General features: G+C 40.8%; 2 protein-coding genes across 2 annotated transcripts; both read left to right on the top strand.

The window, feature by feature from the left end:
- Positions 1-2,846: 2,846 nt before the first annotated feature.
- ARL8B (ADP ribosylation factor like GTPase 8B) lies at positions 2,847-49,716 on the top strand. The gene is made up of 7 exons (XM_058563414.1): positions 2,847-3,131; positions 37,046-37,126; positions 38,491-38,564; positions 38,982-39,075; positions 42,322-42,389; positions 42,678-42,748; positions 47,643-49,716. Exons 1-7 carry the CDS (start codon positions 3,009-3,011, stop codon positions 47,690-47,692), a joined length of 561 nt encoding a protein of 186 aa, XP_058419397.1. The 5' UTR covers positions 2,847-3,008; the 3' UTR covers positions 47,693-49,716.
- Positions 49,717-58,164: 8,448 nt separating this feature from the next.
- Positions 58,165-97,419, top strand: EDEM1 (ER degradation enhancing alpha-mannosidase like protein 1). Its single transcript, XM_058563403.1, has 12 exons — positions 58,165-58,765; positions 64,499-64,571; positions 67,802-67,905; positions 69,877-70,048; positions 71,078-71,261; positions 83,394-83,568; positions 85,145-85,265; positions 85,752-85,922; positions 87,782-87,855; positions 88,720-88,816; positions 90,916-91,119; positions 93,433-97,419. Exons 1-12 carry the CDS (start codon positions 58,248-58,250, stop codon positions 93,520-93,522), a joined length of 1,983 nt encoding a protein of 660 aa, XP_058419386.1. The 5' UTR covers positions 58,165-58,247; the 3' UTR covers positions 93,523-97,419.
- The last annotated feature ends 20,029 nt before the right edge of the window (positions 97,420-117,448 follow it).

Genomic DNA, 117,448 nt, shown 5'->3' with positions numbered 1-117,448 from the left:
GTAAATGCCTAACAACTGGCTCTCTGGGGAAGGGTGGGGAATCCTGATTTGTAGTGTTTGCCAATTTCCATGGTGTAGATATTCCCACTATGGCCGATTTCAAGCTGCCAATGTGACATCAATGAACACAGAGTCAGGAAGAGATGTTCAGTAGCTCTCTGTTATGTGGTATTTCCACCATACGGATACAATACACAGAAATAGCTTCAAGAACACAGATAATAGTAAACTGTAGTAAAATAATTAGTAAATGATGAGTTTTGAGTATTTATTGCCCTTATTTTCAATAAAATGTATTTAACTGTAAGTTAAGTGAACAAAGGAAGCTATAGAGTCATGCCTAGAACACGTTCCCATTTTTTATATATAAGACAAAACTCTCCACCCCACTTATGTGTATAAGTGTTAATTTGATCAAAAAGGGTAGACTGTGAAAATGAGTTACTTCAAAGATTAGAGATTGAGACAGGTTACCGTTTTCTTATCACACCTCCGTATTTGATTTTTTACAACCATCATATTGTGCTTTATGATAAAAAATTATAAAGTTCTTTTAAAATGGGAAGCTAGAATTGGAAGATAAGAAGTGACTTTTTCATGACATACTTTTAGAGATGAAGGGAATTACAATAATTGTAAAGGTTAAGGAATGTCCACTTTCTCATTTTGAAATGAGTTTATTTATTTGTTTACTTGTTCATTGTCTTTCCTGCCAGAATGGAAGCTCCATGATGATCAATACCTGAGTACCTGCAAAGTATTGGTCCTGGCCCCCATCATCACCCCCTTAAACTAACACAACAGCCTCCTACCCCATCTCACTGCTTCTGCTCTTTCCCTCTGTATTAGTTTGCTAGCGCTGCAGTAACAAAGGACCTTATACGCACTGGGTGGCTTAAGACCACAGAAATTTCTTGTCTCACAGTTCTGGAGGCTAGAAGTCAAGACCAAGGTACTGGCAGGGTTGGTTCCTTGTGAGGCTGTGAGAGAGAATCTGTGCTATGCCTCTCCCCTAGCTCCAGGTGGTTCGCTGGCAATTCCTTGGTGTTCCCTGGCTTGCAGCTGCTACACTTCAGTCTCTGCCGCTGTCGTCACATGGCCTTCTCCCTTCTTGCGTCTGCGTCTCTTCTCTTCTTCCAGCCATTTTGGATGAAGGGCCCACTCTGCTCCTGTAGGACCATCATAACTGATTACATCTGCAGTGGCCTTGTTTCCTAATAAGGTCACACTCTGAGGTACTGGGGGTCAGGACGCCAACATATCTTTTGGGGGTTGGGGACACAATTCAACACATAATGCCTTCCTACAGCCAATCCTTCATGGAGCTGCCAAAGTGAACTTTTAAAAACGTAAACGGGCTCACTCTCCTGACTTCTCATCACACCAAGAATAAAATCTGAACTAGGGCCACTACTCCCTGTTTCATCTGGTCCCTGCCTTTTTCTCTATCTGCATGTCTTCCCCCTCCCTGCTTTATTAATGTGAGCTAGCCGCACTCATCGCCTTTCCATTCCTAGAGCGTTCCAGCTCCTTTCCCCTTCAGTGTCTTTGCTGCCCTTCTGTCTGGAACGTGCTTCCGCCAGAATGTGCCTGGCTCTCCTTCTCACTTCTTCCCAAACCAGGGCCGCCTCCTCCGAGAGGTCTACTCTGACCATAACTAGAACAGCAGCCACTCTTGTCTCCTTCTGTTGTTCAGTTTTCTTTATAAATCTCAGCACTACGTGGCATTACATCGTATATTTATTTGTTGATTATGTTACGTCTCCTCACTAGAACGTAAGCTCCGTGAGGGTGGGGATTGTTTCTGAATTTGAAAGCCTTGTAGTCTTTTTATGTATTTTTCAATTAAGTTAGACTTTTGAGCAGGCAACTCATTTACGTTGTTGAAAGTCAATTTGATATAAAGTCAAAAAAGATATCCAGAGAAGTCTCATTCTCATTCCTGCCTCTGCCCATCCCATTTCCTCCTCCTCCATAGGAAACCGTTTTTATTAGTGTTCCAGTATTTCTTTATGCAAATACAACACATATTTGCATATATGTACATATATTCTTATTTTCCCAACTCACACTGAAAATATTATATACATATTCTGTACCTGGCATTTATGTTCTTGAAAATATTTCTTGGTCATCATTCCATACCAGCTTATAGAGAACTTCCTCATTCTCTTTTTACAGCTGCATAGCATTCCTTTTGGAGGACCTACTATAGTTTATTTAATCAATTCCCTCCTGATAAACATTTGTGGCTTCCCATCTTTTGCTATTACGAAAAATGTAGGACAGGGATTTTTTTGTGTCTGTGTAGGGAAGACTGGCTCTGAGCTAACATCCATGGCCAATCCTCCTCTTTTTGCTGAAGAAGATTAGCTCTGAGCTAACGTCTGTGCCCATCTTCCTCTGTTTTGTATGTGGGATGCCGCCACAGGATGGCTTGATGAGTGGTGCCTCTGTTAGTGCCGGGAGTTCAGAACCAGTGAACCCTGGGCCAGAGATGAGGAGCACGTGAACTTAACCACTAAGCCACCGGGCTTGCCCTCACAACAGGGATTTTTATGCTAAATCCCCCAGAGTCTGGAAGTCTTTCTGCACAGAGTTGACTGTCAATAAACAATCGTAAAAAGAATGAATGATGAATTAACCAACATTAATAAGCAGAGGAGGGATGGTAGGAAAGGGAGCCCCAGGGAGGCCCGCGGGTACGCCGTGCTGCGGGGAGGCCCCACAAGGTGGCGCTGCAGGCGGCGGACGAGCCTGGCCGGGCGGGGCCCGCCGCTCTTGCCGTGGGCGCCCACGGCGGCGTGGGGAAGAGCGTAGGGGGCAGGGCGAGTCATATGACCCGCTCGGCTTCCTGGCTCCGGCCGCCGCCGCCGCCCGTGTCCGTCAGTGTGGTGCCGGGGCCCCGAGGAGCCGTAGAGGGGTCCGGGCCGAGGTGCGCTCGCGTGGAAGTCGTCGCTGCCGCTGGCCGCCCGCTCGCCTGTCCGTCCTCGCTCCCCGCCGCCATCATGCTGGCGCTCATCTCCCGCCTGCTGGACTGGTTCCGCTCGCTCTTCTGGAAGGAGGAGATGGAGCTGACGCTCGTGGGGCTGCAGTACTCGGGCAAGACCACCTTCGTCAATGTCATCGCGGTGAGTGCCCCCGGCTCACCCGCCCGGGGCCCGCAGCGCGCGAGTCCGGCCCAGCGTCGGCCCGAAGGCCCGGGTCGGGGCTCCCCTTGGCGCGGTGGGGCTAATGGGAGTGTTGGGGGGTGGGGATTGTGCAAGCCGTGCCTGTCACCTCCCCGAGGACCGGGAGTTGGAGTTTCCCGCGGGTTGGTGGCTGAGGTGTAGCGCCGAGGTCGGCAGCCGAAGGGTTAATTCCATTTCGTTGTCTTCTTCAAAGGGCTGTGTCCTCAACGCAGCCGGGGCTTGGAAAGGGCGAGATGGGGCTTGCCACATTTTTGGAGCGATTGGGGTTTCCTTCGGGTTTGTTCTGTGGGGGCAGCTGAACGGTTAACTCCAGCCTGTCACTTTCCCGAAGGGTGGGATTCGGCGAGTCCGTCTGTCCGGTGAGAAAGCGTAAGAATTGAGAGGCAGCCTAAGTCGTCGTTCGTGGACGAAGAGCCCTCTTGTGAGGAAAGCGGGAGACCTGTGTGGGCTCCTTCCTGAATTGTGTGGGCAGCTTGTCTCCTGTAATTCAGTTACTGGTTTTCACTCGTTTCCCTTGGGGCCGAGATCAGGTTGATTGCTGCTGCGCTCACTGGGCGAAAGTGGGGACAGAGACTTCCAGCCAGTCTGTAGTAGTCCACAGCATTTATGAAGCCAAGCAGTTAGGGGTCTCTGCTGTTCCCGAGCTAGTTGTCTTCAGCGAGAGGCTAAGATGGATCTGCAGTCAGCATCAAGTTAACTAGCTTGAACAAGAAGGGTTGGTCTTTTGTGAGGGTGTTTCTTACTTGAAGAGAAAACAGGGGACTGGGCAGGAACATAGCTTATTCCAGGCTCACGGAATGGGTGTCTGGGAGGGAGATTGCCCTGGGAACTAATATAGGATGTGGTGTGTATTCAGCAGTGATTGAGGGGAAGGATGTTTATTAAATTTTGCTTGTTTGGTTGGCTGGGGAAGGCATCAGCGGGAAAGATTCTCGTCAGTCTTGATTTAGAGCCCAGGAGTTGCTGTGACTCAGTCTTAGCCGATAGGGGCCTGTAGTTGTCAGGGATGAACTTTAGAACTATTGTCAAGAAAGATGGCAGCAGTTCTTCCACCTTTTAGATGATAGTTGAAATCTTTATTTAATAAGAGACTAGCTGTCCAACTGGTTTGGTTACAGGAATGATTGAAATACAGCTCTCTTATTGGAGAAAATATGTAACTTGTGACTCTTCGTCTTTGTGTAATAGAGCAACAGGAAGTAGTACGAGTTGGAGAAAAAGAGATTAGCAGAAATCCAAACTTCCTTTGAGGAATGTTGCCTATAAGTATGAAGAAAATTTACCTACTTGTTTGTTTTTGTAGTATGATTTTTTTTTTTTTTGACTTGGGATGACTATCTTTTCAGCAGGTATGGTAGAGTGGAGTGTGTATCTGATACCACTAAAATTGAAAAGGAGAAACTTTGGGCCAAGTATCCATACTAGAACTTTTATATGATGTGGAAAACATCAACCTGAGTGCAGCTGAGCTCAATTAACTGTAAAGTTTCTGGTATTCCCTTAAGAATTGGAGTCTCCTTATAAATCTTGTCCTTTTGACAAGATTGAATTAATTTATAGTGTAGATAGGTGTATTACAACAATCAGTTGTTGTATTTTTTGTAGAAAAATAGTTATGCATGGGAAACCTAAAAAAGTTTGGTGAATCTTTGAGGACTGTCTAAAAACATAGGCAGGATTTTCATGCATATGTTGTTAGTAGACAGTGTAGCTTAATATAATGCGCATGAACTTTGAAGTCAGGCAACTCTGGGTTTGCAATATGGCTCTGCCATTTAGCAGCCTTGTATCCTCTTTCAGTCCTTGCTTCTCTTCTATTAAACATAGATAATAATAAGTTTCTTACAGAGTTACTCTGAGGAGTAAGTGAAATGAGAGATGTTAAGTACTGGCACCATGCCTGCCCATAGAAGGGGCTAGGTAAATGGTAACCATTGTTATTATTTGTAATGGGCACACTTGTTTAATGCAGAAACAATATTTTTAAAACTTCAGAAAGGAATTAGTTGGGGTCCTTTCCTTCTTTGAATCTGTGTGTGTATCGAAATGTGGGCTGCCATAGTGGATTTATGGATTGTGGCAAGTAATCGCATCATGTATCCCCACCCTCCCTTTCTCTTTTGTATTAAATTGTTTAACAACAACAAAACTTCTGGAAAACTGTTGAATTCAAAATGAACCAGTGGTTCCACTATTATTTTAACATTACACTGTTCTTTTTGGATTATGATAATATGGGTAGGTTCTGTTAATAAAGAAAATCTGGAATGTAATAGGCTATGGCCTTTAAGATGCTGAAAAAAAGAGACCTCAGTAAACTTCATACCTTTTTTTTTTTTAAACCTTAGACTGCACCCTAATCTGTGGTTCTTATGGAATATATTGAGGGTGAGGAAAAGGTTAGTAGGTAAAGGTGATTTTGCAGACTTTTAGACAGAAGCAGTGTTTCCAAAATAGCAAATTTAGCCGTATCTTTTAAAAAAACCAATTGCACTGTTCTTTGTATTTTGTGTAAGATGTTTGATTAATAGACTCAGAAATACAGATGTGTTGAGCACTGTTGTGTCACTTTAGAGTGTTGGCTATTTATTTACTCAGATTCAACAAGTAACTTCACAGGTATGAAAAGCTTCAGATGAAACTGTTTTTCTTTTAGTAAAAATCAACTTTTTGTAAACATCAAATTAAAATGTGGCTGTATCTTCTGCCTTAAAAGTTAAGAAAAATGCAATAAATGTCGTTTAACTTTCTCCAGAGGTTTGTGAAGCTGAATTTCTTCTATATAGGGTTTGGTCCATTCTGAAATTAGGCAGTTTCCTTACAGAGGAATTCATTCCTAAACTTCATCTTCTTATGGTTTTACTTCATAAACAGTAGTTAATTTTATATAATATTTTATGAGAGACACTTAATATACCTAATGTTTATTAAACGTAGATAATAATGTCTTTCTTACAGAGTTATTTTTTGTATATTTTTGGGTATTAAAGAAACACCTCTAGTCTGCAGTTTTCTGATTAGTGTTAGGGCATGAAATACTGCTGGTTGCTAAGTATTCTGGCAGTTATTGCATAATAAATCATGTGCCCTGCAAGTGTAATGTATGTTGAGTAATTTCTGTTTTTAACTGAGCCTCTCAGATGGGTTATAGGATGGTTAATAAGAAATGTTTAGGAGGTCAGCCCCGTGGCTTAGTGGTTAAGTGTGTGCGCTCCACTACTGTTGGCTGGGGTTGAGATACCGGGTGCGCACCGACGCACCGCTTCTCCGGCCACGCTGAGGCCGCGTCCCACATACAGCAACTAGAAGGATGTGCAACTATGACATATAACTGTCTCCTGGGGCTTTGGGGGGGGAGGGGAAAGGAAGAGGATTGGCAATAGATGTTAGCTCAGGGCCGGTCTTCCTCAGCAAAAAGAGGAGGATTGGCACCGATGTTAGCTCAGGGCTGATCTTCCTCACAAACAAACAAACAAAAAAAGAAATGTTTAATAGGATTTACCAATGTTATAGGATAAGTTTTATAGATATTGTGTATTTTTGAAATGAGTAGCTTAAAAATTTGTCTACGTTTTTGTGAAGTGTTGATACGTCAAAGCTAAATGCAAAGAAAAGTTGATTACTGCTGAGAATTAGGTAAAGGAAATATTTGGGAAGATTGTAGAAATCTGAACCTAGAATCAGTTTTTAAGAGTTTGTAGAAACGTTAAATAAGTGGTTTCATTTTACCTTCATTTTATAGATGTATCTGGGAGATCCAGAAAGGTTAAGTGAAATTCCTAAGGCAGCAAAGCTCATTAGTGGCAGAGATAAAATGAGAACCCAAGGCCAGTGCACTTTCTGTTTTTCTTCTCTCTCTCTGTAGATCCAGCTAAGGTTAGAACCACCCAGCTGTGAATTGTGATATGGTAATCCTTTAAAAATCTTTTTTGTATATAAATTTACTCCTTTTATGAATCTGGATAGCATTTTAAATCCAAGCATCTTAAGCATGTTGACTAACATTTGAGGACTATATATATACAATATGTGTTTATATATAAGTGTTTGTGTATATATATATTTGAGGACATGGATTATGGGAAAGAATGATAATCTATGGCAAGTAGGAGTAGTGGAATATTATAATATCATATTTGGACATTTAAATAATTGGCTAACAGGCATTGTTGGGATTTTGAACCGTGTTTAATATCTTTAGAAAGCAGAAATAATTTTGTTTATCAGAGCTCTTATTATTTAATTACTTTGGAGTAAGAAAGGCAAAAACAGTTTTTAAATAAAATATGCTGTGGCTCAAGTCTGAAGTTTAACACATCTGAAACTTTGCTATGGAAGCTAGCCTTCCAATGATATAGTCTTCAAATATAGATTCGGAGTTGTGGAACATGAGGTGTCCTGCCAGGGAGCACCTCTTCAAAGTTCCCTGTCCCCATCCCCTCTCCAGATATTTTTTCCATTCAGACCTAGAATCTCAAAAGCCAAATGTTCTAGCTAAGAAGCTGTTCGAGTGCAATAATGCATTTTAAATTAGTGACTTAGAGGATATTTCACCACTTAAAGCACTTTTTAAGTTTCTAAAAAGATAAAGTGGATCGTCACTGAACATGGCTACAAAATGCATTACACCTATAAAAACTAGTTATTTAAATGTTATTTTTAGGATCTTTTTTTCTGATTATCAAAATAATACAGGGCAATTAGTAGAAATTTGAAGAGTATAGAGTAGAAGAAACCACTTGTTATCTCCACCATCCGAGGTTAACTACTGTCCACATTTCAAAGTATTTTCTTTTTGTCTTTTTAAAAACGTGTATATCCAAATTCCTTTTTAAAAGTTTTGAGATGATGCTATTTGTACTGTTTTTATCCTGGTTTGTTTTCTTTTAATTCTGGGGTATGCATTTTTCTTTTAATTCTGGTGTGTGCGTTTTTCTACATCTAAAACCGTTTTTAATGCCTTCATAATTTATTCTATAATGGCCTATCTTGTGGATATATCATAATATATTTGATCATTTCCTCATTATTGGACACTTGAGTGGTTTCCAGGGTTTTGCTGTTGTATAGCAATTTGATCTGCATTTCCTGAAGATGGGCTCCAGAGTTGGCATCACTGGGCCAAAGGATATGAACATATTTCATGTTAAATGGCCAAATTGCTTCCCAGAAAGGATGCCCTTCTACTAGGTCTTCTGAACAGATTTCATGTACAAAATTGGCCTTCAGTTAAGCACTTTGTCCTTTGCTATTTTTAGGGCAAAACATATTTAGTTTTGTTGCTAAGGTAAAGTAAACCAGCAGTATGTTTAAACTATCCTGTTAGATAATTGTTTCTGTGTTTAATGTTTTAAGAAGTACCTATTTATGTTTCAGCAACTGCTGAGACTATAGAGAACATAATTCTTTTTTCAATTTTCTTGTTTATTGAACTTTGTAGGCAAGCCGTATAAATGCAGCTCATCCCCTTTAGCTATCATGATCAAATTTGTTTTAAACTTGTTGGTGGATTGCATTAGGAGTTTGTATTCCAGGATTCTGGTATATTTCCACACAGTCCTTACCTAATCTTGTCCTGTTATAGTGGGATGCTGCTTTTCTTTTGGGGGGCGGGGTGTTAAAAAATATTCTTTTCTAAACCAGAGGCTAAGAAAGTTTGCCAAGTAGACCACTTTTTGAGTGTATGGCATATGAACTTTTTTTTAATTCATGATTTGAGTGTCATGTATAATTATATTATAAAAGTTGATTCATGTCCTTTAGGCTTGTATATGAAAAAAACTAAGGAAAAAAATATTAACCTATTTGCTGAATAGGTCAAAATTAAGTGATAATTTAAGGCATTTAGTTTTTCTAAGATGTGACAGACCAAAATTGAAATCTCTAATGGAGTAATTTGAGTGAATTTCTTTCTTCAAAGTCAAAACCACAAGGCTTAAGTTCTATTGTGCTGTTTTTTTTTAAAGTTACATTGTTTCTTAAATTAGATATTGGATCTTGTATTTGGATCCCATTTCATAGTTTGCCCAGTGTTATACAGTAGAATCACATTCTTATTTTATATCTTGAAAGGAACTTTTAAAAAAATTTAAAAAATCAACAAAGCTTTAGAGTTTATTTAAAAATCATCTCTAAGAATACTGTATTTTTAAAAAATTATAGTACTGGTAAAACAATTTAGGTTTTGGGTATCTAAGTAGTGACATTTCTGCTTGAAAATTGAGGCCTTTCCTCGTAAACTGGGTTAGAAAATAATCATTTGTTGTAAAAAATAGCAGCAACAACACAAAAAAAGTTAGATAATGGACAAAATGATACTAAAAATGTCTTTTGTAACAATTTACTGGATAACAATTACTTTAGGATCTACCAAAGTAGGATTACTTTAAGAATATTTTTTGAGCCTAAACTGTTGGCATATGAATGTGGTGTGGTTGATATGGTGGCATATTTATTTGGAATACGTTTAAATTAGGTGGCTATGTGAGTTTGAATGGCATGGAGGTTAGGAGCTGAGAGCCAGACTGTTTAGGTTTAAATCCTGACTCTTCCACTTGTGTTATTTTTGGCAAGTTATTTACCCCTGCAGTGTCTGTTTCCTTACTTGTAAGATAGGAATAACAGTAGCTTCTACCTCATAGAGTTGTTATGAGTGAACAGTTGTAGAACACTGAACAGTGTTCAAAACAAGGCGTGATATGGAAGCACTTCATGTTAGCTGCTGCGTTACTATAATGTCTCCTTGAGGGCAGGGATTTCTGTCTCTTTTGTTCGCTGATGTATTCCAAATGCCTGAAACAGTGCCTGGTACGTGCTAGGTGCTCAACTATATTTTTGAATGGAAAATATTATTATATTCAAAATATAAAATTAAGAAAAAATGTCTTTATGAGCTTATATTCATATTTCAGTATGCAAAGTGTAGCATAATGTTAAGGAGAGTTCTGGAGTCCGACCATTTGGATTTGAATATTGACTTGGCCATCTATCACTTGTGTTAGCGTCTCTGTGTTTCGTTTTTTCCTCCTCTGTAAAATGTAGATGATCATCGAGCTGCCTCTTAGAGTCGTCGTCAGAGTTAAGTGAATGTATGCAAAGTGCTTAGCACAGTGCCTGGCACCTAGAAAGCACTCTGTAAATGGTGACTGTTATGTATCTGGAGTAGTGGTAATTATGAGCTATGTTCAATTCCATTTAGATTTCTCTTGATTATGTTTTAAATATTAGTAGCTTTTGTTTAGGAAGTAAGCATTTTTTGTTTGCTTAATTCTTGGGAAAATTTTGAACATGTTATAATTTATGATGTTGATGAATTTAATTGATAGCAGAGATGGACTGGTAGAAGAAATGTTTCAGCCTCCAGGGCAGGCTAGTAACTTTTGATGGACGTACTCGTATGGTTCTTCCTTTTAGAAGATGAAATTAGATCTGATATGCTTGTCCTTGGTCAGTATATAATTAGAGTATTTGTTGTGGGAACAGTTCTGAGGAAAGAGTTGGAAATAGGAGTTGTCCTTTTACTTGTCCCACCACTGACTAATGGCGGAACTGGGGACAAGTCATTTAACTTCTCTGTTCTTCAGTTTTGATCTTTGTGCGGAGTGAATAATCACCGTGAGAACCTTGCAGTTTGAGAGTGAGTGGTGCTTTCTTGTACGTGGAGTTAGAACTCTTAGGGATCGATTGTAGAGTTAAATAAAAGTGTAAGGGCTCCAACATAAGACGCTGGTTATAAAATTCCAGCCTCTTGCCAGAACAAAAACTGAGTGGTTTGCAGCTTTATGGTAGGAGGTGGAAAGGCGCACTGATCTGAACAGGAGGAAGAGAGCACCTTGGCAGTAGTACCTGCCCTCTGGAATTTAGGTGCCCTGTACAAGTGTATGCTTAGATTCTAATTTTAAATTTGGGTAAGCCCATAATATTGCTGTCCATTTGCGTGTGTTTGTTGTAATATTTGAAGCAGAATTTAAGATCAGAGTGGGTTTAATCATTGTTGACAGCCGTAAATTTGCAAGCTCCTACAAACAATGTTCTGTGTCTGCGTTAGCCCGTGGTCTCCCAAATGAGAAGTGGGCTGCTCGCGGCCTGGGCCAGAAAGAGCTTTTGGCAGAAAGAGTTGCCTCTCTTAAGGTGGCTTAAGGTCTGGTTTAGACACTGATCATTAGGCCTACTTTTTCTTTCCTTTTTTCTTGAAAGCTCGTTTTGTCTGGAGAATGTTTTAATGCAAATATATAGACTTGATTATTTCTAAATGGTTCATTTCAGAGGAAAAACTAGGAAATGGAGGAAACTCACTTTTTCCCCCCTCCAAAATCTAGCTGTTTCACTCCACTAGCTTTTGGTTTCCTTATCTTGATCTTATTTCTTCTTTCAATGGCTAAATTCAAAAACTTAAAACATTTGTTTCTTTAAAAGAACGCACATAATTCATATTGTTCAAAAATATAGTACAGATACACAAACAGCAAAAAATCGTCCTTTAACACCATTAAGATTTAATCACTATTAATATTAAGCTGTGTGTCCTTCTGAGTTTTCCCTGTCCTTATATATATACAAATATATGCTTTTTTTAAATTGAGGTATCATTGACATATATTAACTTCACGTGTATAATATACTGATTCTATATTTGTGTATGTTTTGAGATGATCACCACAATAAGTCTAGTTAACATCCATCACTACACATAGTTATAAATTTTTTTTCTTGTGATGAGAACTTTTAAGATTTATTCTCTTAACAATAAATCTTAGTAAGCAATAAATAATTCTTGGGAAAATTTGAACATGTTATAATTTATCATGTTGAATTTCATTGATAGCAGAGATGGACTGGTGGAAAAAATGTTTCAGTCTCCAGGGTAGGCTAGTAATTTTTTGTGGATGTACTCATATGGTTCTTCCTTTTAGAAGATGAAATTAGCAAAAAATCTTAATAAAAGCAATATATTTCTCTTTCAAATATGCAGTACAGTGTTATTAGCTATAGTTACCATGCTGTACATTAAGTCCCATGACTTATTTATTTTAGAACTGGAAGTTTGTACCTTTTGACCCTCTTCTCCCATTTCACCCACTCACCCACCCTTCACCTCGGGCAGCCACCAATCTGTTCTTTTTATCTATGAGTTCGGTTTGCTTTTTGTTTTAGGTTTCACATATACGTCTCTCCGTCTGACTTATTTGACTTAGCATAATGCCCAATAAATGCTTTCTTGATAACAGTGATGGGATCATGCTGTACATACTGAGTGATCTCATGCTGTCTACTTGATATCTCTGCTTTCGTGGATAATAGGAAACTCAAGTTCAGTCAGTACACAGTGGAATTCTTGATCCCCTCCTCCCTCAATCTAAGGAACCAACATCTACCTTTTTCTTAAAAATATTCAATCAATGGATGTTGTAGGCTTTTTTTTTTTTAAATTTTTTTTTTTTTTGAGGAATATTAGCCCTGAGCTGACATCCGATGCCAATCCTCCTCTTTTTGCTGAGGAAGATTGGCCCTGGGGTAACATCCATGCCCATCTTCCTCTACTTTATATGGTACGCCGCCACAGCATGGCTTGACAGGCGGTGCGTAGGTGCGTGTCCAGGATCCGAACCTGCGAACCCTGGGCCACCGAAGCAGAGCCCGTGCACTTAACTGTTACACCACCAGTCTGGCCCCTGTTATAGGCTTTAATTAACTCTTAGATGTATATTTTTGTTACGGACATTATTTTCCACTGATTGAAATGTTTGTGCCTAAAACTTTTGTTTTTGTAATTTTCTTTGGAGTTCCAGAAGTGGGCCAAATGGTTTGACCAGTTTTAGCCTTTTGGTTTTCTTGTCATCCTGTCTGTAGTAGGTATCTTCTCAAGTCAGGATTGATCATATCAACTCCATTATAATTTTTACCACACTTCTCATCATCAGAAATTATCTTGTTTATTGTCTTTGTCTTTTTTATGAACATAAGTTCCATTGGGGCAAGGCTTTGTCCTTTTTTTAATGCTGTATTCCAGTGCAAAAAACAGAGCCTGGCACATAATATGCTCTCTAAATATAGAGTAAATTAATGAATGAATGCAACAACAAAGTGTGTCTATTCTGTGTATACTTAAACTGTGTGCAAGGCATTGTGACAGGAGATGATTCATAAATGTACCAGACAAGGTTATTTATGATAGAGTATGTGCTTCATAGTTGCCATGTATAGAATAGAAATATTAAATGCTTTTAAGTTTGGTATAAGACAGTACAGGAATCTCCCCACCCTCACCTCACTAAGACATCGAGGGGTTTTAGAACGGCAATTTGCTGATTTTTGGTGGGACCATGGTGAGAATGGCCTTTGAGCTGATCATTGAGGGTAAAGTGGTTTTCATTTATTCGATGAGTATTTGAAGCAGTGTTCTAGGAAGCACAGATATAATGAGAACAAAACAGACATGGTTCCTTCCCTTGTTGAGCTTCCAGTATCATGGAGGGAAGAAAAGATAGATGTTCAAGAAGGAACAGTAGGAGAAGCAAAGACACAGTTGAGGACAAGAAGTTTCGTTGGATTACGTGTAACCTGCATGAAGAAAAAAATAAAAGGCTGGAAAAGTAGATTGAATCAGTTCTTACAAAGCCTTGACTGAGTTTGAATCTGTAGGCGTGGGGAGCCATTGAAGATTTTTGTTCAGGGGAATGAAGTAAGACCTGTATTTCCAAAGGAGTAATTTAATAGCAATATGGAGACCATTGAAAAGGAAATTGGTTACAAAGGTCTGATTGAGATAATGAGGGGGAGAGTTAAGGAGTAAGGGAAAGAGGAGCTTGTGGAAGTAGAATGAGTACAATTTAGGGGTTGAATCAGATGCCCAGGGCAAAGGGGAATTTGTAGTTAACTACTTTTTTAAGGGTTTGAGTGAATGATGGGGAATATGGTTTTGTGATCAACAAGTAGCAGATATGGGTGGAGAAGGAGGAATGGGTTTAGAATAGAAAGGGATGAGTTGAATATAAAATGTATTATATAATTAATGATATAAAGAGAATGCTGTTTGCAAAGGGCATTAATGCCGTATTTAAGTACATTGAGACAAACTGAGAATTAAAATTTCATTCAATTCATATCTTTATCATCAGGAGTAGTAAGAGACTTAGGAAGTAGTTGAGAATTCAGTCCTGGTTTCTTTTCAAAAGAGAATTGTATTTTCTTTCTAGTGATTCGTGTTGATTATCTTACCCTGCTGGTTACTTGTTTTGCCAACATTTTGTACACAAGGACTAAGCAGAATGTTCCCTACTCCTCTAGAATTGCGGTTGGGCTATCTTGATTTATTTTTGGTGCTTATGTACGTTAATCTGTGCCCAGAATGCAGGCTGCCTAGAAGTCCTAATCATAGGCCCTTCAGGCAGCTGAATGAAGACTGTATGTTCAGAGTGGCTCAGACTTTTGTAGGCTTGGAAGCCTTTGCTGTTTAATTTGAAGAGCGGTGTTTCTGTCCCTGGAAAGTATCTGGTTTAGGTTTATATAGTGTCTTTCTACTGAAGAGAAGAGTTATGTGTAATTTATGTGCTTTAAACATAAAGGATATCTAATTTCTTGGGATTTATTTAAGTTGGGACTTTTCTTAGGTGCTGGGTAAACATGTAGATAGTATTAGGCTCAGAATATCATTTTTCTCTCTTATCAGGTTACATTACTGATTACTTTACTGTGTGGTTGAAAAGACAAAATATGATCCTCAGTCCTCATATCCCAGTGAGGTTGTTTGATATCTGCTTAGAGACTCACTTAGTGCAGTCTGTTGTGGATTTATAGTGCTCACAGTGCTCAAAGACACCAGTTCATCTTGGAACACGTGGACATTACCATAAAACAAGACAGGAAATGGCTGTACCACCTACACTATGTCGTTTTTAAGGGTAGTTAACACAAAGGATGTTCCTAGATGACCTACTATTTCCTAATCATCTTTTTCCTCTATCTCCAACACACAGGGGGCATTCATTAAAAAATTTTTCATTTATTTAGTTAATGAAACAGTTGACTATTTTATGAAGTGCTTTCACACACAATCCATTGTATGAGTCTTTTGGCCCCCTTGTTAAGTAGTTATTCATTGGCTTATATAAGGTAAAGAAAGGTTAAGTGACACAGTTTTTAGATAGGTCTGGAATTCAACTCCAACTCTCAGTCTGAATATTCTGTTCCCTAAAAAAGGTGAGCGATGATGAATCCATGTTTATAGGCAAATCCTTTAGGATCTTGCTTTGCCACTTGATAAGTGCAGCTCTTTCAAGTCCTGTGACTGAGACTAGTTTGGAAATTGGATGTGACCTTGTGATGTTCTATATGTGGTTTTAGCTTTCTTTGGCTCCTTGTTGCCAAATGCTTCAAGTCTGCTTTACTGGTTTTTACTGCTTTCCTATATTATCCTTCCTAGGAGCACTTGTAAATTTTAGTATTTTTTTTGGCAGACTTTGGAGGAGGTCTTAAATTTGCCAGTGAAAATTAAGAAGATGGGTGTGGGGAGAAGGATGGAGGAAGCAGGCCTTTGAAATACATGTTAGACTGTGGTAATGATGGAGAATGAGACACTCAAGATACCAAGCCATTTTGTTTGCCTACAATACATTTTTTATCTCCTGGAGCTCCTTTTCCCTTTGATGGCAGTGTCTTACAGATTGTTTAGGTCCCAGATCTGTGAAGCCTTGCCCCAGCTCTTCTCCCAGGCAAAATTGATTGCCCGTTGCTCTGTTTTCATAGCACTTTGTTCAAAATTGTATATATTTGTACCAATTATCTGTTCATCTGTCTCTACTTCCAGACTGCAAACTTCGTTATTATTATTTATGCCCCCTAAATGTAGCTCTGGGCCTGACTCAGTAGGTGCTCCGTAATTATTGACTTAATAGAGTGAAGCAGTATAGGGTAATGTTTAAGTAAGTTGGGTCAGACAGGCCTAAATTTGAATTCTAGATCTGCCAGAGCTCCATGACCCCCTCAAAGCTTCCGTTTCCTCATTGGTGACTTGAGAATGAGAATTGTTGCCCCATGGCCTCATGGTGTGAGGTAAGATAATCAGCACAGTGCCTGGCATAAAGTGAATGCTCTGTAGTTAGTAATTACTGTTGTGGGTGATGTGACTTTTGGGGATTTAGGGCAGGAGCATGTACTCCAGTTAGAGGGTAGATGAAATGGAACCCCATCACCTCTTAAGTGAGCACTGAGTAGGAATTTAGTTTCAGAGGGAGGTGAAAGATTCCTGACTTCCAAGATGGAGGTGTACTGGGCACTAGGGACCAGTTTCTGCTTGTTGGTGAAGGTTTTCTGTCACTGTGAGAGAGAAACTAAAATAACAGACTGTCCTTTGCCATCCGCTATAGATGTGCTAGGATATTTGGAGCAACCTGCTGAAAAATTTGCTGGTCTGTTTGGTATGTCTTCCTGTTGATAAATTTGGATGTGGTTACTAGTTTTGGCTTGGTGGAAGAGATTGTGATTGCTCTAAATTGGTATTTTACTGCATATGCTAATAGAATACTAACATAGTATCTATTTATAACCTCTCAGTTAACCATTGAGTTTGTATTTTGTTGTTACTGTTGTTGAGCCACCTGACATTGGCTTCAATCTTCTCTGCAAATAGTGACCCTTGCTTATCTATCAACAAACAACCCTCTAATGCCTGAAGCATTTTACTTGAGTAGAAAGTAATATTAGGGCTTTGAAGTTCAGACCTGGGTTCAAATCCCAGTTTTGCCACTATTTAGCTGTGTGTGTGACCTTGTGACCTTCTTGACTTCAAGCTTCCTTTCCTGTAAAATGAGGCATGTAAAGTGCATGGTGTTATGCTACTATCATAATAATTATTATTGTTATTAACAGTATAAGTGAACAACATGTATCCTAGCTAATAACAATGATGTATTCTTTTTTGTTTGTTTTATTTATTGTGCAATTTTTGTTGTACATTATTGTTTGTCAGTTACCATATAAGTGCATCCCTCCACCCCTTGTGCCCACTCCCCACCCCCCTAGCCCCTGGTAACCACAAACAGTTCTATCTGTCTGTGTGTTGGTTTATCTTCCACATATGAGTGAAATCATGCACTGTTTGTCTTTCTCTTTCTGGCTTATTTCACTTAACATAATACCCTCCAGGTCCATCCATGTTGTTGCAAACGGGACGATTTTGTCTTTCTTTATGGCTGCGTAGTACCATGGTATGTATATACCACATCTTCTTTATCCAGTCATCAGTCGAGGGACACTTGGGTTGCTTCTATGTCTTGGCTATAGTGAATAATGCTGCGATGAACACAGGGGTGCATAAGCCTCTTTGGATTGTTGATTTCGGGTTCGTTGGGTAGATACCCAGTAGTTGGATAGCTGGATCATAAGGTATGTCTATTTTAAATTTTTTGAGGAATCTCCATACTGTTTTCCATAGAGGCTGCACCAGTTCGCATTCCCACCAGCAGTGGATTAGGGTTCCCATTTCTCCACAGCCTCTCCAGCATTTGTTGTTTTTTGTCTTGGTGATTATAGTCATTCTAATGGGTGTAAGATGATATCTTAATGTGGTTTTGATTTGCATTTACCTGATGATTAGTGATGTTGAGCATCTTTTCATGTGCCTGTTGGCCATCTGTATATCTTCTTTGGAAAAGTGTCTGTTCATTTCCTCTGCCTGTTTTTTGATGGGGTTGTTTGTTTTTTTGTTATTCAGTTGTGTGAGTTCTTTATATATTATGGAGATTAATCCCTTGTCAGATATATGGTTTGCAAATGTTTTTTCCCAGCTGGTGGGTTCCCTATTCATTTTGATCCTGGTTTCATTTGCCTTGTAGAAGCTCTTTAATCTGATGAAGTCCCACTTGTTTATTTTTTCTTTTGTTTGCCTTGTCTGAGTAGACATGGAATTCAAAAATATCCCTTTATGCCTGATGATGAGTAGTGTACTACCTATATTTTCCTCCAGGAGTTTTATAGTTTCAGGTCTCACCTTCAGGTCTTTGATACATTTTGAGTTAATTTTTGTGTATGGCAAAAGAAGATGGTCTACTTTCATTCTTTTGCAAGTGGCTGTCCAGTTTTCCCAGCACCATTTATTGAAGAGACTTTCCTTTCTCCACTGTATGTCCGTAGCTCCTTTGTCAAAGATTAGCTGCCCGTAGATATGAGGTTTTGTTTCTGGACTTTCAATTCTGTTCCATTGATCTGTGTGTCTGTTTTTGTACCAATACCATGCTGTTTTAATTACTCTCGCTTTGTAGGATGTTTTGAAGTCAGGGATTGTGATGCCTCCAGCCTTGTTCTTCTTTTTCAGGATTGCTTTAGCTATATGGGGTCTTTTGTTGTCCGATATGAATGTTAGTATTCTTTGTTCTATTTCTGTGAAGAATGTCCTGGGATTCTAATTGGGATTGCATTGAATCTGTAGATTGCTTTAGGTAGTGTGGACATTTGTTCTTCCAATGCAAGTGCATGGAATATTTTTCCATTTCTTTATGTCATCCTTGATTTCACTCAATAATGTCTTATAGTTTTCATTGTGTAGGTCTTTCACTTCCTTGGTTAAATTTACTTCTAGATATTTTATTCTTTTTGTTGCAATTATAAATGGGATTGTCTTCTTGAGTTCTCTTTCTGTTAGTTTGTTGTTGGTATATAGAAATGCAACTGATTTCTGTAAGTTAATTTTGTACCCTGCCACTTGGCTGTAGTTGTTGATTATTTCTAATAGTTTTCCAATGGATTCTTTAGGGTTTTCTATAATAAGATCTTGTCATCTGCAAACAGCAAGAGTTTCACTTCTTTGTGGCCTATTTGGATTCCTCTTATTCCTTTTTCTTGCCTAGTTGCTCTGGCCAGAACCTCCAGTACTGTGTTGAATAAGAGTGGCAAGAGTGGGCACCCTTGTCTTGTTCCTGTTCTCAGAGGGGTGGCTCTCAGTTTTTCTGCATTGAGTATGATGTTGGCTGTGGGTCTGTCATATATGGCCTTTATTATGTTAAGCTACTTGCCTTCTATAGCCATTTTGTTGAGAGTTTTTATCATAAATGGATGTTGGATCTTGTCAACAATGATGTATTCTTGATGCAGTCATCACATATAACTAGAAAACATTCTTGTCACTCCAGCCTCTTCCTGCACTTTTAATTCCCTGCCAGGCTCCCCACCCGGATGGTAGTAAATGGGGTTGTAGACAGCTACTGAATAAATAATGATGTTGGAATCTAGAAGGCACTGCAATTTGGAAACCTGAGCAGTGTACAGTGACTCAGTATTTCATAACTGTCCATCATTTAAGATCTAAGTTTCAGTGTGAAGCAATTCTGATAATACTGACTAGGCTAATGGAATAGCTTTACAGTGTTTAGTCTTTCTTTGGGGACACCCAGAGAGAGGCAGGGGTGAAAAATAGCCATTGAAAGAGAATGTATTCAGACCATGGCATTTTCTACAGCCACACCACTTTACTGCCAAACTGATAAACATGGAAGCAGAGATGTCTCTACTGATATGTAAAGAAACAGCTAAAAGATTTGATGTACTCTAGTTTAAAATGTTTTTAGGGAATTGGTAACTTTAATATTTTAAAAAGTAAACAGTATTACTAACATTTTCCAGTGGGGGAAAATAAAGCAATCCACATGATGTTATTAGGGGAGGAGATAAGGTTTTAAATCCACAAGGCAGGAAAATGTTAAAAGTAGGCCATAAAGGACTAATAAATTAAAATCCAGGTTTTAATGTATCGTAATGATAGGTGACACAGTTTGCTTCCTCCAGAATCTGACAACAAAATTGTGTTTATAAACATTTTCTTGCCTCTACTACTGCTGTCAAGGATGCCTGGGCTAGTCTTTAAAAGATAAGGAAGAGAGGATTGCCTGTCTGTTTTATGACATACCTGTGGAACAGGGTTTTAGTAGCTTCATTCATCTTCCAGATAGAAAGGAGAACTGATAAGAGGTTGTGTATCTGCAGTCATCTGGCATGATAGGCTGTAATCCTTGCTTACATTTAGAGGATTTTTCATTATAATATTTAAGTGTTTCGTGTAACTGTAGGAGTGGAGTCATGGGTTAAATTCTAAATTAGGAGACAGTTTCTGGGTAACTTCTCAGTAACATCTCTGACATTTGTTTAATAGCAGATCTAAACAGCCACTAAGGGATGTTACAGTTGCAGTGAGCAGTGAAGTTTATTTCCCTGGAATTAGAATGAGGCAGACTCAGAAAATTGTGTAAAATGTTTATCACCAGTTAGATTTCTTCATGGCCCAGAAAAACTCCTATATAGCTTTCCTTAAAGAAATGGAGCTGAACAAGAAGCAAAAGTAGTTAATGGATGATATTGGACCTGAGAATTCTGAATGAGTCAGTTCAATTCCTACAGGGTATCCTGCCTCAAAGAAATTAGGACAATATATGATGCAAAACTTGCAGGGGTCCCAGTGGCCTTGCTAGTCAGATTCTTTCAGAGGTAGTGGTAGATATGGCATCTTCCTCCTGTACAAGATGTGCTTAGCTTGTTTTCTTCACTTTGGGGACCATGCCTGGCAGTTTTAAAAATAATGCTCTCCTGTTGGTTCTTCAGGAACTAAGCCTCATGGCTAAATTCCAACACAGGTTAATATTACCTTTAATTCTCTATTTAGTGAATGTTGGAGCAGATTTCAGGTTGCTTAAAACTGAACCAAGGGTACAACCAGAAGAGAAGAGACACCCTGAGGGAAGCAGCTGTATGAGTGGAACTGTGATTTATTGTATTCTGGAAATTTTAGGTTAGAATAAATGGTTCCTGAGGCACCAGGAAACATTGATGGGTTACCACCTGTCATCTCCTGGTGGAGGAGTTGGTTGGCTCCCACTCCCCTACCCTCCACCCACCAGCCTTTGGTTGAACAAAATTGACAATCTAGACCATTCAGCAAATAATAGATGTCAAGGTCTGTTGTTCCCAAATCACAAACAAATCCATTAGTTTGTAGAATTTTGCTGTAGATTGGTGTGAATTTTCTAGCCAGTGATCCATTCCTGTTACTGTCTTGTATCATTACACTTGTTTTAGGACAGGGTATCAATTGTATCTATGAGTTTGGTTTTTTGTTTTTAGATTCCACGTATGTGTGACATCATACGATATTTGTCTTTCTATGTCTGATTTATTTTACTAAGCGTAATGCTCTTGAGGTCCATCCTTGTTGCAAATGGCAAATTTCATTATTTATTTATTTATTTATTTATTTATTTATTTAGTGAGGAAGATCAGCCCTGAGCTAACATCTGTACTAATCCTCCTCTTTTTGCTGAGGAAGACCGGCTCTGAGCTAACATCTATTGCCAATCCTCCTCCCCTTTTTTTCCCCAAAGCCCCAGTAGATAGTTGTGTGTCATAGTTGCACATCCTTCTAGTTGCTGTATGTGGAACGCGGCCTCAGCAGGGCCGGAGAAGCGGTGCATCGGTGCGTGCCCGGGATCCGAACCTAGGCCGCCAGTAGCTGAGCGCGCGCACTTAACCGCTAAGCCACGGGGCCGGCCCCAAGATTTCATTCTTTTTTATGGCTGAATAATATTCCATTGTATATATATACACACCATATTTTCTTTATTCATCCATTGATGGACGCTTAGGTTTCCATATCTTGGCTATTGTAAATAATGTTGCAGTGAACGTGGGGTTGCGTATAAGTAGTCTTTTCATTTTCTTCAGATAAATACCCAGAAGTGGAAGTACTGGATCATATGATAGTTCTATTTTTAATTTTTTGAGGAACCTCCATATAGTTTTCTGTAGTGGCCAATAGTACTGATTTACATTCCCACCAATGGTGCGCAAGCATTCCCTTTTTTCCACATCCTTGCCAATACCTATTATTGCTTGTCTTTTTTTTTTTTTTTTAAGAGTTTTTTTGAAGTTTTCTAAATGGACTCTTTAACACAGTTGAATGGACAATTTACATTTTTTAAAATAATTTTATTTATTTATTTTTTGCCCCCAGAGCCGCAGTAGATAGTTGTATGTCACAGCTGCACATCCTTCTAGTTGCTGTATGTGGGACGCCGCCTCAGCATGGCCGGAGAAGCGGTGTGTCGGTGCGCGCCCGGGATCTGAACCCGGGCCGCCAGCAGTGGAGCGCGCGCACTTAACCGCCAAGCCATGGGGCCGGCCCCCTCTTGTCATTTTGATAATAGCCATTCTAACAGATGTGAGGTGATAGCTCATTGTGGTTTTGATTTGCATTTCCCTGGTTATTAGTGATGTTGAGTACATTTTCATGTACCCATTGGCCATCTGTATGTCTTTGGAAAAGTGTCTATTCAAATCTTCTGCCCATTTTTTAATCAGATTTTTTTTTGCTGTTGAGTTGTGTGAGATCTTTATATATTTTGGGTATAAATCCCTTATCAGATACATGATTTGCAAATATTTTCTCTGATTTGGTAAGTTTCCTTTTCATTTTGCTAATGATTTCATTTGCTGTGCAGAAGCTTTTTAGTTTGGTGTAGTCCCAGTTTATTTTTGCTTTTGATGTCAGATTTAAAAAGTCATTGCTAAGACCTGTGTCAAGGACCTTACTGCCTATGTTTTCTTCTATGAGTTTTCTGGTTTCAGATCTTATGTTCAAGTCTTTAATCCATTGTGAGTTAATTTTTGTGTGTGGTGTAAGATAGTGGTCCAGTTTCATTCTTTTGCGTGTGGTTGTCCAGTTTTCTCAGCACCATTTATTGAAGAGACTGTCCTTTTCTCATTGTACATTCTTGGCTGCTTTATTGCAAATTAATTGACCATATATGCATGGTTTGTTTCTAGGCTCTCTGTTCTGTTGATCTGTGTGTCTGTTTTTATGCCAGTACCATACTGTTTTGATTACTATGGCTTTGTAATAAAGTTTGAAATCCAGGAGTGTGATGCCTTCAGCTTTGTTCTTTCTCAAGATTGCTTTGACTATTCAGGGTCTTTTGTGGTTCCATTCTCTTTCTCTTATTCTGAGATTGCAATGACATGTTAGACCCTTTTTTATTGTCCTACAGATCCCTGAGGCTCTGTGGATTTTTTTTTTAATGCATATTTTTTTCTCTCTTTTGTTCAGCTGCTGATAATTTCTATTGATCTATCTTCAAGTTCATTGAGTTTTTCCTGTGTCATCTCCATTCTTTTATTGAGCTCATCCAGTGATTTTTTTTTTAATTTTGGTTATTGTATTTTTCAGTTCTAAGATTTCAATTTGGTTCTATTTTATAGCTTTTATTTACCTGCTGAAACTTTGTATTCCTTTCATTTCTGGAGTGTTTGCCCTTCTTGGAGCATGGTTATGATAGCTAGTCTTTGATATTTCCAACATTTGGGTTATCTTGATGTTGGCATCTGTTCAGTGTCTTTTTCCTTTGCTAGTTATTGAGATTATCTTGATTCTTCATATGTTCACTTATTTTGGACACTTGGAATACTATGAGACTCTGGGTTTTGTTTAAATCCTATGGAGAATGTTGATTTGTTGTTTTGTTTTGCTTTAGCAGGCAACTGACCCAGTTAGGTTCAGACCACAAGATCCAACCTGCCTTCTTCTGTGGGCTTTGGTTCTAATGTCAGTCCAGTTTTCAAAGCCTCAGTAGTACTATTTGGATCATTCCTGCCTATACACCACCTAGGAGGTTAACCAGAAACCTGGCTAGTGGTCTACCTCATAGTTTAGTTCTCAAGGCCTTTGATATGTTGTTTAGGTCGGATTCACATCACAGCTTAGAGATGAGCCCAGGAGTTTGTATACAACTTCATGAGGTGTATGTCTCTAGTTTGTTCCTTTATGAATTTCCCTGGTAACTGTCTGACTCACAGCTCTGCCCCCCCACCCCTTTCCTGATCCTCTGGCTAGAAAGTTGGGGCTTCAGTCTCCCTGCTTTTCTATGCCCTTACCTCAGCTGAATCTGTCTCAGGGGCCAAGTGGTAGGAGAGAGAATAGAGACCAAAACAATAGCAGCAGTTCCTCCCTTTAACCGCCCTCTGCCCAGCTCTTCTTGGACCACAGTTCCTATGGTTGGAGAGAATTCCCTTCTCTCTAGGTAACTGCCTAGCCATTGCTGCCATAGGTGTTCACAGCTTCCAGGCTTGGTTTTGTCTAGGGGCTATGGTAGGAGAGAGGAGGCAAAAATCCAGGGGATTTCTCCCACTCTGTCCTACCTGCCTTCCCCCGCAGTGTACATGCATACTCCTCAGATCAAAAAGAGAAGACTTCTCTTGGAGCTTTTTTTGTTCATATCTGGTGTACATTTCACACAATTGGGTTACATTTGAATCTAGGCTGGGAGATCGAGGGGAAAGAAAAACTAGGAAATATCACCAAATTGCTTGTGTTTTGAGTTCTGATTTCCTTCTAAATCTACCTGCTACCATTCTCAGAGTCCTCAGATAGCTGCTGCATGCATCTCTCCAGGGTTTTAGTTACATTTAGTGGAAGGGACAGGATGGAGTGTGCTTACCTGATCTTACCCAGAACCCTGTGAACTGCTTTTTTACATCACGTTTCATGGACCCTGTGTGATGGTGGTAGCAGATATTGAATGTAGCAATGCCTGAAGCAAAGCATTGTTCTAAATGCTGTGTGTTTTAATTAATTTAATTTTAAACAACTCTATGAGATAGAGACTGTTGTTATCTCCATTTTACATTTACATTGGGGGAAAGTGAGGCTTTGCAAAGTTAAGAAAGATGCAAGAAGGACATTACAGCCAGCTAGGCAAGTGGTAAGACCAGAGTTGTGACCTAGTGTAACGGTCTCCAGAATCCATTCATAACCACCAGACTAACACTACCTCTATTTCATTGTGTTTTAACATCCGTTACCTGAGAAAATGAACAGGACCTCTTGTTAGTAACTCCACAGCCACTGGGATTCTTTATACTCAAATGTTTATTAATCAGCTATGTGATTTTATTTTTTTAGGATGGGCAATATTAATTACATTCAAATTTTTATTTTATTATTATTCTGATTCTGGCTTACTTTAATAGATCTTGATAAAGACTAAGCCTTCTTAGTTTGTTTTAAAGAGTACAAAATTCATTTTACTGTTTGTAGGTTAAAAATTTGTTATATATGCTGAAGCTTTTTCTTAAGGAAGTTTTTCTTAAGAGTAAAGAACTTTTGTTACATACATAACTTATTGATTTGTAGCATTTGGATGGTTCTAGGAATCCCCCTTTTTAAGTTCAGTAATGGAAGCCTATTTCAGGATTTGAAGGAAACTTTTTTTTTGAACAAGCTATACATGCACTCACAGAGGGGCATACAGTGAAAAATAAGTCTCTTTCTCACTCTAGTTCCCTAAATACTCAGTTCTTCCCAGAAAGAGGGAAAGAAACTTTTAAATATAGAAAATCACTTTCTTTATGATAAAGTATTTAAGTTAGAAAGAAAAGTTAAAATAAAAAAGTAGTTGAAATGTCTAGACACCAACTAGTAGAATAGTATCAAGGCCTGAAAATGTCACTTGTATGCTAATTCCCCCCACCCCATGCTTCTGACTTTAGAACCTGCTGCGGCCTGCATGTGAAGATTAGTAGTCTTTTTATGTATGGATGCAGGTGTTGATTAAAGATTTATGGTGGACCCTTGGTGTTCATGGGAAGTACATCCAGACATATTAGTGACTTCACGTGTTGCAAATACTGTATTTGCTGAAGCTCTCCAGCGCTGATTTCTTTTTGGATCCATTTTTACATTGTTATTGCATCATCAGAATTTCTGAATATCTGAATGAAAATGCTGTGCTGTGATGTGGTCATTGAGCAGTTGACTGGGGATGCTCACTGGTAGATTATTTTACAGACAAACAAGTTGAATTTTTTTCAGCAGGATATAGATTTAGATATAGATCTATAGATTTACACATAGAGATACAGATTTTCTTCAGTTTTGTATATAGATTTATTAAAACCATTATTAAAGTGCTGTTAACGAAAGGTATAGCAAACATAGGAAATAATTTTATTTATTTTTTTTCCCCCAAAGCCCCAGTAGATAGTTGTACATCATAGTTTCACATCCTTCTAGTTGCTGTACGTGAGACGCGGCCTCAGCATGGCTGGAGAAGCGGTGCGTCAGTGCGCACCTGGGATCCGAACCCGGGCCGCCAGCAGCGGAGCGCACGCACTTAACCGCTAAGCCACGGGGCCGGCCCGCAAACATAGGAAATAGTCATTAGAGACTTTTGTTTTTTTTTTGGTGAGTGAGATTGGCCATGAGCTAACATCTGTTGCCAATCTTCCTCTTTTTGCTGAGGAAGAGTGGCCCTGAGCTAACATCTGTGCCAGTCTGCCTCTATTTTGTATATGGGACGCTGCCACAGCATGGCTTGATGAGCGGTGTGTAGGCCCGTGCCTGGGATCTGAACCTGCGAACCCCGGGCTGCCAAAGCGGATGGAGCGCGTGATCTTAACCACTATGCCTCTGGGCTGGCCCCCATTAGACACCTTTTGAAATGAATTTTCTTCAGGAATAGAGGTTAGCAGGAATGAGAGTTTTCAGGCTACTAATTGAAATTGTGGGTTTGAGAATACTTTAATCCTCAAGAGTTGTCTTTGTAAAAGAGATTGCTGCAAAACAGCTTTATTGGTATTGGTAGGTAGTAAGGATTAATTAGTTGTTTGAAATGAGTTGATTTGGAATGACAGGCAAATTAGTAGTTCGAGAGTTCCCTATGCCATTGTGCTTTATAAAAACTTCTTATCCAGAGAATTTTCATCTGTTATATTCAGTTTGGGTAGCCTGATGTCAAAGAAAACATAATATCTTTCACTCAGTTTTAATGTTGCCACCCAAAAAGAACTATTTTAAAATCCATGCTGCTACTGTTCGGGGTATTATATATCCTGACAGTATAAATAAAACCTACCAAGAGTTAACTGGAAACATAAACTATCCACCTCCAGTCCCTCCTAAGACAAACCCGGTTGCTTGCCAAATTACCGTACATTTAACAACATCAAAAAAGGACAAAACAAAAAAACCTGGCAATTTTAACACTAAAACCTGGAGACTTGCTTTCCTGGACCATGAGAGTTCAGGAGGGGTCCTCAGTTCAGAAGTATATCAAGAGCACCTCTGACAGCAGGAAGGCGATTCTTGAGTGGTTTCTGAGTACCCGTATAGCAGTTAAGAGTTAAATATTACATCTTATGGTTTGGAGTGGATCTGCTTGCCTCATAGATGAAAGGAATGTACTTTTTATTAAAGACCAGCTGTTTGGGAGCAGAAACTCCTATCTACAGTAGCTTTTGAGGCTCAGGAAAGAAGAGCAGAGGGAAGGGAGGAGTGAATGCTTGAGTTGATGGGGGAAATGAATTTAGCTATAGGCACTTAGGAGAAGCAGTAAGGAGAAGAGACAGAACCTTTGCATTCTGAGTAAGAGAGTTTTTATGAGTTCTCTTTGTCTATATGTAGTTGAAAGTGACATAGCTGGGGCTGAAATTTAGATTTCCTTACTCATTTTCAAGTAGCACAGTAGGTAGGTGATCTGCAGAACCTGTCCTATTATCCTATGTAGATTTTAAATTATCTCTAGAGACTTAAATGTTACTACTTCAGAGAGATCTTGGATACTCAGTCACCCCACATTATCTCCTCTGTTTTAAATAGCATATATTTATTGTGCAATATTTTTATATTTGTTTTCTAGTTTCTTTTTCTTCCCTCTGTTGTTGAAATGAGTGAATAAATGAATAATGGCAGAGTCAGAGTAGCTTTGTGGGTTTATAAGACCATAGAGGAAAAGGTGCACTGTAATAGGTGTTTGTGAATCAGTATAACACAGATTCATTATCTATGTATGCTGTTGATGACTGGATCATCTTTGAAGCAGGCTTTTATAATTGGCCTGCCTGCATTAGAACACCTAGGCCAGAATTCTTAAATGCCTCGCATGAGAGCTGCAACCACTTCTCCCTCATCTGTGTAGACAACACAGATGAAAGAGGAGCACATCACTCACTGATGTCAAAGCCGCTGCGGGTCTATTTGAGTTGGCAGACCAGATGAAAATCGTTGGCGTCCAGACCACAGTCTGCGCGGGGTGCCTGTCCATGCAAGAATCTACAGATGTGTTTATCTCTTTGGCTAGTGTTTTTTGTAGAGTTAGAAGTTTTTTTGAGTCGTTGTTGCAAATTATGTCATTTTTTTGAAGGATAATCTTAGAATTTTATGATTTTGCAGCAAGTTTTTTATCATTTGATTTACTTCAGAGAAATAATTTCCAAGTTTAGTTTATTTGGAATGATAGCCCATTTTGAGAATTTGGGCCATTTGAAGAAAAGAAGCCTTAATTGATTATGCCTCTAAGGAACCTAAAATTTAAAATTTTTGCATACTACTCAATTCTGTGTGGTAAGTACTGAAGAGAACCCCTCCCTCCCAAAACAAACAAAAAAACAGAAGCCCACTGGAATTTTGAGAGATATTATTCTTTGTAAGATGTTATTCTTAGTAAGATTTAACTGCCCGAATGAATCTTTTAACATGTGCTTTTAAACTGACATCCTGTGGGAAGGAGTTATGTCTGTAGTTGGAATAAATCCAGATTTGCTCATAAAACTGAGAAAAATTGGGGAAATTATTTATGGAAGGATTGTCCAAAGTGTTCTAAAATTGGGAGAAAATGAACATTATATGATCCTTGAAATGCTACTATAGTGAGTGAGTCTATTTTTTCTAGCCCTTTAAAAACAGAGTGCTTTTAGGGAGATGTCCTCAGGCAGGATGTATGTATTCACAATGGTAATAACTGTATTAAGTGCTTAGAAAGAAAAGAAGAGGAAAATATGTTAGAGTGGTATTGTTTTCCAGAAACTAAGAGAAGCTTAGACTTGGAAGAGCATACTATATTTAATTCATTTCCCGCTTATAAATAAATACTAAAACATTGGAGTAGATTTTAAAATGCCAATTTTAAAGCCCAGAGGCTTTTTCCTTATACCAAAACTATAAAACATGGATTTTTCTATTAGAAGACGTTTATAAATTAGTATCCTTTTAGAGTATTAAAGGACAGAATAAGATTGGCAATGACTTGCTCCTGAACTAGTTGTCAGAATTCCTCCTTATGATTGAGTGTATTTATGAATTTCATTGTTATCGTGGTGGGTAATAGGTAGTAGTGGTATGGCTAATTTATCTTTTAATTCTAGATGTCCTTGATGTTATATAGGAGAAGGTGATATTTGATTATCCCCATTTAAAAATTTGTCATATTAAAATGTTTTATTTGGAAATAATTTCAAATTTACAGGAAAGTTGCAGGAATAAAAGCATTGCAAAGAACATCCACATACCCTTTACCGAGATCAAACTGTTTGTTAGCATTTTATCTCATTTGCTTTATCATTTGTGTACCCTCCCTGTGTGTCACCTTACGTAAGTAAGATATATGCACCATGGCCCTTTATTCCTAATTACTTGTATTTTCTGAGATTAGGGATATTCTCTTACGTGACTAGTTTAGTTACTAACTTTATTACATTAAAAACTGATACCTCATAGATTTTATCTATTCCTGTTTTGTCAATTGACCCAATAATGTGGTTTATAGTGTTTTTGCCCTCCAGTACAGGATCCAGTCTAGGGTCAGGTACTACATTTAGTTGTCATGTCTCTTTAGCCCCTCTAGTCTGAAACATTTTTACAGCCTTTCTTTGTCTTTTATGAAATTGACATTTTTGAAAAATACCCTATTTTTTAAGTAGAATGTTCCTCATTTTGGGTTTGTCTGCTGTTTCCTCGTGATTAGATTTGGTTTATGCAGTCTCAGCTGAAATACTACATAGGGAATATTGTATCCTTCTCATGGTATCACTTCTTTAGGCACATGATGTCCATCTAAGCCTCATCGTGATGTTAATTTTGATCACTCAGTCAAGGTGTCCTCTGATTTCTCCATTGTATAATTACTAGTTTTTCCCCCTACAACTAATGAGCTGTCTGTGGGGATACACTTTAAGACCATGGAAATATCCTGCTTCTCATCAAAATTCCCTCCTAGATCTACCTTTCATTTTAAATGCTTCACCAGCAAAAAATAAGGTTGTCATTCTTTTTTCTTACTAATGTATATTGAAATATAAGAGTAATATTACTACCAGTAATTCCACTTATTAGTGAAATGTAAGAGGCATAATAATGCTACCAACAGGAAAAATGAGTATTGGTAATAATGGTTTCGTATTGAATTAAAAGTTCTTGGAAAGAAAAATGACTAACTTGTATATTTATTGGCCATATCTTCTCACTTGTCAAGTGTGTGAATTTTGGCAATTTAACAATTGAGTCATAGTATGTGTTTAAAAAAAAGACGATGATGATGACTCTGCTTAGCATGTGAAAGTAGTTTCTTCTGGCCAAGAGGAAAAATTGAGTATGAGGCTTTTATTATGCTCTTTTTTTTCATTCTGTTTTTACAAGGTAGCTTGATAACCAAAGCCTTAAAAAAAGGTTCTTAGAGAAAAAACTGAGAGACATTTGTCAAAGCAAGTATTTTTCCACTTGTCTTTTCAAGTTTATTGGATTAGATTGGACTGTTACTGTAGGTGATCAGATCAAGCAAAGAGAAACTTCTTTTCCCACGTTTCCCAGCTTGCTGTCTGCATTTGTTCATTTAAAAAAGCAATTGTAATATCTAATTCATTTAGAATCTCCATACTTTAAAGCACTGAAATATATGAGTGTTTCACTGTGTTCTCACCGGTGTCAGATATCATGGTTTACAAACAGCCAGTGCATGGTACATCTCTGGTATATTAACCTGTTTACAAAGAAGAGACCCTCCTGCTTTGGTATTGTCTTAGAGTGTGGTCTGTGAAGTTGTGAAGTATCCTTTCACTAATATAGGTCCACTGCCTCCTGTTTTCTGCCTTCCTGATGTTAACTTTTACCTTGGTTCCTCTCTTTCCTCTAAATTCCTTCCCCTCTTCCATTTTCATTTCTAAGATCTGCAGTAATAAATTTAGGTAAGCTCTATGTGATGGAGTTGACACTAATAGAACTTCTTGGGACAAGGTCTGCGTTTAGGCTTTGGTATACTAATTGGAAAAAGAGATCCCCATTTTTCTACCGTGGTAAGCCTTCATCTCTTGTTTAACTATATTTTAAACGGGAGGCCTATGAATAAAACATAAAACCATAATGTTAGAGCTGGCAGTGACTTTGGAGATACTCCTTCATCTGGTTCCCTCTTCTTCTAGATAAGGTAGCTTAATTCCAAAGGTAAAATGACTTGCATGTGGTTAGTAAATAGCATAACGAGTAATAAGATTCCCTGACTTTGAGGATAGTCTTCTTTTTGCCATCTTATTTTGCTTCAAATTTATTTTGCCCAACCAAACAAATTCCAAGGCTGCTGCCTTGCGACTTTGGCTTATAGGGTATGCGTTCATAACTACAGTTCCATCCATTATCACAAAATCACAGTGAGTGCCACTTGTAATCACGAATTTGTGTTATTAAGTGAAGGTCAGTTTATATTTCATATACTATTTAAGAATACAGGCATGAGGGGCCGGCACTGTGGCCTAGTGGTTAAGTTCGGTGTGCTCTGCTTTGGCAGCCTGGGTTCGTGAGTTCAGATCCTGGGTGTGGATGTATGCCACTCGTCATCCATGCTGTGGTGGTGACCATGTACCAAATAGAGGAAGGTTGGTACAGATGTTAGCTCAGGGTGAATCTTCCTCAGCCAAAAAATAAAAAATAAAAAAAGAATACAAGCATGAAAGCTTATTTTTATTTCCTTATACAGATCTTAAAAATAATGGGACTTTGTACAAGTGTCTTAATTTGTCTTTGCCTTGGTTTTCTCATCTGGAAAATGAGGATAATGCTACTTGTTTCATAGGGTTGTTATATGGATTAAATAAATTAATATTGATATTTATTAAGTGCTCAGAACAGTGCTGGGTGTTAAGTGTTTGTTAAATTTGCTAAAATAAATAGAATGATACACAAGTAGTATTTTTTAAGTATCTACAGTCACGTGCTGCATTATGTTTCAATTGACAATGGACCACGTATACTACAGTGATCCCATAAGCTTAGTACCACATAACCTAGGCGTGTAGTAGGCTATACCATCTAGGTTTGTGTAAGTACACTCTGTGATGTTCGCACAATGATGAAATCGCCTAATGATGCATTTCTCAGAATGTATTCCTGTTGTTAAACGACACATGACTGCATTTGTTTCCTAAATTGCTAGTCTGTTTAGTGGCATTTCGACAGTGTAGAAATAAGTGTTCAGTTATCTAGAGTATAACTGCCAACTGAGTGGTTAGTCATTCAACACAAGCTTTGAAAAGTGATGATTAAAATTTGGCACTAAGAAAGAAGTAGAAAGAAGTAGAAAATGCTTCCAAGTCTGTAAAGTAGTTATGCCACAAAATCCATGCGTCAAAGGTAACAAATATTTATTGAACATTTTGCTGTACTCAAGACATTTTGGAATTAAAAACCCAAGGACTTGATTACTTAATTTTTAGCCATTGCAGCTTAGCAGTAGCAACTAAATTAGGGAAAGTCGTTGTCAGCATCTGCCAGCAGTGAGAAGTAATGGTGAAGAAAGAGATGAATGAACATCTAAGAAATTTGAGGGGCACCCCAGTATACTGCACCCCCTACATCATTTTATCATGGGGTGGTGCCATAATTGGTGTTCGTAATCATAAAATTTTGCTGCCAGAAGGGCCATTAAGGGTTATCTCATTTAGTTTTCTTGTTTAACAATTGATAAAATAGCTCTGAAACACCCAGATCACATTAAATCATGTTACATAGATTATGTGTGAGAAGTTAGCCAAGCACGTATTGCGTTTTAGAAAGATTTCTGTGCAAGCTAGTTTAAAAGTTTTGGTACTTAAAAAGTTTAGCTACCATTTCTGGCTGCTTCATTATGTAAAACACCTATTTCCTAATGATACCAAATAAAGGAGGCATTATTTCACATAGACCTCTCCTCAGAGATGAATTAAAGCCTATTACAATACGTATAATTACAGTGGAAATCTTTAAGAAAAATATAATCAGCCACTATTGAGCTGTGTGACCTTGGGAATTTATTTCCTGTTCTATAAAATGGTGGTCATAATTGCCTCTCCTTATATCATACTAGTTTTTGTTTTAAATTGTGGTAAAATACACAAAACATAAAATTTACCATCTTAACTATTTTTAAGTGTACAGTTCAATAGTAAGTACATTCACATCGTTGTGTCCCCATCACCACCATCCATCTGCAGAACTTTTTTGTCTTCCTAAGCCGAAATTCCATACCCACTAAGCAGTAACTCCCTGTTTACCCCCACTCCCCAGCCTTTGGCAGCCACCATTCTACTTTCTGTCTTTGTGAATTTAACTACCCTAGGTTCCTCATATAAGTAGAATCGTATGGTATTTGTCTTTTTGTGACTGGCTTATTTCACTTAGCATAATGTCCTCAAGGTTCATCCATGTTGTAGCATGAATAAGGTTTTTAAGGCTGAAAAATATTACATTATAGGAATAGACCACGTTTTGTTTATCCATTCATCTGCTGAAGGACACTTGGGTTGCTTCCACCTTTTGATGATTATGAATAATGCTTCTATGAACATGGGTGTACAAATATCTCTGTAAGTCTCTGCTTTCAATTCTTCTGGATATATACCCAGAAGTGGAATTGCTGGATCGTGTGGTGTAATTCTATTTTTAAGTTTTTGAAGAACTGCTACACTGTTTTCTAAGGCAGCTATGCCGTTTTGCATTCCCACCAACAGTGTACCAGGGTTCCAGTTTCTCCGCATCCTCACTCATACTTGTTATTTGGTTTTTGTTGTTTTCTGATAGTAGCCATCTTCGTGGGTGTGAGGTGGTATCTCTTTGTGGTTTTGATTTGCATTTTCCTAATGACTAGTGATATTGAGCATCTTTTTGTGTGCTTATTAGCCATTTATATATTTCCTTTGGAAAAATGTCTATTCAAGCCCTTTGTCCATTTTGTTTTTCATGTTGTTAAACTTTTTAGAACATTTTTAGGTTCACAGCATAACTGAGGGGAAGGTACAGAGATTTCCTATATATCCCCTGCCCCTACACTCACAGCCTCACCCATTGTCAACATCCCACACCAGAGTGGTACATTTGTTACAATTGATGCACATACACTGACACATCATAATTACCCAGAGTCCATAGTTTACATTATGGTTCACTCTTTGTGTTGTACATTCTGTGGATTTGGACAAATGTATAATGACATGTATCCATCATTATGGTATCATGCAGAGTATTTTCACCCCTTCCCACCCTTCTAACCCCTGGCAACCACTGATCTTTTTACTGTTTCCATAGTTTTGCCTTTTTCAGAATATCTGTTGTTGGACTCATACAGTATGTAGTCTGTCCAGATTGGGTCTTTCATTTAGATATGCATTTCAAGTTCCTCCATGTCTTTTTGTGGCTTGGTAGCTCATTTCTTTTTAGTGCTGAATAATATTTCATTGTCTGATATACCACAGTCAGTTTATCCATTCACTTACTGGAAGACATCTTCGTTGCTTCCAAGTTTTAGCAATTATGAATAAAGATGCTATAAGCATTAATGTGCAGGTTTTTGTGTGGATTTAAGTGTTCAGCTCCTTTGGGTAAATACTAAGGAGCATGATTGCTAGATTGTATGGTGGTAAAAGTATATTTTGTTTTGTAGAAACAACCAAACTGTCTTCCAAAGTGGCTGTACCATTTTGCATTCCCAAGAACAATTAGAATTTCTGTTGCTCCACGTCCTCACCAGCATTTGGTGTTATCAGTGAACCAGATTTTGGCCACTCTGATAGATGTGCAGTGGCATCTCGTTGTTTTAATTTGCATTTCCCTGATGACATATGATGTGGGGCATCTTTTTGTATGCTTATTTGCCATCTGCGTATCTTCTTTGATGAGGTGTCAAGATCTTTGGCTCATTTTTTAATTGGGTTGTTTATTTTCATATTGCTGAGTTTTAAGAGTTCTTTTTATATTTTGCCCAACAGTTTTTTATTGGATGTGTCTTTTGCAAATATTTTCTCCTACTTTATCGTTTGTCTTCTGACTCTCTTAACATTGTCTTTTGCAGAGCAGAAGTTTTTAATTTTAATGAAGTCCAGCTTATTAATTATTTATTTCATGGATTGTGCCTTTGGTGTTGCCTTTGCCTGTTTTTTAATCAGGTTATATTTTTTGTTGTATCATGACTAGTTTGATACATGTAGTTTTGATATCATGACTAGATTTTCATATATAAATCATATGTGAAAGTCCTGAAAATTATAATGTCTAATGTAAATGAAAGTAGTGATTATGGTTGTGTTAACATTTTTCTGAACATTTTTTCTGAAATCAGCCCAAACTCCACTGAACAAGGGAGAAGAAAGGGTAGAACTTTTGGAGTTATGTAGAGGAAATTAATTTGTAAGATTGGAATTCATTGTGCTGAGGACTTATTGACAGTTCTGGAATGCATGTGTGGTTACCATAAGGTCACAGGAAGCAATCTGCCAGTGTTAGGGCCTTGAAAATAGTCCTGTTTGTTTAACCAATTCCTTGTTGAGATATTTCATAATCCTGGGCTGTTTACCTAAAAAGTAAGAGTCAGGTCAACTGAGAAGTTAATATTTGGTAAATAAAATATATAAATATGTAAACATATAAAATTAACTGTGACTCATCAGATGTACTTTACAATTGCAGTCAAAATAAAGAATGTGACAAGAAATGTGGAAGACCTTATGAGACTTATGATACTTTACTGAAAGTTATAAAAGATTTGAATGTTTGAGTGGACAAACCATGAGCCTGAATGGGGAGACTTGATAGTGGTTAAATATCAAGTGTTGATAAAGGCAGTTCTTCTCAAATTAATACATTTATTATAATTCCAGTCAATATTTTAACAGAATTATTAATTTTTAAAGTTTATTTGTAATGTGAGAGATGAACCAACTAAGACAATTTCGAAAACGTTCCAAATACTTGATCTGCTATATAGAATAATACATAGTATAAGCTGCAGTAATTCATATAGTCCTGATCTAGGAATAAATAGACTAATGAAAAAGAATTGAAGACTCAGACATAGAACTGTCTCTATATGGAATTTGGCATATCACTTCAAATTAGTTGGGAAAGTGTGGATTTTGACATGAGTGAGATGATTATTGGTTATCCATTTGAAAAAAGGAACTTTCTTGCCACTGTATAATCAAATTCTAGATGGATGAACATTTTAAATTTGAAAACGTCATATAAATACTATTAGAAAATATTTTAGTTTTATGACAGGAAGATCATAAACCAAAAAGAACGGAATTGATTACATAAAAGGAAGACCTTCTGTGTGACAAAACATTTTATAAGTCTTGTTAAAAGACAAACTCAAAAGCCATTTAGCAGTGAATTTTAACAGTTATAATAATTTAAAAGCTAAAAATGGAAAACTTTGAAGTTTTACTTCTGATTTTCTTCTACTTTGTGGGTGAAAATGTATATATAGGTGGGGGAATTAATAAGTTGTCATATATAGTTGTAATGTACAATAGTTCTTTTTTAAAACTTAAGGAAATATGTAAAACATTACCTTAGTTTCAAAAATATCTTTTTAAATGGGAGAATATGTCTTTATGTGAACAAAGTAATACACTTCTTCAAGAATTATGGCTAGAAGGAATGTTTTCTTAATGCAGATTGTTACCATCACTGAAAAATTATTTACTAAGATAGATACAGAAGCAGCGTTGATGCTAAAAGGTTTTGCAGTGTTATATGTCTTAATAAATATTGATTAGTCTAACTTCAGATGTTTTCTTTCATTCAGTCAGGTCAATTCAGTGAAGATATGATACCCACAGTGGGCTTCAACATGAGGAAAGTAACTAAAGGTAACGTCACAATAAAGGTACGTCATCTTCTTGCCGTACTCGATTTAAATTGTTAGCACATACAGCTAGGAATTTTTCTGTTTGTTTGTTTGTTTACATGAGTATTGGCTGTTCTTAACTAATGAATGAGCGTGTTCCAAAGAGTGTAAATCAGTTTTTTTTTTCCTGCTCTAAGAGATTAAAATGTATAAGAGTTGAAATGTTAAGTGCCATTAAAAACTTAGTATATGGGTTATCAGAAGTATATTTGGGGTTTCGATGTTCCTAGGAAATAAAAATCCCATCTTTAGAGTATTTGGAATGTGGTATTACATTATTTCATAAACGATATTTTATATTGAAAAATAACTTATTATTTATAATATTGGTAATTTAGTAGTATATTTGTGGTAGGAAATATATTAACCCAGTTTTCCCTTTCTTTACTACTAAGCCCTAAAATTAAAACTATAAAATAGGAAAAAGTTAACTAGTTTAACATAATTTTGTTTTTAGAATGAATTTGTCAGGTTGAAATCATGGACTGTTGGGTTATTTATTAGGGGCCATATTTTAGTGTTTTTTTTTTTGTTCAATAGTTTACGGGAGTTTATTTCTATAGCCTGAGCCCTTATGGCCACTTCATCCAATTCTTGTGGCTCATAGAAGCTGTTTACTAAATTCTTTCTATAGTTCATCTAATAAAGCTCCTAATTTTTCATATATATATGTTTTTGTGCATATTACTGGTGTCTATAGCTAAATTGGAAGCTGCATGGTATCTAAATAAATACCATGACTTCAGACTTTTATGTAGCCCAGTGCCCAGAGTAGTACCCTACAGAGTAGGCACAATAATGGAATTATTGTGAGTAGTGACTTTCATATGCATAAAAGAATTTTATATTTAAAAAAAAACCTAAGTAGGAATGTTGGCTATGTTATTTACAGAGTAATTAAAAGTGATTAGGCATTAATGTATACCCAGTCAATTAAACTTTAAAAGATTCTGAATGAACTGTTTTCTGTCTTGACATTCAAATCTGGATAATGCATGATTCTGTAGATTCTAAAAGTGTTATCTTAAAGATATATATTTTCAATATTGGAAATTTGTTGGTTAACAGGCAAAGAAAGTATTCCACAAAAACTAAATCTTTGCTCAAGCTGAACTTATTGGATCTAGTCTAAACATATTAAATACGAACTTCAGGTTTAGAAGTAGCCCCAAGAACTTCCAGATTAAGAGCTTATTTGAGCTCAAGTTTTTCAGGAGCAGTGAGGCTCTAACATTGTGGAAATGGGCATATCTGCCCGATCTTTCTCTCCTTCTTTTGCCACTTTTTCCTTCAATGTAGTATTTGAAATGTCTTTATTAAGAATTGTCTGTCTTGATTTAAAGATTTGGGACATAGGAGGACAACCCCGATTCCGGAGCATGTGGGAACGGTACTGCAGAGGAGTCAATGCTATTGTGTAAGCACTTTTCTTTTAAAGTCAGTTTGGGTTTCAAGGAAAAAAGTTGTTTTTAATACTTCAAAGGCTCAATTTTTATTTCAGGCAATAACTGTCTTAGATATTTTCTTAGTATAACCCCATTAACATGAGACTTTAAAAATTTAATCATAGAATGAGAATTTTGTTTTTTGTTTATGCACTTAAGAGCTAACGGATATAAATGTTCTATATTTAAGGGATATAAATGTATTAGACCCTTAGAACAATCTATTTAAAAGTATTTTTGGGTGCTGAGCTTTTCTTTATCTAGGACTTTATTTTGATTAACAGTTTCAATAGTGTAAATCTTAAGAAAATTAAAGATCTATAATCTTAATTGTGATCATCAAAGAATATGGAGAAGGCATATTGAGATCACTTTATTTTTTTTTAAAGTTACATGATAGATGCTGCAGATCATGAAAAGATAGAAGCCTCTCGAAATGAGCTGCATAATCTTCTAGATAAACCACAGTTACAAGGAATTCCAGTAAGTATGGAGTACTTATGTTATATGATTATAATATTTATAATTATACAATTATCTTAATTATGAAATCAGTAAAATTTCTTCTGTCTTAAAGTCTGGAAGGCTTATATTTACTGAATATCTGCCATGTACTGGGTACTGTGCTTTTTATTCATTTCTTAACCAGCTGTTATTAAACTATATGCAGTAGGAGCAGTGCTCAGTCCTGGGGTTATAGTGATGAATGGAAGTGGATAGAAACATGCTCCCTGCCATTGTGGAGCTTATGGTTTAGTAGGAAAGGTAGATGATATGAAATCACTTGAATAATACAGTTCTGCTACATGCTACGAAGGAGATGTACAGGGGGCTATGAGAGTTGTAACTTAGAGGGGAGATTTGATCTAGTTTGAGGGAAGAAAGAAGGAAGTGATGCTTGAGTTGGGATGTGAGGGATGTGTGGGCATGTGAAGGATATGACAATTGGAGGAAAAAAGAATTGCAGACAAAGACCCTTTAGTAGGAGGAAACAAGGCACTGAGAGGAGGCCAGTCTCTCTAGAGCACAGAGCAGAGTGGGGAGTGTCGGGTAGAGTGTGATGAGCCATGCACGGTGGGGGAAGCTATTGTAGTGTTTTAAATGATCAGATTTATTATTTAAATTATTCTGAATTCGGTTTAAGCACGGATTGAAGTGACAAGAGGGACTATAAGGAGGGTAGTTTTAGGAAGTTGTTGAAGTTGTCCTGGCAAGTTACAGTACCATGGATTATGGTGGTATAGACAAGATGATAAGAAGCAAACAGATTCTAGGAATATTTAGGAACATAGTCCACTAGACTTGGTAATGGATTAAAAGGGGGAAATATAAAGAATAATTCCTAGTTCCTGGCTCATGTAGTTAGATGGAAGGTGGTGCCATTTGCTGAGCTCAGGAATGCTAGAAAAGGACCAGGCTTTAGCTTCATGACGAGTTCATGAGTGTCAGATGCTTGAGGTATATTATCTCAATTAATTCTCACAACGTATTGAGGTTGGCGGTATTATCCCTCCTTTATAACAGTTGTTATTCACTCAAGATCATATGGCCATTAGTATGTTGCACACCCAGGTTTTGAATCCTGACTTCAAAGCCCATTCTTTTTCTTTTATATTAAAAACAAGTTTTATATACCGTAATAAAAATCAGTCTTAATCTTGGTCACCATAAGGATTATTAGTTGCAAGCAATCAAGAGCTGATTTAAGTAGAAAGGAATCATTGAAAGGATATTGGGGAGCTCAAAGAGTCTCTGAGAAAGCTGTACATAACCAGGCTCAGAAAACAGGCTGAAACAAGGGAAGCTAAGCAGCTGCCAGGATCACATTCAAACTCACACCATAGAATAAGTCTGGTGACATGCAGTTTCTGAACACTAGACACAATTGCTGTGATTGGAAGGTCATGCAGTTAATGCTCTTTCCCTATCAGAATGGGTTCTCTATTCCTGCTTTCTTGCATCGCTGGCTCTGTATTCAAAGTTTTGGTTGATCCTAGATTATGTGTCCATGCTCTAGCAAAAAGGAAAGCTGGGAAAGAAATTATCTGCAGAAGCAAGTAGTTTTATTGGGAGGCAGATTGAAAAGGTGGGAGATTTTTTTTTTTTTTTTTTTGGTGAGGAAGATCGGCCCTGAGCTAATATCTGCGAGTCCTCCTCTTTTTGCTGAGGAAGACTGGCCCTGGGCTAACATCTGTGCCTATCTTCCTCTACTTTATATGGGACCCCACCACAGGATGGCTTGACAAGCGGTGTGTCGGTGTGCACCCAGGGTCTGAACTGGCGAACCCCGGGCCGCTGCAGTGGAGTGCGTACACTTAACCGCCTGCACCACCGGGCCGGCCCCAGGTGGAAGATTTCTTAAATGTAGGAATGGGGCTAAGATGCCAGGCAACCCCAGAACTGACAACTGATCACAAATGACCATGATGTATTATTAGAAACTCAGGTTGGTCCAGCTTGAGAGCCTGGAGTGACTTAAATAAGAGTATGGAGAGGGTTAAGAGCTGGGTAACAGAAGACAGGCTGACCAAAGGTACTGAGATTTGGCTCTTGGCTCTCCAACTCCCTGAAGTTTAACATTCCCCTGTGAGCTCCCAGTGCCCCTGGCTCTCTGTGCCTCTCTCCTTGTTTCCTTGTCCTTTGTGTGAAATAGAGTCTAGAGCCTATGGGTAGAATCAGTCAAAGTCTCCAGAGTCAGGGGTGGGGTTGTATTAAGTGAAAGAAATAGGTATGACAAGGTAGACTTGGAGTGTACTTTGTTAGGATGGGTGGAAAGATGTAAGTTCTTAGAAAACACTGACTGAGAGTATGGATGTTATCAAATATGTTATATGTACTCATATTCTTTTCTTTCTGTGAGGCAGAAAGGCTATATATATCTGGGAAAGACAGAGTGGTAACTGAGAAGCCCGTCACTGCTTTCCTCCCTTTTCAAAGCACATATAGCAATCAGATGATAACATTTACTCCAAGGGTGTATTGCTGGCTACTATATTTATCCTGATCCCCAGATTTATTCATTGTCCTAGAATATTTATACATGATATTCTACAAGATGGATCTGGAACTTTAAAAGCCTACTTAACATGTGCACATGATTAATGGCTAACAGATTAAAAAAATGGTTCAAAAATTGTTCCCCTACCCTTGGTTGTTCAGATCATATTCACATTTTGGTAAAGATTTATTAAGAAATAGCAGAATGTGGGGGCTGCCCCCATGGTGTAGCTGTTAAGTGTGCACGCTTCGCTGCTGGCGGCCCGGGTTCGGACCCCGGGTGCGCACCGATGCACTGCTTGTCAGGCCATGCTGTGGCGGCGTCCCATATAAAGTGGAGGAAGATGGGCACGGATGTTAGCCCAGGGCCAGTCTTCCTCAGCAAAAAGAGGAGGATTGGCATAGATGTTAGCTCAGGGCTGATCTTCCTCACAAAAAAAAAAAGAAATAGCAGAATGTGTACTATAGACTTACAATATTTTAAATGGAAGTTGGCAGCCACATATTGAATTAAGGGCATCTGTGTAGTAGAAGTTAAAATAAATGCTAATTTGAATGATTAAATGATTAAATGAGATAGGCCACCAGTTACACTCTAATATTATGGCCTATGCTTTAATAATGTGGCATGTGGTAGCATTCTCATTTTAACATCTGGAGATGTGAATATGATATATTTCTGTGACGTTTTCTTACGTAAAAGTTTACTCTTAATATCTTTTCTTTTTAAAGGTGCTAGTACTTGGAAACAAGAGAGATCTTCCTAATGCCTTGGATGAGAAACAGCTAATTGAAAAAATGTATGTCTTAAGAATGAATAATGGCATTTTTAAGAAAATGTGGTTCTAAATTATGCTATTTTGCCCACTACTTTGTTTAGCATTGTTATGTTATTCAGTAATGATCATAGCTGTGTTTTTAGGTATATAAACTTGGCCTACTGGAGAAGTGAATCTCTAAAATTTTAGTAATAGTAAAATAATTTCTTCAGTATAGTGATAAAAAAGCAAGTAAAATTGAGCGAAGAGTGATAGGTATGACAGTTGTTTTAAAGCACAGACTTATTCTCTTAATTCTGCTTTTTATAGGAATCTGTCTGCTATTCAGGATAGAGAAATTTGCTGCTATTCAATTTCTTGCAAAGAAAAGGATAATATAGGTAAGAAATGACTAGTGTTTTTGGAAGAACTGAATATCGTTGGAAGGGATGTGTAATGCTTCTTACTGTTTGTTCTCCCCATTTCTGCTTAAGTGCCTTGCTTTATAGAGTACTGTTGCTTTGCCTCAGGAGGAAGAGTAGACATTATACCTTTTGACAACAATCTGCTCTATGCTATTTAAAGAAGTAAATGCAATAAAGACAGGAAGTTAAACATTATGTGATATAAATTTATAGTATTAATTTTTGCATAGCTGGTATCCAGCTGAGCCTTATAACAAAATGTTGTTTTTGAAGTAAGACTTTACAAAAATTGGTCTATAGTCACTATAGTAATTTTTCATTTATTGAACCAGTATATTACTGCAATATGTTAGTACTCTGTTGGAGGCATAAGCCAAAAATACCCTTTATCTACTTAATGTCTGTATTAATTTCCAAAGGCTGGCAAAGCAAAGTACCACAAACTGGGTGGCTTAAAACAGCAGAAATTTATTCCCTCAAGTTCAGGAAGCTAGAAGTCTGAAATCAAGGTGTCAGCAGGGTCATGCTCTCTCTGAAGGCTCTGGGGAGGATCCTTCCTTTCCTTTCTCTAGCTTGCAGTAGTTGCCAGCAGTCTTTGGCATTCCTTGGCTTGTAGATGCATCACTCCAGTTTCTGCCTCTGGCCTTCTCCTCTGTGTGTCTGTTTTCTCTTCTTATAAGGACACATGTCATTGGATTAGGGCCTACCCTAATGTGAATTTTTAGGGGACACTCTTCAATCGAGTAGAGTATTCTTAAAGAATAATATGTCTGGCTCAGCTCTAATCTCCTAACTAATTTGGTGAGGGATTATTTAATAAAAGTGTATTGGAATGGGTGAAGAGGGTCAACAGATAAAAAAAAAAAAGACCAATGTAAGTGTTTGACAAGATGAAAGGCTGTTCAACATGTTAGCTGCTTGAGTGAAAAGACCTATAACAGTGCAATAAACTATATTCACCAGTAATGGATACCTTCATGACAAAAGATACTTAAGCTAAGTCACACAATTCTTATCTGGCATGACAGGCTCAACCAAAGTTTGAAAGGAAAGTTTAATGTATGTGCCTTGAAACAGATGGATAGGAACCTAGGGATTTTCATGGTTGCTTCGCCTCTCCCAGTTTGGTGGTCACTGGTGCTAAAAATCTCTCTGTGGGTCACTATAGAAAAATGAGGCCGTCTATCAGTGCTGCGTAGTGGGCTAGAAACAGCATGGGCTTTGGAGTCAGTCAGCCTCAGGCCGGAACACTTGGTCCTAAGTTATTTTCTGACTGGCTTTGCACAAAGCACTGAACTTTCTTGATCTCCAGTTTTTACTCATCATAAAATGGGGATAATGGCAACAACTTCAAAACTCTTTTGTGAGAGGGAGTGAGAAAATGAATTGCACAGTGTTTGACGTATGGTGGACATCACGTGGGTGTATTAGTTTTCTAGTGCTACTGTCAGTCAGAAGTCTGTCACAGGTCTCACTGAGCTAAAATCAAGGACTGAAATTACAGGTTGTGCTCCTTATGGAGACTTGAGGGGAGAATTCATTTCCTTGCCTTTTCTAGTTTCTAGAGACTGCCTGCATTCTTGGCTCATGGCTCCTTCCTCCATCTTCAAAGCCAAAAACATTATATATCTCTGACCATACTTCTATAGTCACATCTCCAATTAGAAAAAAAAAGTAGATTGGAATAAAATGTAATAATAGTGCCAAAATAGTCTAACAAGGTATCCTAATATTTTTTTTTTTTTAGCTTTCATTCAGTATGTATTGGTTCTCATCATACTTTTTTTCCAAGTCAATTCCAGTTTATCTCAACTCCTTCCCACCCCTCTCAAACATGCTCTGATGAGCTCAAAGTGGTGATAGTTTTCTGGCTGATTCTAGGCTTCCTTTAAAGACTACCCAAAACAATTTGCGGCTACTTTGCTGATGGACACAAATTCTCCTCTTTTAAATGGATAGAATAAGTGACTTATTACATTGGGAGCATTCAGTTAATTTGAGAACAGACTATTCAAGTACTTAGGGTTACTTAGAATTTATTTGAAAAAAAAATTTTTTTCTATGTTGGGGGCAACGCGTGTTAAATTTTAAGTTGTGCCCCCAAGAGACCATTTACTTATACACCAGTAGTTCTCATTGGGGGATTTTTCTCCCAGGAGACATTTGGCAATGTGTGGAGACGTTTTTGGTTGTCATAATAAGGAGGGTGATGCTGGCATCCAGTAGGTAGAGACCAGGGATGTTCTAAATATCCTACAGCCCCACAGCTAGGAATTTTCCAGCCAAAAATGTCAGTAGTGGTGAGGTTGAGAAGCCCTGTTATACACTAACCATAATGTTTAATACATTGTGCTATTCTGTAAATCTATTACTTCCTTATATTTTCTCTAGTATCTCCTAAAATAAGAAAAAAAAGTTTTTGAAGGGAGAAAAACATCCTTTGTTTTACCACCGTGACAAACCAGCCCCATATTTTCCTGAAAAAATCTTGTGAGCTCATTTATGAAGTAAATGCCAGAGAGCTGGTGAGAACTTGTTTTGCTGTTTGAGACTGATCTTCATAGTTTTCTGTAGCGCTCTATAGTCACCAGGATTGTGATTGCGGAACTCCTGATGCACCTAGTATTATTAAGCCCAAGGAAACTGATCCGCTTTAACTAGCTTCAAAACAAGTAGTTTGTAAATCAGAATGCCTGTTTATTTGGAGCAAGAAATACAACTAACAGCCAAGTAAATTAGACTTCTTGGGTGATCAAGTCAGAACACCCTCCTAATTTCAGGTTTTGTAACAGATTTTAGTACCAAATTTATGAATTTGCTAAATTGCTCCAAAAAGTATTTCAGTGCACATAGATTGTGTATTATACTTCCAGCTTCCTGATGTGATACATGAAGTACCATAATGGTTTCATTAGTAATGTGTCCTCAAACCACACACAGAATAGATTACTTCTGGGAAGTAATTACATCTTTGCAAAGATGGCTCATACTTGTGGCCGTTTTTGTCATGGAAGATGACTCCTCCTTCATCTGAGTATCTTATTTCTTTTTCTGCCTTTTTATCTAGTCTTAAGGATCCTTAAGGATCTATATCTTTAGGATATGATTTCTGTCCAGTGTCCACAAGTTTTGTTTCTTTGTTTATTTAAATCTGACCATTTCACTTTCAAATTTACCTTTTCCCTCATTCAGTTCAAATGAGTGTGGCTTTGCTCTTATTACACACTGCTGTCCTCCTTTTGAAGTGCAAATGACCTGCTTCAGCAGTCCAGTTAAATCATTGTTTCCACAGCTCTGAACAGGTCGTGATTGTTCAGATCTCAGCTTTGGGCTATTCTTTATATGTGTGTGGCTTATAGTTTCTTTAATGCATGTTAGCTAGGAAACTGAGAGGTTGAATTTGCACTCATCTTTCAGGCTTGGAGAATAGAGTGGTGCTTCTAATAGATGCACACATACCCTTTATGTGGATAACACATTTTAAAGAACTCAAAGAGAGTAATTCAGTGTTTTTACTTACCTGCCTTCTCTTATCCGTCTAAGTGCTTTTCCTGGCTAATCTCACCTACTGTAGCTTCAGTTGCCATCTATACGATGATATCTTGGCAGTTTCCATCTCTTCCTCAGATCCATATAGCTAAAACTACCTGCTGGACGTCTCTCTCATATGTGTTCCCTTCTGTCTCTCAAACTTGATGTACTTATAGCTGAACTCTTAATCTTTTTTTCTCAGGCCATTCTTCCTTTAGCCACTGGGTTAGTCAGCAGCTCCATGACACGTACTACTCATTTAGGGCAGAAGCTTCTTTCTCACCCACTACATACAGTCAGTCCTTTCAGTTCTGTATCTTAACCGTGCTCCTCATTTTACTCCTCTCCATCCTTACAGCATTTGGTTTGCTTCAGGCACTTATGCCTTTCCTATTCCTGTTATAATAGTCAGTCTCTATGTTGGCAACCTTCTGAGTTGTCCTCCTCTGTTGCCATGGTTGATCTTATTAAAAACACTAATATAATTTCCTTGCTTAAAATTCTCCAATAACTTCTTATTGACTTGAGAATAAAACTGCTTAGCGTCTTAGAATGGCATACAAGGTTATCTGGCTCCCTCTAGCCCTGTGGTTCTCAACTGAGGACAGTTTTGCTCTCCAGGTAGCATTTGGCAATATGTGGAGACATTATTGGTTGTCACACTGAGGATGGGGCGTGATAATGGCATCTAGTGGTAAAGGTCACGGATGCCGCAAAATATTCTACAGTGCACAAGAAGGGCCCTCCCGGCTTCCCAGCGAAGAATTATCCAGCCCAAAATGTCTAAAGGGTGAGAACCCCTGCTCTAGCCTTAGCAATGAGGGGCAACTCCCTTCCCCATCTCTGTGCTTCAGCCACATCTTACCACTTATCATCCATCCAGAGCTCTATACTGTTTCATGCCTTTGTTTATTCTTTTGCATTTGCTGTTTCTTTTGCCTGAAATTCTGTGGGGCAGCCCCACAACCCCAAATGATTACTTGTATGTTTTCTGATGGTTATACTAAAAGCTCCTTGAGGGCAGAGTGGGGTTCTCCCCTGTCTTTGCATTCCTGACACTTCACATACAATATCTGATCTTATAGGCAATCAGTAAAATTTTAAATGAATAAAAGATGGCACAGGCTGGCCTGTACGCAATTTAACTTTTAAATTAGAGGCAGTTCAGTCTCTCGTAATTCCTCAGATTATTCCTTGATTATTAATAGAGGACAGTAGTATAGATGCAGAAGGGCAGGCCCAACATGTGCTTGGAAATTGCTGCATTTTAAATATTATCTCTGATGTTTAGTTTAACTTTGGTATCTTAATGCCTTCACTTTTTTTTCTCCATCTTTAGATATCACACTTCAGTGGCTTATTCAACATTCAAAATCTAGAAGAAGCTGAAGCATCTCCTGACGTCTTCCAGTCCTTCTTGGCTGTAATCTTAGAATTATTGTCCGTTCCTCTGAAGTACTTCCTAGAATACAGTCCTTCCTAAACCCAAGAAATTGCCTTTTTCAGAGTTTATTTCTCATGTGCACTGCTGAAGATGTGTATCCCTAATCCTTCATGAAAAATCAGCTAGAGTTGTCATGATAAAGTCAGCACACAAAAAAAGGCTTCTTATACATACTTGTCTTAAACAGTGTGTAGAGCTGTTTTTAAAAAACACACTTTTGACCATCTTAAATCAAGAAAATTGCATATTTCTGTTCTGGTCTTTCTGGGCCAGACTTTTATATTGGTTTTCAGTAAATGTCTATCTATGATATTTCATTATAGAGTCCAGTAGCTTAATACTGATACTGACTTGATACAGCATGAAGTTTCTAGTGCCACACACAGTATTTAGAAAACTTTTAGCCTGACTCATGTGGGATATAAACATAATGTTTACATATCTCACAAATGCATGTAAAATGTATAATTACACCTTAGGAATTAAAAAAATAGTCTGCGAAGAGTGAGCAGAGGCACCAGATTAATTTTGTTATTGGTTCTTTACTCTGGTTAGATCTTACGGGATGAATTTTAAAAACAGTCTGCTTTCTGAGAATTCTTCATCACCAGATAGCAGCTGGGGATATGGGAGGAACTAAGGCATGCTGTTTTGTATCTATCCAGATCATTACTTCTGTATATTTCTTTTTTTCCTGGTTCAACACACTTTTTTAAGGGGTTGGGAATTGAAGATTTTCTCAAAAGCTTTCATGAATTTAGAGCATTCCAGCCAATATAATAAAACATGTTAAGAATGTCAGACTTTGTTCAAACACCTGTTTGTTCTTTCTATCTCTAGTCATTAAATCAGTGCTGCTGCATGATGCTTTCACTCTTGACTTTTATATCCAGTCATAAAGTTGACTTTCAGCACAATAGATACTTGTAAACAAATAAAAATTCTTATTTTTCTCTCTTATTGATGTAAGATTTGGCACTCTTTTGTCTGGTGCCACTAGACATCTTGGTTATTGTGACAACTCTAGACCTGCCTGCTTTATCTAATGTAATCTCATGCAACGTCTGCAGGTTGTTTGATAGTCAGTCACGCCGAGAACGGAGGAACTGATGCCGTTTATTGTTTGCTTCTATGATACAGAGATGTGTAAAAACTTAAAATGAGCCTGTTTTGTAGTTTACTGATCTCCATATACATAAAGGGACATATTAATACTGGTTCACTTGTAAATTGTTATTCACATAGACCACTGAGGTAGATAAAACTCTATAGTACACCTGCTTATGTGTTACCTCACACTGTGTGTGGTTTTGTTTCTTTTGTTAAGCAGCACCCATGTAGACAGTGCATTTCCAAATGTGTTGAGCACTCTAAGTACAGTCAACAGTAAGTTCTTTTAATGAATACCAGTTTTAATTTATAGACTGCCATGGCCTTAACAATAGTCTGTACAAAATACCGCACCGTGTTGCACAGACACTACTTGTTTTTCTCCTTTCAGATTTTTATGAGTAGAATCTTGGCTTTTAAAATTCTGTTCTTATTCTTTAAAGCATGTTGCATACTTGCCTAATGGGATGGATGGTTCTGTAAAGAAGAGATATTTAAACTTGCTACTGTAGTTCAACACCATTAACGGTCACTATGAACCATTACAAAGAAAGCGGCAATTTGCTTGTGCCTAAAAGGAGGAATCTGAACTAGAATGTGTGACTTTGTGGGGACCGCATAGGTTTGTTAATTGACCTATAGCTAAACCCTAATGTGTTTGTGTGTCTGTTCATTGCTTTCAGCATTTCAGGACATCCAAACACTACTACCAACATTTTCCTGTGCATTAACCTCTGCATGTGAAAACTTAACAGTTATTGAACTTTGTAAATATGTGAATTTTTTTTATTTAGGTGGATGCATTTTTTGTCTGTTTACTGTTCTCAGCTTTATTCAATAAACTTGCATTTTGAGGGTTGTATTGACAATTTTAACTTAAAATGTGCATCATGATGGAAGGTGCTGACTTTTTTGGGAGGGAATGGAGAGAAGGTTACCATGAGCAGGGTCCCTAGACCGTGTGCTAGAAAGAAATCAGCTCAGCTCTCAAAGAATTGGGTCTGTGAGCTAGTTAAATAGAAATAAACTTTTAAAATATCCACAGAATTGATATTGCAATTTTTGGGGGGTCGTGGTGGTGGAGGAGATGCTACTACTTGTAAACTGGCATGATACACCAAATCTAGGACTTTTAAAAGTGGCAAGAGCTAGTTAAGTATTTTATAATCCAGTTGTTTTAAAAATCATAATAAAACTCTACTAATAAATTGCAAGACATGCTTACTTACTGGCTTCAGTTCCAGAATGCAAAGATTTTTTTTTTTTGCTGAGGAAGATTCACCCTGAGCTAACTTCCATGCCAGTCTTCCTCTGTTTTGTATATGTGTCTCGGCCATGGCATGGCTGCCGCCAAGTGGTGTAGGACCGTGCCTGGGAACTGAACCCAGGCTGCCAAGAGAAGTGTGCTGAAGTTAACCACTAGGCCACGGGGCTGGCCCCCAGAATGAAAAGATTTTAAATATCAAACGTGTTTTTCCCACAAAAGCACTTTTTTTGTGTGTGTGAGGAAGATTAGCCCTGAGATAACATCCGTTCCCAATCTTCCTGTTTTTGCTGAGGAAGATCGGCCCTATGCTAATATCCGTGCCCATCTTCCTCCACTTTATATGGGATGCCACCACAGCATGGCTTGACAAGTGCTGGGTCAGTCCGTGCCTGGGATCTGAACCTGTGAACCCTGGGCTGCTGAAGCAGAACTCTCGAACTTAACCACTATGACACCGGGCCGGCCCAAAAAGCACCTTTTTAAAGTAAAGCATTTGATTTATTTTGCTAGTATGTTGTCTTTTGTGCTATAAAAGTGAACATCTCATCAAAGCTATTGGAGAAATGATTTTATGTATTTTTACTCAGGGAAGTTCAACTTTTCCTCTGTATCCATACTGTCATTCTGTACAGCCAAACCTTGTTGGCCAATCAGATATGTGATTTAGCATTTCTAGGACAGAAGTCCCTAGGATATCAGCCTTAAATTCTTTTATTGAATTGGTGGAGCCATTTAGTCAAGCAATCAATTTGGTCCTCTTCTCACCACCCTCCTACCAAAGCAATTTTTGGAGGAGGAGCGGGGTGGTGGGGGGAGGATGGGGAGATATAAATTTGGGTTACTTAACTCTTGATTCTAAGTTTATATCTGCTTTCAAAAATTGGGACTTCTAAAATTAGTCCCTTTGGTTCCGTCAAGTAAGTTGCATGTATTGGGCCCTGGCTACTTTACTGTTCATTGTTTTTGAGGAACCAATTGCTTTGTGTATTCTATCCATATAGAATCCAGTTACACTGAAATCCTGTTGATTTGGTAATTTCAACTTCTCAGTGTCTGGCGCATTGAGAACTGGAGTGAAAGTTTAAATTTACTGTAGCTAGCACTGTAACTGTAACCTCCAGTTGGCCAAATGCTTTACTCTAAAAATGTGCCATTGCGGGGAAACCACCTTGTTTAGTATTTGAAATATTTTCAATTTGTTACCAACTTTAAAGCTTGTGCCCTCAACAACATATATGCCAGTGAAGATCCTTGAAAAGGAAGACAGTAAAGCAAACACTAGCCGTGTTGACTTCCCTTAAGTTTGCAGTTCCACAAATGTGTGGCCCACAGCAGGTGTTTCCTGTTGATTAGTAAATATCCTCCACACAATTTCTGTTTAAAACTCAGCTATTATTAAAAATAGGTACTTTTGTAATTGCTACCTCTTGAATGTTCTTAGGGAAACTGAAGCAGGATGTTGACATGCTGGATGGACTGCAATGGGAAGTTCCTTAATCTAAGCAACAGCAGTAGTCATTCATTATTCCATTTCATTAACAAGCCCTCTCTTCAGTAAGGTAATTCTATTTTAAAATCCCAAGGCAGCTGGTGACTTAGATAATGCAGATTTCGTACAGGAATCAGGAGAGGGGAAAGATACCTTAGCCTCATTTTACTGGGGTTTGCAGGTCTTGCATTCTTAAAAGGAAGGGATGCGGTAGGAGCAGAATTGTCAGCTTAAAATGTTCACGCAGCTTGGTTCTGTCAAGAGTGCTGGATTGGCATTTGAGAGAATGGGTTCTGTTCTTTGCTGTTAACTGTGTGACTGTGGTGAGTTGCTGAACCTCCCCTGGCTCCGTAGTTTTCCCATCTGTAAGATGAAGAGGAGAGGATTTCTAATTAACTTCTCCCACTAACAGGCTGCGGTTCTAGCAGCCTTGAGATTTGGATGGTGGTGAAACAGAAGGCAGAGAAGAGAGATGAAAACGCACACTTGTCCTAGTGAATATGTTCATGTTGTATTCCTTCCACTTGAAAATAATCCAAAAACACAGAAATGTTTACATTTTATAACTTTAAATCTTAACATAGTTAAGGGCTGAAGATCACAGACATTTTACAGAATGATACAATAACTTACATATTGTTTGAAGGAAATACTGTAATCACATGGGCTTATATTTTGAAAGTCATTTAAAAATTTTAAAGCGTTTCTTCCAGACTGCAGAAAAATGTTTATTCTGGTATACAAGATGGAAAAATATATACCTACTACCAATTTTGGGGTAAATGTTTTAGAGCTAATGTTTAACACTTTATAACTGCTGTGTTGCTAGGTTCTGCTTGAATTTATTTGGAGCTTGGAGAAAACTGGAGCAGTTAGAAAATACTTCCTTTCAAAGTAATGAGAGGGGAAAAAAAACCCCCAGCAAACCCAATGTGTTCCCTTTTGAATATGGGAAGTAGAACATTAATGGATTGGTAATTACAGTGTCTCTTCCAGCCAGCTCTTATATACAGGTAATCTACAGCTTTGCCTTACCCTCAGTTGTGTACAGTCTGTTATCACACAATGTGCTATCTTGTTGCTACATTTTAAGAGAGCCCATCATTTCTATCTACTGTTACCCAGTATATGAATTAGCTAACTCCTTTTTCTATTTCTATCATTCTCTAAGGAAAAAGAAATTGCTATTATTTGTCATGCCACTAGCTTATTTATGAAAGCGCTAGCTCTTCTCACCCTTCAAAGAAGGGTTAAGAATTTACATAGTTCTTACTTTCTCTGGAAGCATCTATAACCTAGGGGCTGGGGCATGGCACATGGGTGGTGAATGTCAGTTCTTGGTGGATAGTCACTGCATTTGATTTAGTGGTTTAGTTAGAACAGGTGGGAAAGGAAGCTCACCACTTTTTTTCTAAGTTCCATTTGTTTTTTGAATAAGGTGATTTTTAATAGGTAAGTCACATGATTCAAAAATTGAAAATACCTAAAAAGACATATGAACTCTTGATCCCATCCGTGACTGAGTAACCACCCCTCCACCCCCACCCAGGCTTTACAGGTAACCCTTATATCAGTTTTTTTATTTATCTTTCTAGTGTTTTCTTTATACAAAATACAAAAAGCAAATAGAAATATATATGCTTTTTTTTTTTTTTAACCACTTTCTTACAGAGAAGGTAGCATACTGATTTGAACATGGTTTTTCCCCACCTACCATGTCCTGGCAGTCTTTCCATATCAGTATACAGAGGGTTCCTCATTCTCTTGCACAGCAGCATGGCTCCCATTTCATTGTGTGTGTGGTTTTCACTGTATGGGGAGATTCCCAAGTTTATTTAACTGGTCCCCTGCTGATAGACTTTTGGGTTGTTATAACCTTTTGCTTTTATAAACAATACTGCAGTGAATCAGGTACACGTGTAGCAATTCACAGAAGCATATTGGGTCAAAGGGTAAATGCATTTGTACTTATGCTAGGAATTGCCAAATGGCCCTTGACGGGGGATGTCACAGTTATTTCTACTAGTCTCTGTCTCCTGTGTTTTGCCAGCAGAGTGTGTTGAAAAACTTCTGGATTTCTGCCCATCAAGTAAGTGAGAACAATAAGTATACTATTCAATTTTAAACTACATGTGAAATTTAGCTTTTCTTACTGAGCTGAAGAAACAGTATTACCTTAATTCTGGAGTTGGATCTTCACCAAATTAATAATTATAGGTGATTCCCTCCCTCCCCTTTTTTGCTTAAATTTATTTCTCCCCCCTCCTTTATAAAACAAGTATATATTGCTTCGGAAAGCAATGGTCAGACTTCTAAAAGTCATCATTACATCACTTGATTTTTTTACATTATTGCTTTGGATAATAAATCATAACTTCTTAGAGTAGAAAAATCCCTCCTTTTTTTTTTTAATCCCTGCTGTTAATAGACTATTTTAACCCAGATATTTAACATAGGAAGCTCTTGGACTACACTTTGAGGTCATTCTAGGGCCAGAGATTTTTTCTGGCTTTGCAGTTTTAGGAACCTAGTGCATTGATTCGTGCACTCAGACTCACAAGACTGATTCCCGAAACTGGGATGTCTGCCGCTTTTACAATGGAGGATATTTTTAAAGGCACTGAAATACATCTGTTAGCCAGGTCAGCTACCTCCTTCAACTATCAAAGTAAGAAGGAGACTGAATTTGGATCACCTTGTAGGATATAACCCCAAATCACAGAGATTTAGGACCATGATGCGTAGAAGCTGGAACAGGTTGAGTTAAGCAGAACTGGAAATAGACTTGAGGACTCAGAGCCTTTTCAGCTGTTTTTGGACTGGGGTGAATTTTAACCCTTGTCACATTTTATGCTTGGTTTCTTTAGACACATTTTTCTCCTGAAATAGGGCTTTGAAAATAGGAGGGGCTTAGTTTAGTTCATCCAGTAGACCTCAGGTGTATATGTACCAGGTACTTTTACTAAATGCTGGTCTTAAAAAGTTCACATAGGGGCCGGCCCCGTGGCTTAGCGGTTAAGTGCCCGTGCTCCGCTACTGGCGGCCCGGGTTCGGATCCCGCGCGCGCACCGACGCACCGCGTCTCCGGCCATGCTGAGGCCGCGTCCCAGATACAGCAACTAGAAGGATGTGCGACTATGACATACAACTATCTACTGGGGCTTTGGGGGAAAAAAAAAAGGAGGAGGACTGGCAATAGATGTTATCTCAGAGCTGGTCTTCCTCAGCAAAAAAAAAGGAGGATTAGCACGGATGTTAGCTCAGGGCTGATCTTCCTCACACACACACAAAAACAGTTCACATAGTTGATGAGTAATAATAACAGGGCTCACTGTGTATGTAGCATTGTTGTAGGTACACTATATACGTTAAATAATTTAATTCTAGCAACTGCTGTATACAGTAAGTACTATTCTTATCACCCTCATTTTACAGTAAGAAAACAGTTCCAGAAAAGAAGGTCACTCAGAGGGCAGAGCTATGATTTGAATACCTGGCAATCAGACTTCTGAGTCTGGGTTCTTAGCTGTGCTCTCTCTGGTGCCCCCCAGAGTAAAACCATTTTTACCAGAGTGCATTTCAGTGTTCTTTCTTAATTGGTCCCCTGGTGCTCTTGTGAGATTATGTACAGAAAAACCTATCACAAATCAGTTTCTTAAAGAGTTGATTTTTTTTGTGTGTGTGTGTGTGAGGAAGCTCAGCCCTGAGCTAACATCTGTTGCCAATCCTCCTGGGTTTTTTTGTTTTTTGTTTTTTTTGCTGAGGAAGATTGGCCCTTGGCTAACATCCGAGCCCATCTTCCTTTACTTTATATGGGACGCTGCCACAGCATGGCTTGATAAGTGGTGTGTAAGTCCGTGCCCAGGATCTGAACCTGTGAACCCCGGGCCGCTGAAGCAGAGCGCACGAACTCAACCCACTACGCCACCAGGCCTACCCCAAGAGTTGATTTTTAAGGTTGGGCTTTTCTGATTAGATATAGGCATTGTCCCAATCTCATCAGCCACATTTACCTTGAGGGGAATCCTAGTCTAAAGGGCTAGAACAAGATATTCCATTTTCTTTTGGTTCAATTTAATTTGAGAAGGAAACCCTCTCTGAACCTGGCCCCTAAATCCTAGCTGTGCCTTGCAGGGCACTAATGTCAACATTGTTGCCTGTGGGGTGGCTTGGGAAGAGTAGAAGGACCAGTTTTTCTGTGCTTTGAGGGTCAGTTTTAGTAAGTTTCCCCGGACTGAAGTGTGGGAGAGCTAGGCAGTAGCTCTTTTTCTGCCTAGAGCCAACTGGCTTGGAGAACTTGAGCCCCCAACCTCATTTCTTCCCTTATGGCTTGTGCATTAGAATTTACGAGTTTTTTTTTGTGAAGATTAAACAAGAACAAGTGAATTTTAAAAACCACAGGACATATACGACTGGCAGCTATTATCAGTTTTACTGTGAAAAGCATGTTTCAGAAGTTGGATGGTTTTCTCTGGTTATGAAAAAGAGATTTGTTTTTATTAGAGATTGTCTCTAATGTGAGGAGAGGAGCAGTCATCAAAGTGTCTACAGTTGACCATGGTGCAAGATCAAATTTAAAACTTTTAAGTAAATTTTGCAATAAAATGGCTTAGGAAGGAAACATACAACACACACCTTAATGGTCCACATTCAGTCTGCAAGTTCCAGGATGGCAGACCCGAAAGTTCAGGATCAGGCACTGAGGCTGGACTCCAGCAGAGTCCTAGGTGTCTTTCATGGAGGAGAAAAAGCAGAATGTGTGGGCAAAAAACCCTGGCTTGAGCTCTCTTTATCCCTTTTGTGTGTGTGTGTGAGGAAGATCAGCCCTGAGCTAACATCCATGCCAATCCTCCTCTTTTTTGCTGAGGAAGACTGGTCCTGGGCTAACATCTGTGCCCATCTCCCTCCACTTTATGTGGGACGCCGCCATAGCATGGCCTGACAAGCAGTGCCTCAGTGCGCACCTGGGATCTGAACCCGGGCTGCCAGCGGTGGAGCGCGCACACTTAACTGCTATGCCATTGGCCAGCCCCTCTTTATCTTTTTTTTTTTTAATGCTTGGGCAGGCGTCTCTCTCAGGATTTGGGGGAGAAATAGGCTCAGCCAGCAAAAAGGCCCTTAGTATGTGTCAACCACCTTGTGTTGTAATCAGATGTTTCTTAGGGCGCCTTCTCAGTCTCCATTACACCTCCTCTGTATTGCAAAAAGTCCCCTGACTCTAAGAATGTGATGACTGTGCCACATGACAACTTCGTCATCCTCTTAATCACTCTCTTGGTCACTCAGCCAATCTCTGATTTGGGCCACTTCTCAGGCCTTGCTTCCCAAGCTTTTCAGGAACCTCGGTATAACAGGCACATGGTCTAAACTCAGGGAGTGCAAACTTGAGCAGACTTTTCCAAATGCAGCAAACAAAAGAAACAAAAACCCTAAACTGTTGAATCATTACATAAAAGCCATAGCCCTTCAGAGCTGACATTTGCAACCTTCTTAATTACAGGAAGTAGATATAGAGGGGTAAAGTGATTTGACCAGGAATCTATCCCACACCTCAAAGGTGAGATCCCTGCTGCGTGCGCAGGAAAGATGGTGGGAGTGGGAGGGGCAGGAGGGGAGATGATTACATAGGTCTGGTAAAAATAATTTGGTGGTGGCAGCAGCTTTGACTCCTCCTGCTCTCTCTTTTTTAATGATCCAATTTCTGAGACAAATGCAATATAACCTAACTCAGTATTTCCTGAAATTGCCAGACGCTAAGAATCGCCCAAGAGCGCTTGTTATACATACATTCCCGGGACCCTCCATTGGAGTTCGATAGGTCTAGGACAGGATCTGGAAGTATGTGTTTTATGATCATTGTGAGGGATTCTTACAAATTCTCGTGTTCTAATAAAAATAGCAGAATTCAGGATACCGTTTTGTGCAGTCTTGAGCTAAAAGGAGCATGCGACCCGCACCATAAACAATCAAGTTAAAAACCCTGCCCTTGCTATGCAAAAGTAGCTCCTTTCAAACAGAAATGCGTCTTTCTCTCCTCTTACGTCTTTTAACTGTCACCATCCCTAACCTAGAGCCGGAGTGGCTTTCTCCGGTGCCAGCTCGGCCCCAGCTCGTGGGAACACTCGCTCTGTCCAAAGCCGGGCGGGTCCGGGGCCACGTCTCTGTCCGGCGTCCAGCGGGCGTTCCCGTGCGGCGCTCCCATTGGCTGGAAGTTCCCTCGCCGTAGCCCGAGCGGCCCCTGCTCGCCACGCCAGCCCATCCGGACTCGGGACCGCCCAGGGGCCGACACCGCGCGCGGGGGCGGGACTGGGGGGGGGCGGGCCGAGGGCCGGGGCGGGGCCTCGCGGCGCGGCGGGCGCTTGGGCGGCCTACGGCGTGGGAGGGAGTCCGGGGCCGCGCCCCTCGAGGCCGGCCCGGAGCCGGGCCAATCCCCGCGACAGGGCGGGCGAACGCGAGGCCTGACCGGCCGGGCCCGCAGGGCTGGGGGTGGGGGACAATGGGTCAGTTCCTGGTGCGTCACGGGGAAGTTCCTTAAAGGGGAAGTGAGCGGGGCTCCGGAGCGGGCGCGCGGTGCGGTGGTCGGCGGGGGAGGCCCCCAGCGCTTTAAAATAATGCCCGCGGCGCCCGCGCGACCATGCAATGGCGAGCGCTCGTCCTGGGCCTGGTGCTCCTCCGGCTCGGCCTCCATGCGGTGCTGTGGCTCGTCTTTGGGCTGGGGCCCAGCATGGGCTTCTACCAGCACTTTCCGCTCAGCTTCGGCTTCCAGCGCCTGAGGGGCCTCGACAGCCCCGCGTCTCCCGCCTCAGGGCCCGCGGGCCGGCCCGGGATGCCCGGGGCACCGTCGGGGCCGTCTTGGCTGCAGCCGCCGGTCCCCGGGGCGGCAGCGGGACGGCGCCAGGCTCCGCGGCGGGCCCGGCCCGGCGTGTGCGGCCCGGCGCACTGGGGCTACGTGCTGGGCGGCCGGGGCCGCGGGCACGACGAGTACGAGAAGCGCTACAGCGGCGCCTTCCCGCCGCAGCTGCGCGCCCAGATGCGCGACCTGGCGCGGGGCATGTTCGTCTTCGGCTACGACAACTACATGGCGCACGCCTTTCCCCAGGACGAGCTCAACCCCATCCACTGCCGCGGCCGGGGGCCGGACCGCGGGGACCCGTGAGTAGCCGGCGCCCGCCGACGCCCCGGGCCGCGCCCCACGCGCCGTCCTCGGTCCTCCTGGTCCCCAAGGGACGCTGGAACGTTTAGGGTCCCGGGGCCAGCGCCCGCCCGCCTCGAGCCTTGGCCGACCCCTTTTGAGGTTCCCCTGGGCCTGGGGGTGCGTGGATGGGCCGGTGGCTGTCCTCCTTCCTGATTCTCCGGGAATCTCTGAACTACGGGACAGCCGTCCAGCGCAATCTCCTTTACAGATGGGGAAACTGAGGCCCAGAGACCGGAAGGGACAGTGGCGGTACTACGGGGTGGCTTGGGGGGCTTTAGACTCCATCTCCAACTCCTCCTCAGATGAACATATAATCAAAATGAAATCCTTTGTAAACGTAGCTTCAAAACAAGCCCTTATCTTCACCCCCCCACCCCCCAAGGCTTTTCTATATATAAATATCAGATTCAGGAGTTGGTCCCGGGAAAGGACTTCTCCAGAGCCATCCAGTGAGTTTAAGGCGGAGCGGGGCTACAATCTTTCTCCTTCATCGCAGGGGCTGCTTCTTAGGCTGAGGATAGTTAGGTAGGAGGGAGAGAGGCTGTCTGGCCCGGATTTGGGGTCCTGATACTCAGAGTGGGATTCCTTGGCTGCTGCACTGACTGTCAGCATCATTGCCCTGTACCATCTGCTCCATAAATGCTGCCGCCCCCCCACCCCCGGCTCTGGTGGCTGGGCCGTCAGGGAAGGTCGGCCAGGTCTTCCCCTTCCACCAGCCTTGTTTGCAGAGGCAGAGCTTCAAGAGTTACTGCTGTTGACATCAGAGTCCAAGAGGTCAGCACGCCCAGCTGAGGACCTCCCAGCTGGAGGGAAGGGTGTGCCGACCCTGTTAGGGGGGATAGGTGACTATCTTCTCCCAGGTCCCTCCCCTTAGGTGGCATTGGAGGAGTTGGGCTGCTCACTGCCTTGGCACCACACCCTATGGGTGCCTTGGGACATTTGGGGCACCTGGTGAAAAGCAGCAGAGTCCAATCCTGAGGTTCTAAAGAGGAAGCCCATACCTAACAGGCTTGAAGAGTTTTGAAGATGGTTTGGTTATCTACAAATTCACGTCTTAAATTGCAGTTTGAGAGCATGAGTTTTAGTGAAGCAAGGGCAGATCCCAGGCAAACTTCAAAGGACTTTAGAAAGGACAGCTTCTAAAATTGTAGGAAGCTGAGTTAATTTTCTTTTTCACCATATCAGGGCTTTATACATGTAAATGTATTTTCTATCTCAATTTTCTTTTAGAAAAAATTTTATTAAACTTTGAAAAAAAGTATTGGGCCTTTCCAGATTATAGGAAATTAATGAGTTATTTGTCTTGCTTAACTTATCAGAATTTATACCTATATATTTTCTTTCAATTTCAATTTTTTGGGGAGAAAAAACATTAAAATTTGAAAAAAAAAAAAACCCTAAAATCCTGCCAGACAGTTATTTTTATTTTATCTTTCCTGCCAGCTCATGCCCTTGTGCCTACACATTTTTTACATAGTTGAAATTAAAGTGTGTGTACATATTTTGGATCTTAATTGTATTTTCTCACTAATGCTCATGGTATTACAAGAAGGGAAGGAACTCTTTTAGTAAGTGCCCTTCCTTATTCGGTCTCACAGACTTTTTTCTCAGATTTCCTTTTATGGTGTGGACCTAAGGAAAACAGTTTAATGAGAACTTGTGATAACACTTTCATTGGGGAATATGACGATCTGGAGAGTGAGTTGGTGACATTTTAATGCTTTTCTTAATGAACCTTAAGAACCTTCTGGAGAGTAGCACTTCTCTCCTGCAAGGTGAGGTGGCGGTTGATTAGCTGGCTGGTCTGGTGGTAGTTCCACGTGGCGCAGGCCTCTGTTTCGGGATGAAGTCTGCTGATCAGGGTTTCGATTTGGTGTACAGTGACAGTCTGGGTAAGTCGAGGTCAGGTTGCTTTCAGACAGATATGTTGCTCTTGGAAAGATGGAGTTAGAAATATTGAGGGGGTGGCCTTTGGGAAAGGTTGTACCCAGAGATTAATAAACCTTTGAGTTGGTAAACTTTCAGGTCTTCGAGGAGGTGAGAGAGCTCTGGGGTTATGGGGGCCTTGAGTAGATCCTCACACTGGCCACTGACAAAGAGTAGAAAGGTCGCTTTTTCATACTCTCCTACCTTTAACCCCTCTCAAACTTAGTATTTTCAGGGAAAGTTTAGAACCAAAGCTTTGTCATTCTGGCTCTGAAACAAAAGGACACATTTTCATTCTCAAAATAAATAACCTGTAATAAAAATCTTTCAGATTTTTTTTTATCAAACATAGTCTAATGATTGTTGTCAAGTGTATTCCAATGATTTGTTTTAAAAAATGGAGTGAAGTGGTCATAAGAATATTCTATAAAAAGTACAGAAACAAAATGTGGGTGCTAAACATGAGTATCTTTTCTTTAAGCCTCTGTTTACTTGAGGCTTATCTTGCTTGTCTTGTTTGACTGGAGGTAGGGTGAGGAGTTAACATAGAGTAAATAAAACCTGAACACTTTAAAAATAGCAAATCTTTCTGCCCAGCTTTAGATTCCTATGCAAAGTCAGTTCCTCTTACATCCCCAATTTGGGTTGGAGGTTCCAAAATTAGAAGTTTCTTTAAGTAAATTTGGGTATTGTATTTTTGCAATCTTGTGAATAATAACTATAGTTAGGCCTTGAGCACATGAACCTTGCTTTCTCCCCAGCCAAATCGCTATTCAGACCAAAAAAGCAAATCTCAAGTTAACAAACCAAACAAATATTGACTCCCCCCAAACCAACTCATTCCTAGGCACCGCTAGCTTAAGGTGGCCTCCTCTGCATTCCTTTTTCTTTCTAAAGTCCTGTTCTTCAGAATCAGGTTCAAGTCCTTCTGTAGGATGCTGTTAAACTGTTTGAAGATAATTTTCCTTGATTTACTCAGTTTTTCTCGTTCCTTTTCTTTGAGCTGCTCTTCTGCATTTTAACATCATTTGAGCATTGAGTTCTGTTATGTAATCATCTTCCTTTCCCTTCATCTTGTCTCCCCGGATTGTCAATCCCTTGAACATAGGGACTGTTTCTTATGTTATCTGTGTGCCTACACAGCACCAGGTAGATTTCTGAACAGCTGTTACGGGTTAAGTATATGTGGGAATTTTTTTTTTACACGTGTGTTTGATTTTATTAGCTACGTAATCAAAACTTTTCTTTCAGAGGCCATTGTTTTCTCTGTCTTCTCTGTTTTTGGGGTGATAAGAAGTTTGAAAATTCAGTGGGGTGAATGTCATGAACAGTCCCACATGGTAGATTAAGTGGAGAGTTTAATTCTGGGTCCTCGAGGTTCAGCTAGCTGGTTATGTGAAAGATGTGCACTTTTGAGTCTAGCCTTGTGCAGGAGGATTGAGTTCTTGACTGGAGGCACTTAGAAGGTATCAAATCAGACTGGCCATCAATCAAGAATATCCACAAAGAACCAATCCACAGTCTTACCTCCTCAGTGGGCTGGCATAATGGAGTCATGAAAACTTGGTGCTGTCAGGCCAGGAGGATTTTATGGAGTCTACTTCTTCCTTCATTCCCCTCCTTCTCTTTCTTTTTTTCTATACTGGCATATTTTGAAAGAGTGTATAGTAATTAATTGGTAGAAAAGAACTGGAAGTGTTTTAATGAACACCTTAGATATTTGAGTGGATTTGTCTGAGTAGAGTAGAGAGAAGGAACCACCCCCATAATTGCAAATACATTTTCCTACTTTGGCAAGTCTTATAGTTGTTAATTATTAATGACTGCTTGGGCATTGTATTGAGAAGTATTTTAAAACTAGGTCCATTTTAGTCATTAGCCTACAAGGAAAAGCACTATAAAACATGGGAAGGAGTGCAGTGATCAGAATTAGTAACGCCTTCCATGGGCCTGTGCATGTGGAGGGGTGATGGAAGCCGTAGATTCGGGTGTAACTCAGGACAGAGTGGTTACGTGTGGTTCACTCACCACGTATCTAGCTTGGCTTCTAAAGGATGAGGCAAGCATTTTCTGGTGAAGTGGGTTGTTGGAGCCCACTCTGTTTCTGAGCAGCAGAGCAATGAAATTAAATATGTAAGCCCAACAGAATATTCTTGGGTTGGCAGAATTGAGCATGAGGATCTCCCTGTCTACTTTGACCTCCTCTTTCAACTATGACACTTCCTAGGTCCTTTCTGGCTGGCACTGCCCTTGAAGTGCTTATTTTAATCCGCAGCTCTTGTCTTTAGGGGACCTTTTGCAATTATATAAATTTGTCTAGAAAGAATCAACAAATCCAAGAAGCGGGTGCGGTTTTGCAGCTGTGCCGTTTGCTGGCTTCGTGACTTGTGAGAGACGAGTTAGCCCTGGTTCCTAGATAACCCCTTCTCAACAGTTTGGCTTAAAAAATGTATCTAAAATTTTGCTATAAATTCTTTGTCCTAGATTAAGTGACATAACACATCATAAACAAAGCAACTGGAAGATTCAAATAAGATCAGATTTGAAGTGTTGAAGCTGTTTATGCCTACATGATGTAAGGCCCATTTCACTCCAGCTGAGGCACATAGGAGGCCGTTCAGGGAGCATAGCCAGCTGTGGAGAATACGGAGATGCTGCCCACAGGCAAGTGAGACAAGGATCTGTGAGAGGGACCCAAGGAGGAAAGAAAGGGGTCCTGGGATTTGATGGAAGATGTCAGAATATTCAGGGAATCTGGCAGAAGATAAAACCAGGACTTTTTCACTCTGGTCTTTAATAAACATAATCTTTAAACAGTCTTCTTTGTTCTCCCCTTACTATCATCTTTTCCAAGCCTCCACGGTTGCTTTCTGGGTTGCTGGGACGAGGACAGAGGAGTAACTGAACTGCCCAGAATTTCTCAAGCTGCACTTGGTCGCTCTCACTATTTCTCCATCCCTGCCCTTCCCAGATGTGTTAGTTGTCGTCGCCGTCATTTTCAGTGTTACTAAGAACGCTCAGAGTGCCTGAGGAGCTTTACCCTCCTTGCCGGCCTGAGGCTGGCGTCTCGAGCTTGTTTCAGACGGGAAATTGGTGCTGATTACGGGGCAGGAGGTGTGTGCAGAAATGTTTACGCAGCCCAAGTTCAGAGAAGTCCTGCCTTGGTTCATGTTAAGAAAACATCTCCTTAGAATTGATGGGGATTCTTTGGGTGAGATGTAAGTGAAAAAATGGTATAAGGAAGTTATTTTATTCCCCCACCCAAAGGACAGATGCATGATGTTGAGATTTTAGCTGAAAGTATTTGCATCTTTCTGTGTGTAATTGCTTGAGTGTCTGATTTCTGTGTTAAATCAAGTATTATAGGCTGGTCATATGACAGGTCCCCTCCTTTTTCATTCTTAGTGATTTTGAAATCAGAGCTTTTTGAAACTGGACTGAGAGATCATTTTTGGTGATAAAACTCGTATCTCAGAGAGGGCAAATGACTCTTGTTCACTGTCTCCTGACTTCCTGTTCCGTGTTCTTTCCACCATAGTGTAAGTGTGTCTGCAGTTCCGTGACTCAATTCTACTAGTAGACACTATAGAAACTGTCAGTTGTGAGAGAGAGAGAGAGAGAGACCTTTGCCATACTGGTCCGCCCACAATGGTCCCTGCATAAATGAGAGTTGCCAGTAATTTTAGTTTCTGATGGGTGTTTAGTTTTATTGTCTTTTTTCTCTTTTATACCTTTGTTTAATTTTAATTTTATTTCTTTTTCAGTTCAAATCTGAACATCAATGATGTCCTAGGGAACTATTCATTGACTCTTGTTGATGCATTGGATACACTTGCAGTAAGTGTTCAGCCTTATTATTATTATTTTTTAATTAGTTAAGATATTTTGGAATTAATTACCCCTACTTTTCCCCAGGGATGGGAATGCCAGGAAACTCAATACTCAAAATGTATTTATAGCTTTGATAGCTATTGTTGATTTTAATGACCTTAATGTGGAGAGCAAGAGAAGCATGAAGGTTAAATGAGGGGAAACGTGATTACTGTAAAAACATGGAGAAGAAAGTATGATTGTTTTTAGGGAACCTGTTTTTCTCCCCGTTTCCCACTGTTTTATTCCCTGCAGGAATCCATAGAGAATTCCATTAAAGTTTACAGTTACTGTAGTTAAGATTTCAGGAGTAAAAGACAAGATGTCAGGATTGCTAGGTCCCCTGAAATATCATCCAGCTACTGGCTCCCCAAGAGTGTTTCTGAGCCCCGTCCCAGACCCTGTGCAGGGACCCTATCCGTAAGCACTCCTCTTTTATTTGCTGCTCTGTGTTTTGTGGACACTCCACACCTGGGCTGCCAACTCAGGTGCTGTCTTTATCTCCGCATCCTGTGGTTTCCCTCATTGACTCTGGGGAACTGGAGACCCTTGAACAGATTTGCAGAAGCACATTGAAAGCAAGAAGGCGCTGTGGGCTGGTACTTATTATCAGACTGAGCTGTGTGCTCGGTTGGCTTCATGACCTTTCGCTGTAGAATACAGCTCCCACGGGACTGGATTCCAGCATAGCGTTGTTTTAAAAATCTCCTTAGTAAGGGTGATCTTACAACCTCTTTGCTCATCTTCATTGTCCAGTAAGCCTTTACCGTTAGAAAATTCTTACTGTAGTCTAGCCCAAATCCTGTAGTTAATAATTTAGTCTTGTTTCTTGTAACTTTCCTTAGAAGAGTTTAAAGCTGTCAGGAGTTAGAACTGGTTAATGCTAGCTAAGTTTGCATTACAACTGTCCAGTGTCTTGCTAGTGGTAGAATTACTAGAACTTGAAGACAGCTTGAGAGATCATTCTGCATTCTCCTGGGCCCATGGTCTAATGGGAAATCTGGGATTTCATTCTGCCAGGCTGTAGTTGCAAAGCAATTTAGTCTCCCAATATCTCCTTCTGAAGTTATTGCTGCTCCCCTTCAGTCACCTGCCATCATGGATCACAATGTGCCCAGGCAAGTAGGTTCAACCTAATTAGAGTTAATGTGTTGAAGATACCAGAGGCTGACTCAGCCTTAAAGTGTTGCTTAAAAAAAAAAGTCCTAAGACTCATATATAGCTTATGAAAGCTCACTTCTTCACCCTGAGGTCTCCTTTTTTGCCCTGTTGTGTCTTTTTATCCCCCTGTCATGCTTGTTAAGTACAGAGACCTTATCTCTATTATTTACTGCGCTCTCTCCACACCTAATGGTCTCTGGTACATAGTAGGAGTGCAAATAATACGTTCAAAAATGAATTTCTACTAATCCAGCATTTCCCAACGTGTATTCCAAGGGTATACCCCTGAAAGAATAATTCTGTTCCCAAATGAACTTGAGAAATTCTGCATGTCTGTCCCGCTATCAGAGAGCTGCAATGCACAGCAGCGTTTTAAAGGCACTGAGACGTCATGCAGTAAAGAAACCTATTTAACTCTTCTGTCCAATTCGGCTTTTCTTAAGCTTAAGTGCATTATTTCATAGCCTGGTTACTCTGTTCTGTAGCTATCTGACTAAAATGGTAATGTACAATATGTAATTGAAAGTTGCTGTCTTCCTTCTCCGTCCTCCACTGGGTCTGAGATTGTATCAGCATCTGCAGCTGCTAACAGATATTGTTGCTGGTAAACATCTGTAAGGAAATAAACCTATCTCTGTGGTTTTCACTGTAGAATATCCGGCCTTTCATGTGTTAGCACTTCAGGCTTATTTTTCAGGTGCTACTTCTGTTGAGGTTTTCCTTTTCTTTTGCTAACATTTTAAACAGGCTCTAACAGATGTGCTGTGGAAACACGTGGAAGATGGCAGTCCCCTGAGCATTGGATGCAACTTGCAGCATTGTTGCATAATCTTTTAAAAAGGAAAGAACTGAAAGCCAGAAAAGAAACATCTGTACTCGCTCTCTGTGTGTTACAGCAAAATAACAAGAAGGAGGGGAAAAAAAGATGCACTAGACCAATAAATATTAGGAAGTAAGACATACTTGAAAGAAGCAGTGTCTGGATGAAATTATTTGTTTTTACTTGTTTTTGTGTATGTGTCCTTATGATGTTGTTATAGTCACAGGATTGTCATAAAATTTTCAACAGAATGAAAGCTTTTCAATGCAGGTTAATCTATAAAATGTTATGCCCAATTTGCCCTTCATAAAGGAGAGAGCAGCTTGGTATGAAATCATATCCACATACCCAAAGTAGGAATCGTAATTTTATTTTATTTATTTATTTATTTATTTTTAATAGTTTTTTTTTTTTAAAGATTTTATTTATTTATTTTTTTCCCCCCAAAGCCCCAGTGGATAGTTGTATGTCATAGCTGCACATCATTCTAGTTGCTGTATGTGGGACGCGGCCTCAGCATGGCGGGAGAAGCGGTGCGCACCCGGGATCCGAACCCGGACTGCCAGCAGCGGAGTGCGCGCACTTAACCGCTAAGCCAGGGGGCCGGCCCAGGAATCGTAATTTTAGATCACTTTTTGAAAAGGACATAGAGCTAATACTTGGATATTTTGTTTGTTTGAAGTCACTGGTTATGTGGATCCAAAAGATAACGTTACTATTTTTCAAAGTGTTTAGACATCTGGGTAACAAGCAACAAGTCAGTTTTCCAGATGTTTTGGTCTCCTGGGAGCCAAGCACCCATGCTGTCAATTATTTGAGGAGCAGAGGGAAAGTCATATTTTTGTTTCTTCAGTTTTGGTATTTATTTTTACTCATTTTAGGAATTTTAGGAACTATAATACCTTGCATGCTAAATAAGATCAGACTGAAGTTTGAGGGAGAGTGGGAAGATGAGGGATGCTAATGATTTTATGAGGAATTATTTTCACAGTTTTGCCATTTGGAGATATGATTCTTGAGTTGGAGGAAATGAGCTTCCCATCTGTCCCGGAATATATTCTAAGAGATAACTGTGCTTTTCTACCTTTTGTTTCTACTCCCACGGGTGGCAAAACCACACATACAGACATTTAGATGAAGTGGCCCAGCTCCTGCAATCATGTAGCCTCAGTTTCATTTCAAGCTGTTGTAATGGTTTGTGTTCCTCTTTTTAAAGATAATGGGAAATTCATCCGAGTTCCAGAAAGCAGTCAAGTTAGTGATCAACACAGTTTCATTTGACAGAGATTCCACCGTCCAAGTCTTTGAGGCCACAATAAGGTAAAATAGTGCATAAAATGGATTGAAGGCTTCTTTTGTGTGTGTAGGGAGAAAAACCCCTGTGAGGGTCTGTCAGCTGCGAGATCCAGATAGAGAGTCCCTGTGGACCTTGTGGGCGCAGTGTCCATTTTTCATCTCTGTTTTTGGATTTATCAAAACTGGTACAATTGACATTTCAAAGGAGTTAAAGTTTTGGACTGAACAATAAGACACACTTGAAGGTGAATGAAGGTGTAAGATAGGGGTCCCTTTAATGCAGTTTTTCACGGTTTTGCTTTGTGTCTGGTCTCATTTGCTTCCTTCAGTGTGTCCTAGGAAAACCCCTACATATTTCTGAAGGAAATGAAAGTTTCCCATCTCACTTACCACCCACAGAAGACCGCTTCTTACCGTTTGGGTGTATTTCCTCCTTATGTGTGTGTGTCTGTGTCTCTCTTTCCCTCCGCATCTCCTTCCTTCTCTCCCTTGCTTCTGCTCTCCCCACCCCCAATGTATTGGGCTCATGTTTCATACCCAGTTTTGTATCCTGCCTTTTTTAGCTTGATATACAATAATTCCCCCTTATCTGCGGGGGATACGTTCCGAGACCGCCTGTGGATGCCTAAAACTGTGGATAGTACTGAACCCTATGTATACTGTGTTTTTTCCTACGCATACATACCTATGATAAAGTTAAGTTTATAGATTAGGCACGGTAAGAGATTAACAACAATAACTAACAATAAAATAGAACAATTATAACAATATACTGTAATAAGAGTTACCATAGATCTTAGCAACCTCAGCATACAATGTTTTTTCTTGCCTTATTAAGTAGAGAACTTTCACTTTTTACTTAAAAGAAGCATTTTAAGGCTTCTCTTTGGCATATCAGAATTGCCAGCATCATTACTCTCTCACTTTGGGGCCATTATTAAGTAAAATAAGTGTTACTTGAACACAAGCACTGCAATACTGAGACAGTGGATCTGATAACCCAGACGGCTACTAAGTGACTAACGGGCAGGTAGCATGTACAGCATGGATCCTTTGGACAAAGGGGTGATTCTCGCCCCGGGCAGGATGGAGTGGGATGGCACAAGATTTCATCACACTACTCAGAATGGCGTGCAGTTTAAAACTGATGAATTGTATATTTCTGGAATTTTCCATGTAATATTTTCAGACCGTGGTTGACTGTGGGTAACTGAAACTGCAGAAAGTGAGTGAAACTGCAGATAAGGGGGGATGACTGTATTGTGTCTATTTTCCTATTTCATTTAAACTTTTTGAAAATTGTATTATTGCGTAACATTCCAGATGTAATATTTATTAAAATTATGAAATTAAAGTTATGAAAACATATGTTCTGAAAAATGTCACAATCCACTTCAGATCATTGGAGTGGGACATGAATTCATGGCTCATCAGGGACATAAATGTAAGCTGGTGCCTCCTACCTCTGAGTAGGTCCTTTTTTCCTCATCTCCTTCTCCTCACTTTTCCTTTTTACCAGAGGTTAGAGAATTTCATCAGTTGCTTGGCAGCCAAAACTACAAAAATTACTTAGTATTTGTTGTCTTGCCCTTTTCTGTTTCTTATATGGCTAAGTTTTTTCCCCAAGTGAGAGAAATCAAGAGTAATCTATTAATACAAAAAGGTAATATTTATTCTGAGAATGATTAGTACACTCACTTCTGATGAGATTATTGAGATTACCAAACATTAGTTATTACTTTAAGTGGGATTATTCTCAGTAGCCTCTGATGAATGGCTCCCTTTCTTCCTTTCAGTAATGTGGTTGACATAAGGGTCGATCATTTATTATTAGGGCTGGAAAGAACTTCAAGAAGCCAGTAAGTCCATTCCCTCTGATTCCAGGCAGCTCTGAGTCCATAAGGAATTCCAGACTGCTTCTGTCATTCTGAACTGGATTGTATGCATTTACAATTGATAGGATTTTATTTATTTTTTTGTTCTTCCTCTCATTAGGGTCCTGGGAAGCCTCCTTTCTGCCCACAGAATAATAACTGACTCCAAGCAGCCCTTTGGTGACATGACAATTAAGGATTATGATAATGAATTGTTGCACATGGCCCATGACCTGGCTGTACGGCTCCTCCCTGCCTTTGAAAACACCAAGACAGGGATCCCCTATCCTCGGGTAGGTAGACTGGTTTGACAGTTCACTGTCTTCCTGAGTTAAAACTCTTTGTTGATTAATTTATTTGGGGGAAGGAGTGGGGCTGATATGGAAGAGGAAAGACATGTCCTTGAGAGAATTTGGCCCTAAAATATGATGTAAATATTTTTTAATTCATTCAGCATTTACTGAGCACCTACTGTATGCCAGGCACATGGTGACATGTCCGATTTAATCCTTCTCCTTAAGGAAGAAGTTATGTTCCTGTGCTCACTATTCTTAAGTCCTTTTAAACGTGGAATTTATATCCCCTGCTACAAAATAGCGTGGGGAATTTGTCTTCATTTCTAATGTGGGCACATTTCCCCAAAGACCCTCACATGTATAATGCAGGAGCTCAGTGAATGTTCTTTTGAATGCTTCACATGGATCTTTCAAATAAAGCTGGCACAGACCAGCAAGTTAGCTGCTGATTTAAATGCAAGATCTGGAATAAGATTGTGTCTTTGTGGCATCTGATTTGCTGAGCCCAGAATGCCTCTGGGAGTTGAGTAAGCCTTTTGAAGTAACCAGCAGAGAATCACCAGACCACAGAGCCTCAGTGATGAAACAGGCTGTCATGTTCTCACTGTGTCTCCTTTCTCCCCCAGTCTGAGATTTGTTTACATTCACTGAGCAGGAGTGAGTTCACAGGAGCTCGCTAAAATCTATAAGTGATTCCACAGCCGGTCTTTGTCTCTAATGCCACAGCCTGGTGTGTGTAACCGTGAAAAGAACCTGCTGGAAAGAGATGGATTAGTGAATAGCATTATAATGATTCTCCTAAGACTTGCTCTTATTAATAAAACAAGGCTGTGGTGTGCTGATTGTCTTGTCTGTGTCTTTGAAACTTAAGTCCCATCTTCATCTTGGATATAAAGTGGAAGGCAGTGAGCTGACTCACTGTGGTGAGCTTATTCATTAGTGAAATATAGTAGCTGTGACCTTGCCTGCTAGCCCTGTGGGTTCCTTGAGTTTTACTGTGAATCTTTTATCTCTTTGTGTCCTCAGGTGAATCTAAAGACAGGCGTTCCTCCTGACAGCAATAATGAGACATGCACGGCAGGGGCTGGCTCCCTCCTGGTGGAATTCGGGATTCTGAGCCGACTGCTTGGGGATTCCACGTTTGAGTGGGTGGCCAGACGAGCAGTGAAAGCCCTTTGGAACCTCAGGAGCAATGATACAGGATTATTAGGTGTGGTGGCACCTTCTCGCACCATCAGGACTGCATACGTTTGGTGCCTTCTCCTTTCATCTTCTCTGGGTCTCTCCCTCCTCTCCACTCTTTCTTTCTTGTACAGTTAAATCTAAAAATTGACAACTCAGAATGGCCCTTAGTGTCTGCCATATCCAATTTCTTTTTATGTGACTTTTTGCTTAGAGTGAGGCTATAAGGTTTGATGGGAAAGAATAATGCTTTTGCTGTTTGAGGGCTCCCTTCTGATTTGAATCCCTTGGCATATTCCACTTGAAGATAATTGTTAATGGAAATGCTATAAAAAGAACTGCCTCTGAGGCAGATTATATTTGCTTCAATATAAGGTTCTAAATATAGGAATTTAGAGTTACTGGTAGGGTGGCTTTCTCCTTTTAAAAAGGCATGTGGTAGTAGATTGAAAGCCCAGATTAAACCTATATTAGGTGGGGTGTTTTTTTTCCCTTGAGAATATTTGGTCAAGATGTTGTTATGATTATTTTTTTTTAATTTTTTGTTTATTGCAGTAACATTGGTTTATAACATTGTATAAATTTCAAGTGTATATCATTATACTTCTGTTTCTGCATGGATTACATTATGTTCTCATGTTCACCACCCAAATACTAATTACAATCCATCACCACACACATGTGCCAAATTATCCCTTTTGCCCTCCTCCCCCCACTCTTCCCCTCTGGTAACCACCAATTCAATCTCTGTCTCTATGTGTTTGTTTGTTGTTGTTATTATCTACTACTTAATGAGTGAGAGCATACGATATTTGACCCTCTCCCTCTGACTTATTTCACTTTGCATAATACCCTCAGTGTCCATCCATGTTGTCACAAATGGCTGGATTTCATTGTTTCTTATGGCTGAGTAATATTCCATTAAGTATATATACCACATCTTTATCCATTTGTCCCTTGATGGGCACTTAGGTTGCTTCCAAGTCTTGGCTATTGTGAATAACGCTACAGTGAACACAGGGGTGCATGTATCTTTACGCGTTGGTGTTTTCAAGTTCTTTGGATAAATACCCAGCAGTGGAATAGCTGGATCGTATGGTAGTTCTATCCCTGATTTTTTGAGGAATCTCCATACTGTTTTCCATAGTGGCTGCACCAGTTTGCACTCCCACCAGCAGTGTATGAGAGTTCCCTTCTCTCCACATCCTCTCCAACACGGGTTGTTTCCTGTCTTGTTAATTATAGCCATCCTGACGGGCGTGAGGTGATATCTCATTGTAGTTTTGATTTGCATTTCCCTGGTAGTTAATGATGTTGAACATCTTTTCATGTGCCTGTTGGCCATCTGTATATCTTCTTTGGAGAAATATCTGTTCAGGTCTTTTGCCTGTTTTTTAATTGGGTTGTTAGTTTTTTTGTTGTTGAGATGCATGAGTTCTTTATGTATTTTGGAGATTAACCCCTTATCAGATGTATGGTTTGCAAATATCTTCTCCCAATTGTTAGGTTGTCTTTTCGTTTTGTTGATGGTTTCCTTTGCTGTGCAGAAGCTTTTTAGTTTGATGTAGTCCCAGTTGTTTATTTTTTCTGTTGTTTCCCTTGCCCGGTCAGACATGGTGCTTGAAAATATGTTGCTAAGCCAGATGTCGAAGAGCATACTGCCTGTGTTTTCTTCTAGAAGTTTCATAGTTTCAGATCTTACATTCAAGTCTTTAATCCATTTTGAGTTAATTTTTGTGTATGGTGTAAGGTAAGGGTCTACTTTCATTTTTTTGTATGTGGCTGTTCAGTTTTCCCAACATCATTTGTTGAAGAGACTTTCCTTTCTCCATTGTGTGTTCTTGGCTCCTTTGTCAAAGATTAGCTATCCATAGATGTGTGGGTTTATTTCTGGGCTTTTGATTCTTTTCCATTGATCTGTGCATCTGTTTTTGTGCCAGTACCATGCTGTTTTGGTTACTATAGCTTTGTAGTGTATTTTGAAATCAGGGAGTGTGATACCTCCAGCTTTGTTCTTTTTTCTCAGGATTCCTTTAGCTATTCAGGGTCTTTTGTTGCTCCATATAAATTTTAGGATTCTTTGTTCTATTTCTATGAAAAATGTTGTTGGAACTTTGATAGGGATTGCATTGAATCTATAGATTACTTCAGGAAGTATGGACATCTTAACTATGTTAATTCTTCTAATCCAAGAGCACAGAATATCTTTCCATTTCTTTGTGTCTTTTTCAATTTCTTTCAGCAGTGTTTTATAGTTTTCGTTGTACAGCTCTTTCACCTCTTTGGTTAAGTTTATTCCTAGGTATTTTATTCTTTTTGTTGCAATTGTAAATGGGATTGTATTCTTAATTTCTCTTTCTGCTACTTCGTTGTTAGTGTATGGATTTTTGTATGTTAATGTTTTCTATGTTGATTTTGTATCCTGCAACTTTACCCTATTCATTTATTACTTCTAAAAGTTTTTTGGTGGATTCTTTAGGGTTTTCTATATATAAAATCATGTCATCTGCAAATAGTGACAGTTTCACTTCTTCTTTCCTGTTTGGATCCCTTTTATTTCTTTTTCTTGCCTGATTGCTTTGGTTAGGACTTCTAATACTGTCTTAAATAGGAGTGGTGAGAGTGGGCATCCTCGTCTGGTTCCTGTTCTTAAAGAGATAGCTTTCAGTTTTTCACCATTGAGAATGATATTAGCTGTGGGTTTGTCATATGTGGCCTTTATTACGTTGAGGTACTTTCCTTCTATACCCATTTTATTGAGAGTTTTTATCATAAATGGATGCTGCTTGTCAAATGCTTTCTCTGGATCTATTGAAATGATCACGTGGTTTGTATTCTTCATTTTATTAATGTGGTGTATCACATTGATTGATTTGCGAATGTTGAACCATCCCTGCATCCTTAGAAGAAATCCCACTTGATCAGGGTGTATAATCTTTTTAATGTATTGTTGTATGCGATTTGCTAGTATTTTGTTGAGGATTTTTGCATCGATGTTCGTCAGTGATATTGGCCTGTAATTTTATTCTTTTGTGTTGTCCTTGTCTGCTTTTGGTATCAGGGTAATGTCGGCTTCATAGAATGAGTTAGGGAGCTTCCTGCCCTCCTCAATTTTTTGGAAGAGTTTGAGAAGGATAGGTATTAAGTCTTCTTTGAATGTTTGGTAGAATTCACCAGGGTAGCCGTCTGGTCCTGGACTTTTATTTTTGGGGAGGTTTTTGATTACGGTTTTGATCTTACTGGTGTTTGGTCTATTCAAATTCTCTATTTCTTCTTGATCCAGTTTTGGAAGGTTGTATGATTCTACGAATTTATCCATTTCTTCCAGATTGTCCAATTTGTTGGCATATAGCTTTTCATAGTATTCTCTTATAATCTTTTGTATTTCTGAGGTGTCTGTTGTAATTTCTCCTCTTTCATTTCTGATTTTACTTATTTGAGCCTTCTCTCTTTTTTTCTTGGTGAGTCTAGCTCAAGGTTTGTCAATTTTGTTTATCTTTTCTAAGAACCAGCTCTTGGTTTTATTAATTTTTTCTATTGTTTTATTTGTCTCTATTTCATTTATTTCTGCTCTGATTTTTATTGTTTCCCTTCTTCTACTGATTTTGGGCTTTGTTTGTTCTTTTTCGAGTTCCGTTAGGTGCATTGTTAGATTGTTTATTTGAGATTTTTCTTGTTTGTTGAGATAGGCCTATATTGCTGTAAACTTCCTTCTTAGAACTGCTTTTGCTTATCCCATAAATTCTGGCATGTTGTATTTTCATTTTCATTTATCTCCAGGTATTTTTTGATTTCTCCTTTGATTTCTTTGTTGACCCAATTGTTGTTCAGTAGCCTTTTGTTTAATCTCCACATATTTGTGGCTTTTCTGATTTTCTTCCTGTAGTTGATTTCTAGTTTCATACCGTTGTGGTCAGAAAAGATGCTTGGTATTATTTCAATCTTCTTAAATTTATGTAGACTTGTTTTGTAGCCTAGTATGTGATCAGTCCTGGAGAATGTTCCACGTGCATTTCAAAAGAATGTGTATTCTTCGGTTTTTGGATGGAATGTTCTGTATATATCTACTAAGTCCATCTGTTCTAGTGTGTCATTTAAGGCCAATGTTTCCCTATTGATCTTCTATTTGGATGATCTATCCATTGGTGTAAGTGGAGTGTTAAAGTCCCCTACTATTATTGTGTCACTGTCTATTTCTCTTTTTATGTTTGTTAATAATTGCTTTATATATTTAGGTGCTCCTATTTTTGGTGCGTAGATATTTACAAGTGTTATATCCTCTTGTTGGATTGTTCCCTTGATCATTATGTAATACCCTTCTTTGTCTCCTTTTACAGTTTTTGTTTTAAAGTCTATTTTGTCTGATAAGAGTATTGCTACCCCAGCTTTCTTTTCATTGCCGTTTGCCTGGAGTATCTTTTTCCATCCCTTCACTTTCAGTTTGTGGATGTCTTTAGGTCTGAAGTGTGTCTCTTGTATGCAGCATATGTATGGGTCTTGTTTTTTTATCCAATCAGCCACCCTGTGCCTTTTCATTGGAGCATTTAGTCCATTGATGTTTAAAGTAGCTATTGATAAGTATGTACTTACTGCCATTTTTTTAACTTTTTTTCTCAGTGTTTTAGTAGTCCTTCTCTGTTCCTTTCTTCTTCTCTTGCTCTCTTCCCTTGTGGTTTGATGGCTTTCTTTAGTATTATGTTTGGCTTCCTTTCTCTTAGTTTTTTGTATGTTTATTGTAGGCTTCTGGTTTGTGATTACCATGGGGTCCATATACAGAGTTGATGGGCTCTTTAGTTTGACCTCTGTCTGAAAGCTCTCCTCTTTAACTCCCCTCCTCCCACACTTTATGTTTTTGATATCATATCTAACCTCTTTTTTGTGCATTTGTACCCATTATGCTCTTATCATGGAAATAGATAATTTTTCCTATTTGTGGTCTTCTCTTTTCCCCTTAAATAAGTCCCTTTAGCATTTCTTGTAGTACTGATTTCTTGGTGACAAACTCCTTTAATTTTTGCTTGTCTGGGAAACTTTTTATCTCTCCACAAGATGTTATTAAAAAAAATTATTATGGAAAATGTCAAACATATAAAGGTAGGAAGAAAGTATAATGAATAATGAAGCCCTGTGTACTCATCATTTATCTTCAATAATTGTCAATATTTTGGTAAGTCAAGATGTTATTTAAAAATGGGTTTCTACCTGATGTAACTTTTTGTCTTATACTGAGAAATATTTTCTTTTTGCCATTGGGAAGTAATTTGATTGGTTGTCCTAGAGCCAGAGTGTCATTGCAAAAGCACTGCTTATTTTTTTTTTTTAGCTTTTTTTAATTGATGTCATAATAGTGTATAACATTGTGAAATATTAGTTGTACATTATTGTTTGTCAGTCACCATATAAATGCATCCCTTCACCCCTGTGCCCACCCCACCAGCCCCTTCCTTCTGGTAACCACCAAACTGTTCTCTCTGTCCGTGTGTTGCTTTATCTTCCACTTATGAGTGAATTCATGCACTGTTTGTCTTTCTCTGTCTGGCTTATTTCAGTTAACATAATACCCTCCACGTCCATCCATGTTGTTGCAAATGGGACGATTTTGTCTTTTTTATGGCTGAGTAGTGTTCCATTGTATATATATATACCACATCTTCTTTATCCAATCATCAGTGGAGGGACAATTGGGTTGCTTCCATTTCTTGGCTATAGTGAATAATGCTGCAATGAACATAGGGGTGATAAGCCTCTTTGGATTGTTGATTTCAGGTTTGTGGGATAGATACCCAGAAGTGGGATAGCTGGATCATAAGGTATTATTTTTAATTTTTTGAAGAATCTCCATGCTGTTTTCCATAGAGGCTGCACCAGTTTGCATTCCCATCAGCAGTGAATTAGGGTTCCCATTTCTCCACAACCTCTCCAACGTTTGTCTTGGTGATTACAGCCATTCTAACAGGTGTAAGGTGATATCTAAGTATAGTTTTGATTTGCATTTCACTGATGATTAGTGATGTTGAACATCTTTTCATGTGCCTATTGGCCATCTGTATATCTTTCCTGGAAAAATGTCTGTTAATATTCTCTGCCCTTTTTTTTTTTTTGGTGAGGAAGGTTAGCCCTGAGCTAACATCCATTGCTAACCCTCCTCTTTTTGCTGAGGAAGGTTGGCCTTGGGCTAACATCTGTGCCCATCGTCCTCTACTTTATATGGGACGCCGCCACAGCATGGCTTGACAAGCAGTGCCTTGGTCTGTGCCCAGGATGTGAACCTGTGAACCCTGGGCCGCCGAAGCGGAGCTGGAGAACTTAACTGCTATGCCACCGGGCCTGCCCGTCTGCCCATCTTTTGGTCGGGTTGTTTGTTTTTTTGTTGTTCAGTTGTATGAGTTCTTTATATACTATGGAGATTAACCCCTTGTCGGATATATGATTTGCAAATATTTTCTCCCAGCTGGTGGGTTGTCTTTTCATTTTGATCCTGGTTTCATTTGCCTTGCAGGAACTCTTTAGTCTGATGAAGTCCCACCTGTTTCTGTTTTCTTTTGTTTCCCTTGTCCGAGTAGACATGGAATTCGAAAAGATCCCTCTATGACTGATGTCAAAGAGTGCCCTGCCTATGTTTTCTTCCAGGAGTTTTATAATTTCAGGTCTTATCTTCAAGTCTTTGATCCATTTTGAGTTAATTTTTGTGTATGGTGAAAGAAAATAGTCTACTTTCATTCTTTTGCATTCTTTTGTGGCTGTCCAGTTTTCCCAGCACCATTTATTGAAGAGACTTTCGTTTCTCCATTGTATGTTCTTAGCTCCTTTGTCAAAGATTAGCTATCCATAGATGTGTGATTTTATTTCTGGGATTTCAGTTGTGTTCCATTGAGCTGTGTGTCTGTTTTTGTACCAGTTCCATGCTGTTTTAATTATTATAGCTTTGTGGTATTTTTTGAAGTCAGGGATTGTGATGCCTCCAGCTTTGTTCTTTTTTCTCAGGATTGCTTTAGCTATTCAGGGTCTTTTGTTGCCCCATATGAATTTTAGGATTCTTCGTTCTGTTTCCATGAAGAATGTCATTGCGATTCTGATTGGGATTGCATTGAATCTGTAGATTGCTTTAGGTAGTATGGACATTTTAACTATGTTTATTCTTCTAATCCACGTACATGGGATATCTTTCCATTTCTTTATGTCATCATTGATTTCTCTCGATAATGTCTTATAGTTGTCATTGTATAGGTCCTTCACCTCCTTGGTTAACTTTATTCCTAGATATTTTATTCTTTTTGTTGCGATTGTAAATGGGATTGTCTTCTTGAGTTCTCTTTCTGTTAGTTTGTTATTAGAGTATAGAAATGCAACTGATTTCTCTAAGTTGATTTTGTATCCTGCAACTTTGCTGTAGTTGTTGATTATTTTTAATAGTTTTCCAATGGATTCTTTAGGGTTTTCTATATATAAAATCATGTTGTCTGCAAACAGCGATGAAGTTTCACTTCTTCATTTCCTATTTGGATTCCTTTTATTACTTTTTCTTGCCTAATTGCTCTGGCCAAAACCTCCAGTACTGTGTTGAATAAAATTGGTGAAAGTGGGCACCCTTGTCTTGTTCCTGTTCTCAGAGGAATGGCTTTCAGTTTTTCCCCACTGAGTATGATGTTGGCTGTGGGTTTGTCATATGTGGTGTTTATTATGTTGAGGTACTTTCCTTCTATACCCATTTTTTTTTTTTTTTGTGAGGAAGATCAGCCCTGAGCTACCATCCATGCCAATCCTCCTCTTTTTGCTGAGGAAGACTGGCCCTGGGCTAACATCTGTGCCCATCTTTCTCCACTTTATGTGGGACACTGCCACAGCATGGCCTGAGAAGCGGTGCGTTGGTGCGCGCCTGGGATCTGAACCTGGGTGGAGTGTGTGCACTTAACCGCTACGCCACCGGGCCAGCCCCCTCCTTCTATACCCATTTTCTTGAGAGTTCTTATCATAAATTGTTGTTGGATCTTGTCAAATGCCTTCTCTGCATCTGTTGAGATGATCATGTGGTTTTTATTCCTCATTCTGTTAATGTGGTGTATCACATTGATTGATTTGTGGATGAGAACCATCCCTGTGTCCCTGGTATAAATCCCACTCGATCATGGTGTATGATCTTTTTAATGTATTGCTGTATTCAGTTTGCCAATATTTTGTTGAGGATTTTTGCATCTATGTTCATCAGTGATACTGGCCTGTAATTTTCCTTCTTTGTATTGTGTTTGTCTGGCTTTGGTATCAGGGTGCTGTTGGCCTCATAGAATGTGTTAGGAAGTGTTCCATCTTCCTCTATTTTTTGTAATAGTTTGAGAAGGATAGGTATTAAATCTTCTTTAAATGTTTGGTAAAATTCTCTAGAGAAGCCACCTGGTTCTGGTCTTTTATTTTCTGGGAGCTTTTTGATTAGTGTTTCAATCTCTTTACTTGTCACTTGTCTATTCAGATTCTCTGTTTCTTCTTAATTCAGTTTTGGGAGGTTGTATGAGTCTAAGAATTTATCCATTTCTTCTAGATTGTCCAATTTGTTGGCATTTAGTTTTTCATAGTATTCTGTTATAATCCTTTGTATTTAGATGGTATCCATTGTAATTTCTCCTCTTTCATTTCTAATTTTATTTATTTGAGCCTTTTCTCTTTTTTTCTTAGTGAGTCTGGCTAAGGGTATGTCAATTTTGTTTATCTTCTCAGAGAACCAGCTCTTTGTTTCATTGATCTTTTCTACTGCTTTTTGGTTTAAATTTCATGTTTTTCTGCTCTAATTTTTATTATTTCCTTCCTTCTGCTCTCTTTAGGCTTTGTTTGTTCTTTTTTTCTAATTCTGTTAGGTCTAGTTTTAAGGTTGCTCATGTGGGATTTTTCTTATTTGTTAAGGTGGGCCTATATCACTATGAGTTTCCCTCTCAGGACCATTTTTGCTCCATCCCATGTGAGTTGGTATGGTGTATTTTCATTTTCATTTGTCTCCAGATAATTTTTTATTTTTCCTTTAGTTTTTTTCAGTGATCCATTGGTTATTCAGTATTGTGTTGTTTAGTCTCCACATTTTTGTCACTTTCCTAGTTTTTTTCTTGTAGTTGATTTCTAGTTTCATAGCATTATGGTTGGAGAAGATGCTTGTTATGATTTCAATCTTCTTAAATTTATAGAGGCTTGCCTTGCTTCCCAACATATAGTCTATTCTTGAGAATATTCTATGCGCGCTTGAGAAGAATGTGTAATCTGCTGTGTTTGGGTGGAGTACTCTCTCTATATCTATTAAGACCATCTCTTCTAGTTTTTCATTTAAGTCCACTGTTTTCTTATTGACTTTCTGCCTGGATGATCTATCCATTGATGTAAGTGGGATGTTAAGATCCCCTTCTGTTATTGTGTTGTTGCTAATATCTCCTTTTAGGTCTGTTAATAGTTGCTTTATGTACTTTGGTGCTCCTGTGTTGGGTGCATATATATTTATAAGTGATATGTCTTCTTGGTGGAGTGTCTCTTTTATCATTATATATTGCCACTCTTTTTCTCTCATTACCTGTTCTATGTTGAAGTCTACTTTGTTTGATATAAGTATGGCAACACCTGCTTTCTTGTGTTTGCCATTAGCTTGGAGTATTGTCTTCCATCCTTTCACTCTGAGTCTGTGTTTGTCCTTACTGCTGAGATGTGTTTCCTGGAGGCAGCATATTGTTGGGTCTTGCTTTTTAATGCATCCTGCCACTCTGTGTCTTTTGATTGGAGAATTCAATCCATTTATGTTTAGACTGATTATTCATATATGAGGGCTTAATGCTCCCATTTTATCACTCGTTTTCCATTTCTTCTGCATTTCCTTTGTTTCTCATCCTGTGTATTTCGGACTACCAATTCAGTTTGGTAGTTCCGTATGATGGTTTTCTTAGTTTTCTCTTTATTTATCGTGTGTGTCTCTGTTCTGATTATTTGCTTAGTGGTTACCATAAAGTTTTGCTGGATAGAGTATTCTTGGCTGAAAGTTTTTGTCTTTCAGATTTTTGCATATGTCATTACACTCTCTCCTAGCCTGTAAAGTTTCTGCTGAGAAATCAGCTGAAAGCCTGATAGGGATTCCTTTGTATGTTATTTTTTTTTTGTCTTGCTGCCCTTAATATTTTTTCTTTATCACTGACTTTTGCCAGTTTTACTACTATACCCTTGGAGAGGGTCTTTTCCTGTTGATATATTTAGGATATCTATTGATTTCATTCACTGGTATTTCCAGTTCTTTCCCTAGGTTTGGGAAGTTCCCAGCTATTATTTCTTGGAACAAGCTCTCTGCTCCTTTTTCCCTTTCTTCTCCCTCTGGAATACGTATAATCCTTATATTGCATTTCCTAATTGAGTTGGATATTTCTCGGAGAATTTCTTCATTTCTTTTTAGTCTTAGTTCTCGCTCCTCCTCCATCTGGAGCGTTTCTGCATTCCTGTCCTCAATATTGCTGATTCTTTCCTCCATATCGTCAGCTCTGTTCTTTAAAGATTCCCGATTTTTCTTTATCTCCTCCATTGTGTTTTTCATTTCCAACATTTCTGATTGGTTTTTCTTTATAGTTTCAATCTCTTTTGTGAAGAAGTTCATGATTTCATTGAATTGTCTATCTCTATTTTCTTGTAGTTCATTTAGCTTTTTTATGATAGCTATTTTGAATTCTCTGTCGTTTAGGTTATAGATTTCTCTGCCTTCAGGATTGATTTCTGGGTGCTTGTGATTTTCCTGCTGGTCTGGAGATTTAATATATTTTTGTGTACTCCTGGAGGTTGTGGGCTTATTCTTCCTCATTCTGAAAATATGTGGTTGCAGCTTCCACCTGCCGCCACTGGATGGGGGTCAAAAGCTATGTATTCTGAGCCCTCTGTGATCCGCGGGTACTCTGGCTGACCAGCTGTGCTGGTGCTCTGGGCTGGGGGAGGGGCTCTTTCTTTTACCTGCCTGATCCCGGTGGCTTCTTGTTCTTCCCTCACTATCTGCTCTCCTGGGGTGCTAGCTTGATGAATACACCCCCGCAACAGTTCAGTCGCCTCTGTATGGGACTGTGAGAGAACTTGGAGAGTGACGGTTTTCCCATGGAGGGCTGCCCCTCCCCCATCTCTCTCAGAGAGCTGCGCAGTCCCAGTACCAGGGTCGCTGTCATTGGGGAAGGAGAGGAGTTCTCCTTACCTCCTTTCACTTCCTCCGGGGTTACCAGCACCTCCACCTTCAGATGTAAGGCTGCGTGGGTCTCTCAGATGTCTTTTGAGTTGTGTGAATGTCCTCTGTTGGTATATGAATGTCCTTTTTGTTGTATCTTAGGGAGGGAGAGTCTAAGGGGGAAGCTCACTTTGCCATGATGCTGACTTCACTCCGCAAAAGCACTGTTTTGTAAAAGAGATTTTTGATTATTCCTTAAGTTCTTAAATTTATTGACATATTTGTTTTATTTTACAATATCAGTAGAAATAAAAAAGTCGCCCAAATTGTCCGCCCAACACCAAATGGTTAACCAATGTCATCCCAAATTGTCAAATTTTCAGCTTTCCATAGGTCCTTTCAGCCTGGCATGTGCAACTTTTGTATATTTTCAAAGTATAATACAACATAAACGTTTTTATTAACCTTACTTTTGGCAAGTCATTCAAGTATTTTCAAGTCGTTACCTTGTTTTCACAGTTATTGTCTTTAAAAGCTACTTGACAGTCCATTACCTCTTCTGATGTTGAATGTTTGGATAATTTCTATAGGTTTTTTTTTTTTCCTGTTTTACAGATAATTCTCTATGAACAATGTAATACTTTTTCTTTTTAAAAGCTTTTTTTTTAGGATAAATTTCAAGGAATGGCGGTACTGGATCAAAAGCTGTGAACACTCTGCTGGCTTTTGAAATGTGTTGTCAGTCTGGGAAAGCAAAATGACAAACCTGTTTTTCTTTTGCGTTAAATGTTTTGCCCCTTTTTGTGTCAGTGGTTACACACTATATTCAGAAAGATCTCCTGGCTCTCCATGCTACTGACAGGACTGACAAAAGTTTGAGGGCCAAGCATTCATTCCTTCCCTTACCTGTCAGGGACAAAGGTCCTGAAGAGCACTGGGGCTGCACTAGGAGGCCTCTTCCCCCCAAGATAGTTGGGATCTGAAGTGCCTTGTTTGTTTTTGCAGGCAATGTTGTGAACATTCAGACGGGCCATTGGGTTGGAAAGCAGAGTGGCTTGGGTGCTGGATTAGACTCCTTCTATGAATACCTCTTGAAATCTTATATTCTCTTTGGAGAAAAAGAAGACCTAGAGATGTTTAATGCTGCATATCAGAGTATTCAGAACTACTTAAGAAGAGGGTATGTCTCCTTAACATCTCTTCTCTTGCTGTGTAAAGCAAATAGAATGCATTCTGAAAAGTTCCTATTTTTCTCAACATAAATTCACAGGGTCTGTTGGTCTCTGCCCTCACCTTACTGCCTCCTAGTTGTTTATCAGTCATTTGGGGATGAAGAGGTATATTAGCTATCTACTGCTGCATAACAAATTATTCCAGAATTTGGTGGCTTAAAACAACAAAGATGTCACACAGTTTCTGAGGGTCGGGAAGCCACGAGCAGCTGAGCTGATCCATGGTTTCTCAGGAGGTTGTCATCAAGCTATTATTGGGGGCTACAGCCGTGACAAGGGTCGAATGGGACTGGAGAATCTGCTTTCAGGCTCACTCCTGTGGTGATGGGCAGGCTTCAGTTCCTCACTGGCTCTTGGCTGGAGGTCTCAGTTCCTTGCCACGTGGGCCTCTTTGTAGGCAGCTCATGGCAGCTGGCTTCCCCCAGAGCAAATGATCTGAGAGAAATAGAAAGGAAGAGAGCACAGTGGAAGCCACGTGCTTTCATGACCTAATCTTGGAGTGACAAAGCCTGACTCTATTGGTCATACAGACCAGCCCTGATATAGTGTGGGAGGGGACTACTCAAGGGTGTGACTACCAGGAGGCAGGGGTCACTGGGGGCCATCTTGGAGACTGGCTGCCACAAGGGGTGACATATCCCTGTGTTTAACTGTGGCTTTAATTGTAGATAGAGCTGTAATGCAGGACAGTTGTTGAGTTGTTTTGGTTCTTTTACTTTCCAGAGAATTGTTAGGATTGGGCTTTATACCTGATGAGAGAAAGAACAGTTACCACATTTTTTTCCCTCTATGTTTGTTTAAAATACCATTATTTGCTCCTTCTCACTTGTGCCTTCAGGATGGCAGGAGAGAGAGTACCATTCGAAGCTATAGTGACTTCTACCCTGACATCACCTCTCTTCTCCAGGCTAATGGCCAGTGCAAGCGATAACTAATGAGCTTCCTGCGTGATAGAATTTTCTTGGATCCATTGCCACATTAGCCTTGGTAGGGACTACTTGTGTGAGTGCTATGTTTTAGGAAGAGGTTGTTTGGCCAGAGTTCAGTCATTTTTGCTTTTTAAAGCCCCAAACTAAATTGATTAGTAATCCCTGAGTGCCCTTCTCTGATGAAGTCCTCCAGGCCCCTGGTGTAGGACCTTATTAGAGAAGAGACTCTTTTTTTGTGCAGAAATAACCAGGCTTCCCCACTCAGGTCAAATCTAAGGTAGACCCATGCTGTACACAAAATTCTATTACATGGCATTGTTTTTAAATCTGAATGTCAAAGTGCTTTCTGAAAAATACAGTGAAATCCTGCTGTGTTACAATGGCTGAATTTAGAACTTTGGTTCTATGGTAGGTGTTATCTGATGCTAGAGTCTAGTATGGACAGGTAGAGGCAGTCTGTCTCCCGAGGTTTAAAGAATGAGGGAGGAGGAAAAGTTCATTTCAGTTAAACCACCAGGGGCTGCAGGAGAAGTGGAGGTGGTGTCCTGTCAGTGATCTTTCTCTTTACCTGTGACCGCTCTGCTTGGCTCCTCAGCCGGGAAGCCTGTAACGAAGGGGAAGGAGACCCTCCGCTGTATGTCAACGTGAACATGTTCAGTGGGCAGCTGATGAACACTTGGATTGACTCTCTGCAGGCCTTCTTCCCCGGACTGCAGGTAGTTTGCAGTCATATTCGCTAAGAAAAAGCTATCACTGGAAAGGGCTTTTTTTTCCTCTCTCTTCTTTTTATGATACCAGAGTGTTCTCTGGTTCCTTTGGATTTGGGAGGTTATTTCGCACAGTATGTCTTGGTTACTCTGTGAAATTAGTCCCCAGAATATTGAACAGAGCCATTAAGTAATTGCAAAACCACGCTTGAAAAGTAGCCGCGTGTGATTTTTGGAGGACCCATCTCTCAGTTGTCTATTCTTTGTTCGTGAGTACAATTAACCTCTTGTCCTATGCAGTTGACATCAATTTGGCGTTGATGGCCAGACGAGGAGAGCATCTGTTTGCCTGGGTTGCTACTTTTGGGTTGGTTTTATCTCCAATCATGCTTGTAGGTCAGATGAGAAACGGGGGTAGAGGGAGAGCCCAGGGCCTTCGTGTCTTGCCTCTCTGGGAAAAGTGTCTTAGCTTGGTGCCCTGTGTCTTCTCCTTAGGTTCTGATAGGAGACGTGGAAGATGCCATCTGCCTCCATGCCTTTTACTATGCCATATGGAAGCGATATGGGGCCCTCCCTGAGAGGTATAACTGGCAGCTACAGGCTCCTGACGTGCTCTTCTACCCGCTGAGACCAGAATTAGTGGAATCGACATATCTCCTCTACCAGGTACTAGAGTTTGTTCAACAGTAGTTTGTATTTAAACACTAGGAGGACCTGTGGCAGTTGGTTCTTAGTGAACATTTGATGAGTGATGTAGAATTGTGTTGTTTCATAGTGACTCTGATAGAGTTACCATCTATCCATAGTCTTGGTAGTGTTTAGTGTCATTCATTGGTCCACAGGACAGGGAAGGCGTCTGCGGTCACATACGTTTTTTAACCTAACATTCTGCAAAGCTGAATCGTGTCTTTACTGTAGGGTTTATTTCTCACATCCTTAAGTAATCAGAAGGAAGATTTGGTATTCAGTGTTTTCCAAATTTATTTGATCAAAGAATTCTTTTCTTGAGATGCAATTCTGTACTAATGTATTGTGGAACACTGGTCTATGTAATAATTATTCAGACAAAAAATTATTTTTCTTGGTTGTAAAGGAAATCATCTTGGATTCATCTGAATGCCTATTTTTGTTTAATGCTAAAAAAATATAATGTTCATCTTTCATGAAATTACTTTAGTGCCAGAGGGAATGTCAATTTAACTATGAAAAGTGTTCTCCCCCATAGTTTAAGGCAGATATTTATACTTCTGTGCCTGCCATACATATATACACACTGAGAGTCCTCATCCATTCACAAATACAGCAGCACGAGCTGTTCACTTTCCAAGAAGCTGGCCTTCAGTGCAGCCCAGTAAACCTGTAACAGACACCTGCCATGGGCAGGCCCTTATTTTTATGAGCTTTGGTAGTAGGTTTAGTACTGTGGTTTAGATTTATTCAATAATTTGTTGATACTGAATCCTTGCTACTTGCTTCTAGATGAAAAAGGGAGAGGTCCTATGAAACTGATAATAGTGCTCATGCCTAATGAGAGACCTCATGAGTTTTAGATAACCTCTCAGAAGAGGGAAAGGACAGCCTCTGACTTTGCCTCCCTGAACTCAGTGTACAGTTGGCATACACTCTCTGAGGATGACATGCCTGGTGTTGTCCAAGTTCTCCTCTTAAGCTTAGGTCTGTTGCCTTTGGGTTTATACCTCTTAATTTCTGTCACCACTTCTTTCTTATTTTCAGCTTCTTCCTCACAGTGACTGTTTTCTTAGATTCCAGAGAAATCTTCAGCTTTACAGCTTTGCCTTCTGAAGCCACTCCCTGTGCTCTCTTCATCCAGAGACAGCTCACCTTTTAGTAGTTTGCTTTTGCTGCTGCAGGTTGACACTTGGCACGAATTAAAGATGAACCCGAATTTTTAAACTATTTGTGGGGTAAAAGTCTCATCTTCCCAGAGAATTTTTTTCTGTAAGGAAACTACCTAGGAGCATGTAACAGAAGAGTAAGCAGCCCAAGGAGTGAGTTCCTAGGCGATTAGAGAGCTAAGTGTGGAGGCCTCCTTTAGATACTTTTGAAAGTCGTCTTGTTCCTATTAGCCTTTCCTCACAATGCTGAAAGTAGAATAATGGAGGCAAGGTCCTCTTTCCCTGTGCCTGTATCTTAAGTTTCTAGAGAGTTCTGAGGCAAGATAGAAACTGGATTTCTTCTTAGAGATGGTACTGTCAGTGAGGTGTTGTTTCATTTCTGATCATGATGGGGATCAGGAGAGCCAAAGCAGAGTATTGTTCTACCCTGGAGCAGATTGTCTCAACCAGGTTAAAGTTAAACAGATCATAGGTGCGCTTTGACGTGAGCTGACAGAATACCTCAGACCTTTAACGTTCGTGACCCTTCAAGATGAAGTGAACTGGGTGCTGTGCCTTCTTTCGGCTAGTGACTCATCTCCTCGGGAAATTCCTGCGGTCACCGTGATGTTTGTTGATGGCTTGTCTTCCAGGCCCTTGCTGGATCACGTTCTCTCATGTTCTCTCTAGGCAACCAAGAATCCCTTCTACCTCCATGTAGGAATGGATATTCTGCAGAGTCTGGAAAAGTACACAAAAGTCAAGTTAGTTTTCTAAGTTTCTTCCTTTTTCTGTTGGCCACTTTTGATTTATTTTGAGTTGTTCTGGGAAATATTATTCTATTTTGCATTTTAATTTATGGAACAGGTCATTAATGTTAATTTTGTAGGGAAATTGCTTACTTTTTGTGTGGTAGAATCTGTCCATTATAGTGTGAATTGCTTTTTATTTTTTTTTTACCTTTTTTTATGCAAAGTTCCTGCAGACTATGTGTGTTTGTTTAAGTAACTTATTTCCCCTAGTTATTTGTACATACATTAAAAAGTTTGAGTACAGAAAATATAGAGGTAGAATATTATCACTGTAATCTCCACATGCAGCGGTAACCACAATCAGCATTTAAGTATGAATACTTAGTCTCTTTTATATATTTATATATATAATGTGTGTATATATGTATAGATTAAAAAATCTATATTTCAATTTTGTGACCTGCTTTTTTCACCTAGCAGTATATCATAAGTTTTCTCTTAAAAAATACTGTTTTAGACTACCCAAATGATAAGTCAGTTCTGCAAATATTGGGACAAAAAATTTAAATCAGTCCTTTTGAATTTGTTGCCAGTCATTTTCTTGGTGTCATGTTATGCTTTTGGCAAACACCCTGCACCTCCCACCCGTTTCCCCCTACAACTAACCTGATGATTTAGCAACCAAACCACTTTTTAAATGCATTTGTAGACAATCTAGGCTAATAAAGGATAGCCCTTAAACCTAATGTAGTTTGTTTTTCATACGGGATTTGATAATTTGATTGATTATTCTGTTAATAGACTACTTGTTCTTCTTACGTAAATAGGCAGGTGGGGAGGAATAGAGACAGGACTAACAGGAAGATTGTTTTATAGGTGTGGGTATGCCACGCTGCATCACGTCATAGACAAATCCAAAGAGGACCGGATGGAGAGCTTCTTCCTCAGCGAGACCTGTAAATACTTGTATCTGGTATGTGTCTTGTAAGATTAACCCAAGAAATATTTACTACTGCCTGGAGCAGGCGCTCACGCAGTCTTCCATCTGGCATGTATTTCCTGGGCAGTGCTCCATGCCGGCCATTGTGCTGGCCCAGGACACAGCGATCTCAGAACAAAAGGATGTGGCTGTCTTCCTCCATGGTTTCTAACCTCATCATGGAGGAGGCAATGTCAAGTAAACAAACAACGAATGTAAGGTTACAAACTGTGCCAAATGTGGTAATGGTTGATGGAGGGCTCGCGTCAGCATGGTGGTGAGGAAGGCTTCCCTGAGGAAGAGAGCTGTGTCTATAGCTCTTCCTTCTCTTGACGTGAGTGATCTTGGCTGAGACCCACAGCCCAGCTGGCTCTATGGCCCTAGGCACATTCTCATGTCTGAAGAGAGAGACAGAGAATTTTTGGACCTGGAAGGAACCTTAGGGGATCGTCTTATTGTTGTTGATTCTTCCCCTCATGGGAACTGCAGTCTACATTGAGAGGTCAGGTGACTTGCCTGGGTTCTCGGGGTGACTGCGTGGCAGAGCTGAAGCTTGAACCCTGGTCTTGACTCCTTCTCCAGTGCTCTTTCCACTTTACCACTCTGCCACATGCACGCGTGGTGTCTGTGCGCTTGTGTGCGTAGCCACTCCTTCCCTCTCTGCCACTGGACTCAGTCTGGCTGTATATGAAAGGACGCTTCCTCAAGGCACAGAGGGTCGGCATTTCCTGGTGAGGAGACAGCATGGAGACTGAGAACTTGGGCTGAGATTCAAAGACGTGGATCAGTAGTGACAGTTGTATTATCTAGTTCAGCGGTTCCCCAGCCCTGGGGCCAGCTGGATCAGAATCCCCTGAGGGCCCTTGTTAAAATCATGGCTCTGTTGAGTCAGTTTTTAGAAGTGGGCTCAGGATTCTGTGGTTTGGTAAATGGCTCATGATTTTGTACAAAGCCAGATTTTGGAAGTACTGATCTAATCCTTTAAGATGACACTTCTGCATCTGGCACCACTATTTACTGCAGGAGGCTGCAGAGGAGGCGTGCCCACCAGCAGGCCTTGTAGTCCAGGCAGTGGGAAGACGGCTGTCCTGCTGCCGAGTCCCGTGGTGTGCAGGTCCTTACTCACAGTGCAGCATGGCGGGGGCAGGTCGGCTGAAGCAGGCTGGTCAGAGGCTGGCCTGCATCCCCGTCCAGCAGCTGTTGGTATTGGGATGTTCACAGGATGAGTTCTGGAGTGAGGGAAGGGGACCCTCTAGGGTGTTCTAGGGGAAGGAACTCAGAGTCTGGGAGGAGAAAACCTGAGGCCTATCCCATTCTTCTCCTGTTAGCTGTGTAAACACGGACAAGCTGCACTGAGTCTTGTTTTTCCTCATCTGTAAAATACTTGAGGTGACTGTAAGGTTTCTTCCATCTCTGAGATTTCTGCTTCCAAGTGTTCTCTCATTTACCATTTACTGGACACCTGCTTTCTCCCCGCACCGACCTGTCCCATATTAGTTAGGTGTTCTTTCTGGTTGCTCCCGTTGCCCCCTCTTTCATCCCCACCACGCCCACTCTTGAAGGAAAGGACCGGCGCACGTGGCCTGTGCCCTCAGAGCCCGGCCCGTGTTCTCACACAGGAATGAACTGAATGCTGCACATGTGTCAGACTCCCTGCTAGGCCCTGGGGATACGGTGAAGGATGAAACATGTACCTTCTTCCCTCCAGCATTAGGGCCTAGCTGTGTGTGACGTGGGGGTAGTTCTAGTGTTCTAGCACAAGAACTCTTGGGGGAGCATAGATGGATCATCCAGAGGGCTTTTATAGACCACTGGTGCTTGGATCTCAGCCCTGGGCTTTGGAATCTCTAGGTCTGGGGTGGGGTAAGTCCAGGCATCTGAGTTTAAACAAAACTGGTGATTCTGCCTTGTAGTCAACGACTGTTGGGAACCACAGTTGTTAATTGATGCCTTTTTACCCATTTGTCACTGAAAAGCCTGAGGGCCAAGCAAAATTCTGCTCCCTGCATGGTATGGGACATAGCACCCTATGAGTTAGTTCCAGACGTGCTACTATGACCAGTTGTATCTTTTTTCTTTTTCTTTCCCATTAGCTATTTGATGAGGAGAATCCAGTCCACAAATCTGGAACCAGATACATGTTTACAACGGAGGGACACATTGTATCTGTGGACAAGCATCTTCGGGAATCACCCTGGAAGGAATTCTTTTCTGAAGTGGGAGGGCAGGACCAAGAGGGAGAGTCCATGCACAGGCCTAAAGCTCACGAGTTAAAAGTCATCAACTCCAGCTCCAATGTAAGTTGCTTTTTCCAGGGGTGGTTTGTATGTGGAGGAAGAGAAAATACCACCAATTACTTTGTCATCCATAGTTCCTGACAGAAAATTGATGGCACACTCAGATTGGGTAATTTGAGAAGAGTTTCACAGAGAGGCCATTTAGGTAGGTGTCGTGAGAGTGTACCACGGGAATACCATGGGAGCAGTGGCATCACTCCTGGCTGAAGGGGCCAGTGGAGAATGTGGTCATGGAACCTGGATGGAGAGAGGCGTGTGGGAGGGGGTAGCCTCCTGGCAGGAGCCGCTGCTCTGAGCTGGCTTCAGTGACCTTGCAGAAAGGGAGCCAATAGAGTGAACATCTGAGCCTCCTTGTCTCCTCTGATCTGCTGGAGCTTCTCATTGGCTATCCCCACCAGAAGCCAGAGGGCAAGAGAACCTGTTGATAGAATCCAGATACGATGCTGGAGCAGGGTGGAGAAGGGTGGAGAGTGGATCCAGAGGGGCAAATGGAAGGGATCCCGCAAAATCACCCAGCAGTAGGAGAGGGAAAATAGCAGTCATTAGTCATTGTGTTTTTACTGAAGATGCTCTTGAAGTGCAGTAAGTGCCCAGTTTCATTTAAAGCAGGGCCACACTGAGCATGCCTACATTATCCTGATAAGCAGTGGAAAGGTTTGGAAACACAATCCTTGAGTCTGTAGTAGCAGTCTCAGCTAGTTATATGGACTTGAATCAAATAGGATGGTTGGGAAGTGAGGATGGGGAAATGGACCCTGTGTCAGTTGAAATATCAAACCTTATTATCCCACAATGCATTAGATGCCATCTCTCTTCTCAGAAAAAGCCTCACTTGTCGAGAGTCCTACCACCCACCCCCAGCCTGCCTTGGTTAGGGGACACCCTTTCATCCCAGACTGTGCTTCAGGACTTTCCCTGTAGTGTCTCGTTGAAGGTCTTTAGTCTATGAACTACATTCACAGGCTAGAGCAGAGCAAAGTCCCCCAAGTTTCCATGAGGCCATGGAGTGTAGATTAAGTGAACAAAGCATAATTGAGAAGGAAAAAGGAGAGTTAAAGGGAGAAATAATAATAACAGCCAATATTTATTTATAACGCTTACCATATGCCAGGCACTGTTCTCAATGCTCATGTACGTTGACTTATTTACTTCTCAACAACAGCCCCATGAGGTATAGGTACTTTCAATATTCCCACTTTATAGATGAGAAAAGGGAGGCACAGAGAGGTTCAGGTCACACAGTAGAGCCGTGTGGTGGAGCCAGGATTTGGACCAAAGGAGACACTCATCTAATAGACCTGATCCCCTTGTGCCAGACACTGGGGATGCGGGCTGATCAGAGGGGTCCTGATTCTGGATTAGGCTCATGGCCTGGTAGGGAGACTGGTTCTCCCCAGGCATATGTCAGTAGGGGTCTGTGAGAAATGCTGTTAAAACATAAAGGAGGGAGGAATTAATCTGCCAGGGAAAATAAGGAGGGCTTCACTGAGGAGGTTGCTTTGCAGTAGATCCTGGAAGGATGAGGAGCTTCTCAGGAAGGGACGTTCAGGCAGAAGGAACAGCACCTACAAAAGCACCGGGGTCAGGGGAGTGGTTGGGATCAACTGGAGGACCTGTGAGTCTTGATCTTGCAAGGATGAGGAGCCGGTATAGTGAGTTCAAGTATAGAGCAGTGGGAACATGGTTCTTTGGGGAAGAGCATGTAATGAATGTATGTGGAAACTATTTCCAAATAACATGTTTGCTTCTCAAACTTGTATCACTTTTGAGGGGAAAGAAAGCCTTTAGTTAACAACAACAACAAAAGATAGCAGTCTTAAGCATTTAGGTTTTAGCTGTGGATGAGAAGAACTGTCAACTCAGAAAAACCACAGTGTTTTCAAATAGCTAAAGCATTTTCTGAAGTTTGGGGTGGATTAAGGACCCAAGGGATGCAGCCGTTAGTCCTGGCCACTCTGCCCGTGCATGATGTCTTTCAGCCTCCTTGGCTCTCATTTCTTCCCCTGTGAGGTGAGGGTATTAAATTACCTCAATGGTCTTCAACTGGGGCTGCCTTTGCTCCTCAAGGGATGTTGGGCACCATCTGCAGACAATCTTATTTGTCACAACTGGGAGGTATGGGTCGGGGGGGGGGGGGGGGGGGGCATCTAGTGGGAGAGGCCAGGAATGTGGCTCACCATCCTACAGCCCCAAATGTCAACAGTGCCCAGGCTGAGAAACCCTAGATTAGGTCATTCAACCACATTTCCTGAGGAAGTGACACATGGACTTTTAACTCGGAGTTCACATTTTCTCTTATTTTTTTCTTTCTAGTGCAATCGGGTTCCTGATGAGAGGAGGTACTCCCTGCCCTTAAAGAGCATCTACATGCGGCAGATTGACCAGATGGTTGGTTTGATCTGATCGGCTCTCCTCTGCGTGGCCTCCTCTGAAACTGGACCTAAACAGCTGAGCCCAGGCCAAGATCCGGTCTCAAGTGGGAGAGGATGGAAGTCTGGCTGTCCGTGATGGTGTAGGAATTTCTGTCTAGCTCCTCACCCACATCTAGTAGTCAAATCTTAGATAATTTAGTGTTTCTCTTCTGTTCAAATAAAATGCCCTGTATTTCTTAAGGATATAATTTGAAGTGAGAAGGCCCATAGAAGTTGTCTTCTTGTGACATGCTGATGTTATTAAGCGCAGTGGATGGGGCATCCTTGGATTGATTTTCACTGCTTCGGACTCTGGAATCCAGCAGGTCTCTTCCCGTGGCCAGCACTCACTGTGACTGCAGTATTGCTCCCTCTCTGTGAGGGGATTGTGAATGGAATTTCTGTGCAAAAGAGCCTGAGGTTCACTTGGCATTCCTCTTTATTGTGTTTTGTTGTCCGTTCTCTTTCTTGTTGGATGATGGGGCTCTCCCCCAGATATCCACCCATGATTTTTGATCACATGGGGAAACAATCGTCCCGTTACTCATTTGTGCCCCAAGTAATCTTCACAGTGTTACAGATTATTTTCTTATGAATAATGGTTTTATCCAAATTCTAACAGGCAGTCTCTTATGTTGTCACATCACGGTTTAAGAGGTTAACAGGTAGATCTTTTGGATGGTACTTTACCTTTATTTGGAACTTACCTGAGGAACGCCACAGTTCCGGAACCAGGTGCCTTTTAGGGAGAGAAAAATACATAAGATTGTCTGAGCTTCCATCTGTCTCGTATTTGCTAACCAAGGATTCTCGATTCTGACCGTGTTTGGGTTAGAATTTTGTTTTGTTTCTGTTTCTTGTGATTAGTGCCAATTAGCTAAGTCAGGGAGAAAGAAATGATAGAGGACTTTCTGGCATCCTTGAGCCGTTTCTCTGTGTAATACCGGCTTTAGATGAGTGCCTTATACGATTTTGGTTTGAGCCACTGGATGTGCCAGCTGCTGCTATGGTCTTAGCAGGCTAGTTTTGTGTTGCCACATGGTGGCACCACAGTGAAAGGGGGACGAGATGGGTATTAGTTATTAGATTCTGGAAATATCTTGGCCAGTCCTTGCCTTTCAACCTGATATTTTAAGCAAGCATGTATAAGGAGGAAGTTGTGCTAAAATGCCTTCTGTGTTTTTTGTTATTTTCTCAGCCAGAACCGGAGTATCCCTCTTTGAAATTGGGCTGAGCACTCATACACAGCAGAGGTGGATTTGAACCCTAGCCTGACTGCTGTGTAACTTCAGAGGCTGAAATGAACCCCAATAGAAAGGGCGGAAAGTCTCTTAAAAACCACCCACCTCATTTATCATGTTGCTCGCCTGTCACTCCTTGCACACTTCAAATGATTTCATTTTAGTCTTTTTAAAACTAGAAGTGCTTTCTATGCCATTGCATTATCAAACAGGAGAAATCTTATTCCTTCTTGAAAAGTTGTGTTGTTTTATAAAATAGGTATATAATTCAGTTCTTTGAGATTTTTTAAAAAAGGGATTTTCAGTAATAAATGTGTCACCTCTATCTTTTAAATATTTACTATGCAAATTGTTTTAAAGTAAAAAAAAGTCAAATGCTTCTATTTTACCTTTTTCCTTCATTTCAGAAGCATTCTGTTTATCAACATCGTCTCATCTACTGAACAGAGAATTTTCTTGCAGAATACTATATGTTTTAAATGTTTTCATTGACTCAGTAAAACCAAAATGTCCCATGTTAAAAACACAAACACACACACAGGCACACGAGCATCCCTGGACCATTTCTCCAAGCAGTCGAGGTGGGATTGTAAAGGACGCAGCTGGGAGAGTGGGGCACATCAGAGAAGAAAGTGGGTCCCTCGTACATCTGTTTCCTCTCTTGGCGCCCTCCTGGCTTCCCTCTCCAGCTTCTGTGACAACGCTGATGTGTAGCACACCAACATCCCCCTCTCATCGGGGCCCTTAACCTGCCCCCCGCTTGGGCATTTCTTCCTCCTCCTGCTCCGAATAGGGATCTGTGCCTGGCAGCACCAGATGCCTCAGAGGAACCTCAGGGGCTGCACGCTGACAGGAGTCATGTTTTGTGTTAAGTCTCAAACGCTCTCGACTTGCAGGCACTGGACTGGTACCAGTTGGTGAGTCTGAGGGTGAGTGAGTTACTGCACACTAGTGCTGGTTGTTGAGCTTCCAGACTACCCACTCTCAAGTCGGATGCTCCCTAGTCAGTGGTTTGTGAGATTAGATTCCAGAATGCTCTCTAGTGCCAGCTGTAAAAAGAAGGTTCTCTGAGCCAAGTTCAAAGCTTGCTTGTTTTCTTTTTGAAAATCAAAACGTCAACAACTGCGATCCATCCTGCAGGGCTTTTGCTGTTCCTTCTAGTCTGTGTTGTTCGATATCAGGTAGGGGAGGGCTGAGGCGGGGGTGTCAGAGAAATTCCCTTGATCACTGCTTTGCCCCAGGGACGCCCTGATTCTGAACGGAACGGAACAGCTTTGGAACAGCTGTGAGCATGCACCATCCTCGCTTTCCTGTGTGTAGCTAGTGTCTAGACTCTGCTTTGGTCGACATGATGAAAGTGATTTTGCAAAACCGTTGTAGAAGGCTTGGTGGAGTTAGTCTTGGTGGAGTCTAAGTCTCCACCACCAAGTTCTCAATCCTTACAGGGCAGGCTTTGCCACTCCAGATGATGTGACTGAGGAACTCGTCCACTTCCAGGAAGAGTAGGTGACAATGGAAGTGTTTTTTAACTCTCCGATTGTGTGGGCCTTTGTGAAAATCCCTTTTCCGTTTCCAGATCTTTCCTTCAGTTTGTTCCAGCTCTTCTGCCAGAACTTGCTCTGTGTAGCCAAATTCCAGGTTCTGAGGCTGTCCTGGATCGTGGGGGTGTGCACACGTCACTAAATCGTTTTCTCTGTGTTTATGCACCACGGAGGTGTCTGTGCAGAGGAAGATTAGAGGACACCTGTAGTGACCTGGCTAGATAAGTGCAGTTGGGCAATCTGAGAGCCTGAACTTGATTCCCCCCTCGATCCCCCTCTCTCCCTTGCCAAAGAAAAAGAACCCTCTTAGCTATTTTCTTAGCTCAGTTTACTGAACGATTGCAAACTGTAATTCTTCTCTTTGGATTTTGTAGCCTCAACATCAGACGTTCCTTTCTTCTTTCTGGAGAGTTCCAGAGGTCTTTCTTTCTTGACATTTTCAAATTTAGTGCCGGCTAACAGGGCTGAATGATCGCTCGAGCCAGGGTGGCTGTGCGGGGACTTTAGAAAAAATATCATGATCTTTCCTTTTCTATTCCCAGACATCCAGCTGCTCCTCTAATGCCTCTTCCCTGCAGGGCAGGGACCCTTGTGCAAGTGAGAAGGGGGACGAGCTGGGCTGTGTGTCCCAGGTCTGCAGGGCTCAGGTTATGTTCAGGCTTGAATTTGGATGTGAATCTGGTGAAAACGTTAAGTACCTGTGGACCTTCCTGATTTATTACCCCCTTCCCTCTTTCTGAGAGGCAGAGAAATAATATTTTTAAAGGTATTTTGTTTTAGTTTTAAATAGCAAAACACAAGATACGTTTTTATTTATTATGCACAAGAAATGTAAATCTGTTTTTACAAAAAAATATAGAGTTGGAAACTCTGGGAAAACCTATTGAAATATACAAATGCTTCTCTCTCTGTAATGTGCAATATGCTTTGCAACTATAGATGATATTTTATGTTTAATTTGTAAATAAGAAATGTATTTAAATTAAAAGGGAGCTTTTTGTAAAAGGACCAAATGTTCTTTTCTAAATGTACTAAGAAATATCTTGCTTTTTGAAATTTATTAGGATTTTTATGAGTAATTTTTATTAAAAGATTCTTTTTTTTTGAGTTGTCATTTTGTTTCTTTATGTACTCGCATATACACTTTACATGCAGGACAAACAAGGAGAAAACATCTTTAAAGGAAACTAGAAAGCTAGATGAATAAAAACTTTTTTTTTTTTCTTTGTACAGCTAAGCCCTCATTTTTGTCTGTCACATCTTCATATAACTGTCCCTCACATATGGATGAGAGCCGCTTTTGATGATCTCTGTCCCATCCCTATCCTCCTTTCTGCATTAGCCTCCTTTCTCCCAGGCACTGACTCATTCTCAATTCTTGATGCCATTTATCTGAGTCTCTTGAGGTTCTAGAACCAGTTCTTTATGTTGTCTTAAGCAAGGCAATTCATTTCTCCTAACTTCTTACCGGTTAAGATGGGAATAATGGCACTATGTGGTCGATGTGGGGTGCACTGGTTCAGGGGAAGCGTCAGCCAGGAGGGTTTCAGAGGGACAGTCTCGTCCCCACTGCTCCCTGAGTCGTGATGGGATCTTGAAGGAGATTGCTGATTTTGCCCCTTGGTGTCCCAGCTTTGTGTCATAGGCAATTTTGATGGGCCTTTATAAAAACTATGAATTGCCACAGGGCAAAGGAGAGAGTCCTGAGATTGGAAGCACTTTGCTGATATTAAAGCGTGTGCATTGTGAGGCCTGGTGGTTGAGATTATGAAGTCCCGTGGGTTTGTAGTCCTCTTGATCAATCCAAGCAGGCCCAGTACACGAAAGGGACAGCTGAAGAGCCGTAGAGCCCACGTCGGTCCCACCTTCCCTTTCCAAGAGGCTGAGCCCTGCTAGTGGGAGCACCAGTGCCCTTGGTCAGCCGTGGAGCGAGTGGACTGGAGCATCCTGTGTTGATACTGCAGTAGAGCGTCAGAGTTGAGGGTCGGGAATCTGGACCCACACGGTGTAGGGTACTGTCTTAGCTCTACCCCCGACAAGCTCTGTGCCGAGTCACACAAATTACACTACCTCACCAGGCCTCAGTTTCCCCATCAATTAGATGATAATAATAGACCATGTGCATGGGGTGAATTGAGTGGATTAATATGTGAAGTGCTTAAAACAGTACGTGGCACGTAGCAGGCTGTGTGTGTGCATTTCCTACAATCATGGCCAAGTTGGATTTGATACCCAGGGCAAGCCCCAGGGTCTTTAAGCGGATATTGAGGAGGGATAAGGACTTAGACTGGTGCGGAGAGGCCTGGGCAGGAGCCTTTCTATACAACTCAGAATATTCTCTGTGCCTGTGGGGGGTGGGGGGGTGGGGAGGAGGCAGTAAGGCCACTTTGGGGGTCTGCACTGCCGCCACACAAAGAAATGCCCTCTTGCAAGAGCTTGGTCCTCCTCAAATATCCACCTTTCCAGGGCAAGGATTTCTTGCCTTGTGGGGTACTTTGAGGGAGCTCTACTCTGAGGGGATAATTTTCAATGGCAGGATAATCAAATTCTTGGAGAAAACTGCCTGAGTATTTGAAAAGCTTGACACCTGCTTAGCAAGAAGACTCTAAAAGGGAGTGAAGAGCCAGCTTCCGTTGATAGAAAACCCATCTGAGCCACCAAAAGCTGATCAATAAGAAAGTTTTAAAATAACACTTACTCTTTTGAAAATCTATTGAAATCTAAAAACCATTGCTATTTACCATTGTCTATTAAAACGTATATTCCAACAAGTTCTTTATTCTTCTCCCACCACAGAATTTTATACTGATTTATATATTTCAATCCTTTGAAGTCTCATTGTCTACCCAAATTGTGCCACAAAAATATATATAGTTTGACAAATATAAGGTTTAACAAATTTTCTATGATCATGAGTTTCTAAGTATTAAAAATTTCTTCAGGATCGAGCTAACATTACAATTAGTATATAAACAGCATAAATATATATTTTGATAATTATTCAAAGGGTAAAATTTTGTTGGAAATGTTTCCTTTTATTAAATGACAGGGTTCCCCCCCCCCCCCCCGTTAATTGAATTGTGTATCTCTGGATGAACGCTACTTATTGTCAGAATGGGATGGGTTTCAGTATCAATTATATTTCTATTTTTCATTTTTATAGATGTAAGTAATCTCATTCACATAAATAAGGGATGAGAAAGAAGCAGTTTTTGTTATAGACATTACATATAGTATCTATAGACATAGATATCTTAATTCTTTTAACTTCTGAGCAATACACCAAAATTACACAATTTATTGTTAGAATTTATTTTTAAGAATCCACTTGTTGACGAATTGATTGGGCTCTCTTTCAATTTTGTTGCAAGCAAAGAATTGGAAACCACTGACTTGCAAAAAGATTTGTTATTCAGTTATTAGAGTCATTCACTTTTGCAATTTCTGGAATATATTCCAGAAAAGCCTTCCAAGATTTATCAAATGGTTATTCATTGTACCTGTTATTTTTTAATTTAGAGGCACTTTGTGTAACCTGAAGTACTCAGAAAGTCCTGGGAAATTAAAAATTCAACATATCTCTGATACTACATTAAAAAAAATAAGTGCCCTTATCTTGTCATCTCCCTGAAATATATTTGCATTAAAACTTTGGAGCTGTAGACTTAACTCATTCAATTTAGAAAATATATCCATCGTTTAACCTAGTCGGCTAAGCTGATGCTTGTTTTCAAGCTAATTGGCCCTATCAGGGTTATTTGCTAACCAGAAAAGTCTGCCTTCATTTCTCAGTCCTAATAGATGTGTTAACGCATGTCCTGTGATAGCCCTCTCCCTTCCAAGTTCTGGGATGGAAAGACGCAGCAGGAAGCTTGGCTGCAGTCTGCAGCCTCATGGAGACTCAACCTCTGGAGCGAGGCATCGTTTGCCAACAAGCAGGGAAGGGACGAGGCAGGTTGTTACATGAAAAATATTTCACATCCCCCTTTTGGTGCCCCAGAGGTTTTTACACACCAGGGCTGTGCACCAGAACAGTGAGATTCTGGGTTTGTGAGAGGCGCGCCCTCTGATAAAGTAGAAGAGGGGATTGTGGAGGGCGAGAACAGGCAGATCACAGATGCGTACTTTTACGTTCTATACATTGAGGATCTGGAAATTGATTCCCTTAAAGCCAGTGGTTCTCGGACTTTACAGTGCCTCAGTCACTTGAAGTGTTTGTGAACACACAGATGGTTGGGCTGCCCCCCAGCATTTCTGACTCAGTAGGTCTGGGGTGAGACCTGAGAATCTGCATTACTAACAAGTTTCCAGGTGAGGCTGATGCTGCCGATCTGGGACCACAGTCTGTGAACCCTGCTTAAAGCTTTCCCTGCAGACATGCCTCTTGGAAGTTCTTCCAGTACGAGCAACGCTGTCTTAACTTTTCCATGTCTTGCAGGGGTAGCTTGTCTCCAGGTTGTGGAGGGAATTCCTTTTAAGAAAAAAACTCTAAAATTATGAACGCAAAATCGGAAATGCAAAAGTGAATATGTATTTAGGTTGAGAAAAGAAATCACAGCAAATTGCAAATATTAAAAAGCTGACAAATACCACTACACAAAATCCATAAAAATTAGAATGTTTTAATTAAAATTACCTGATTCACCTCTTTTGTTCCTACATTTTTTGGCTACATATCCTTTGATTATTTTCTGTGTTTATACTTATATTAATATGTATATATTTTGTGGCTCACATTTGTATGCCTCTTCCCTAACACACACCCTCAACCGTCTGGTTACAGAACCTCAGCTTCCTGGCAGTTAGAGCAAAGAGGGGAAGTAGTTGAGTTTTCGGCCTCTCACTGTCTAGCCAAGCCAACCCTACTTCTTCAATAGGAGACAAGTGGTTCAGAGCCAGAAGAGTTTAGGGGAATTATATAAGGGACATTCTACTATATTCCTGATTGCATTTAAAAAAAAAAACTACTAAGATAGCAATAGCCAGCATTTATTGCTTAAATTTTATGCCAGAAACATAGTGAGCTTTTCCCATGTATTATCTCATTTAACACTTAGACTAAGCCAGTGAGGGAGGTTCAATCATTACTGCCATTTTGCACATGAGGAAACAGGTTCAGAGAAGTGTAGCATCAGCCCAAGTTCACCCAGCCAGTCGGTGATGGAAACCAGATTTGAACACAGAATGTCTGGCTGCAGCACCCAGATCTTAACCACTAACTGTCTCATATATGCCTCATGTGGGGCAGTTTCTTGTATTGGCTCTCTGTAAGTTGATTAATAGTAAACAGTGGTTTGTAGTCTTTAAAAAACTTATAAAAATCTTCAAATAAAATGTGTAGTGATTGAATTTATAAAACAGATGGAAAAAAAAACCACCAAAACCCAATACTTGTAGCTCTGGTGAGGTGGAAGTGGGAGCAGAGACTCTGTACACTTGGCACATCCCACCCCTAACCTCCCCCCTCTCCCAAACAGGCTTGTTTTACCAGACCTAGGGGTCCCCTAGAACTCCTGAGATAGCCACTCACTTGGCTTTCTTCACTAGTAGGGTTGTGTTTATTTTTCAGGGTTGTAATACGGTCTGTATTTAAAAAAAAAAAAGCCCTCAGCCTCAACCACCAGTCTTGGTTGCCTGTCTTTCATCGTTAGGAGGATTTTTCAAATTTTTAAGGCATGATTTGAATTACCAAAATACTTGTCTCAGCAATGTGTGAGCATGGTTTTGGGACAGAGGCCAGAGGGAGATATTGAAGCACATGCTTCTGCCACTCAAGTGCCCAAGAAAAATGACTGATCTTCAATTTACACGAAAGTAGTATTGCTGTCAGAAATACGCGAACTCAAGACTCAGCTACTTATCAGCAAAATGCAAAGCAAAACTATTGCACGCTCATGAGTTTGGCAAAAATTAGTGATACCGAGTACTGATAAGGATGTGAGCAATTGGGACACTTCCACACTGCTGGGAATGCAAAATTGCAAACCTGCTTTGGGAGGAGTTGGGCATTACCCATCAAAGCTGAATTTGCGTATACCCCGTGCACTGCACCACTCAGGACTGCCGCTGAGCTGTGCAGTGGGGTGGCCCTGGCAATTCCACTCCTAGGCAAGTCATCTTTAGCAGGAGTCGGCAAACTATTGGACCATGGTCCAAATCTGGCCTGCCATTTGTTTTTGTTTTGTTAAAGTTTTGTTGGTGCACTGTCATGCTCATTTGTTTACATATGGTCATGGTTGCTTTCCCGAAACAACGGCCGAGTCGAACAGTTGCGAGAGAGAAACGTCTGGTTTGTAAAGCCCAAAATATTTACTATGGCCATTTTCAGAAAATGTTTAGCAACCTCTGGTCTAGAGGATCCCTTGCATGTGGGAATCAGGGGACATATGAGACTGTTCACAGCAGCATTGTTTGCCAAAGCAAAAAATTGAAAAACTACCCAAATGTCCATCAGTAGTAGTCATTTCATACAATGGAATATTATAGAGCAGAGAAGCGATCACAATAGGTCCATTTATATACGATTCAAAAGCAACCCAAACTAAATTTATTGCTTAGAGACATAAACACACGTGGAAAGCTATAAAGGAAAACAAGGACATGACTATCATAAATGTTAGCATAGGGGTCTGTCATCCCTGGAGTGGATGTAATTGTGGGGAGGGTCACAGGGGTCCTGGCAATGTTCTTTCTTAGCCTGGCCTCGGTTTTAGTTGTGTGGATGCTCACTTTATTTTTATTCTTTATATACGGTCCACGTGTTTAGATCTTCTTCAGTGTGATGTCAAATTTCATAATAAATGAATTTTAACATTGTATGTGAAATTGGTTTCCCAAATCGAGAAGCATAAGTCATAATTCAGTTTGTTCTGGTACAGTGTAAAAATGGCAAAACCTTTTTTTTTTTTTTTGTGAGGAAGGTGAGCCCTGACCTAACATCCGTTGCCAATCCTCCTCTTTTTGCTGAGGAAGATTGGCCCTGGGCTAACATCTGTGCCCACCTTCCTCTATTTTATATGGGACGCCACCACAGCATGGCTTGACAAGCAGTGTGTCGGTCTGCGTCGAGTATCCGAACCCCAGGCCACCGAAGTGGATTGCGTGAACTTAACCACTGCGCCACCGGGCCGGCACCCCAAAATGGCAAAATCTTCATCAACATAGGGGAAAACAAAACAATGTGCATCATCGGGTGGAGAAATCTACCAAGCATTTGGGCCCCCTCCAACCTTTTAGCTCTGTTACACCTCCGCTAGCCTCACTCTTTCTTTGCCTTACATGGACACAAACCTAGAGGACAGGTTGTCACTGGGTTAGCAGCCCAGTTTTGAATGGGTGCCCAGGAGGGAAAGTCGTTAAGTAGCATGGCTCCACTTTGAAAGTGGTATTTGAAGAAAACGCAGTGGTATGCATCACACGGTGCTGGCGAAACTCATTGGAACACTGAATCTCAAAGAGCATCCCCTGAACACCTGCTTCACATACCTGAGTGATTGAGCACAGAGCAGGAAGGCTGGCGGCTGACAGGAGAAATACAACTTTCCATGGCCCCAAGAAAAGGCTCCCAAGTATGGCCTAGGCACGCACTTTCAAAAAACCCTCCACTCTGAAAACGGGCCATTTTCCACCAATGGGCTTCCAAGGATCCTGTGCAATTCAGGTTCTATAAATTGTTGTACATACTGTTCACTTCCACAAGAGACCACTATTGCTTAACTTTTTGTAAAGGTGGCTTTAAAAATGCAGTTTTAACAACGAGTGGTACAGAAAAAATCAGTGTTGGCATATTTTAAACACAGAGTGCAAAAATGTAATTTCATGGTCCTTTGGAATCTTGTATCTAACTCTCGGTGCGTGCTGCTAATTGAAATATGAGCGATAGTGATTATGGCAATGATAACATTGGCGTCTCTATAGGGTCCTCCTCCCAGGATCAAGCTCTTTCATATATATTATTCAGTTACGACTCACAGTGCCATGCGTCTTGCAGTTCTCGTTTTCCAGAGAGAAAAATTAGGGAAACTCCACAATTTTTGCATAGTTAGGTGGTGATATTTCAGAACCAAGAGGTAAGTAAGAAAAGGGGGAAATGTAAACCTACGCTTTTGGAAGCACATCTACCTTCTTTCAGGTGGGTGGTTTAATTTTCATCTTGTGAAGTTACTTTCAACTTGGTGTGAAATTGGGTAGATATGTTGTTCTAGATAGAGCTTAGGAGGGTGTCTCTGGTCACCCTCGGATCATTGCACAGCTGGGAGTTTCCCAGACGACAGCTTCCTTAGGCTCTCCTTCCTCACAGCCTCTCATCATGAGATGAGACATCTACCTCTGGATGTTAGAAACTTCCGGGTCCCGTGGAGCCCTACCTCTTAACCCTCTGTAGTTACTGCCCTGCCTTTTGTTCCCGTGATCCCATTTGGCAGACAGAGTCAGTATTTGGAGTCAACATTGTGGGTTTGACTCTGGACTCTGCTCCTTCTTAGCTGGGTGAGTTAGTAAAGCTCTCTGAGTCTCAGTTTCCTCATCTGTAAAATGGGGCTAATGATACTCATCTTATAGGGTTTTGTGGGGATTCAAGCGATTGTGTCTGTAAGGGGCCTGGTGTGTAGTAGGTGAATTTGCTTAGCAAATCCTCCTTCTCTTTCTTCCTCCTTCACCCTCAGATCAGCTGCTTCTGTGCCTGTGGTCCCCGGTTCTGGGAGAATTCACAGAATACTTGTTACAGACCTAATTATGTTCTGGTAAAATCCTGAAATCCTTCAGGCAGTGGTTCTCACACTTAAATAAGAATCTCCTGTTCAATTCCGAGACGCCCGGCAGGTCTAGTCTCTGTGAGGATCCCCCTCATGAAAGCACAGCAGGCCAGTGGCCCTCCCTGCCACCTCCACCCCTGGTGGCTGGCTGAGTCAAGATGGCCCTCACTAATGCGGGCAGGCATCATCCAGTCCATTGAAGGCCTGAGTAGCACAAAAAGGCAGAGGAAGGGCAAATTTGCTGTCTGCTGAGCTGGGGCATCCATCCTCTTCTGCCCTTGGACATCTGCACTCTTTTTTCTCAGGTCTTCAGACTTGGACGGGGACTTGCACCATTGGCTTCCCTGGTTCTCAGGCTTTTAGACTTGGACTAGAACCACGCCATTGGCTCTCCTGGGCTTCCAGCTTGCAGCCAGAAGATTGTGGGGCTTTTCAGACTCCATAATCAGGTAATCAATCAATCTCTTTCTATATATCTAAAAAGAAAAAGAATCCCTTGGTGTGATTGCCAAATAATTCCTGGACGGCCCTGAGTCAGAATCTGCTTTTTAACAATCTCTCAAGGGGACTGCGAGGCCAGCAGTCAGAGGATCACAGTCTGAGAACCACGGCCTTGGGAGTTTGCTGGGGGACCCGCACCACATCCTGCATCTCAAGGCTTACCTTCAGGGACCGGTTTAATAAAATTCACAAATCTAGGTCCTCCAGGCATCTGCCCACTGTACCCTCCTATGGGCCCCCAGGCACTCAGTAGCTGCCTGCCAACTTTGGAATACTGTTAATAAAACACTGTCTTTGACTTCAGGAAAGCTCGCTTCCTGAAGCAGCAGCAGCACCTGGGAACTTGTTGGAAATGCAAATTCATGCCCCCCCCACCCCAAGATTTACTCAACAGGGAACTCTGGGATGGGGCCCTGCAGTCTGCGCTGTGACAAGCCTCGGGGATTCTGTAGTTGTGTGGAGGGCCGGTCCCCTGTGCGGGCCAGCATGTCTTCCTCCCAACCGGGTGGGACAGATCCTGGACTCTATCCAGTTCCTGCCAGCCTTCGGCTGGTAGCAGTGGGAGGGGAGGCTTGTTCTCCACTCTCCTGAGGGTGCAGCCCCTGAGCATTTATTAAGCACCCACTGGGTGTGCTGGTCATTTATTCTCCCCTCTAACATGCACCATCACCAAAACCCTATATTGTTTATAGTTGAGAGGCAGGTTTGGTGTTTCTGATTCATTCCTTCTTTTATTAAACAAATATTCAAGAGCTCTTATGTGCCAGGCACTCTCTGGGTACCGGGGAAAATAGTGATAAGATTGTGCCTCTGCAGAGATAACTAAGGTTCTGCTATAATGTCAAAGCGTGGTAAGGGCCATGAGGGCCCAGCAGGGCAAGAGGACAGAGGCTGGGTGGGAGAGGGCATGGCGAAGGGGAAAAGGGCTATTTGTTTTCTCTTGGATGACACAGAGGACTATGTTTTGCCCTTTAATCCTTGTTCTGGGAAGAGCACCTTGATCTTCCCCTACTCCCTCTCAGTTCAAAAGGCTCCGCTCTCCTTCCCACAGTTTTGGGGGTAGGCGCATGACCCAGGCCCGGCCAACCAGAGCATTCATCTCCCTGGCCCCAACAGTGAACACTTCAGTGATGGGCTCTGAGCTGCCCAAAGGAGACTCAGTCCTGGGGCTTCTACTAGAAACTCCTGGAGAGAAAAAGAAATGAATAACCTTTTTTAAATAACTGCTGAAGTTATTGGGCTGTGAGGATTTTAGGCTTGGGATTTTCTGGGATTGCCATGAGGCTTTCCTGAGAAACAAAGCCCACCCACAGGAAGTGGAGCTGAGAGGAGGAGAGAGTCCTAATCACATTGTTTGAACCACTAGATCCAGCCATGCCTGAAGCATTTACTCCTGGACTTTTTAATTTGGTGACCCCATACTTTATTTTTCAGCTGAAACCTGTTTCAATCTCTTGAAACTCAAAGGGTTATGATATTAAACTCAGAGAACATGGGTTCAACTCCTGGTTCTGCCACTTTCAGGGTGAGTCGTTACCTCTTCCGTTAATACGGCTGGTTGAGAAGATTCAGCAAGAGGAGAGAATCTGCGAGGCAGCTACCACAGCCCTTGGCCCATAGTAGGTGTTCAACAAGGGGTGGCTGGATTGCAGAGAATAACCAGCTGTCGAGCAGATTTCTTTTTACCTTAGCTTAATTGTGTTCATCTTTTGTGTTTCAGAAACGTGTGACTGAGTTCTCAATGACGGAATGAGTGGCTGTTCTATTTTTCATCTCTATTCTGATGGTCCAGATGGTACAGTGCTCTCTCTCCCTTTTCTTCCTCTCCCCCATCAAAGAAGCACAAGTATGCTGAGGAGAGACATTTTTCCTTTTCTCAATGAAATATAATTACACTGCATTCATGGCATTGATGATATTCGTTGTCTCAAATTACACTGTTTCTGGTGCTGGGTTGAGAGCTATATAATAAGGTACTGATAAGGATATTCTCTTTCTAACCCAAATTGTATGCAGATAGATGACACTTTCTTGGGGCAACACTTTCTCTTTCCTCAGAATTACAGAAAAATTCAGTCATTCTGAGGCTAATTCACATTGCATGTGTCTTTTACACATCCATCAATTTCAAAATAGATTTCAATGAGAAAAAATGTAAAATTCTCTCAGCCCAGACATCCAAATAATTTGGTGTCAGTAATACGCAAAGCAGGGGTGGAGGTGAGGGAGAATGGCCAGGCCTGGCCGTGCATGAATGTGCTGTGAGCCGCAGAGGCAGGAAGCATTTCCTCCAGCTGAGAACAGTCCCACCAGGTCACAACACTGACCGCCTGGGGACGGGGTGGGGATGAGGTGGCGGTTCTGGAGAACAGTCTGGACTGACCAGTCCTTAGATTGTGATTCTGCCCGAGTAACAGAAAGAGCCCATTTCCATATTTCAGCCATTTGGAGCAGTTTGGACTCTGTCACCACCATCACCATAGTTAGCATCCATCGAGGGCAGTGTTCCTCAACATTTTTTTTTGCGTTATTGCCCCCCCATGGAGCCTTTTAGGCTTTTTTCCTAATCCTCCCCACCACCCCACCATGAAATTTAATACCATATATATACCATATACCTGTTTATGTACTGCACGTGTGTCTGTGCTTTATACATAAAAATCATATGCGTGATCTATGCTTACTCTGTATGCACAAGGCTCTCTTCTGAGTGCTTACTTATATTAACTGATTTAACCCTCACAATGACCCTACCAGGTATTCCCATTTCAGAGTTGGGGCACTGAGACACAGACAAGTGACTTGTTCAAGGTTACAGAGCTCATGGGTGCTGGTCTCAAGTTAATCAAGCTGCAAAGATAAAGGGAATAGAGTCCATGCAAGACTTCCCTCACTTTTGACACCAGCTACAAGGGGTTTTCGTCAGCTACAAAGTTAGAGGGAGCAAACTCCTTCCCAAACTACCCTGACATGTGATAATTTGCTAGAAGGACTCATGGAACTCACTGCAAGCTAGTATACTCATGGTTACAGTATATTACAGGGAAAGGACACAGATTAGTCACCCAAAGGAAGAAATGCACAGGGCAGAGTCAGGAAGAGTTTAAAACGTGAAGCTTCTATTGTCCTCAAGTTGTGTTACCCTCTTGGCATCAGTGCGTGACAATATGCATGGAGTATTGCCACCCAGGGAATGCTTACCCAAGAAACTTTGTTGTCCAGTGTTTATTGGGGCTTCATTACGTAGGAATGATTGATTGATTGATTGCCCATGTGGTTGAACTCAGTCTCCAGGTCAGCTGATACAGCTTGACCAAAGCCCCCACCCTAAATCACATGGTTGGTCTTTCAGGCATGGCCAGCCCCCACCCCAAGACTGTCAGGTATGGCCAGCCCCACTCTAAGATCTGACATGGCCAGCCCCTGCCCACATCCTATCAGGTATGACATCAATTACCTCCCAGAAGCTGAGGACAAAGTTCAGAGCTCTCTTTGGGTAAAGCCAAGTTGTTTACTGCATAGTGGTGGAGCTGGGATCTAAAAACAGACAGTTTGTACCCACGGGAAAGAGGAAGGACCTAACATTCGAGTGTTATAATCATTACAACAACACCCTGAGGAGATGGGCGTGTTCCCACCGCACATATGAGTAAACTGAGTGTGGTAGGCTGAATAATGGCCCCCAAAGATCTAGGTTCTGATCCCTGGAGCCCTTATTGGCAAAATGGACTTTGCGGATGTGATTAAGATAGGGATGCTGTGACAGGGAGAGTATCCTGGATTGTCACCAGGTGGTCCCTGAATGTGATCGCAAGTTTCCTTATACGAGGGAGGTAGAGGGAGATTTAACACAGAAGAGGAGGCGATATGAGCAGAAATTAGAGTGATGAACTTTGAAGATGGAGGGAAAGGCTTTGAGCCAGGAAATGCAAGCAGCACTAGAATCTGAAAAAGGCAGGGAAACGAATTCTCCTCTCAGAGCCTCCCGAGGAACCAGCCCTGCGGACGCCTTGACTTTAGGCTCATGTAACTGATTCTGGACTTCTGGCCTCCAGAACCAGAAGAAAATAGGTGTGTTGTGTTAAGCCTCCAAGTTGGTGGTAATTTGTTACAGCAGACATAGGAAACAAATACACTGAGACACAGAGGCGCTGAGTGTTTGCTTGGGGCCCTAGGGCTAGTAAGAAGCTGTTCTAGAATTTTAACAGAGGCCTCCCTGGCTCCAAAGCCTAGTTCTCACTTCTGCGGTCCAGAGGTGGCTTGCTCAAGGCGGGCAGGGTTGGCGCTTCACTCCTGCATTGAGGTCAACTATTGCTAATGGATCATGCTTCTCATTTACCTTGTCAACATGACGCTCTTCGCGCACTACAAGCTGCAGCCAGCCAAGGATGGCCTGGGATCCGTTCCTTAACCTACCTCCTTGAGACTCGTAAGAACAGCAGCCCCGCTCTTGGGCAGATCTCTTCCATTTTTTTTTTTAGACCTGAGTTTGTCATGCCAATTCACTTAAACACAACAAATACTCCTCATAGGGCCACTCTTTTCACCAACCCCTGTTGCCTGGATATTTGGCCTTTACCAACTGCAGTCGAATGTTCCAGCACTTGGCATAGATCCTGGAGGACCAGCCCTTCCAACAGCACCTGGCATCTTGTATCTTTTATCACTATCTTAGGTCAGATCCCCTAGAAGCAGAGCTTGAGACAGGGATTTGCATATATGTGATTTCTTGAGGAAAACAAGTGTGTAAGGGCGTGAGGGAGGCAGGATAGTTAAGGGAAAGGAGCAGAGGAAGGATGGAGATTCATGGAGACTGGCCTTGGCACCACACGCTGTCCTCTTGCTAGGCAGTGGGCCACCCCTGGGTGGGGTGTGCATGCAACTTTCTGGGAGAGTTGGCTCCTGCCATCTGGGGGCAATTCTCTGGAGAACGGGCAGCTGTGCACCGGTAGCGGCCAATGCTCCTAGTGGGTGCTCCTGGGAAGGGAGATCCGGGGCGGGTGCTACAGAGCCTCCTTCTATCTCTTTGTTGAGTATCTGTTTCATTTCTTTTAAGAAGTCTAAGCAAGTCACACTGGCCTTGGCTGAGGCCCTGGTTCTGGGGATAACCTCAAGTTAGAGACCTGAGTTTCCTCTAGCTGCTTAATCTGTGCTTCTCTGACATTTGTCATCTTTAGTCTTTGTGTTTACACAAGATGATCTTTCTAAATGTTTAATTCTTCACTGTTTGCATCAGATTCTTTTGTGTTCTCAGTGGTGTCTGACTCAATGAAAACATCAGGTGCTTAAAATCTGCTCTGTTCCCTTAGCATTGCTGAGGGTGAGGGGCAAGTCTGGGCCAGCTTCAGCTGCGGGCCTCCGGCTGACTGTGGAAGGTGGAGCAGGCCGCTTCTACACTGGCCCCCCACGATCTCCCTCTACTGGCATTCGTGGCCTGCGTAATCCCCTCCGCTTGTGTGTGGCCTGGAGCCAGGGTCTTTCTGTAAGGTCCCAGAGATCCTAAGTGCTATCTGCCAGCCCGGCTCCTGAGGCCAACGGGTTCACCTTCAAGCACAGGAGGAACTGAGACACTGCCTGTGGGGACGTTTGCAGGGTGGACCCTGTCGACAGAGACCTCTGCAGGGGGTCAGAAGTGTTGTCAGCCCACTTCTTTGCCTCGACTTGATTGAGGAACGCCCGTGCACACAGAATAGGTTCAGTGAATGTTTATGGAATGACCCTCTGCTTCCAGCAGGCTGGGGAAAGAGGTGGCCTGTGTTCCCTTTATGAGGGGAAAAGCCCTTGATTCCACAAGAAACAGAGCTGCTGATGAAGAAGCTTCTGGGGGAAGGCCTATAGTGACTTAAATTTGCCGGGATGGAAGGTATGTGATTGGTGTAACTTTTTTTTTTTTCCTTTTTTGGTGAGGGAGATTGGCCCTGAGCTAACACCTGTTGCCAATATTCCTCTTTTTGCTGAGAAAGATTGGCTCTGAGCTAACACCTGTGCCCATCTTCCTGTATTTTGTATGTGAGATGCCACCACAGTGTGGCTTGATGTGTGGTGCCTTGGTCCGTGCCCTCGATTTGAACCTGTGAACCCTGGGCTGCCAAAGCAGAGTGGGAGAACTTAACCACTACTCCACTGGGCCGGACCTGATCTAAGGTTTTGATAGAGGAAGGGTGAGATGGAAAGAGGGGGCTGTGGGGGCCTAGATTCCTGGGAAGAAAGAGCAAAGGACAGAGACGGGCGGCTGTGGATACTGAAGACGGAGGCAGAACAGCTCTGGGGCTTGAGAGTGTCTCTGCAGCTGGAATCTCGTTTGTTAATCAGGCAGCATGGTCTCCATTTTGGGCCATTCTCCTCCTCCCTTTCATAACCACCTCTGCCTCCTCCCAGCGTTTTCCTCTTGACTACCTCACCCTACGTAAAGTCTCACTGGTCCACTCCTTCCTTATGTTTGTTTATTTATTTATTTGTTGAACAACTATTTATTGCCAGACGTCATGTGAGATTCAGTGTTAGGATACAGTGGTGATTCAAGAAGTGGATATAGTCCCTGCTCTCACGGGGTTTGTAGCCTAAAGGGAGAGACATTAATCGAATAGTCACCCAAATGCATAATTACAAATTCCCATAGGTGCCGAGAACCAGAGCCCTCTGCGAGCACTCCGCTCACGGTCCTCATTAACAAAACTTGTCCATTGACTGCATTAACAGGACTTACCATTCCAGAAAGTTGAAGTTGCAAATAGCTGGACTGTTTGGGAAAATCCATTTATTCAAATTGAACTTCCCAACTGGCTCTCATGGGGCTAAATGTTCCTTTCTCAGGGCAATAGGTCGCTTAACTAGGGTCATCAAATGACTTTTCAAGACTACTTCGAAGCCCTCACCTTGCTGCATCCACCAATCCTGAATGATGATGTTATGATCTTCGTCCAAGCCCAGTCAGACCTTGCCTTGAGAGATGCCTTAAACCAGTCCCCCTAAATCTCCTAAATATTCCAATTGTGCCCTTGTGCTCTGAGATGCTACCACAAATTTGACAAGGCTGTGCTCTCCCTCATTGTAGGAGCAATGACCTTGAAGTTGGCAGGCAATGGTTCTCTGAAGGAGTGAACTACAATCCTAAGAGACCTCACAACAGAGGATTGGGACCCAGACTGGAGACCTCCCTGGGAAAGGAATGCTTGAGCTGAGTTCTAAAGATGCACAAGAGTGAATATGGCGAAGGGAGAGAGGAGGATGACAGAGAGCAAGGAATGGGAAAGGAAGAATGTGCAAAGGCCCTGGGGCAGGAAGGAGCATAGAACTTCAAGGGACAGGGAAAGGCCAGAGTGGCTGGAGCCCAGAGGGCAAGGGCATCACAGTGAGAGTTCAGGCTGGGGAGGTAGAAGGGAGCAGGCCACGTTAGTGCTTGTGGCCTGTATCCAGAGAGCATTGGGAAGCCACTGAAAGATTTTTTTAGTCCAATTTTTATTTTTACAAGTGCTTATGATCCACAATCAGCAAGGAGAATTAATGAGGGGGCCATTGTGGCTATCCTGGATAAAGATAGCCAGAGGAGCATGCATTAAGGGGATCAGAATGCTAGCAGAGAGATGGAAAGAAGTGAATGGATTTGGGAGATCTGTAGGAAGTGAAACTGAGGGCTGGAGAAGTTAAATAACTTGACCAGAGTCACATAGTGGCTATTTAAATTTACATTAATTAAAAATTAAACATTCCATTTTCTCAGTGGCATCAGCCTCAATATAAGTGCTCAGTATATGGCTGCCTTATTGGACAGGCAGAGGATAGAACATTTCCACTGTCCCAGAAGGTGCTGTTGGACAGTGCTCATCCAGAATCTAGGCCTCCTAAAGTTCCTGGCCCAATGCACGGCCGGATTCCCTGCTCAGTTTGGAGTCCTTTAGTGTTCGGGGGCTGCGGTCAGCAACTCTAGACTGTGCTTGACCCACAGGTGCTCCCCAGCCCTTAAAACAGAGCAGAGTCCAGAGCAGCTCACTGATTCCCGCCATCTTCACTGCAAGGTAGTGACTGCGAGTAGGAAGCGGCTGTCACTAACGCACTCATGTGAATTTGATGACAGGGCCACCGGGGTTGCATGGAGATCCCGAGGGGCCAACCACAGACCCTTCTTCATGCATAACCAGCACTCAGGGCTTTGCCCAGCTTCTGAATATATTGGCATGCGGCACACACATTTCACGGCTGGAATTGCCCATTTCTGAATTAGATAAAAGATATCAGAAGAATAATAAAGTTACTTTTGGTGAGTACATATTATCTGTAATGAAATAGAATGGGGGTTGCAGCAACTACAACTCAATCTTCCATCTCAGAGGTTTATTAACTCTAATCCCACTAGAATCAGTAGCAGGATCTGGGAGTGTAATAAAATGGACTAATTTTTCAAATTTTTTTCCTTGAATGCTGGTGGAGTGAAAAGAACAATATTGAAAAAACAAGCATTTGTTTACATTTCCTCTGCTCATTTATGATTGATTTTTGTGGTTATTTTTGTGACAGTCCTGCTGTTTTGGGATAGTGGCTTCCACCTCACCTTAGTTCAGAGCCAGAATAGCAAATCCATGGTACATGTCTTTGCTCCCTGATCCCCTGCAGACATCATTAATCAACTCCAGAACTCTTTCCCCATGACTCTATGACATGGCTTTAGATTTCTTCTCTCCCCCAGTCCAAGAAAGGGAGAGAAAAGGTCAGAAACCTAGTTGCTCTCCTTGGATGAGGGATAGGCATTTTATCTGAAGTGCAGCAAGATAAATATTCAGTTCTCAGAACAGCTATAGAAAATTGTTCAGAACTGGCTACTTCTGGGAAACAGGGGAACATTCTTGCTATTTTGGGGGCAGTTAAGGAGGAATGGTTTACCCCAGTCAACCTGGCAATGGCTAAATAGCATCATAGAGGATAAAAGGAGCTCTCAGCATGAAAATATTTCTCAGCACTTCCATTAGGCTTTTTTTTGTTCCTGGAGAACTCATTTATTAACATTTTCACAACCAGAGTCCTATCGATGAGACCTGGGGCTGTCCCTCTGCCAAATTTGGTAGAAAGCATGTTGTGTCTCGGGTCTGGTTCTGACTCCAATGACATTCTTATAAACCACTTGGCACGTCTCCCACTCAAACAAACAAACTAATTAAGGTGGAATAAAAGAATTATGGGACTTGGGGAGACTAAGAGGACATGCATTAGTGAATGAGTGAATGAACAAATGAACATAACCCAGTATTCCCCAAAATGGGTTCCATGGAACCATTTTCCAAGTATTAACAGGAGTTATAGGTTAAAAGCGTTTCATGGTCAACCGTGTTTTGGAAATGCTGGGTTAACAAAATGAAACAAACTTCTTTAACGCAAGACTTCTCAGAACTCGTATATGTCAATGCATCTTGTGGTTCCCCAAAAAAGTGATTCAATATGCTGTCTTCCAAACTGATGTGATCACAGGATCTTTTCCTTTTTCTTTTTTTTTTTTTTTTGTTGGGAAGATTGTCCCTGAGCTAACATCTGTGCCAATCTTTCTCTATTTTGTATGTGGGATGACTCCACAGCATGTAGGTCTGTGCCCAGGATCCGAATCCCAGACTACCAAAGCCGAGCGCGTGAGCTTAATCACTATGCCACCAGGCTGCACCCCCCCACCCCACCTTTTTTTTTAAATCTGTGAAATATCTTGTAAAATTAGTATTCTAAGAAACACATTTTGGGAAACACCATGCTTGTCCAAACTCCTCATTTTATTTATTTTTTAATAAGTTTTCAAAAAATTTTCTGTATTTATTTTTCCCCCCAAAGCCCCAGCAGATAGTTGTAGGTCATAGCTGCACATCCTTCTAGTTGCTGTATGTGGGACGCGGCCTCAGCATAGCCAGAGAAGCGGTGCGTCGGTGCGCGCCCGGGATCTGAACCCAGGCCGCCAGTAGCGGAGCGCACGCACTTAACCGCTAAGCCACGGGGCCGGCCCAAATAATTTCTTTTTAGTATAAGTATGTCCCAAATATGTTTGTCTGAAATTCTCGTTTAAATGGCGTCTTGTATTTTATTTGCTAAATCTGGCAACCCTATCTGTGTGATGTGTGAGTAGGGAGCAGTGTGGGGGATGTGTGGTGTGTGTGTGTACATGGTGTATGTGTGTTATTGTGTGGAGGGGTATGTGTTTGGGTAGGGGGCTGGGGGGTTTGGTCAGAAGAAAGAAAGTGGAGATACAGGAAACCCGAAGGGGTTTATAAACAGTTTTCCCCAAATTGGCCTTGTAACACAGATTTTTGCTTTCGTACTTTTAATACTTTACTGTAGTTTACTGGTCTGCATGTCCAGATCCCCACTAGATAGAGAGTGGAGAGCTGAGTCTGGTTTATCTTGTAGTCCCTGTGTATGGCATAGAGTAGACACGTGGTAGCGCATGTGGATGTGGGTGCTCTCAGACTTTAGGACAGTTAGTGTCTTAGTCCGTTGGGGCTGCAGTAACAAAATACCACAGACTGGGGGGCTTACATACAAGAGAAACTTATTTCTCACAGTTCTGGAGGCTGGAAGTCCAAGATCAAGGTGCTAACATGGTTGGGTTCTGGTGAGAACCTTCTTCCCGGTTCACAGCTGGGGCCTTCTTGCTGTGTCCTCACGTGGTGGAAGGGGTGAGGGTTCTCTGTGGGGCCTCTTCTATAAGGACTCTAATTCCACTCATGAGGGCTCCACTCTCATGTCCTAATAAACATCCAAAGGCCCCACCTCCTAATACTGTTACCTAAGGGGTTAGGATTTCAAAATACAAATTTTGGGAGGTTACAAACATTCAGACCACAGCAGTCAGGAATTAAATTCTTGTGCATCAGTCTCCCTGAATATGAGCCGTAAAGCCATCCACTGCTTGCACTGAATACCCAGTCTTCAGTATGTGACAGAGTAGCCTCGGTGCCCCAATGTTGGGCCATCAGAGTCACCTGGAAAGTTTGTTTAAAATACAAGTTCCTGGGCCCCATCCCTCCAAGAGGTTCAGGAAGCCTGGGGTGAGAGGGAGTGATGTACAGGAATTAGATGGACAGTAAGTGTTCATGTTTAATTATCTCCTCTTATAAAAGGAAAAAACAACAGAATTGTACCGTGAGCCGTGCTATGAATGACTGAATGTGTGCGTGTGCATGCAAATCACACACATGCGCCCAGGCAGCACAAAGTGTGAAAAGTGAATCTGGTTCATTGATACTTTATCCAGATTTTTCCTCTATGAATTTATGTTGGTACTACTGCTAATAAATCCCTTGCCTTGAGCAACTGTGAAGTTGCAAAGATCAGGCTGCACTGAGGCATGCCTAAATATGTCTGCAAGGAAGCACAAGGGAAATCAAGGTTTTGTTTTCCAGCAGCAGAGCCCCTACGATGCTTTCCAGAGCAAAGGGGCACGTTTAACCTAATGACACTGCTTCTGTACTGACATTAGGCAAAGAGAGCTTCAATAGATGAGTGAATTCTTCTAAAAGTAAAAATATAGATCTACAAGAAAGAAACCATGAGGGGAAAGAAAAGTGGCAGCTGATTTCTTTGAGTTCAGAGTTCGTGAGGTTAAAGGTTAAGATTTTTCTCTAAAGCTTTCCCTCCAAAAAGACCAATTCAAAACAACAGAATTGTGATTATTCAAAAGAAAGTCAGCTCTGTGAATATAGTAAAAACCACTGAATCGTATACTTTAAATGGATGAATTGTATGGTATGTGAATTGCATCTCAATAAAGCTGTTATAAGTAAATTAAAAAAATCAGGAGGACCAAATTCCATAAACACTAAGCTTTCTGTAAGAGCCAGGTCATTTTCACTGGAAATTAACAGTCTGATGATAAATCTTAGGGTAATTTATCTTCTAAGTATGACCTGGAT

This window comes from Diceros bicornis, chromosome 2, assembly GCF_020826845.1.
Source record: "Diceros bicornis minor isolate mBicDic1 chromosome 2, mDicBic1.mat.cur, whole genome shotgun sequence".
Lineage (NCBI taxonomy): Eukaryota > Metazoa > Chordata > Mammalia > Perissodactyla > Rhinocerotidae > Diceros > Diceros bicornis.
The sequence above is the reverse complement of the archived record's forward strand: the minus strand, read 5'-3'. Positions and strand labels throughout refer to the sequence as shown.

Bases quoted from the DNA above. Each gene is read 5' to 3' on its own strand.
- ARL8B (XM_058563414.1), top strand. From the start codon at position 3,009: ATGCTGGCGCTCATCTCCCGCCTGCTGGACTGGTTCCGCTCGCTCTTC. The intron at 42,390-42,677 runs GTATGTCTTAAG...TGCTTTTTATAG, and splicing joins AAACAGCTAATTGAAAAAAT to GAATCTGTCTGCTATTCAGG. The intron at 42,749-47,642 runs GTAAGAAATGAC...CTCCATCTTTAG, and splicing joins CAAAGAAAAGGATAATATAG to ATATCACACTTCAGTGGCTT.
- EDEM1 (XM_058563403.1), top strand. From the start codon at position 58,248: ATGCAATGGCGAGCGCTCGTCCTGGGCCTGGTGCTCCTCCGGCTCGGC. The intron at 67,906-69,876 runs GTAAAATAGTGC...TCCTCTCATTAG, and splicing joins GTCTTTGAGGCCACAATAAG to GGTCCTGGGAAGCCTCCTTT. The intron at 71,262-83,393 runs GTGTGGTGGCAC...TTGTTTTTGCAG, and splicing joins CAATGATACAGGATTATTAG to GCAATGTTGTGAACATTCAG.